The 119,149-nt window shown below is 39.1% G+C and overlaps 3 protein-coding genes and 1 long non-coding RNA gene across 20 annotated transcripts; 2 read left to right on the plus strand and 2 right to left on the minus strand.

The window, feature by feature from the left end:
* Window positions 1-9,114: 9,114 nt before the first annotated feature.
* On the minus strand, window positions 9,115-39,891 carry LOC129649715 (uncharacterized). 2 transcript variants are annotated; one of them, XR_008713224.1, is made up of 4 exons: window positions 39,801-39,868; window positions 38,053-38,103; window positions 15,713-15,795; window positions 9,115-9,758 (listed from the first exon to the last, which is right to left on the minus strand). It is a non-coding gene; the product is annotated as an uncharacterized LOC129649715 (long non-coding RNA). The 2 variants fall into 2 exon arrangements; XR_008713223.1 differs by lacking the exon at window positions 38,053-38,103 and having other exon boundaries at window positions 9,117-9,758; window positions 39,429-39,891.
* Window positions 39,892-39,937: 46 nt separating this feature from the next.
* Window positions 39,938-50,565, plus strand: RNFT1 (ring finger protein, transmembrane 1). Of its 2 annotated transcripts, XM_055577466.1 has the most exons (10): window positions 39,939-40,093; window positions 40,467-40,666; window positions 41,318-41,769; window positions 41,968-42,044; window positions 43,157-43,257; window positions 44,765-44,918; window positions 45,633-45,791; window positions 46,448-46,513; window positions 48,785-48,886; window positions 49,688-50,565. In XM_055577466.1, exons 3-10 carry the CDS (start codon window positions 41,367-41,369, stop codon window positions 49,820-49,822), a joined length of 1,197 nt encoding a protein of 398 aa, XP_055433441.1. In that variant the 5' UTR covers window positions 39,939-40,093; window positions 40,467-40,666; window positions 41,318-41,366; the 3' UTR covers window positions 49,823-50,565. The 2 variants fall into 2 exon arrangements, with proteins under 2 accessions (XP_055433440.1, XP_055433441.1); XM_055577465.1 differs by lacking the exon at window positions 40,467-40,666 and having other exon boundaries at window positions 39,938-40,093.
* A 1,489-nt stretch (window positions 50,566-52,054) lies between these two features.
* RPS6KB1 (ribosomal protein S6 kinase B1) lies at window positions 52,055-92,941 on the minus strand. 7 transcript variants are annotated; one of them, XM_055577454.1, is made up of 16 exons: window positions 92,692-92,936; window positions 85,132-85,181; window positions 84,011-84,131; window positions 82,394-82,462; window positions 71,200-71,347; window positions 69,045-69,102; window positions 67,505-67,605; window positions 65,636-65,726; window positions 65,364-65,454; window positions 64,700-64,807; window positions 64,333-64,395; window positions 64,059-64,136; window positions 60,014-60,121; window positions 57,118-57,230; window positions 54,587-54,637; window positions 52,055-52,733 (listed from the first exon to the last, which is right to left on the minus strand). In XM_055577454.1, exons 1-15 carry the CDS (start codon window positions 92,830-92,832, stop codon window positions 54,595-54,597), a joined length of 1,383 nt encoding a protein of 460 aa, XP_055433429.1. In that variant the 5' UTR covers window positions 92,833-92,936; the 3' UTR covers window positions 52,055-52,733; window positions 54,587-54,594. The 7 variants fall into 7 exon arrangements, 6 of the variants coding, with proteins under 6 accessions (XP_055433429.1, XP_055433427.1, XP_055433430.1 ...); XR_008713222.1 differs by having other exon boundaries at window positions 52,346-52,733; window positions 54,587-56,188; window positions 92,692-92,937; XM_055577452.1 differs by having other exon boundaries at window positions 52,055-56,188; window positions 92,692-92,937.
* Window positions 92,942-93,010: 69 nt separating this feature from the next.
* TUBD1 (tubulin delta 1) lies at window positions 93,011-117,301 on the plus strand. Of its 9 annotated transcripts, XM_055577444.1 has the most exons (11): window positions 93,149-93,322; window positions 93,884-94,032; window positions 94,146-94,362; window positions 96,088-96,235; window positions 98,981-99,197; window positions 100,113-100,344; window positions 104,398-104,562; window positions 109,853-110,011; window positions 112,189-112,329; window positions 114,492-114,675; window positions 116,480-117,301. In XM_055577444.1, exons 2-11 carry the CDS (start codon window positions 93,997-93,999, stop codon window positions 116,580-116,582), a joined length of 1,602 nt encoding a protein of 533 aa, XP_055433419.1. In that variant the 5' UTR covers window positions 93,149-93,322; window positions 93,884-93,996; the 3' UTR covers window positions 116,583-117,301. The 9 variants fall into 9 exon arrangements, with proteins under 9 accessions (XP_055433424.1, XP_055433417.1, XP_055433419.1 ...); XM_055577449.1 differs by lacking the exons at window positions 93,149-93,322; window positions 93,884-94,032 and adding an exon at window positions 93,011-93,142; XM_055577442.1 differs by lacking the exons at window positions 93,149-93,322; window positions 93,884-94,032 and adding an exon at window positions 93,081-93,098.
* Window positions 117,302-119,149: the final 1,848 nt, after the last annotated feature.

The following is a 119,149-nucleotide window of genomic DNA, read 5'->3' on the forward strand; positions in this document are numbered from 1 at the left end:
TGGAATGCAAAGTCAAGTGGGCCTTAGGAAGCATCACTGTGAGCAAAGCTAGTGGAGGCGATGGAATTCTAGTTGAGCTATTTCAATCCTAAAAGATGATGCTGTTAAAGCTGACATATGTCTTCCATTTATCCTTCCAGATTCACTCTCCATCCTTCTCCATTATGCGCTCTGCCCAAAGAGGCTGATCTAACAGACCACATCAAAAGGGTTCTCAGGCTTTGGTTGAGTTTGGACAACAGTGAACCCAGGCAGGAAATTAGGGTGGGAAGGAAGGTGGGATCATAATATTTATTCTTTCAGCTCTCTCACTGAGAGGGCACCTTGTGCCTGCTGTATCTCTACAGTGAAAGTCACTGATCTTCCAAAAGAGGCAACTTTCTATGCTGTCTCTTTTATGTTCTATTAACTACTACGGCAATTCCTCTAGCTTTTATATTTATATGAAAGCCAAAGAACAATCTAGGAACATATGAGAGATGGGGAAAAGACTAAGGATTGTAACCAAAGAAATCAGCTGAGCTTTAACCCATAAAAAAAAAGCACAATTAACATTTTGTGGAGCAAAAACTCACAGAAATAAATATTTTAACTGTTACATCTCACAGATAAATTATATCATGCCATGGGTAAAGATTTTAAATAAAGTATTGCCAAGGTAAGAGTCAAAATTCTCTAGCATAAATTCAGCGACAAAGGACTGCTGTATAATCTTTTTAAAAAACTGAATACTCAATTTATTTACTCTAAAGAATAGGGCACATAGACTCACAATCTCTTTGTGCATTCGTTTTTCCATCTGAAAAGTGTAGTAGCGGTTTTGACTTCTTTAAATTCTCATTTGTGGTAACAAATACTTATGCACTCCCAGCTTCTGGCTGATTAGAGTGCCCTCATGTGTGTCTATGCTGTAATGTTTTAGATTTCTGAGAAAGATAGTAATCTCAGCAGCAATACAATTATAATTTATTTCCCATTTATAATAGCTTCAAGTATCACTCAGCAAATGCTGAAGAGTGTGATTAATCCTACTACAGTTCGTTATCAAACTTTTCATATGCCAAATTTTATTCTAAAGTAATGAAGTTATTATTTGCCCCAGTTCAAATGTTAATAACTTGAGTTTTTTTCCTAAAGACTTCTAAGTTTTTCACTATGATTTTATTATCATACCTTAATGAAAAGCTGTAGCTAATTAAGTTGTCAATTATATCTGATAGCCTGACTATACATTTTTGGAGGGTGGACAACAGCTCAAGGAACCAGTTCTAACTCAGTTTTTCCAAATAAAAATTTCCTTGTTTAAATCATTGCAAAGACTACTCAAAAAGACTATATTTGAGGACGCCAATGCCAAAAGAGAATTTCATTTTTTGGAACTGTATATAAAATTTAAAAAATCTCATAAATCCAACAATATTTTATATGACACTTATCCAACAAGTATTTATTGAGGGCCCCCACTATGTGCCAGGAATGAGATGTCAGACTGAGGAACCTGAATTTACTAAAGTAAAGCAAAAGGTACTGTATTTTTCTCCTTTTATAAAATGACTTAGTAATAAATGCCTCACCCAAGAGGGTTGCTGTAAAGATATAATAACATGACATATGTAACCACATCTTTTAAAACAGAGAAATGTTGTTAAAATGTTTGCAAGAGAAACCTTGGTGATTCCAAGGACATATTTTAGGCCTTGCCTTATGTATGGAAGATCTTTGAATGTGAGGCTCTACTAGTACTCTAACTTTTTTTAATTAAAAATTTTCTTCAAAGTTTCATGACAGGAGAGAAGGTGGGAAGACAGAATTGTGTTACCTAAGAAAAGAAGTCTGAACTATTATTTTCCTCATTGCCTCTTACCTTCTTTATCTTAGTCAATCTCAGGCAGGGCATACATTGGCTGTGGATACCAGTTAAGTCAAGAGGTCAGATTAACTATACTAGATTAGCCAGAATGGAGCAGTTATACTAACCCGGCAGAAGCCAGTGTTACACCTTTCCAAAATCCCTGAAACTAAAAACTCCAGCAAACGTATTATGTCTGACTCTTGCAACCCCCATGGGCTGTAACCCACCAGGCTCCTTTGTCCATGGGATTTCCCAGGCAAGAATACTGGAGTGGGTTGCCGTTTCCTTCTTCAGGGGATCTTCCCAACCCAGGGATCGAACACAAGTCTCCTGCATTGCAGGCAGATTCTTTACCGACTGAGCCGCCAGGGAAGCCCCAAATATACCACAGAGACAAAGAAATGGAAAGATGAAAGAGAAATTATGGGTCATAGATGATAAAGTGCAAAGGTCCAATGTGCATCTGGCACCAGAAGCAGAAAATGGACAGAACAGAGGAGAGGTCATGTTCAAAAAATTATGACTGAGAATCTTCTAGAATTGATGAAATTCAAATCCTGAGTTTGAAGAAACTAAATGAATCCCACTCTAAATAAAAAGAAATCCATGCCGAGACACATCATTGTAAAACCAAAGGTAAGAAAAAAAACCAAAGGTAAGAAAAAGATCCTAAATCAGCTAGAGAAAAATACAGCTTGCCTACAAAGGAACAAATGAAAATAACAGGACATTTCTCAATGGCAATAATAGAAACCAGAAGACAGTGGAATAATGTCTTTAAAGTCTGAGAAGAAAATAACTGTCAACCTAGAATTATGTCATCAAAAAACTACCTCAAAAAAGATCCTGAAGTAATAATATTTTCAGAGAGACTGTGGAAGATACCCTCAACTAGGAGGTCAATTACCCTAAAGGTAATTCTTGGAAGTTTTTAGTGAGAAATTCTAAGGCACTGGGCTTTGTAAAAGTTGTGAAAATGCATAGACTGAGAACACAAAAAGACTAAGGGGACACTGGCTCCCACCACAACTACTACCAACCTCATCTTAACATTTCAATTCTGGGACATTTTGGTTACACTGGAGGTATATGCTTTACTTTTGCAGATTTCAGGGGAAGGGAACACTTCTGCTCCATCTCCTCATGCTACTGACACCAAAATACCTTTCTGGGCCCATAAGCTCTTAGGAGGAGTGGTTAACATGACTGGTCAGAATTCAAGGCATTGACTGGGCCTTATCTGCATCTTCTTCATGACTCAGGTCTCTATTTTTTTCCGCCTCTTACTGAAGTTTCCTTGCGTCTCCTCCGAAACAACTAGTTTTGGAGAAAGAATATATCTCCATAGAGAAAAGACATATCTCCATAGAGAAAGTTATTATATTCTCATCCTTGCATGTAGCTCCCTAAAGTTCCTCAGTCTGGGACACCAAAGGGACAAGGGGACCCAGGCATCCTCGGTTTCTGAATTAATAACATTAAAATACCTCAGAACTCATATGTGTCCTCTAATATAGATGCTCATCCCTACTCTAAGGTAACGAAGACAAGCTGCTGTCCCTGGGGAAAGGACAAGCGGCTTCTCTGCCAAATTCAAACACAGGAGAAATAATCTTGGCTGGAAGAAAAACACTGATTTCACAGGGAATTAAAGGTTAATCATCTTGGTGAAATCACCCAGCTCTCTAAAGAGGCTGAATATTTACTGTATTAGAATAGAAACAGGACAAATGTCAAAAAGAAATCTGGACCCAAATACACACTGAATTCAGTATATGATAAAAGTTAACATTCCAGATCAGTGGGAGAAAGATGACTTATTCAATAAATGTAATGAGACAACTGGTTAGACATTTTTAAAGCTGAATCATTACTTTATGCCAAAATAAAGTCCATATGTATCAAAATTTAAAGATAAAATATGAAAGCATAAAAATACTGAGGGGAACATGGATGAATATTTTTATAATCTTGGAGTGGAAAAGGCCTTTTCAAGCATGTGTTACCAAATTCAGATTGTATAAAGAAAAAAATTTTATACATTTTGGCTGCATATAAATAAAAACTTAGACCTTTCAAAATGACATGAAAATATTACTTAAAAAAACATATATCATCTTCTTGAATAAGGATTAAAATCATAAAGATGTCAATTATTCCCAAATTAGTAATTCAACCAGAATATATTTATTTTTAACTAACATATGCATACAAATCCAGTCAGAATATACTGACTTTACATCAATAATGTACTGATTGATATATTGATTTTACTGGACAATAACACTAACATTCATGTGGAAGAATACATGAGACTAATCAAGAGTATTTGGTAAAGAACACCAGTGAAGGGAGATACGTCTTATCACAATTCAACTTAAAATGAAGCCATAGTAAACAAAACAGTATATTATTGGCACAGGAATAGAAAAATAGATCAGTAGAAAGTATGGAAAGTCCAAAATTGATTAAACTATATAGGAGAATCTTATCAAAGAATAGAGATGGTTTTACATATTATACAGTGCTGGAATAATTGAATATATATTTGGAAGAAAATAAACCTATTTCTTCTGGCAGAAACTGATAGCTGCAATACAAATTCCATTCAGAACCCTGATTTTGTTTAGGCTAGCAGTGTGTTCAGTCAACTATTCACCTCCCTCAGTTCAGTCAGTTCACAGTCAGTCGTGTCCGATTCTTTGCAACCCCATGTACTACAGCACACCAGGCTTCCCTGACCATCACCAACTCCAAGAGCTTACTCAAACTCATGTCCATTGAGTCGGTGATGCCATCCAACCATCTCATCCTCTGTCACCCCCTTCTCCTCCCACCTTCAATCTTTCCCAGCATCAGGGTCTTTTCCAATGAGTCAGCTCTTCACATCACATGGCTAAAGTATTGGAGTTTCAGCTTCTGCATCAGTCCTTCCAAAGAATATTCAGGACTGATTTCCTTTAGGATTGACCAGTCGGATTTCCTTGCAGTGCAAAGAACTCTCAATAGTCTTCTCCAGCACCTTATTTCAAAAGCATCAATTCTTTGACACTCAGCTTTCTTCATGGTCCAACTCTCACATCCATTCATGACTACTGGAAAAACCATAGCTTTGACTAGATGGACCTTTGTCAGCAAAGTAATGTCTGCTTTTTAATATGCTGTCTAGGTTTGTCATAGGTTTTCTTAAAAGGAGCACATGTCTTTTAATTTCATGGCTGCAGTCACCATCTGCAGTGATTTTGGAGCTCAAAAAAATAAAGTTTGCCACTGCTTCCATTGTTTTCCCATCTATTGCCATGAGGTGATGGGACTGATTGCCATGATCTTCATTTTTTGAATGCTGAGTTTTAAGCCACTTTTTCACTCTCCTCTTTCACTTTCATCAAGAGGCTCTTTAGTTCCTCTCCACTTTCTGCCATAAGTGTGGTGACATCTGCATATCTGAGGTTATTGATATTTCTCCAGCCAATCTTGATTTCAGCTTGTGTTCTTCATCCAGCCTGGCATTTCACATGATGTACTCTGCATATAAGTTAAATAAACAGGGTGACAATATACAGTCTTGATGTACTCCTTTCCCAATTTGGAACCAGTCCATTGTTCCATTTCCAGTTCTAGCTGTTGCTTCTTGACCTGCATATAGATTTCTCAGGAGACAGGTAACGTGGTCTGGTATTCCCATCTCTTGAACAATTTTCTGCAGTTTGTTGTGATCCACACAGTCAAAGGCTTTGACATAGTCAATAAAGCAGAAGTAGAGGGTTTTTTTTAAGAATTCCCTTGCTTTTTCTATGATCCAATGGATTTTGGCAATTTGATCTCTGGTTCCTCTGCCTTTTCTAAATCAGCTTGAACATCTGGAAATTCTCTGTCCACATACTGTTGAAACCTACCTTGGAGAATTTTGATCATTACTTTGCTAGCATGTGAGAAGAGTGCCATTGTGCGGTATTTGAACATTCCTTGGCATTGCTTTTCTTTGGGATTGGAATGAATACTGACCTTTTCCAGTCCGGGGGCCACTGAGTTTTCAAAATTTAATGACATATTGAGTGCAGCACTTTCACAGCATCATATTTTAGGATTTGAAATAGCTCAGCTGGAATTCTATCACCTCCACTAGCTTTGTTCATAGTGATGCTTCCTAAGGCCCACTTGACTTCACATTCCAGGATGTCTGGCTCTAGGTGAGTGATCACACCATGGTGGTTATATGGGTCTTAAGATCTTTTTTGTATAGCTCTTCTGTGTATTCTTGCTACCTCTTCTTAGTATCTTCTGCTTCTGTTAGGTCCATAGCATTTCTATCCTTTATTGTGCCGATCTTTGCATGAAATGTTCCCTTGGTATCTCTAATTTGCTTGATGAGATCTCTAGTCTTTCCCATTCTGTTGCTTTTCTGTTTCTGATCACTTAGGAAGGCTTTCTTATCGGTCTTCGATGGTCTTTGGAACTCTGCATTCAGATGGATATATCTTTCCCTTTCTCCTTTGCCTTTTGCTACTCTTCTTTTCTCAGGTATATGTAAGGCCTTCTCAGACAACCATTTGGCCTCTTTGCACTTCTTTTTCTTGGTGATGGTTTCAATCACCATGTCCTGTACAATGGGCTTCCCTCATAGCTCAGTTGGTAAAGAATCCGCCTGCAATGCAGGAGACCCCAGTTTGATTTCTGGGTTGGGAAGATCCAATGGAGAATGGATAGGCTACCCACTCCAGTATTCTTGGGCTTCCCTTGTGGCTCAGCTGGTCAGGAATGCGCCTGCAATGAGGGAGACCTGGGTTCAATCCCTGGGTTGGGAAGATCTCCTGGAGAAGAGAAAAGCTACCCACTCCAATATTCTGGCCTGGAGAATTCCATGGACTGTATAATCCATGGAGTCGCAAAGAGTCATACACGACTGAGCAGCTTTCACTTTCATTTTCCCGTACAATGTCATGAACCTTTGTCCATAGTTCTTCAGGTACTTTGTCTTATCAACAGGCTTGCCTTGAGAGCCGCATGAACAGTATGAAAAGGCAAAAAGATATGACACTGAAAGATGAACTCCCCAGGTCAGTAGGTGCCCAATATGCTACTGGAGAAGAGTGAAGAAATAGCTCCAGAAAGAATGAAGAGGTGGAGCCAAAGCAAAAGCAACACCCAGTTGTGGATGTAACTGGTGATGGAAGTAAAGTCCGATGATGTAAAGAACAATATTGCATAGGAACCTGGAATGTTAGGTTCATGAATCAAGGTAAATTATTAAGTGGTCAAACAGGAGACGGCAAGAGTGAACATTGACATTTTAGGAATCAGTGAACTAATTCACAGAATTGTTCTAATTCACAGAATTAAATTAATAGAATGGCTGAATTTAATTCAGATGACCATTATATCTACTACTGTGGGCAAGAATCCCTTAAAAGAAATGGAGTAACCATCATAGTCAAAAAAAGAGTCCGAAACGCAGTACTTGGGTGCAATCTCAAAAATGATAGAATGAACTCTGTTCATTTTTAAGGGAAACCATTCAATATCACAGTAATCTGAGACTATGCCTCAACCACTAATGCCGAAGAAGCTGAAGTTGAATGGTTCTATGATGACCTGCAATACTTCTAGAACTAACACCAAAAAAAAAGATGTCCTTTTCATCATAGGGGTCTGGAATGCAAAAGTAGTAAGTCAAGAGATACCTGGAGTAACAGGCAAGTTTGTCCTTGGAGTACAAAATGAAGCACGGCAAAGGTTAACAGAGTTTTGCCAAGAGAATGCACTGGTCATGGCAAACACCCTCTTCCAACAATACAAGAGATGACTCTACACATGGACATCACCAGATGGTCAACACCGAAATCAGATTGATTATATTCTTTGCAGCCAAAGATGGAGACGCTCTATACAGTTGGCTAAAACAAGACTGGGATCTGACTGTGGCTCTGACCATGAACTCCTTATTGTAAAATTCAGACTTAAATTGAAGAAAGTAGGGAAAACCACTAGACCATTCAGGTATAACCTAAATTACTGAGACATAATTAGAAATCTAATGGGTAGAACTTCCAGGAAAGCTATTGTTTTTTGATTTAAAAAAAAAAAAAGAACTTGCCTCTTACCCTTTTCCCTGAAAAATTCTTCCTGTCTATTACATAAATGTGATGCTTAGAGTATAGAAACTGTATTACATGAGAAAGAAAATCATAATCTAATGACTGTCGAACAGAAAGTGAGAAGCAGCCTAGTTCTTTGATGGCATGGTAGAGTCACACACCAGTACCGACTTCTTACTTCCATTCTTTATGTCACATTAAAAAAACCCTATCTGATGAAGACATTTTTAGCAAGGATTGTACTATGCATAGTTGAATGAAAATTCTGTTAACTCAGCACCTATATCATATCACGTACAAAGATGAACTTCAAATGACTTAGGTATCTACATAAAAAATGATAAAAATATGGAGGTATGTGGGGGAGACTTTAATTAAGAAGAATCACTGGTGCACCCTCAGGGAAAACAGTATGGAGGTTCCTCAAAAAACTAAAAATAGAATTACCATATGATCCCACAATCCCACTCCCAGGCATATATCCAAAACTATAATTCAAAAAGATACTTGCACCCCTATGTTTACAACAGCACCATTCATAATAGCCAAGACATGGCAACTACCTAAATGTCCATTGACAGATGAATGGATAAAGAAGATGTGATACATATATATATATATACACACACACACATACATACACAAACTGGAATATTAACCATGAAAAGAATGAAATAATGCCATTTGCAGCAATCTAGATGGAATGAGATATTATCACACTAAGTGAAGTAAGTTAGAGAGAGAGAAAAAAAATACCATATGATATTACTTACATATGGAATCTAAAACTATGACACAAATAAACCTATCTATGAAGCGGAAACAGACTCACAGACATAGAGAACAGACCTGTGGTTGCCAAGCGAGGTGGGAGAGGGGTGGAGGGGGAGTTTGGGGTTAGCAGATGCAAACTACAGAGTGGATACGCAACAAGATTCCACTCTATAGCACAGGAAACTATATTAAATATTCTGAGATAAACTATAATGGAAAAGGATATTTTTATATGTATATATATGTATAATTAAATCACTCTGCTGTATAGCAAAAATTAACACAACACTGTAAATCAACTATACATCAATAAAAAAAATCTTAAGACATTAAAATAAATAGATTACCAGGGGCAGGGGAGAAGAATCGAAAGGAGAGCTTCACTATTTGCATATTAAGTTTTTTCTATCATGAAAGCATAAATAAAATCAAAACAAACAATAGACTGGGAAAATATTTATATTAATAACATATGAATTACAGTCCCAAGCATTCAAAAAGTTTCTACAGACTAATTAGAAACAAATGACCAGTAGAAAATAGTGGAAAAGGAATACAATAGGCAAGGTGCAGAAGAGGAAATTCAAACATTCAATAAAAATATGAAAAACTGCTCAGCCTCACTAGTCAGGAAATGCAAATAAAAACAAGAATAAGTTATCATTTATCACTGATTTCCAAAAACCATTAAGTGTGATAATATCTGGTACTGAGTAAAGGAAACTCATACATGCTGGTTGGAATATAAACTGCTTCAACAAACTTGGAAAATATTTGAGCAAACCGTCTAGGTTTTAAGGAATCTATCCTACAGAAATAAAAGCCTCAAAATGCAAGATAAATACATTGATGACATTGGGTATTTCTTATCATGGTTATCATATCATGGTAACTGCCTTTAATTTATTCATGATTCCTGGTATGCTTGTCCTTTTTGCAGTGTGATTCGCTGTTCCTTCCACTGAGAGTTAAAGTCTACTTCTCTACTTCTTGAATCCTGGACTTGGTGACTTTCTTCCACCAATGGGATGGTACAACTGTGGCACAAACAGAAGTTTAAAAGAAATTTCAGGATTTCCCTCATGGCTCAGTGGTGAAGATCCACCTGCTAATGCAGGAGATGGGGGTTTGATCCTTGGTCCAGGAGGTTCCCATATGCCATGGAGCATCTAAGCCCAACTAAGCCCAGCAACTACTGAGCCTGTGCTCCAGAGCCTGGGAGCTGCAACTACTGAGCCCATGTGCTGCAACTTCTGAAGCCAGAGCGATGCTCTCCAACAAGAGAAGCCACCACAATGAGAAGCCTGCTCGCCACAGCTAGAGAGTGGCCCCCACTCACTGCAACTACAGAAAAAGGCTGAGCAGCAAAGAACACCCAGCACAGCCATAAATAAATAAAATTATTTTAAAATTTTAAAAAATGTTTTAAAAAGTAATTACGTATTGGAGCTTGCTCTTTCTTGCAGATAGGAACAGCCTCCTGGAGGATGAGAGATCATATGGAGAAGACCCTGGAAACCATCCTAGCTGAGGCCCCAGATATGTGAGTGAGGCCATTTTTAACCCTCTAGTTCCAGCTAAGCTGGCCCAGATGAGAACTGACCAGCCAACTCTCAGAATTCTAAGAAATAATAAATACTGTGGTTTTAAGTCACTAATTTAGATGACTTGCTTCACAGAAAAATAAATATTTGATACAGTAGTGAAACACAAACAAAATGAGCTACAAAACTTTGGATGTAATCAATGGGGAAAGATGAGTCAATTGCTTCACATCCCTGTTACCAATTATTATGCAATTATTAAAGTGTTAGAATCTTCATCTCTTAGTTCAGAGCAACCCTGCCCAATAGAGAGGTAATGTGAGCCACATGTGTAATTTTAAGCTTTTATAGCTACATTAAAAGGAGATAGACAAAATTTTAATAATCTATTTTATTTAACCCAATATACCCCAAATATTATCACTGTATGTGTAATCAATAAAAATTATTTGTTAGATATTTCACATTCTTTTTTTAAACTAACTCTTAGAAATCTGGCATGTATTTCATACTTCAGCACAATTTAATTCTGACTAGCTACATTTCAAGTGTTCAATAGCTATGTGTGGCTAGTGATTACCACAGACTCAAATGTTTGAGTCTCTCCACAGCTACCTCCTCAATTCCTTTTTAAAAGAAAAGACATATAAGTATACATCAGTATGCAGAATGGGATGGAAGGATGTAACCCAAATTGTTAAAATTGCTTTGCCAGCCAATTGAGGTTGGAAGAAAAAGCAGATTATATCTCTTTATACATTCTTATATTGTTTAGCTTCATTATAAAGGTATGTTAATTAAAAAAATAATAAAGGTATGTTAATTTTTAAATTATAAAATTATATATAATATATATATAAAAAAATAAAATTATTTTTAAAAGTTAATCACAAAGCCTAAAATAAACTAAAAACAATGAGATAAAAAGGAACACATCAACGGCTCCTAACTAAGATTACTTTCAAGATGAAGAAAGAATTTTCCTTTTTAATAGAGATCTTCTTGCACTATTTCTATTTCTTAATCTTTAATCACATATTACTTTTTTTTTTACAATTTTAAAAGTTACATTTTTAGGTAAAATAAATATTGATTTGAAATACTTAATTCCTCATACTAAATATTTATTAAGTATCAGCTCTGATAGGCATAGACTCATTTTTTAACTTTAAGCCATAACAATTTTTAACTTACAGAATGTATGGGAAATATTTTTGAGCATGGGAGACTTTTGGTGCTCCTTCCTTCTTATTCCAAGTAAGGTCACTCTCCTACTTCCAATTACTATTTTACTGAGGAATGAAATATATGGGATTAGCTTGCCACTTAGAAACCTAATGTTCAGTTTAGTACAGTACAGTCACTCAGTCGTGTCCGACTCTGCGACCCCATGAATCGCAGCACACCAGGCCTCCCTGTCCATCACCAGCTCCTGGAGTTTACTCAAACTCATGTCCATCAAGTCTGTGATGCCATCCAGCCATCTCATCCTCTGTCGTCCCCTTCTCCTCCTGCCCCCAATCCCTCCCAGCATCAGAGTCTTTTCCAATGAGTCAACTCTTCACATGAGGTGGCCAAAGTACTGGAGTTTCAGCTTCAGCATCGGTCCTTCCAATGAACACCCAGGACTGATCTCCTTTAGAATGGACTGGTTGGATCTCCTTGCAGTCCAAGGGACTCTCAAGAGTCTTCTCCAGCACCACAGTTCAAAAGCATCAATTCTTAGGCTCTCAGCTTTCTTCACAGTCCAACTCTCACATCCATACATGACCACTGGAAAAACGATAGCCTTGACTATACAGATCTTTGTTGGCAAAGTAATGTCTCTGCTTTTGAATATGCTATCTAGGTTGGTCATAACTTGCCTTCCAAGGAGTAAACGTCTTATAATTTCATGGCTGCAGTCACCATCTGCAGTGATTTTGGAGCCCGAAAAAATAAAGTCTGACACTGTTTCCACTGTTTCCCCATCTACTTCCCATGAAGTGATGGGACCAGATGCCATGATCTTAGTTTTCTGAATGTTGAGCTTTAAGCCAACTTTTTCACTCTCCTCTTTCACTTTCATCAAGAGGCTCTTTAGCTCCTCTTCACTTTCTGCCATAAGGGTGGTGTCAGCTGTATATCTGAGGTTATTGATATTTCTCCCTGCAATCTTGATTCCGGCTTGTGCTTCTTCCAGCCCAGTGTTTCTCATTGCCAGACATCCTGGAATATGAAGTCAAGTGGGCCTTAGGAAGCATCACTATGAACAAAGCTAGTGGAGGTGATGGAATTCCAGTTGAGCTATTTCAAATCCTGATAGATGATGCTGTGAGAGTGCTGCACTCAATATGCCAGCAAATTTGGAAAACTCAGCAGTGGCCACAGGACTGGAAAAGGTCAGTTTTCATTCCAATCCCAAAGAAAGGCAATGCCAAAGAATGCTCAAACTACCACACAATTGCACTCATCTCACATGCTAGTTAAGTAATGCTCAAAATTCTCCAAGCCAGGCTCAGCAATACGTGAACCGTGAACTTCCAGATGTTCAAGCTGGTTTTAGAAAAGGCAGAGGAACCAGAGATCAAATTGCCAACATCCGCTGGATCATGGAAAAAGCAAGAGAGCTCCAGAAAAACATCTATTTCTGCTTTATTGACTATGTCAAAGCCTTTGACTGTGTGGATCACAATAAACTGTGGAAAATTCTGAAAGAGATGGGAATACCAGAGCAGCTGACCTGCCTCTTGAGAAACCTGTATGCAGGTCAGGAAGCAACAGTTAGAACTGGACATGGAACAACAGACTGGTTCCAAATAGGAAAAGGAGTACGTCAAGGCTGTATATTGTCACCCTGACTATTTAACCTAATGTTACTTGGTAACAAAAAATGCTATTTCCTAATTTTCTGCCCTACTTATGCAGTGTCATTTTTTTTATGGGGGACATAATATGAAGATACTGAATATCCTAAATCTTTTGTCATCAGTTTATAGGACATCTATAGTATTATTTGACTAGCTTCCACATTGTTTTCATGGGACCAACCATCTTGAAAAATGTAACTTTGTACCCCTAGCCATAATTAATTCTAGAAGTGGGCATGTGGGTGGATCAGAGCACACCCAAGATTATACGGGCTTTGAATCCAAGGAGTTGAGTCAGTCTCTATCCAGCAGCTGCTGAAGCTGTAAGTAAAAAATCCTGGAGCTATCAGCAGCCTTGCTTCCCTTTGGATGGAACATGGAAACAAAGTCAGTCAACTGTAGAGACAGAAAGAAAATTGCTCAGAAAGGAGCAGAAGAGAGATAGAAAGTGAGCTCTCATGACTTTCACACTCTTGGTGCCAGTTTTTTCAGAGGTTGATCTGTATTTTTACTCTGCCTTCAGCATTATTTTTCTATCTGTGATACCATTAGCTTTCAATAAAATCTTCGTTTACAACTAAAGCCAGTTTAAGCTCGGTATTCTTTAACATGCAATGAAATAATCCTAGCAAATACAAAGGAAGACAAATGTATATAGAATGATTGCAGTTGGGTTTTTGGGTTTTTTCCTATTTTCCATTTGTATTCTAGCATGATGTTAAACAACTTTCAAAATTTTTATTGAAAAAAAAGATTTCATTGAATCTGAAATTTGCCTATTCATGATAGAGGCATTATTAGTTGCATACCAAGCATTCATTCCTCTACTTTTCCTACTAAAAGAAAACTTACTCTTTCAGGTACTCACTCCTTTCTCCCAAGGAGCACACTAACTGAGGGAAAGATGACCCAAGCTATTGCCATGCATGGCATTTCCCTATCAGCTGTGTATTAAACCAATTACACAACAAGGAAAGATTTTTTAAATTAATTAATTATTTATTTATTTTTGGCTGCACTGGGTTTTCGCTGTTGCATGCAGGCTTTCTCTAGTTGCAATTGTTGTGGTGCAAGGACTTCTCATTGCAGTGGTCTCTCTTGTTGCGAAGCGTGAGCCCTAGGCACACAGGCTCAGTAGTAGCAGCTCACGGGCTCAGTAGTTGCAGCTCACGGGCTCTAGAGCACAGGCTTAGTAGTTGCAGCTCGCGGGCTCTAGAGCACAGGCTCAGTAGTAGCAGCTCATGGGCTCAGTAGTTGCAGCTCACAGGCTCTAGAGCACAGGCTCAGTAGTTGCAGCTCGCGGGCTCTAGAGCACAGGCTCAGTAGTTGCAGCTCGCGGGCTCTAGAGCACAGGCTCAGTAGTTGCAGCTCGCGGGCTCTAGAGCACAGGCTCAGTAGTTGCAGCTCGCGGGCTCTAGAGCACAGGCTCAGTAGTTGCAGCTCGCGGGCTCTAGAGCACAGGCTCAGTAGTTGCAGCTCGCGGGCTCTAGAGCACAGGCTCAGTAGTTGCAGCTCGCGGGCTCTAGAGCACAGGCTCAGTAGTTGCAGCTCGCGGGCTCTAGAGCACAGGCTCAGTAGTTGCAGCTCGCGGGCTCTAGAGCACAGGCTCAGTAGTTGCAGCTCGCGGGCTCTAGAGCACAGGCTCAGTAGTTGCAGCTCGCGGGCTCTAGAGCACAGGCTCAGTAGTTGCAGCTCGCGGGCTCTAGAGCACAGGCTCAGTAGTTGCAGCTCGCGGGCTCTAGAGCACAGGCTCAGTAGTTGTGGCGCCCTGACCCCGTTGCCCCATGGCATGTGGGATCCTCCTGGACCAGGGATCGAATCCATGTCCCCCACATTGTCAAGTGGACTCCCAACAATGGGACCACCAGGGAAGTCCTGGGAAAGATTTTTATTCTATGGTTAGAGAAGTTTTTATGTCCTATGAGACATAAACAAGGAAATTGCAGTTTTAGCTGTTGCTGGAAGCCATCTTCCTACTATGAAGAAAGTAACTGGAGAAGATTTAACCCCTTCTATTAAAGTTTTATTTTTTAACTTTAATGAAAATGTTTTTCATTTATAGAATACTGAATTCCTTTAAAAATCTGCTTGTTCTTTTTTCATAATGTCCCATTCTTGCTTTAAGGATTCTTTTCCTTTCAGACTCTGAATATTTTAAAGACACTTATATTTTGAGTAACACAATATAAAAATACTTATATTTACTTTACCACTAGTGCCATCCCGAATGACGCTAGTGGTAAAGAACACGTGTGCCAATTCAGGAGACAGAAGAGACTCAGTTTCGATTCCTGGGTCAGGAAGATCCTCTGGAGGAGGGCATTGCAACCCATTTCAATATTCTTGCCTGGAGAATCCCATGGACAGAGGAGGCTGGCAGGTTACAATCCACAGGGTTGCAAAGAGTCAGACACAACAACTGACGTGACTTAGCACACACACATATACAGGAATGGAAATGGGAATTTATGATGGGTTCATAGAAAGGTAAGCAGTACAGTTTGGCTAGAGATATTTGCTATTCCATGGATGAGAATCATTGGCATAACCTGGGAGCTTATTAGAAATGCTGAATTTGAGGCTCTACCCCAAACTTACCAAATCAGAAGATGCATTTTTAACAAGATCCCCTGGTGACTGGGGTTATTCATACAAATGTGAAAGTTTGAGAAGCTCTGCTGCTGTAAAGGAAGAGAAAGCAATATAGTTAGGGAGGTCAATAAGACTCCTCTGCTATTTCAGATTTAAATTTTAGTCCTTTGTGGAAAATGAATACGACTACAATGACTATGTTAAAGTCTAACCTACGCTAAAGTGCTAACAGTTAGAACTGGACATGGAACAACAGACTGGTTCCAAATAGGAAAAGGAGTACATCAAGGTTGTATATTATCACCCTGTTTATTTAACTAATATGCAGAGCATATCATGCGAAATGCAGGGCTGGATGAGTTACAAGCTGGAATCAAGATTGCCGGAAGAAATATCAACAACCTCAAATATGCAGATGGTATCACTCTAGTGGCAGAAAATGAAGAACTAAAGACCTTCCTGATGTGGGTGAAAGAGGAGAGTGAAAAAGCACGCTAAAAACTCAATATTGAAAAAACTAAGATCATGGCATCCTGCCCATTACTTCATGGCAAATAGAAAGGGGAAAGGAGCAAGTGTGACAGATTCCTCTTCTTGAGGTCTAAAGTCACTGTGGATGGTGACTGCAGGCATGAAATTAGATGATTGTTTCTTAGAAGGAAAGCTATGACAAACCTAGACAGTGCATTAAAAAGCAGAGACATAGCCTTGCCAACAAAGGTCCGTATAGTCAAGGCTATGGTCTTTCCAGTAGTCACGTACAGATGTGAGAAGTAGATCATAAAGAAGGCAGAGTGCTGAAGAATTGATGCCTTCAAACTGTGGTTCTGGAAAAGACTCTTAAGAGTCTCTTGGATAGCACGGGTATCAAATCAGTCAATCCTAAAGGAAATCAACCCTGAATATTCATTGGAAGGATTGATGCTAAAGCTTAATCTTCAGTACTTTGGCTACCTGATGTGAAGAGACAACTCATTGGAAAAGATCCTGATGCTGGGAAAGATCGAAGGCAGAAGGAGAAGAGGGCAACAGAGGACGAGATGGTTGGATGGCATCACTGATTCAATGGACATGAACTTAGGCAGACTTCAGGAGATGGTGAGGGATAGGGAGGCCTGGTGTGCTGCAGTCCATGGGGTCACAGAGTCAGACATGATTTGGCAACTGAACAAGTTTGCATAATCTCTAGTATATGTTACTTAAAGACTCTGAAAAAAGCATTTATTTAATTTAAAAAGTACTTCCACATTTACAAAGCTTCCAGATGATTATTACTATATTATTATTATAATAATTATAACTTTGATGTAAACAAAAGCCAGTTATCAGAACTTTTTAGTGAAACATAAGTGGAAATTTGTTCATCCACAGGAAAAAGGAGAAATAAACTGTGGGGCATCCATACAATGGATGTTATATTTAGCAAAAAACAAAACAAAAAAAACGCAAAAAACTATTGATTCATACAATAGAATGAATGAATCTCAAAGAGTATGAATAGTTGAAAAGTAAATGAATCTCAAAAACGCTATGCTGAGTGAAAGAAGCCTTGTACAAGAGTATAAGGTTCTATAACAACTAAATCTATGGTGAAAAAAATAGTGATTGCTCTCAACATTGGCTAAGGACAGGAATTGACTAAGAGAGGGGGTTATGTTTTGGAGTTATGAAAACATTCTATATCTTGATAAAGGTTAAGATTACACAGGTAAATGTATATATGTCAAACTCACCAGAATGTATACTTAAGATTTGTGCATTTCACTTTACATATAAAAATTGTAGAAAAATTAAACGCTAGTTAACAATACATAAGCTGAAGTCTTTAAAGGTGAAGCATACTGAGAATATATGCAATTTGCTTTGAAATGCACAAAGTAATAAGATGATTTGATATAAGATAGACTAGTTGGTTATGGCTAGGAATGGTTAGTTATATGATAACATGAATATATCAAAATGTTACCTATAGAATATAAACTGGGAGGTAGGAGGAGGGTATATGGGTACTTATTGTACTATTCTTTCAACTAACCTCTACACTTAAAATTTTTCATAATAAAATATTGGGGGAGAGAAAAAAGTTGCCGAAAAATTAATTGTAATTTTGTTTAAAAATATAAAATGTGTTTTCAAGGATATATTTAAATGACTAGATAAAGGTATGAAAGTTACACATAATTGCAGGAATTGTCAAGCTGATCTTAAAATTCACATAGAAATGAAAGGACACAAATTAGCCAAAACAGTCTTGAAAAAGAAGATGAAAGTTGGAGGACCAAAATTTCCTGATTTTAAAACAAACCAGCCAACTACAGCGATCATAACAGTGTGTTACTGGTGTAAGAACAGACATACAGAAAATAGAACAGAATTAGAGCCAGAAATAAAGTCTTATATTTATGGACAACTGATTTTCAACAAAGATGTCAAGAAAATTCAATGGGAAAGAGAGCGGAAAGAAACAGTCCTTCAATAAATGGATATCCAAGTGCAAAAAAATAATTTGAACTCCTTTTTCACACCATATATAAAAATTAACTCAAAAAGGATCACAGACCTCATGCAAGAGCTAAAGCTGTAAAACTCTTAGGAAAATAATAGAAGTAAATTTTCATGAACCTTGGGAGTAGGTGACAGTTTCTAAGATATGACATTAAATAGTACAAGCAACCAAAGGAAAAAAAATTAATTGGGCTTTATCAAAATTAGAAAAAAAGTTTAGATTTATTTTTAATTGAAGGGTAATTGCTTTACAATAAAACTAAAATGTTAATGCTTCAAAAATATCATTAAGAAGGGACTTCCTTGGTGATCCATTGGTTAAGACTCTGTACATCCACTGCAGGGGGCATGGGTTCTATCCCTAGTCATGAAATTAAGATTCTACATCCCACATGCTGCAAGTGGTTCAGCCGAAAAAAAAAAAAAAAACACATTAAGAAAGTGAAAGACAACCTACAGAATGGGAGAAAATATTTGCAAGTCATATATCTGATATGGAACTTGTATCCAGAATATACTAAATTCAGTAACAACTAAAAATTTCTAAATTCAATAACAAGAAGACAAAAAACCCAATTTTTAAAGAGTGTCTGAAAAGATGTTTCTGTAAAAGAGACATACAAATGGATGATAATGGATATGAAAAAATGTTCAACATCATTAGCCATCAGAGTAATGCAAATCAAAACCACAGTAAGATTCCACTTCACTTCCATTAGGATGGTTACAAACAAAGAGATAATAACAAGTGTTGGAAAGGATGTGAAGAAATTGGAACACTCATACACTGCTGGTGAGAATGTAAAACAGTACATCCACTTTGTAAAATAGTCTGGTAGTTCCTCAAAAAGTTAAACCGAATTACCATGTGACTAATTCCACTCCTATATATGTACTCAAGAAAAATGCAAATTTATGTCCAATATAAAAACTTCTATGAGAATGTTAATAGCATCATTTATTCCTAACAGTCAACAACTGGGAAACAACTCAAATGCCCATTGGATGGTGAATGGATAAACATGTTGGTATATCCATATGATGGAATATTACTGGGCAATAAACAGGAACGAGGTACTGATACAGGCTTCGACATGGATAAACCTTGAAAACATTGTACCAAGTGAAAGAAGCTGTCACAAAAGACACATACTCTATGATTCCATTTATATGAAAAGTCTATAATAGGCAAAAAGTTGGCTTAAAATTCAACATTCTGAAAACTAAGATCATGGCATCTGGTCCCATCACTTCATGGCAAATAGATGGGGAAACAATGGAAACAGTGAGAGACTTTATTTTGGGGAGCTCCAAAATCACTGCAGATGGTGACTGCAGCCGTGAAATTAAGAGACAATTGCTCCTTGGAAGAAAAGCTATAACCAACATAGACAGCATATTAAAAAACAGAGACATTACTTTGCCAACAGAAGTCCATCTAGTCAAAGCTATGGTTTTTCCAGTAGTCATGTATGGATGTGAGAGTTGGACCATAAAGAAAGCTGAGCACTGAAGAACTGATGCTTTTGAACTGTGGTGTTGGAGAAAACTCTTGAGAGTCCCTCGGACTGCAAGGAAATTCAACCAGTCAATCCTAAAGGAAATCAGTCCTGAATATTCATTGGAAGGACTGAAGCAGAAGCTGAAACTCTAACACTTTGGCCACCTGATGCAAAGAACTGACTCATTTGAAAAGACCCAGATGCTGGGAAAAGATTAAAGGCAGGAGAAGGGGACGACAGAGGATGAGATGGTTGGATGGCATCACCGACTCGATGGACAATGAGTTTGAGTAAGCTCCGGGAGTTGGTGATGGACAGGGAAGCCTGGCGTGCTGCAGCCCATGTGGACATGACTGAGCAACTGAACTGAACTGCACTGATAATAGGCAAATCCACAGAGACAGAAGGTAGATTAGTGGTTGCTAGTGGAAGGGTAGATGGGGGAATGAGGAGTGACTATTAATGGGATTGGGTTTTGTTTTGCAGTACAGTATATATTCTAAATTCATAATGATGATGGTTACTCTGTGACTACCCTAAAACCTACTGAATTGTATACTTCAAAAGGGTAAATTGCAAGTTATGTGAATAATATCTCAGTAAAGCTACTATTCAAAAAACACACTTTGGGTTTGTTGTCTGGTACACAGAGATGACTTTCAGATTTCTGCTGGTAGCAAGGGGGGGCGGGGTGGGAAATTGCAAGTGCAGTAACTGCTGCTAAGGAAACACCAGCAGTTTCTAATTTTATGCTGTCCTATATTCTGCTGTAACTCTCATAGCTTTTGATAATGTTATACTTGAGGCCAAAACAGAAATGCCTTTTATATTTTATTATAACAGCTAAGCTGGGAAATAAATTCACCAATTGCTTTTTTAAAAAGGAAATGAGCTAAAAACAACATAGATGTAAGTGTAGCTTAAATAAACCTTTGCTCAGTAAGATGAACGTGTTCACTGGGGAGGGAAAGTTTGGTAGTAAAAATAGTTTAAAGTGTTACATTATTTTAAAAAGCATTTTGTTTCATTTACTGTAAATGGTCAACATCATTTTAAAACAGATGGTAAATCTGTTAGATAGTAAAAAGAAATGACATCTTGCTTCCATTTTCCTATTTCTTCCAGTTCATTTCTTTACACAAATCATTTTCCATTGTTGGAGGATATTAAATTTAAATCAAATTGACGGGAAAAAAGCAGGTAGCTATGTTCATAAATTCATGTTTCTTAGCACTGCTGCTTCCTATAGCCATTTTATGAAGAATATTTCAAATTGATCTATTCATTCTGGATGTGAACAAATTGAAAGTTTCTTTTCTTGAGCAAACAGCTCTTTCAAGAAATCTATTTACAAAATGAAAAAATGTATAATTATGATACATAAACATTTAAATAAATTTTAATACTCTTCTATGAGAAAAGATCTAGAACTGCTATACATTTAAGGAAGGGTATTAAGTTTAATTTTTTTTTTAATTTTTTTATTATTATTTTTTTACCTTACAATATTGTATTGGTTTTGCCATACATCAACATGCATCCACCACGGGTGTACACGTGTTCCCCATCCTGAACCCCCTCCCACCTCCCTCCCCATACCATCCCTCTGGGTCATCCCAGTGCACCAGCCCCAACCATCCTGTATCCTGGATCAAACCTGGACTGGCGATTCGTTTCTTATATGATATTATACATGTTTTAATGCCATTCTCCCAAATCATCCCCCCTCTCCCTCTCCCACAGAGTCCAAAAGACTGTTCTATACATCTGTGTCTCTTTTGCTATCTCGCATACAGGATTATCATTACCATCTTTCTAAATTCCATATATATGCGTTAGTATACTGTATTGTTGTTTTTCTTTCTGGCTTACTTCACTCTGTATAATAGGCTCCAGTTTCATCCACCTCACTAGAATTGATTCAAATGTATTCTTTTTAATGGCTGAGTAATACTCCATTGTGTATATGTACCACAGCTTTCTTATCCATTCATCTGCTGATGTTTGTAAAGATAACTAAGATGTACAGTGCTTACCATGTTCTTAGACTAAAGTACTATACATGGAGTGTGTATGTATGTATGTGGACATACATGCTTTTATGTATATAAATGTCTATGTATGTGTATAATGCTCACAATTATGTAAATAAATAGGTAAAAATTCCTTACAATAGCCCATATATAAGAAAGAGCAAGGTTAAGCAATTTGTCCTGAATTTGTCCCTGAATTCAGGGAGTTTGGCACTACAGACCATGTTTTTGATAATTACTCTAGGGATTCCTGGTGGCTTAGTGGGTAAAGAATCCACTTTCAATGATGCATTAGATCCAGGAGATGCAGGTTTGATTCCTGCATCAGGAAGATCCCTTGGAGGAGGGTACAGTAACCCACTCCAGTATTCTTGTCTGAAGAATCCCATGGATAGAGAAGCCTGAGAGGCTACAGTCTATGGTATTGCAGAGTCAGACATGATTGAAGTGTCTGAGCATGCATGAAGAATGTGTATAGGAAAGCAAGAATAAGCTAGACAAGTAGGGGGAAAGAGTCATAGAGGACCTAATAACAGGTGACAAGAGGACAGCAAAGGTATCAGGTTCAGTTCAGTCACTCAGTTGTGTCTGACTCTGCGACCCCATGGGCTGCAGCACGCCAGGCTTCCCTGTCCATCACCAACTCCAGGAGCTTGCTCAAACTCATGTTCATTGAGTCAGTGACGCCATCCAACCATTGCATCTTCTATCGTCCCCTTCTCCTCCTGCCCTCAATCTTTCCCAGCATCAGGGTCTTTTTCAATGAGTCAGTTTTTCACATCAGGTGGCCAAAGTACTGGAATTTCAGTTTCGGCATCAGTCCTTCCAATGAATATTCTGAACTGATTTCCTTTAGAATAGACTGGCTGGATCTCCTTGCAGTCCAAGGGACTCTAAGTCTTCTCCAACACCACAGTTCAAAAGCATCAGTTCTTCGGTGCTCAGCTTTCTTCATGGTCCAGCTCTCACATCCATACAAGACTAGTGGAAAAACCACAGATTTAACAAGACGGACCTTTGTCGCCAAAGTAATGTCTCTGCTTTTTAATACGCTGTCTAGGTCAGTCATAGCTTTTCAAGGAGCAAGCGTCTTTTAATCTCATGGTTGCAGTCACCATCTGCAATGATTTTGGAGCCAAGAAAATAAAGTCTCTCACTGTTTCCATATTTTCCTCATCTATTTGCCATGAACTGATGGGACTGGATGGCATGATCTTCGGTTTTTGAATGTTGAGTTTTAAGCCAGCTTTTTTCACTCTCCTCTTTCACTTTCATCAAGAGGCTCTTTAGTTCTTCTGTGCTTTCTGCCATAAAGGTTTTGTTATCAGCATATTTGAGGTTATTGATATTTCTCCTGGAAATCTTGATTGCAGCTTGTGCTTCAACCAGCCCGGCATCTCATATGATGTACTCTGTATGTAAGTTAAATAAGCAGGGTGACAATATACAGCCTTGACATACTCTTCTCAATTTGGAACCAGTGTGTTGCCCCCATGTCCAGTTCTAACTATTGCTTCTGGACCTGCATACAGATTTCTCAGAGGCAGGTAAGGTGGTCTGGTATTCCCATTGCTTGAAGAATTTCCCACAGTTTGTTGTGATCCACACAGTCAAAGGCTTTGCGTAGTCAATAAACCTGAAGCAGATGTTTTTCTGGAATTCTCTTGCTTTTTATATGATCCAATGGATGTTGGGAATTTGCTCTGGTTCCTCTGCCTTTTCTAAATCCAGCTTGAACATCTGGAAGTTCACGATTCACATACTGCTGAAGCCCAGCTTAGAGAATATTGAGCATTATTTTGCTGGCATGTGAGATGAGTGCAATTCTGTGGTAGTCCGAACATTCTTTGGCATTGCCTTTCTTTGGGATTGGGATAGAAACTGACCTTTTCCAGTCCTGTGGCCACTGCTGAGTTTTCCAAATTTGCTGGCATATTGAGTGCAGCACTTTAACAGCATCATATTTTAGGATTTGATATAGCCCAGCTGGAATTCCATCACCTCCACTAGCTTTGTTCATAGTGATGCTTCCTGAGGCCCACTTGACTTCACACTCCAGGATGTCTGGCTGTTGGTGAGTGATCACACATTGGTGGTTATATGAGTCATTAAAATCTGTTTTGTATAGCTCTTCTGTGTATTCTTGCCACCTGTTCTTAATATCTTCTGCTTCTGTTAGGTCCATAGTGTTTCTGTCCTTTATTGTGCCTTTATTATTATGAAATATTCCCTTGGTATCTGTAATTTGCTTGAAGGGATCTCTAGTCTTCCCTATGCTATTGTTTTCCTCTATTTCTTTGCACTGATCACTGAAGAAGGCTTTCTTATCTCTCCTTGCTATTCTTTGGAACTCTGCATTCAGATGGATATATCTTTCCTCTTCTTTGTCTTTCACTTCCCTTCTTTTCTCAGCTATTTGTAAGGCCTCCTCAGACAACCATTTTGCCTTTTTGCATTTCTTTTTCTTGGGGATGATTTTGATTACCATCTCCTGTACAATGTTACGAACCTCCATCCAGTTCTTCTGGCACTCTATCTATCAGATCTAATCCTTTGAATCTATTTTTCACTTCCACTGCATAATCGTAAGGGATTTGATTTAGGTCATACCTGAATGGCCTAGTGGCTTTCCCTACTTTCTCCAATTTAAGTCTCAATTTGACAATAAGGAGTTCATGATCTGAGCCCCAGTCAGATCCTGGTCTTGTTTTTGCTGACCGTATAGAGTGTCTCCATCTTTGCCTGCAAAAAATATAATCAATCTGATTTCAGTATTGACCATGTGGTGATGTCCATGTGTAGAGTCATCTCGTGTTGTTGGAAGAGGGTGTTTGCTATGACTGGTACGTTTTCTTAGAAAAACTCTGTTAACCTTTGCCCTGCTTCATTTTGTACTCCAAGGACAAATTTGCCTGTTACTCCAGGTATCTCTTGACTTTCTACTTTTGTATTCCAGTTCCTTATAGATGAAAAGGACATCTTTTTTGGTGTTAGTTCTATAAGATTTTGTAGGTCTCTATAGAACCATTCAACTTCAGTTTCTTCAGCATTAGTGGCTGGGGCATAGACTTATATTACTGTGATATTGAATCGTTTGCCTTGGAAACGAACAGAGATCATTCTATCATTTTTTAGATGCACCCAAGTACTGCATTTCAGACTCTTTTGTTGATTATGAGGGCTACTCCATTTCTTCTAAAGGATTCTTGCCCACAGTCATAGATATAACGGTCATCTGAATTAAATTCGCCCATTTTGGTCCATTTTAGTTCCTAAAATGTCAATGTTCACTCTTGCCATCTCCTGTTTGACCACTTCCAATTTACCTTGAGTCATGGACCTAAAATCCAAGTTCCTACGCAATATTGTTCTTTATAGTATCAGACTTTACTTCCATCACCAGTCACATCCACAACTGGGCGTTGTTTTTGCTTTGGCTCTGCCTCTCATGCTTTCTGGAGTTATTTCTCCAGTAGCATATTGGGTACCTACTGACCTGGGGACTTCATCTTCAGTGTCATTATTTTTGCCTTTTCATACTGTTCATGGGGTTGTCAAGGCAAGCATATTGATAAGAATTTCTGGAACGTGAAGTCTAGTGGGCCTTAAGATGCATCACCATGAACAAAGCTAGTGGAGGTGATGGAATTCCAGCTGAGCTATTTTAAATCCTAAAGATGATGCTGTTAATACGCCAGCAAATTTGGAAAACTCAGCAGTGGCCACAGGACTGGAAGAATTCTGAAGTTGTTTTTCATTTCCTTCTCCAATGGACTATGTTTTGTCAGAACTCTGCACCATGGTCCATTGGGTGGCCCTACATGGCCTGGCTCATAGTTTCACTGAGTTAGGCAAGGCTGTGATCCATGTGACCAGTTTGGTTAGTTTTCTGTGATTGTAGTTTTCATTCTGTCTGCCCTCTGATGGATAATAAGAGGCTTGTGGAAGCTTCCTGATGGGAGGGACTGGCTGTGAGGGAATCTGTCTTGCTCTGATGGGCAGGGCCAAGCTCAGTAAATCTTTAATCCAATTTTCTCTTGATGGGTGGGGCTGTGTTCCCTCTCTGTAGTTTGGCCTGAGGCCAAACTGTGGTAGGGGTAATGGTGGTAACAGCGACCTCCTTCAAAAAGACTTATGCCAGCACACCCTGTGGCTCCCAGGACTGTTGTATTCAGCGTCTCTAACCCTGCGGCAGGCCACTATCGACCCACGCCTCCACCTGAGACTCCTGAACACTCAGGCAAGTCTGGCTCAGTCTCTTGTGGGATCACTGCTCCTTTCTCCTGGGTCCTGTGCATACAAAGTTTTGTTTGTGCCCTCCAAGAGTCTGTTTCCCGAGTCCTGTGCAAGTTCTGTAATGAAATCCCACTGCCCTCGAAGTCAAATTCCCTGGAAGTTCTCAGTCCCTTTGCCAGATCCCCAAGTTGGAGAATCTGTTGAGCAAAGGTATGTCACCACATAATTAACAGATACCTTCTCTGTTCTAGGATGGTGAAATGATGATTGAGCATTTATTACTAAGGTTGTACCTATGCCTCTGTGGGCTGACTATGTAGGTGTCCCCCTTTTACAAGCATTTTCTGAACCTGTAAGAATCATAAAGATGTGGCAACTTGCCTATAAAAAAATACTAGAGAAGAGGGGAAACCAGTAGAACACAGTAATATGGAAGCCTAGGCAAGAAAGAATCCAGGTAAGAACAATCCTTAGTGTAGAATGCTGCAAAAAACATCAAATAAGATTTGGTCTGAAAATGGTCCATTCACTCACTTATTAAATAAATATCTATTTGCTATTTAGCATATGCCAAGAGAAGGAAACGGCAACCCACTCCAGTACTCTTGCCTAGAAAATTCCATGGACGGAGGAGCCTGGTGTCTATGGGGTCACAAAGAGTCGGACACGACTGAGCGACTTCACTTTCTTTCACTTAAGAACTATATTAGGCATGGGGATACAGTAATACACAAAGCCAAAATAGTCCCTGCTGACATTGCATGTAATAGAAGAGACAGACATTAAATGCCTAATTTAAGAAATACATATTTAGAGATTCCAGTGCCAGCCAAGAAGGCATAGTCCAATAAAGCTTGTCCTAACTGCTAATTATAACTAAATACTCTGGATAAAATACAAAAAGCAACTACTTGAACAAAAAAATCAACACAAGCAATATTCAGGAAAAGAGTCAAAACTGGAGAAGGGGCCCATACAGGAGTTTCTCCTTTTGTGTGTGTATGCATATGTGTGTGTGTGTTTTACTTGAGGATGGGTGCCCAAGTGAAGCTGTCACAGTGGCAGCTGGGCAACTAAAACTCCTAGAAAAACCCTATCTTTGTAGACAGAGGACTAAGAAAACAGGTCACTGGGGTTCAAAGAATTGTGGGAGAGAAATCCCCATTTGTTCTCTCTGGTTTCCTCCTGCTGTGGCACAGGCAACTTCAGTTCCTTAAGAAACCCCATCATTCTAGCTACAGCACAGAGCAGGAAGTTGAGGAGTATCCAAGAGAGAAGAGAACTCGAAAAAGGGTTCTATTTCTGTGTATGAACCAGCATATGTCTAGGACTCATTTTGGAGGTACACTCCAGAGTAGCACAAGTAGCAAAGTCCCTGAGAACTGAACCATATGATGCAAAGCACAAGGCTGAGATTAATCCCTGAGTAGCATAGAGGAAGGACAGAACTGTCCTCACACTGCAACCCATGGTGGAGGGGTGGGGGGAGGAAAGGACAAAACAGACCTTACAGTCTCAATCCAATGGATGACTGGGTGCTGAAAAAAACAAGAGAAGTCAACATGCTTCAGATGATTTTCATAGGACCTGGAGTATCCACACACACACAAAATTCAAAATGTCCAGGAAGGGGGTTCTTCTGATAGGTATTGACATATCCTACCAGCTTTCCTGGTGGCTCAAATGGTAAAGAATCTAACAGCAATGCGGGAGACCCGGGTTCAATGTGCCCCTCAAATGTCTATAGTGATTCCCACTGAGGTGCCCCATACAGGCATCCCTTTAATAGATCAGGTTTCCATTGCCCTTCATTGGCCATCATTCATAAGCTGGTAAAGACTAAAACATAGGGGCTTTTATCATTTTTCAATTCCCACCACTGCTAGGAAAACAGCATGCAATTCAGCCCATCTTGCTGATCTGTTTTTACTCTCTTTGATCAGAGTAGTGGCCTTTGATCAGGTTGGTTATCTGTTTATATTACACCTGCCATCTATAAACCAAGCATCTCTTTTTTTTTTCCCCAGCCAGTGTTCAAATTTGTTTTAATGTTGTTTTAAATGTCATAAAATTTTTATCTCATTTTTCTCAGTTTGAATCTTGATATAAATAAGTCCTACACATTGTAATTAGTAATATGTCTTTTTTATTAATTATTTTAATTGGAGGTTAATTACTTTACAATATTGTAGTGGCTTCTGCCATACATTGACATCAATCAACCATGGGTATACATGTGTTCCCCATCCTGAACCCCCCTCCCACCTCCCTTACCATCCTATCCCTCAGGGTCATCCCAGTGCACCAGCCCTGAGCACCCTGTCTCATGCATTGAGCCTGGACTGGTGATCTGTTTCACATATGATAATCAGTTGAGAGCTGTTTATTAGGGTAGTGTTCAAGTGATAATACAATCTGGCAGCTCTTCATATAGTTTCAAAGTCAGTCCTAGGGGAAAAGAGGTTCCCTGCTCATGAGTACATGATCCTTGCATTCCACAGGTAGCATGATGCTGTATAAACCATTTCCATGTTATTATGGAACTCATCTGGGTTATTGCCTTCCCTGACAGAGTGCTTTTCTGATGCCATCCAGAAACATCATAGTTAGTTCAGGTTTCAAGATTATTTTCTATCCTTCAGTCATATGGGCTGTTTTGATTAATGTCTGATAACAAGCCAGTAATTGCCCCTCAGATAGCAATTCTCTAGACTAAAGTCCTAGTACTCAATCCTGGGAAGTGCACACAGGCTTTTGCAATAAGCCCAGTCTATGCTTCATACACAGCTATTGAACAGAGAATTTGTCCATGTCAGCACTCCAGTTCGTACTCTATGTAGTTTGAATTCAGGCGATCTAATTGGTTTCCATTTAACCAAATAATATTGCTTCAAAGGCAGATTTACATTTGTTCCAGTTTTACAATACTTAGTAGGCGAAATGTTCCCCAAATAAGTGTTCATCACCATAATATAAGCAAGGTAAAAGACCCAACCACTTCATATAAAGCCTATTCAAACATACTATTCTTCAAACTTTCCCTTAACCCCACCAATGCTGACATTCCTAGCTGTAGCCTGTATCATGACTTCATCAACAGATTTTGGTTTTAAAACAACAGCAAGGGGAGCCATTCCCCAGTCAGACATAATAGTCTTTCCCATAAAACATTCAGATAAAGGAGAGACAATTTCTTTGCATGAAACCTTTTAATTTTATAATCTTATCAACTCTTCTATTTCTATAATTTCTCAATTTGATTAAAGTCCAAATTAGCATTTTATAAATGGGTTTCCATACCACAGTGCATGGGGGCTCTGTTGTAAGGAAGTCTCAGAAATCTCTCTAGACCTGACCACTTTACCCACACAAGTGCATATAGCTTTGGGGGTCTGGCCAGAAGACCTTGGCCCCTTGGTAAATCTTTACCTTGGTTAACCTATCTATCACCCTAGGCAATTCTGGCTAAGGTTTCTCAGTGTAATTTGTGCCTTCTGGCTTTTTACATCCTTCTAAGTGTCTGACTTTATTTTTGGGGGGGGCTCCAAAATCACTGCAGATGGTGATTGCAGCCATGAAATTAAAAGATGCTTACTCCTTGGAAAGAAAGTTATGACCAACCTAGATAGCATATTCAAAAGCAGAGATATTACTTTGCCAACAAAAGTCCATCTAGTCAAGGCTATGGTTTTTCCAGTGGTCATGTATGGATGTTAGAGTTGGACTGTGAAGAAAGCTGAGAGCCTAAGAATTGATGGTTTTGAACTGTGGTGTTGGAGAAGACTCTTGAGAGTCCCTTGGACTGCAAGGAGATCCAACCAGTCCATTCTAAAGGAGATCAGTCCTGGGTGTTCATTGGAAGGAGTGATGCTAAAGCTGAAACTCCAATACTTTGGCCACCTCATGCAAAGAGGTGACTCACTGGAAAACACTCTGATGCTGGGAGGGATTGGGGGCAGGAGGAAAAGGGGACGACAGAGGATGAGATGGCTGGATGGAATCACCGACTCTATGGAAATGAGTTTGCATGAATTCCAGGAGTTGGTGATGGACAGGGAGGCCTGGCGTGCTGCAATTTATGGGGTCACAAAGAGTTGGACACGACTGAGCGACTGAACTGAACTGAAATGAAGATAAATAGAGCAGACTTGTTTGGGGCCTTTTAACGTTGGGAGACTAGCAGTGGGTCCCCTTGGTTCACTGGTTCACCCAGCTTTGATAGTGCTGCATCAACCCTCTTATTTTAGCATCATCAATGCCCACCACATTTGTCCTATTTCTCAACATCACACAGACTTTCACTCTGCTAAGACAAGTCCTTTGATTCTCCCTCTGTCTCTCCCCCATTTTCTTGTTAACTGCTCTAATGATTTAGGTTTCAGTAAGACCTGTCCTGGGAAGCTGAAATGGCTAATCTGATAGGACTTCTCAAACTGTTATTTAATTCTGCAGCAGTAAAAGTGATATGGGGTGCCCATATGACAGTGGCCCCTTAATCACAGCACCTACCATAACCTGAGTAATGGGCAATTCAGTGAGTGAATAACCCAGTTAATATAAAGCCAGTCCCACATGGCTTGCATACAAAGCATATCAGCGGCTTCATCTGTCGTGTTCTACTTGGTGATTATAGGGGGAGCCAGGTGGTCCCCCTTCTCAGAATAAACACCCTTTATGGTGGCTTTTGTCGTCTGTGATGCTGGCTGTTGGTTCCAGAATAGTGTCCTGTGTGTCTGTATCATGTACAGCCATCTGTGAGCCAAGAGTGAGCTTCTAGTCCTATATCAATCCAAACAAACTCTTCTACACTGTAACACTTAAAACCAAAGATACTGCTCCTAATTTATCTATTTTCACTATCCATTTTAGTAAAGGTTTTTCAGAAGACTGATGATACTGATCTACAAAATGAGTCAGCTCCTTCACATTAAACCTCTTGGTTTCAGGAGTTTCTGAAACCCCTGTGTTGACTACCTTCTTGGCAACGAGAGATATTAGAGCTAATTTCTGTTGCTCTGGCATAATTTTTCTCTTTGAGGGAAGCTTTAAGACTAGTGACTAAAGTTCAGACCATCCAAAATCAGAGTTAGGTCCAGCAACAAGGCCTGACCCAGAACTTCATTCCATTTTGGCTATTACAGATACCAATAACCAAGGGATTATATACTTGGCATGCTTCTTATTATTTTTCATTTCCTTACAGATCCAATAAGCCAACTTCTCTAGGAGTTTGAATCTACCACCACTGCTAAATTCCATTGGTAATTTTTACCTTTAGTAACTTACTGCAGTGCAGCTGAAGTTTCATACCATGGGTGGCTAGGTAGCCATCCAGGGGTCAAAAGTTCCCCATCCTCATCCTTTCACCCCTTTTTCCCACAAACTACATGTTTCCTATGTTTCCTTGAGACAGGAGCCATTCTTGCAAATCCCATTTCTTTGATACCAACTAAAGGAAAACTATTCCTCTACCCACAGAATACTTCTGAAACAAAGCATGTGGGGTTTTTTTTTTTTCACCAAATCAACTAATTTTTCAACTCTCTGGATAGCAAGTGGATGCCCTATAATTTAATTCAGTTCTACTCTGGGTAGGGTCAGACTCCACAGACTTAAGGGCTCCGTCCCACAAAACTGTCCTTAATTTAGATGGCACTCACAAGTAATGGGTCCCTAGGGTATCCACATTTTTATAACTTGGCTACAAAGTCAGGGCTTTCCATAACCACTCCCTCAGGCTTAATAATTTGCTAGAATGGCTCATAAAACTCACGAAAATATTTACTTATGGTGACTGGTTTTTAATAAAAGGTATTGTAAAGGATATAGATCAAGAGTTACACAGTGTAAAGTCTACCAGGGTTCCATGTGTAGAAGCATCTGCCCCCATAAAGCTGGAATATACCTATGCCCTAGCATGCAAGTGTTACCAGTTAGAAGCTCTGTAAACCCCATAGTTTAGGGATTTTTATTGAAGCTTCATTATATAGGCAGGATCAATCATTACCTCAGTCTCCATTCCCTCTCCCTTCTCCTGAAGATGGAGGGCAGGCCTGAAAATTCCATGCTTTATGTCATGGCTTGGTATTTCTGGTGACCAGCTCCCATCCTGAAGCTCTCCAGAAGCCCACCAAGGTCAACTCATTAGAACAAAAGCAGCTCCTCTCACTCAGAACATTCCAGGGGGTTTAGGACCTCTATGTAAGATGCTCCTATCACCTCCACTGCTTAGGAAATTACAAGGGTTTTAGAAGCTTTGTGTTAGAAAGCAGGGGCAGAGACCAAATATATATTTCTTATTCACACAGCTATTATAAATTCCTAATTATTCTTGGAGACGTCAATATTTCTCTTAGCAATGGTTAGAATAGAAAATCACCAAAAATTGAGAAGACCTGAATAACACTATCAACCAACTTTGACGTAATAAGGCATTTACAGAACAGTCTACCCAAGAACAGCAAAATACTAATTCTTTTCAAGTGCACCTGGAGTATTCATCGAGACATATGATATGCTAGGTCATAATACAAATTTCAAAGAATTGAAATCATGAAGGGCATGCTCTCTGACTACAGCAGAATTAAATTAGAAGCCAATAAGAGTTATCTGGAAAAGTCACAAATATTTGGAAATTAAACAACACACTTCTAAAGAAACCATGGGGATCAAAGAAGTCATAAGGGAAATTAGAATATTTTGAACTGAGTTAAAATAAAAATATAACAAATCAAAATTCATGCAGTTCAGCCAAACTAGTGCTTAGAAGGAAATGTATAAAATCATACGCTTAAATTGGAAAAAAATAAAGATCTCAAATGAATGATCTAAACTTTCGCCTTTATAATCCAGATAAAAGAGAGCAAATTAAATCTGAAACAAACAGAAGAAAGAAAATAATAAAGAGCAGAAATCAATAACATTAAAACAGGAAAACAACAGAGAAAAGTAAATAAAACCAAAATAAATAAATTTGTTTAATTTATCAACAAAATCTATAAACTTCTACCTATACTGCTCCCCCCCCAAAAAAAACAAAGCAGACACATTACCAAACTCAGGAATGAAAGCTAATATAATTACAGACACTACAAATATTTAAAAGATAATAAGGGAATATTACAAACAATTTTACACCAGTTCATTCATAGGTACAAACTAGCAAAGCTCACTCAAGAAGAAATATATAACATGAACAATCCTATATCTATTAAAGAAATTAAATTTGTAGTTTAAAAATCATTTCATAAAGAAAATTTTAGGCTAGCTGACTTCACTGGCAAATTCTACCAAATCATTGACAAAGAAATAATACTAATTCCATACAATCTTTTCTGAGAATAGAACAGGAGACATCTCCAAATCAACCAGCATGACCTCATTACCAAAGCCAGATAAAGACATTAGAAAAGCAGTATCTCCTATAAACATACATGCAAAAACACACCACAAAATATTAGCAAATGGAATGCAACATGTAAAAAAAAAATAATAATACACTTCAACCTAGTGGGGTTTATCCTGGAAATGAAGGGTCTAGTTCAACATTTAAAAATCAGTTGGCGGTCCTGGTGGTCCAGTGGTTAGAACTTGACCTTTTCATTGCCATGGCCGGGTTTAAGCCCTAGTCAGGGAACTAAGATCTTGCAAGCCACGTGACAGAGACAAAAAGAAAAAAATTAGTTGACATAATCTACCATATTAACAGACTAAAGAAGAAAACCAGATGATTTCTCAATAAAGGTGGGAAAGCATTTGACAAATTTCAGTATCTATTCAGGATAAAAATTCTTACTAAACTAGGAAAATAAGGGAATTCATTGAACCTGAAAAATGGTATTAATATGTACAAAAGAATGAGGAAACAGTATTTTTTTGGGCTCCAAAATCACTGCAGATGGTGATTGCAGCCATGAAATTAAAAGACGCTTACTCCTTGGAAGCAAAGTTATAACCAACCTAGATAGCATATTCAAAAGCAGAGACATTACTTTGCCAACAAAGGTCCGTCTAGTCAAGGCTATGGTTTTTCCAGTAGTCATGTATGGATGTGAGAGTTGGACTGTGAAGAAAGCTGAGTGCTGAAGAATTGATGCTTTTGAACTGTGGTGTTGGAGAAGACTCTTGAGAGTCCCTTGGACTGCAAGGAGATCCAACCAGTCCATCCTAAAGGAGATCAGTCCTGGGTGTTCTTTGGAAAGAGTGATGCTAAAGCTGAAATTCCAGTACTTTGCCCACCTCATGCGAAGAGTTGACTCATTGGAAAAGACTCTGGGAGGGACTGGGGGCAGGAGGAGAAGGGAACAACAGAGGATGAGATGGCTGGATGGCATCACTGACTCTATGGACATGAGTTTGAGTAAACTCCAGGAGTTGGTGATGGACAGGGAGGCCTGGCATGCTGCAATTTATGGGGTTGCAAAGAGTCGGACATGACTGAGCGACTAAACTGAACTGACAGCTAACATAATAGTGAAAGACTGAATGCCTTCCCTCCTAAATCAAGAACAAGGCAAGGATGTCTACTCTAACTCTTCCTCAATTCAGTTCAGTCACTCAGTCGTGTCCAGTCCTTTGTGACCCCATGGACTGCAGCACACCAGGCCTCCCTGTCCATCGCCAACTCTGAGAGTTTAATCAAACTCATGTCCATAGCGTCAATGATGCTATCCAACCATCTCATCCTCTGTCATCCCCTTCTCCTCCTGTTTTCAATCTTTCCCCAGATCAGGGTCTTTTCCAATGAGTCAGTTCTTCGTATCAGGTGGCCAAAGTACCAGGGTTTCAGCTTCAGTATCAGTCCTTCCAATGAATATTGCAATGAATATTCATGAACCCTTCCTATTCAACATGTGATGAAAATTACAGCAAAAATGATAAAGAAAGACACACAGACTGAAAAGGAAGAGGTTGTCTCTATTTGTAGACAACACTGTCTAAAATACCAAGGAAAAGAGTTCTAAAAACTAATAAATGAGAATAAGTAATGTTATTCATAGCTACAGCTTTTACTCCAAATTTTCTATCTCCAGATCTTTATATTCAACTGCCAACTGGATATCTTCACCTGTATGTCCCATGGACTCCTAAGATTGAGTACCTCCAAAGCTGAAGGTATTGTTATCCCTCCAAACTTGGGCCTTTTATAAAAAATGCATTTCCTATGATCTATGACTCATTCTAATATTTATACTTGTTCTCATATTTATAGCATTCCTACTGATTTATCCATCCACCCAAGGAACAAACTGGGGATTCATCTTACACTTCTTTCCCACTTCACATCTACTTGGTCACTTAGGGTATCAGTTAGCTCTTATTATGAAAGAAACTGCTCTGAATCTGGAGGCTTAAAGCAAAATATTTATTATTTCCTGTGATTCTGTGGGTTGATTGGCTGATTATTCTGGTCTGAATCATCTTAGTTGGAGTTAGATGGTCTAGGATGGTCTCACACATGTGTCTGGGGCCACAACTGAGGAGGCCAAGATGGTTAAGACACGTGTGGACTCTCTTCAAGTAGCCCTTCATCTTCTAGGAGGCTAGCCCTAATTTGATTACATGGTGATAGAAGAGTTGCCAGCAACAAGAGGGCAAGTCCCAAAATGCAAATGTTTTGCAAGCCTCTGCTAAATTATAATTGCTTTCATCCCAGTATCTCAGTAGCCAGAGTAAGTTGCATGAGTTAGCCTGGAAAAAGCCTACCCAAGGATACGGGTACTGGTATGAATGGAAACCGGAGAAGACAATGGCACCCCACTCCAGTACTCTTGCCTGGAAAATCCCATGGATGGAGGAGCCTGGTGGGCTGCATTCCATGGAGTCACGAAGAGTCGGACACTGCTGAGCGACTTCACTTTCACTTTCATGCACTGGAGAAGGAAATGGCAACCCACTCCAGTGTTCTTGCCTGGAGCATCCCAGGGACAGGGGAGCCTGGTGGGCTGCCGTCTATGGGGTCGCACAGAGTCGGACAGGATTGAAGCGACTTAGCAGCAGCAGCAGCAGCAGGTATGGAAAACTAGCTCGAGAAGAGAAGTGTAACTATCTACCACCCTTAATCCGATTGACTCTATCTCCTCTCTCCATACTCATTCTTCCTCTAGAATCCCACTTCACTGAGAAGTTCAAGACCTTCTCATGTCCTACTCTACTACTTGTAACAGTCTCCCAATTAAGCTTGCATTGCTGTAAGTTACTAGCATGAGAATTTTCTGGAAAAATACAAATCGGGCCACATAATTCTGCTGCTTGAAACTTAAGAGCTTCTCTTTCGCCATGTGAATAAACTAAAATAAATTCCTAAATGAGACCCACAAAATCTTTCATTTTCTAGCCCCTATTTACTCTTACTCTTTCCTCATTTGCACCCTACTCTTTCAGAAACAAAAAAACTAAGTCCCTCAATTTCTGTGCAATTACAATACCATGACATTACACATACTGCTTTCATCTGAAATGTCCTATTACTACTTACATCCTGGTAGACTTCAACTTAATCTTCAATATGCAACTTTTTTGTCTTTGGCCACACAATGTAGCATATGGGATCTTAGTTCCCTGACCAGGGGATGAACCCATGGCCCCTGCAATGGAAGTGCAGAGTCTTAACCACTGGATTGCCAGGAAAGTCCAATGTTCATCTTAAATATCACAGATTTAATAAGGCATTTCTTGCCTGGCAAAGTTAAACGCTCCCACTTCTTGCATCCACTGCACCTCACACAGTCTTCAATTATAGTGTTTATTCCAATATACTATAATTACTTGCTTGAAGACCTGTCTAACCACATATTTCACTGTGGGATGGGGATTATGTCTTTTTTAATGTCTAGATCTCCAACAATCTACTATAATTTTTGACAGTAAGTACTCAACAAATGTTTTTGAGTTTATCAATTAAAACATCCATTTCCAACATTCTAGATGACAGTGGAAAGAAAATTTATCAGATAAGTCTGTCACTGTCAAATCTTGTCATTAACTCAGTACTCTTCTTCAAATGTTACTTTTCAGTCGAGTGGAATGCGGTTTCAAGTATACCAAAACTTTCAATATGAACTAGCATACCTTCAATAAATTATAAATATGTTAAAATGAGAATTTAAACATTATATTAAGGTATATAAATGTACAAAATTTGCAAATGTACTAAAATTATCAGTGTACTAAAACATATTGATGCCTCATTGTGGTGGTAGCTGGATTATGTGAGTCTATTTTTTCTGTTTCCTAAATTCTCATAAATGTTAAAGTTTAAAATAAAAATATCCATGGTGTAGTAGGAATGATATAATATACTACATAAATAAGTTTCCTTAAAAATTCATTATAACCCAGAGCTTGGCTTCAGCCTTTGCTACATACCTAATTCTTGTGTCCCCCCACAAAATTCCTATGTTGAAACCTTATCCACAATGTGATAGTATAAAGAGGCTCAGTTCAGTTCAGTTCAGTTGCTCAGTCGTGTCCAAATCTTTGAGACCCCATGAATTGCAGCACGCCAGGCCTCCCTGTCCATCACCAACTTTCAGAGTTCACTCAGACTCACGTCCATTGAGACAGTGATGCCATCCAGCCATCTCATCCTCTGTCGTCCCCTTCTCCTCCTGCCCCCAATCCCTCCCAGCATCAGTCTTTTCCAATGAGTCAACTCTTCGTATGAGGTGGCCCAAGTACTGGAGTTTCAGCTTTAGCATCATTCCTTCCAAAGAACACGCAGGACTGATCTCCTTTAGAATGGACTGGTTGGATCTCCTTGCAGTCCAAGGGACTCTCAAGAGTCTTCTCCAACACTACAGTTCAAAAGCATCAATTCTTCGGCACTCAGCTTTCTTCACAGTCCAACTCTAACATCCATACATGACCACTGGAAAAACCATAGCCCTGACTAGATGGACCTTTGTTGGCAAAGTATAAAGAGGTGGCAGTAGATAGAGCATTAAGAAAGGGCTCTCATGAAGGTGATTAGTGTCCTTATAAAAGAGTTTCCAAAGCTCCACCACCTTCCCACCATGTGAGGACACAGCCAGAGACAAAACTATCTATAATCCAGGAAGCAGGAACTCACCAGACATCAAATCTGCCTACACCTTGATCTTGAACTTCCCAGCCTCTTGAGCTGTGAGAAATAAATTTGTGGTTTATAAGCCATCCAGGCCATATTCTTACTGCAACCCAAACAGATTAAGACTTTCTGACAAAGGAACCTAATTTGTCATGAAGACTTTGTGAAGTTCATGGAGCCATATATCAAAAAAACGAACAGAAAACGAAAACCAAAACAAACAAAAATATCTAGCAATATCTTAATTGACAATGGGAAGTACATCTAACACCTGTTGTGGGAAGGAGGGGGAATGCCTTTTTAACCAAAAGAAATGGTTTGGTAATAAAAATAATCTGATTTAAGCATATCCTCAAAGTGGTTAATTCAGGTTAAATAGTGAGTTCAACTGTACTCTGATACACGAGGAAATAAGGTGCACACAATTTCATGATTAAGGAGCCTCAAAATTCACACGCCATCAAACTAACTTGGGCAAAGCTGTTGTGTAAGCTGTGTGTGTTAGTGGTTCAGTTGTGTCAGACTCTCTGCCACCCCATGGACTGCAGCCCACCAGGCTCCTCTGTCCATGGGATTTCCCAGGCAAGAATTCTGGAGTGGGTGGCCATTCCCTTTTCCAGGGAATCTTCCCCACCCAGGAATCCAACCTGGGTCTCTTCCACCGCAGGCAGATTCTTAATCCTCTGAGCCATGTTGTGAATAGTTTTAAATGGTTTTAAAGCAGAAAAGTGAAAGTGAAGTCGCTCAGTCGTGTCCGACTCTTTGCGGCCCCATGGACTGTAGCCCATCAGGCTCGTCCACCCATGGATTTCTCCAGGCAAGAGTACTGGAGTGGGTTGCCATTTCCTTCTCCAGGGGATCTTCCCTACCCGGATCGAACCCGGGTCTCCTTTACCGTCTGAGCCACCAGGGAAGTCCCCATTTAAACCGAGACCAAATTAAAAAAAAAAAAAAAGTATCACTTTTCCCACTAGATTTTCAATTCATGACATGTGCGCGTATGTATGAAATTTATCCTCTAGTGAGGAAAGACTGAACAGCTCACCAGCAGCATGGAATATTTAATTTCAAGACCTATAGAAAGACCACCAAGATTTACTTGACGTCAACTTCTGGAAATTAAAAAAACTTAAGGTTCAAAGTACTATTGGTAGTTGTCGCGAATGGGGCAGATTCATAGAATACAATTAAATATCATTTATGATATATTTTGGCTCGGGAACAAGAGGCAAGGACTTTTTGTGTTTCTTTTGTTTAAAGTTTTCCTTAATAAATCTTTTATTTTAAAACAGTTTTAGGTTAACAATTACCGCGAAGATAGTACAGGGTTCTCTACACCCCACAGGGTTTTTAAACTCTTAACTTCTATTGATACTTACACCAACCCCGTTCTCTCCCAAACCATCCCCTACTTCTCTCTGCTCCTGATCTCCTCAGGTTTCGCCAGGGCCTCGTTCTCACAGAGCAACTTTAGGAATGTAACAAAAACCCAGTTCAGTTACAACTTCACAAGTGGGTCAGCTGAGGTGGCCGACACCAGAACGCTCCCGCCCCGTCCCGCCCTCTCAGGGGCGCGCCGACCCTCGCCAACGTGGCTCTTCCCCCTCACGCGTCGCCGGACGCGAGCCAAGCGACCAAAGGGCAGAGCAGCCTCCAGAGACAGGGCGAGCCGGGGCGGGACCAGGTCCGCCCCCAATTGCAGGCTCCTCCCTCGAGGGCAGGTTCGGGAGGCCCCAAACAGACGCACGTACGCTGATTGTTGAACGCCGACGCCCGCGGCCGGTCCTCCGCCGCACGCCTCTCTGCACAGCCCACACCCACCGGCGGCCTCCGCCCCGCCCCGCCGTCGCAGCCCGGCCGTCGGCGCGTCGCGGGGCGCGCGCACGTGAGGACGTCCGGGAGCGCGCGCGCCGTCGCCGAGCTGGGCCAGAGTTGCCGGCGACGGGGTCTGAAGGTGATGGCTCTGACCGAAGGCCTCGAGACGGCGTTTCCCGCTGTTCCTGCCGTCGCTGCCTGGGCCTCGGTCCGCTCATCGTCATGAGAGGTCAGGCCTGGGGGAAGCGGGCGAAGGAGGCGAGGGGCCGCGGCGAAATGGGCGCTGGGGAGAATAACAGAGGCACTCGAAGCTCGAACGTGGGTGGAAAAATCTATCCTGGAGATTCCGGAAGAGCCGTTTGCATTTTACTTTTCTTCCCTTTCTCTCCCCTTTCTTGCTTCATGCTTGAAGGAAAGTGGGAGGGTTCTCGGGTTTTATTTATGGAAAAAGACGCTGAAACTGACCCATCCGGCGTCGGTGTCTCCAGAGATTGGAGGAAGTAAATGGCAGTCGTGGCGTTGGAGCATCGGTGAAAGCCTTTGGTGAAGAGCACTAAAAACCAAACCGCCCAACAGTCGCTGAAAAAAAGTTTTTTTTTCAGACCTAGAAATGAAATAGAATGACACGGAACTTGCCCTGACGTTAACCCCAGCTTCCTCCTACGGAAACGGCAGAAAAGCTCTGCTTTTCAACTGGATTCTGACGGCCACCCACACTCGTCATTTAGGGATCTTTGGATGCCGATGTTTTCTTGCCGGATTTCCCACCCCTCCAGAGTCGCATTTTTAATGTGCAGACTACGTAATTATCCTTATTCAGAATAGTCGTTTAGCAATTACACGGTGACTCCCAAAGTCTTAAAGATATTTTTGAGGGTGGCAGGGAAGGGTAATATTTCTTGGTGTTAATTATTATTGGAAACTTATTAGCTTCGGGAAAGCTGTTTCAGCATAAAAGGAAATTTGTAGGTCACCTAAATGAAATGTTTATTATTAGTATCAGTTACGCATGATGTTGCTTGATATGTTGCTTAATACGGAGTTAAGATTTGATGTTTTCTTCCTAGCATTAAAAAAACAGATTCTTCTAGTTGAGCGGAGTAAATGTACTGAGTGTTCTAGTATGAATGAGTACTATTAGTACTGCTAACATCTGCTGGGCACCCATACTTTGAGTATTTTGCCAGTTCCTTCTGTCAGAGAACTGGAGGCATCTGAAGGGCAACTTTTTCTGGGGCAGATGTTCCCTGAAAGATAGTTTGCACAGGGTAGCGGCGCCTTCGCGTCAGTGGGGAGGAAGGAGGAGTCTAGTGAGGAGTGCTCGATAACCTGAAAATAACTCATCTGCTGTGATTACCAGCCTCTCCTTTAGCGAAGAACCAATTCCTAGTGAGCCACATTATTGCCTGTACTTAACCGTTCACTTAGATAGTTTCTGCTCTTTGCTTTTTAGGAGACAGAGCCGTGAAGCAAAGAAATCACAGAACAAGTATTCAAGGGCCATGCAAGCCAATTGTAGTCAACTGCACAGCCCTTCAGGAGCTGCAGGCAGTGAGGACGCCTCAGCCTCCCAGTGTGTCCAAACAAGACTGACAGGAGAAGCTGCCTGTCTTTATTCTGGAGATGTTCATATCCAGATAAGCTCCCTACCTAAAGAATGTGCTGAAAATCCAAGCTCCAGAAATACAAGGTCAGGTGTCCACAGCTGTACCCATGGATGTACCCATAGTCGCTTACGGAGTCACACCCACAGTGAAGCCAGGCAACCTGATGATAGCGACATGGAGTATGGAGATCATGGTAGCAGCTCCTTCTCAGAATTCCGGTATCTCTTCAAGTGGTTGCAGAAGAGTCTTCCATATATTTTGATTCTGGGTGTCAAACTTGTTATGCAGCATACAACAGGTAGGGTATGATAAAAGCATTGAGTTGTTTCATTGCTATATTCAGCTAATTCTCTGTCTATTGGTAATCTACTTCATGCATTTCAGTTTCTTATTTTCTGTTAGCTTTTAAAATTGTGTATGCTTCCTTTAAAATCATGTCATTATGTTAGCTCTTTTTTTTTTAAATTTCAATTAACTGGACCTTATTTTCTAACAGGAATTTCTCTTGGAATTGGGCTGCTTACAACTTTTATATATGCAAACAAAAGCATTGTAAATCAGGTTTTTCTAAGAGTAAGTATAACCAGCAACTAAAAAATCATTAAATGTTTTTCCCTGTAGAATTATATGCTCATTTTGAGAGAAATAGGAATTAAGATAGCTTATTTGATAAATTTAAATAGGTATAATGTAACATCCATATTAAATGTTGTTATCTAAATGACCTGGAATAAATGATTTGTCCTAATACTGAATTGTTTCACCGTATTTTCTTTGTATGTTGGGTTCCTGATAAATAAAAGCTAGACAGAAGGATTAAAACCTAGACAGATCACCATATGGTCTGATTTGTCAAGTGCCTTCATGTTTTAAGTTAATTTGACTATACTAAGTAATATGACCATTATTTAAAAATTCAGCCATTGTACTCGAAGATTTAAAATGCTTAAAAGTGTACATTGAACAAATGGGTATTGAATTATTTAGGTTTCTCTTACTTAAAGAAAACTAAACCCAACAAGTTTTTTCTTAATTATTGTCACAGTCCTATTCTTGTAAATTATTGCAAAAACAGGATTAGTTTATAAAATTTCATCTTCAAGCAACTTTTAAAGGGTTATATCTGTATAAAGAATCATATATTTTGACCTGAAAATTTGTAGTTACAACCTATCAAACCATAAAAGTTTAATTTAGGGTTTAAAACTAGTAAAACTTAATTAAACTAGTAATTAAAACTTAATTATAAAACAGATTAAAAACAAATTCTTACTGAATTGTAGGAGAATTTTTAAAATTATAAACCCTGATAACTTAATGCATTTTCTACACACCTGTTTTGTTAGGAAGGCAAATATAGGGAGCTACAGAAGTAAAGTTTTCATTTAGGTGGGTTCTTTATGTCAGTTTGTAGAAGATTTGGCTTTGAAACATAGGTAATGTTGTTACACAATGAGGAAGCTGGTATTTTAAAAATCTGTTTAAATTTGTGTTTTGTTCATTAAAGCTATATAAAATAGAATGATATGTACAATTTAACAAAAAATCTATATTTTTATTAAGATAAATTAATCTATTAAAACATTTTAAGTTAATAAATTAGTCATTAAAGTAAAATAGTTAAATGATATTTAAAATTCTGGCATAATTCAAAGTAATGAATTATAAAATTATTTATTTTTCAGGAAAGGTGCTCAAAGATTCAGTGTGCTTGGTTACTGGTATTCTTAGCAGGATCTTCTGTTCTTTTATATTACACCTTTCATTCTCAGTCACTTTATTACAGGTAATTAGAGGCCCAAGTGCACAATCACATATTTTTATATAATCATATATTCCATAGCACTTTGTAAAGTTTTATTTGCACATACTTACTGTTGGAGTTCAATTTTTACATATTTGTCTAGTTCTAGGTTAGTGAGCTTAAAGTGATTTATTCATGTTTTATACCCAGTGCCTTGCCTCATAGCAAGTGCTCAATAAATAACTTTTGATACTAAAATTTTTACTTATATAATCAATAGTTACTAAATACCATTAGATTGTTGTTGGTGACCTTTGACAAATATTGTATATATTTAAAATATACAACATGTTTTGATATATGTATACATTGTGAAGTGATTACCACAATCAAGTTAACATATCCATCACCTCCCTTAGTTACCTTCTTGTGTGTATATGTGATGAGAACACTTGATATTTGTTTCTAGGAGAAAACTTGCTAAAGAACAGTAGTTGATCAGTTTCCATGTCAGATGGAAGTGTTCTGAATTTTCAGCTTTAATCAGATAACTAGAAATCTGGGTTTCAGTGGTATTGGAGAGATGTGGACAAATCTGGGATATAGTTTGTAGGTGTAGCTGATACACTCAGATTGGATTGGGTGGGTGGGTGAGGGGAAGAATCAAGGGTGATGCCTGGGTTTTTTTAGTCTTAAGCAACTGGCTGGATGGTGGTGCCATTTACTGGGCTAGGAAAGACTGGGGAAGGAAGTGGTTTTGAAGGAAAATCAGTAATTTTGTTTTGAACATGTTAAGTTTGAGAGGCCATGTAGAACTGTTAAAATGATTATAGTTATTTGTCATAAGCTCAGAGTAGAGGTTAGAGCTGTAAATTTTGGTGTTATCAGCACATGGTGGATATTTTAAAACATGGAACTTGACAAGACGAACCAGGGAAAGAAAGTACAGACCGAGAAGAAGGCCTAGGACTGGACAGTGCCCACGATTAGCCAGAGAAGTAGCAGCAAAGTAGACTTAAGAAGCAATCATTAAGAACAACTAGACCATATGAGAGCAACTCCAAGAGAGTGGTGTCAGAAGTCTAGGCAGAAAATATTTCAAGGAGGGAAAATGGAAAAAGTGACCTTCAAATTTAGCAAGAGGGAGGGAGTTGATGATCTTGACAGAAGCAGTTCACTGGAAAGGAGGGATGAGAATCCTGACTGGAGTTGGTTAAGGAGAGAATGACATATATCTATTATTTGTGAATTTTTTAGATTACAGGCTAGAGGATGTCCATCATGACAAGTTAGGAAGACTCTTCGTTTTCTTTAAGGAGTTAAGATTTGAAATGAAAACATTTAAAAAGTCTCTTTAAAATAACCAAAATAATCTTTTTACGTAAACTCTAGCACTTGTCAAACTCGTATTTTTTACCACCGTTATTTGGTAGCAAATTTAGAACCCCTGTCAGCACTTTTATCTTTTTATGTTGCTTTTAGTAAGTTTTGATGTTTTTATCTTTTTATGTTGCTTTTAGTAAGTTTTGTGTTTTTCTTCTCTTGGTAGCTTAATTTTTTTAAATCCTACTTTGGACTATTCAAGCTTCTGGGAAGTACTTTGGGTTGTTGGAATTACAGACTTCATTCTGAAATTCCTCTTCATGGGCTTAAAATGCCTTATTTTATTGGTGCCTTCTTTGATCATGCCTTTTAAATCCAAGGTAAGATCTACTATGTTTTATTGGAAAGATGTTAGCAAACCATAGTGCTTCAGTTCAGTTCAGTCACTCAGTCATGTCTGACTTTGCGACCCCATGAACCACAGCACGCCAGGCCTCCCTGTCCATCACCAACTCCCGGAGTCTACCTAAACCCAAGTCCATTGAGTCGGTGATGCCATCCAACCATCTCATCCATTTAGTCTTAAATGATTCTTTTTATAATTTTCCAGTTTGCTCAATAACCTAATTATTATATTATCTCAGACCTATTGAAACAAAATATCTGTTCCAATAAAATCAATTATACAGTACTTGCTTTGGAATAATCTAAAAGTCAGTCCCCACATCATATATGGGAAAATATTTACATTTATACTTCTGCTTTCCTCCAGGGCATTATTAATTGATAATTGATAACCGACTATATGCAGTTATTTGGTGTTTTTTCATATTCAGTTAAAACTTTAAATTTTTGTAGTCAGCAAGATATTTTATTGTATATAAAACATTTTCACTGTCACTCTAGAAATTTTTTGAAAACAAACCAGTGACTGTAACATCTAAGAACCAAGTTGAGGAGGTTAGTCATAATCATTATGAATACTAATTTTATAGTTGTGTTATTGTGCCATATATTCATGATGCTCTCAGTCCAATTGTGCTGTGTATATAAGTAGCTTCGTTGGCTCTGTTTTCTTTTTTCTTCCTTTTTAGGGTTATTGGTATATGCTTTTAGAAGAATTATGTCAGTATTACCGAACTTTTGTTCCCATACCAGTTTGGTTTCGTTACCTTATAAGCTATGGGGAGTTTGGTAATGTAACTAGATGGAGTCTTGGGATATTGCTGGCTTTACTCTACCTCATACTAAAAGTAAGTAACATAATAAATTTTGTCATTTATAATGATTCATGTAATAATGTTTACAGATTTTACCTATAACTGATTTTGTCTTTAACTGTTTTATAGTTTATCTTCATATCACTAGTTTGAAATAAATGGCAGATTCTATACTTAGAAATGGAGAAAAGGAAATAGGTATCTTTATCTTAATCCAGTGGTTCTCAGATTTTATTGGGGGAGTAGCATGCAGTATCTAAGGGAGAGAATGAGTAGACGAGAACATACCCACCCCCATCAGTAGCATCTATCAGGTACATAATTCTCAAACTAGTGGAGTATCTTGTCCTGTCCCCTCAACTTAGTCACTTTATGAAACTTTAAATATGTTAAGGACATGTGAACCAGGTAAAATTGCCTTGCCTTTGATTTAGTTAAGTATATATTTGTCTTGACCAGATTGTAACTCTAGGCATTCAGATGTACTTCATTTTGGTTACGAGTTGGCTGAAATTGATAAGCTGAGTAAAATATCCCATAATTGGATTTTAAGTATATTTAGAATGAAATGATTAGTTCTGATATGCAATGAGCATTGTTAATAGCAGTATTTGATATTAGCATTGATCTCTAAGTTTAACAGAGATGGCTCTTTGAAATAATGAATTAGGATTTATTTTCCCTTTCAGCTTCTGGACTTTTTTGGACACCTGAGAACTTTCAGACGGGTTTTGCGAATATTTGTTACACGACCAGTAAGTATTTTTTATCATAGGAAACTTTTTACCTTTCTTCATTATAAAATTTAGTTCGGCAGTTTTACAAATGCAGACTTATATGATTGTTTAGAAATACTTCTAGTACTTTGGCACTTGAGGTTATGATGATAAAGAGGTTTTATTTCTGTGACCTGTTTCTTAATTTCTGCATTGACAACACCTAATGGTTGATGAAGTAATTGTGTATTTGAGTGTGTGTCTCTTGCCCTTTCAGATTGCCTGAGATTTTTAACCTTTTATAAACATTCCCTCAAAAATCATATGAACTTTTGTTCCTCTTTTAATCCACAGTTAGTGGCTTTGTGTGTTTTCATTAACTCCTATTTAGCTTCTGTGAAAGTGTTTATAATTTATTGGGTACATGAAGAAAGCTTACTACCAAAAATAATGTCCCTTGGAATTTTCTTACTGGAAAAATTTCCCCAATACTGAATTCCGTATGCACAAATAAGTTCTTGACAGTATCAGTAAACTTTAAAATTGAGATTCCATTGTCAGTTATAACTTTACTATACATCAGTGATTCTACTGATGTAACAAACTGCAGAGAAAGGGTGTCTGTCATAGCTCAAATGATAATGGCTCATTTGCTATTTATTAGCCTCAAAGGTTCTCAGTATACAAGTGTGATCACCAGATTTCAGAGTTTGATTCTCAGTTATAGAGTCCATTAGGTACTTCAACAGTTAAGTGGTCAGGACTCAAGAGACTCTGACTTACAAGAATGCCACTCTAATAATGGATGTTTGAAAAAACAACAGGATTTTACCAATGAAGTGGACTAAACTAACTGGCCAGGGCACCCTTTCCCTAAGATAGTAACATAGTAACAAGTTTCAGTGCATCCTATTCAGACTTCTTTCCTTAAAAAGATAACAATAAAATCCAGACTTTAGCTTTTGAATTGAGCTCGAGTCCATTGTACTAGGCTTCTGCTGTAGCAGTTAATCTAACAGAGCTTGAGCTGCAATGCCTTTGGTCTTTTCTCCAGGAAGCATAAGAGACTGGCACAGTCATCAGCACTCGGTTTTACTCTTGAGACTCTCATGTTCCTTAGTGTTGCCCCTGGACTCGGCAGTCACCATCAGGGTATTTTCACTTGAAGGGAGTCTGCATTGTACCAGACAAGAGTGCTATTTTAAAAGCTTATCAGCATACACATGTGCAGTGCACTCTTCTAAATGGCATTTACTGAAGGGAAATTGGCATCAAGATCATTCATCAGTATCTTGTTTCTAGAATCTTTAACATCACTGATCTCAAAAAATTTTAATTTTCTATTTATATCCTTTGATTTTGTTAACTTTTGAAAGTAAGTTTAGATCATAGCCTCGGTTGCTAAGTCATGTCATACTTTTGGTCTGATGACTATGACTGAAACTTGCGTGTTCTTTTCCTGAGCTCCCTTTTCCACATCATTTCTACAGAAAGATGATCTCATTTATAACATTTTTCATACCCCGTTAATGACTAAATTATACTGAATTTGTAAGGAAGTTATAAGATCTTAACAAGATCAGAAACTGTTTTTAGGACTTCAGAAAAGGAAATTCAAAGATGTGTGTTGAGTTTTGACAGTAGAGTGCTACCCAAGTGACGTTTTGCAATTACAGTTCTTTTGTAAAATTTTACCATTCTTTGCTAGTACTAAATGCTGGGTTTTGTGATAAAGATGATAATTAAAATTAATTTTAGATTTAGTGGCAGGACACTGTTTAGTGGTCCCCCCCAAACCTTCTTCATATTGAACTCATGTGGAAAGCTTTCAAAAATTAGATTTCTGGGTTACCTTATTGGTATATCTGGACCTATTGAATCAATCTCCAATGTGGAGCACAGATATCTAAAGCAGTCTCTACATGAGTTACATTCAGCCAAACAAGCTCAGCATTGACTTTAAACCAGTGTCATAGGTAGTAAGTGGGCTCAATTTGGCAATATTGGGTCACATAGTACATGAATATAGATTGCATAATTCTTGTATTTCACATTGCTTGGTCTGTTAAACCATTTGAATTTCAAGCACTATCATTATTTGGGAATCCAACGAATCTAACAATCTTCCAAGATTCTGTTTATGTATAACGTAATGAGTTCACCTTGATGCAGACATGATTCTGCATACATAGATCAGCTTTGAAATGTTTATATCCTTTGGGAAAGTTTTCAAATGCCTAGTTCCTTGGAGATTTGAGAAATACAGTTATCACCTATGTATTTAAGGAACAGAACCTTATCTTTATATAGAGTTACGGAGTCCCTGCCAGCAAGAGACAGTGTTCAGATGTGGATGATATTTGTTCAATATGTCAAGCTGAATTTCAAAAGCCACTTCTTCTCATCTGTCAGGTAACTCTATTTTTAAGCAACCTTAATACAGCACTTCTCTGGACTTGCAAAAGTCACATTTATGTTAATTTTCAGGGAAAAAATATGTATATTGTTTAGCAGAAACTAGCATTCAGGGCACATACTGTGAATTTCTTGTGATTGGGGGTTTGGTAGGTTAGCTAAGTTTTGTCCCTTATGTTCTAATAGTTTTTATGTAGAAGCGTGTATGAAGGGATCGCAAACAGGATACCAAAGTGACTGGAAAACACACTATTTTTAATAACAGAATACTAGTCTTTAAGAATACCAGCGGGTTACTGGATTGTATAAGGCCATTTCCTATTATTCCTATAACTCTCAAAGATTGTATTAAGCTGTTAGTCATTATGTTGTTGTCATCTGGTTTCCAAGTTGTGTCTGAGTCTTCTGCAACCCCGTGGACTACAGCCAGCCAGGCTCCTCTGCCTGCGGGATTTCCCAGGCAAGACAGGTGTGGGCTGCTATTTCCTTCTCCAGAGGATCTTCCCAACCAGGGATTGAGCCCTCATCTCTTGTGTTGGCAGGCAGATTCTTTACCAGGGAAGCCCCTTTTATTCATTATCCTTGATCTTAAAGTCATCACCTAAACATAACTTGTATTTTATTAAAGGTGGTTAGGTGGATAGGACGAGTCACAGTATTTGTCTCTGCCACTAACACTCTGTGTTCTTGAATGTTATACTTTGTTGTCTTGCTTGTAAAATGAACTGTTTTTCTGCAATGTGATGAATTTAAAGTTAAAATGTTGCCAACTATAAAAAGTTCTTAATTCCCTTACAGCATATATTTTGTGAAGAGTGCATTACCTTATGGTTTAACAGAGAAAAAACATGTCCGTTGTGCAGAACTGTGATTTCAGACCATATAAACAAATGGAAAGATGGAGCCACTTCATCACACCTTCAAATATATTAAGTTTTCAACTTAATATTAAGGCCACAAAACACTAACTTTATTTGGTTACAGTGACTACTGGTAAAGACATTAGAATGGATTTTCAGGGCTGGAAGGTAAGGAAAATGTTCCCAAATGGTTTTAGAGTATTATAGTTAATAAGTGTGTAGTCCAGTTTATCAAAATATTAAATGAAAGATCCTATATTATATAAATGTTCATGCATATGAAACATTTATTCTATCCTTATTTGACTTATGATGGCAGTGTTCAATTGTAAATGTGTTTTCTTGTTAATGTTACCAAATGACAATTGGGTAATACAGCTAGTGGTTTTAGAGGAATTCAGGTATTCTTTCCAGACACTGTTTTCAGAATAAAGAGTATTTTTCATAATATTTTAAGATACACATTACCTGAAAGTAGAATTTTATTTAGCATTGACTTTTATAATTCCCATTCTAAAAATCTTAAATTTTTTCCTAAAATTTGTATTTTTAAATGAAAGCTATAAATGTTATATTTTACCTGTACAATCAGAATTTTCTAAGGAAGACGAATTTACTGAGGATGAAATATTTTAGTACTGTTATTCTCTGTAGTATGATTAGCAGTCATTGAGAATAAAAGACAAATTCCTTTTCTTTGTGGACATCATACATACAATCCTGTCCTCAGCTTTAATGTTCATGATTTTGCTTTTTGTATAGTGCCATGGACTTTCTTGAATTAACTATTAAAATAATTCACATGGATTACATACAGCTGGTTTCAGTGATGATTTGAATAGTGTGACAAACAAGACCAACTCAGACTCTGAGGAAAGAATTCCCCAGGTCTTGCCTGATGGTCCAGTGGTTAAGACTCTATGCTTCCAATCCAGATGGTGTGAGTTCAAGCCCTGGTTGGGGAACTAAGGTCCTGCATGCCACCTGGGCCAAAAAAATTGTTAAAAAAGAACTCCCCTAATAACTAGCTTCTCTAAAAGAGTTTTGGAACCTCATGCTTGAATCATCATTACTTGGGAGATTAAAGCTTGTACAAAGACCAACAAAACTTTGGAGAGTGGTTTGTTTGCCTACAGGTATTTGTTTCTCTCCCCTTGAAACTTCATGAGGGAATCAAGATCTGTGACAGGTCTGAAGGACTGGTTATTATCTACATCTTGACGTGAGACCTCTGCTCATTTTCTTGTTTACCATCTATCAGTTTGCACACAAGAAAAAAAGACAGTGGTGAGAAGGAGAAGTTAGGGGGTAGAGGCAGAAATTTTCAACAGATTTACAACACTGTTAAGACAAAGGCTACACCAACATGGATTAATAAGGATAGTGACCAACCAGATACAGGTTACATCACTTTCATGCCTTATGGCTACCCAAACTGACAAAAGAACATTAGAAAGCCTGTAACTTTTTCCCCTGCTAGGTTATAAGTACAAGTGTTTCTGTTCATTCAGGATGATATACTTAACTGTTACCTACTTTGAGAACCACTGCAAATATTAAAAAAAAAAAAAAACAAATTAAAACACCTTCCTAATTTTGTGATGAAGCCAATAGTTGTTATTTGGGTATACAGCAAGGGATGAGTTAAGAAGGACAATTTGAGATTAGAATTTGGGTGTAAAAAATATGCTAACTTCTTGGTAAAAACGTAAGAGTAACATCTTACCACATGGGTTATTTCAACCCTAACACAATACCTGCTTACCCTATGGCCATATGGACAGCTTTTTTAATATGACTGAATAACAAGTCTGTGGTGGACAGTGGGGGATTTTTTGTTTTAACAAGCAAGCAAGCACTTCACTGTAAACTGAAAAGGAGGGAAATGCAGGAGGAGAGCTGTGTTGTTCACTAATAGCACTGATGAAGTAGAGGCATTTCTGTACTTTTATTCCTTCAGCTCAAAAACAGGAATTAGAACCCATTTATTCTGTGAATTCAGATCATACCCTCTGAAAGACTTAACATCGAGTCACTACCGTTTTATAAAAAAAAGTCCCAGTTGAGAACTTCTGTAGAGAAACTGTATTGGCAAATGTGATTCAATTACCTCATAAATAAGAGATGGTTTACACAAAACGCCCATCTTACAGCAGATATATTGAGATATTAGTTAAAAACAGATTTGTCCACTAAGTTATCTTGTGCACACACATCAAATAATGAAGCTGGCAAATAACGGCTGAAAAAATTGATGCACAAGAAAGTCCTTCAGTGTTTTTATGTAAAGCTGGCTTTCACATAATTTTTCACATGAACTTTTTTTTATTACATTCTACTATTCTGACAGAACTTGGAAATCACAGATGTTTAATACCTAATAAAATCAGTACTAAAACTTGTTACAAATTTGTTCCTTCAGTTTCTTCACAAAAGCAATTTTTACAACTGTTATTCTTCACATATATAGTTTATTAAATATGAGAACCTGAACACATCTAGCATATAAATGGGAAAAATTATTGAAACCATTTGTGTATCTGGTAGTTATTTCTTCCTATCTTAGGGTAATAATGATAATAATAAAAAAAATCACTTCTATTTTATGTTCATTCAAATTTGCATTTAATTTCTATTTACATTCATTCAATCTGAAATCAAATACTTTAATACAGTAAACACAAGATGAAAAGCAGAAAAGGTGTTACCCTCCAAAGCACTCCTAATAAGGCAGCTGAAGAATTTATTTACTCTGATTGATGCAAAGCCAACTTGGGGTAGGGGAAAAAAAAGTTTTAAAAGAGCAAACACAGATGAACCCTTCTTTCAAATGTTACTTCAGATAATCCACTGAGATAATACTTGTGCTGTAGTGGTAAATTAAGAATCACACACGAAGAATTTTGTATCAGTCAGCCACAGACCACAGGTCATGGTGGGACAAATACTTATGATTATTTTGTCCAGCTTGCTAGCGTCTACTCCTATGGAAAAAAGGTAGATGTTTGGACACTGATGTTTATATTTGAGGAATTAACCATTTTCAGAGCCTCAAAATCCATTCTTCATAAATTCAACATTTCTCATGAGAATAATCTTAGATCTAGCCCTTGTAAGCTAGGAACCACATGACTGAATAACCAAAATAGTTAGGTCCTATTTTAAATATAAAATCCAAGGCTTGGATGCAGTTTATTTATAATCATGTATTTCTTAAAGAATGTTGAATTTATGGAGTACCATACATGCATTCTCCCCCCTCACCACCCCCATTACCTTCTATCTCAAAAAATAGTATGGAAAAATTCTTGAAGGATTCAAATTAGTTAAGACCATAAAGGAGAAAAAGAAATAACATAATTTCCCTAAAAATCTGGTTCAAGTTCAATAATTAATACTTTACATTGTTAATCACAGCTGGTTTATAAATCCCAGTTTATTCTATAATGCTACAAACCTTATAAAATCAAAATTAGTAAACTTCAGTTCTCAGTGATTATATTTTAATTAAAAAACAGCATGTATAAAATAAAAAAATATCCTGTAAATAGCTGATTTTAAAGAAAATAAGTGATGAAAGAAAAACACTTAAATCTCTTTTTATACACTTACCTGGAATAATAACCCTTTCAGAAACTCAAGACTAGTATTATTGACATATATTTTAAACTATGCTTGGGTTTTTACAAATAAATATAAGGTAAGCCATATTGCATAGGTGTGTGCTTGCTGTCTGTGACACTAAAGTGGCACTTGACAAGTTTTCACAGTCATAGTAGGGATATCCATTTATGAAACAATTTCTCAATAAACTTGGCCACAGTATAGAAAATTAATTTCACTTAATGTTTAAAGTCTGAAAAACTCTTGTCTTGTCTGGATGGTAGGTATGCAGTTAATGCTTTCTGTGCAGGAGGTTACGGTGTCTGCCACTACTGCTGGCAGTGCTAATGATGAAAATGGTTTACCTGTGGGCTGGGTATAGCCAGGCAATCACAATGCAAATGTTACTAGCAAATAGGACTGAGGAGGAATATTTTGGTGTAAAACTTTTAACTGGAATTTGGTCAGGCAGTCAACACAATATTAATAGTTAGTAAACATATTTGAAACAAGTATCAGAGTAGGACAAGTCATTTACAGTCTGAAATGAAGCCTGTATCTATCACCATAGTTTTTTGGGTTCTGTTTTTTGTTTTTTTTTAGACATCATAAAGACCTGCACTTTTAAGTACAATTTCTGCCCTTATCATTATTGTAGCTTCTAATTTACTAGTTACGGTTACAAAGTTCAGTAGACTGCTGCAATAGGGAAGAGGGGGTCTAGAGGGAGGCATTTTTTTTTTTTTTAAACTTTCTGTCCAAAGATGAGCTGTTACCAATTGTTTATTGCCACAATTGAAAAGGTGTATTTCCAATCATATTTCATGGTTCTATTTTTGCTTAATGTCATAGGATTTCATCTTCTATCACTTGAATTGCTGTTTAAGCAAAGCTTGTCTCTTTTCTGGTTGAATTCAACATGCATAAATAATTTTATGGCTTGGATCCTATGGCTCAAAAAGGTCTGGAGAACATAGCAAGCAGCATCTATTTAAAAAAATTGTAGGGTTGCAAAATATTACAAATTAACTTTGCACACTCAGACTGAAGACATTATAAAAGACAAACAAAAAAGAGGTGATAAGACTCAACTGCAACTGCATGATCATCTATTATACCAGTATGCACTGAAATATATTTTTATAAAGCTCTGCAGATAACTAAACCCTTTCACCATCTACAGTCACGGAAATGCTCTTTTAAGGCAGGAAGTATTTAAGAAAGGTGAAGTTACCTTTATGTTTACTCTTGTACCTGTGAATCACGTATGTAGACTTGGTTACAACTGCAAAACATAGTGTCTTGTTAACATGTTTCCTAAATTAAGTCACTAAGTTTTATTCACTGTGGAAGACATTCATCAAAAGGCCATCAAATATTTCTATAAGCAAAAAATGTAGCCCCAATATAGGAGAAAAAAGCATCTTTTTTCCTTTTAAAACCGTTGAGGAAGAAATATAAGGAAGGTAGACAGCAAAAACAGTAAAAAGTAAAACTTAAAACCTTACCAAATTGCTGTAAAGACATTAGACACAAGAGAGTGGACCATGGCAACACCCTCTTCCCCTGGATTTCCCTCCTCTATCTCTGCCGCCCCACGATATGCATTTTATCCTGACTCGCTTCTGTCCTTCAGCCACAGGCTGAACATGTTTGACGTCTTGAACTAAATACTGGTATAAGGTGGTGGTATTTTTCCAGTGCAATGCAGGCCCAGGATAAGGATGAAATGAAGGACATACAACTTATGCCCATTCCAAGGCTTCCAGTTAAGCTTAGCACATAACAGTACTGCAAATAGAAATGATTAAGTAGATTCTTTTTTTTTTTTTTTTTCTCCTAGTATTACAGACAGGTATTGCAGCTGGGTTACTGAAAATAAACCCCAAGTCCACCCCAATCCCTCAAACGAGCCACAGCTGTGGTTAACAATGATTCATTTGCATTTTTATTTCACCAAGAGAAGAAACAGAAGTTGTCTGGCTTTCTTCACACCAACCAATAATTTCGCATTTTTAAAGTTTGGGATGTTTTCCATAATGAGCTGAATCAAAAATCTATTTGAAAAATATATATTTATATAAAAAAAAGATTCAGGTTGTTTGCACGTAAAACATCAATTGATAAGTTTTTTTTCGTCTTTGATTCCATGTTGCTGGAAAGTTTAACCAAGCTTGCATGCTAATTTGTCCTTAGTTGCAAGTATTATAGGCAAATTCATACTTTGCCTAATGGAAGGATAACCCTTCTTCGACATGATCAGGACTCAACAGTGATTCAGAAGCAACATCCTACCCTTAATACTGTCAGTTTCGAGCCATCAACATGAAAATCCTTGATAGGTTGAGACGATGTTGCTAGGAATCAATTAATTGATGTGCCTAAGAGTTCTGCAATACTATTTTCACTTAAGTTTTTTTGCACCATTGATTGATTTTTTTAAAATCCATGTTTACTTTTCCTCTGTCCAAAGTGTTCTCTGTCATGACACTGACTCTTCGAGACTGTCATTTTGAGTCTTCTTGTTTCACCCTGCAGGATGCTCACACATCCCCTCCCCACCTTTTTTGCCTTCAATTCGTTAAAAACATTGTTCTGTCATAGATTCATACGCAGGTGCTCTGGTCGTTTGGAGATCATGGGAAAAGCTTGCTTTTTGTATGGTCCGGAGTTTGGCTGTCGTATTGGAAGCGGTGCTGAAGCCTCCCCGCTCATCGTCACGTCCATCTGCTCTATCCCACTTGTTTCCATGGGGTATTCCACAGGCGTCTGCGGATTTGCCGTGCTGGCTGAAGCACCTCTTCCCCAGAAATCCCCAGGAGAAAATTTGACTGGGCTTTAAGACAAGGAAGAGCTATCATTTGTCTCAAGTACTATCTCAACAAGAAACATTTCCCTTACATTTAAAGCAAGTGGGGTAGTGTGATTTTTTTTCAATTAATTTCCTTTTCCTATGTATGCCAATACATAGGCACAGAGGCAGAAGCTGAGCCATCTCTCCCCTAGACTAATTGTTACTTTCCTAACTGGTCTCTTAACCTCCACACTTGCCCTCATAAAACCATCAGTGATACTTAAAAAAAACATTTTACTCCCCTATTTAAAACAGCTTCTCATTGCATTTAAAATAAAATATTTCTCCAAACCTTTGCCATTTTCTTCCTCACTCACCACACTTCAGGAATGTTGACCTCCCTTTCATTTCCAAGAAGGCAGCCAAGTTTTTCCTCCTTGAGGACTTCTGCATGCGCTTTCTTCTACCTGTAACACCCCTGTGCCTCTCTGTTTTGTATGGCTTGCTCCTTCATGAATAGGAGCCCCCATGTTATTTTTTGCATTCTCTAACACATTCTTTTTTTTTTCCACATAGCATTTGGCACTACTTGTAATTACATATTTTTTGTATTTCCTTCTTTGTTTGTTTTGACTCACTGAATTGTAAGCTTCATCAGGACAAGGACAATTCCTGTCATAATCATGTGTCCCTAGCACACAGCACAACCCCTGGTGCATAATAAATGTTGAATGAATGGTTAAAGAGGACACTTTCCAGTGCAGCAGCTTACTTTCAGGAGGGAAGGTAAACTATATAGCATTTTCTCATTGATTAGACACAGATGGATCACTTGCAATATAAGAAGGTAGAGATGCTGTGCTTATGCCAACCAAATAGGATGACAGATTTTCCATTTATGTAACTTGGCATAAATTTCTTAAACAATATGCTTTCTTCTAGATTAAAAAATAATAACGAAGTCTGAATACCTGACAGGTGTTCGTGGGCTGCCAATAAATCTTCGAGGGGATCGGATTTTTGGTTCAAAGGAAAACTTTTCTTTCACGCTTTCAAGTACAGATGGAGCCACATATGTAAAACCCTGAAAGATAGTAACAGTGGACTACAGAATGTCGAGAAAATGTTTTTGCTAGGTCTCTGACACACCAAGATAATGACGTACACCTAAAATCACCAATGTGATTACTCTCCAACCTCCTCAATCTCATTTCACACCCATTACCTTCCTTCCAGCCATTTCTAGAGGCACAGACCCCAAGACAGCAGAATTCATTGAACCCCAAAGGCCAGCAAACAAAATTTCACTGTATTAAAAGAAGTAGAACAAAACAGGAAAAATATAGGCTCTACATTAAGGTGGTAAATACAAAGATATGCAGAGAAATTCTACTGTTTCTAGCCACATATATATAAGCAACTAATATTCTCATCCCCAAAACAGTTTCTCATTATTAGGCCAAAATAAAAATAGAATTCTCTAACTTGGCATATATGGTCTTTCTGGTTTTATGCCAATGATTGAATAGACTTGGATTTTCCTGACAAATAAGGGCCAACACTGTGAAAACTATTAACTGTAACAGGCAATAATGCAGTTTGGTAGCCTTAGTTCTTTCTTGGACCTGGCTATTAGGTTACCAGCTATCATTTATCTTGCTGTTAATGTTCATCCCTTGAACAGTTAATCCCATACTTATCTTCCTTTCTATTATCCTTGTGACCTACAAGTAGGCATTTGACTTATTATAAAAAGACTCAATAAGGCTTTGGGTGAAGTCCTGAAGAGTGAGGTGCAATTCTATAGAGCACATACTTTGTGACAGCTACATGTGGACCACCAAGGCCATTTCCACATATGTTCTAGTGGGCTGAAGCTTAACTACCAGGAGGACCAGACTCTGCCTTAATCATCTTTGAATATCCTTTAATTCTATTAGGATTTAAACTACTGGAGGGTGGGTGGGTGGGAGGGTCAATAGGGAACACACACACACACACACACACACACACACCACTTACGCTGATTTGCACTGTATGACAGAAACCAACACAGTATTGTAAGGCAATTACCCTATGGAATCTAGAAAAATAGTACAGATGAACCTATTTGTCGGGAAGGAATGGAGACTCAGAGGTAGAGAATGGACTTGTGCATACAGCAGGGGAAGTGCATATAGCGGGGGAAGGAGAAGGTAGGGTGAATTGAGAAAGCAGCTGACACATACACATTATCAGGTGTAAAACAGAGCTAGTGGGGAGCTGCTGCATAATAGAGGGAGCCCAGACTGGCCCTCTGCAACGACACAGAGGGGCGGGACGGGAGAGGGAGTGGCAGCAAAGAGAGGGGATTATATATATAATTATGGCTGATTTGCATTGTTGTATGGCAGAAACCAACACAAGACTGTAAAGCGATTATCTTTCAATAAAAAAATACTCACTGAACTGCAGTTACTCCAGTCACAACCCCCAGATAAGTGGGCTGTTACTATTTTAAATTAATTTTAAAAGAGATCTTTGTGTACAGAATTCTGGCTACCACCTAAAAATGAATTGTTCTTATGTTCATTAGTTGTTCAATTTAAATAATTAAGAGAAGCTCAACAAATTGGAATGAAAGCTTAGCTTCGTAACTTCTGCCACCACAACTTTGGATTTCTTTGTAGCAAGGTAAGATGTTTCTAAACTTTTTAATGGGGGAAAAAATTGTCACACTAGCTAAAACTCTGTAACACCCAACTGAAGAAAAGGTCTGTATGTTGAATCAAAGGTATAAATTCCACATCAGTAGAAAATAAAACTCCACATCATGAGAGAAAAAAAAGAAAGCAACAACAGCATGAAAATGAATCATGCCTACTCCCCTAGAGGAGAGATTTTACTAAGGGGGATACAGTCATTTTGCAAATCATGTAGACATAATGCATTCATCTTCCTTAAGTAATTAAAATGCTATAAAATTATATTTTTCATTTATATTCTTATACTACTCTATAATCATACATTTACAGAATTATTACTATTCAGTGTTGTTTACTCAAAAGCATGCTGTACTATGGTGATTTAAGTATTATTTTACACGATTTCTGTTCCATGCTAACTTGAGAATTGACCCTCCACCCCAAAAGATACCACACTGTGTCACATTGTGATTTGAGAATGAAGTTAATGGCAAATCCTGTGAACTAGTAAACAAGGGAGAAAAAATTTCCAAATGATTACTTTTCCCATATTCTATTCTCCCTAGAGATAGTCCAAAAAGAAATGCCAAAGGATAATGACAAATGACGAGGGAAACAAATGACATGTACTTATAGTAATAAAATAAGCACTAGGCAAATAATATGCAATGATGGTCATCAGATATAAATCTATCATTTTTGTTGATCAAAATCTAGAAGTTTTGGCTTTCTATCTGAGGAGACAAAGTATAAATCAATACAGATACTTCCTCCTTAGGGTTAATTTGCTTACAGTCACACATGAAGCAATGTATTTTGATGTCAAATATTCAAAATCAACAGGTTAAAAATCCCCTACAGATAAAAATCTTGAGCTGTTTCAGGAATAAAATAGTTACTATGAGCCCTTCTTCTACTACTATGGCTGTGTGGCTTTTAGCTAAGATGCTGAGCCAAACATTTTAAGTCAGCAGCCTATTCAAAAAATGAATCATATACTCTGATTCTAATCACTAACATAGAATGCTGAGTTATGCAACATCAATTACTTATCAATGATAAGTCATAAGTGGATAACTTAAAAAAAGCAACTCAGGTTATCTACATTCTAATTTTCTTATTGAAAAGGGCCCATCCTCATATTTAAATTTCCCATGGCTACACTGGAAAGTCTTTCACTTACCAGAAAGACCTGGTTGGCACTTTCACTGAGAGCTGAGTCATCTGGGCTGTCAACAGGTGTCTGACGTGTAAACTTGGAATCAAACTGACTCACATCCTCTTCTGATTGCTTTATATAAAAAAAAAAAACAATTAGAAAATGGTGAACAGACTGTATTGCTTCTGCTGCTAAGTCGCTTCAGTCGTGTCCGACTCTGTGTGACCCCACAGATGGCAGCCCACAAGGCTTTCCCTGTCCCTGGGATTCTCCAGGCAAGAACACTGGAGTGGGTTGCCATTTCCTTCTCCAATGCATGAAAGTAAAAAGTAAAAGTGAAGTCGCTCAGTCGTGTCTGACTCCTAGTGACCCATGGACTGCAGCCTACCAGGCTCCTCCGTCCATGGATTTTCCAGGCAAAGAGTACTGGAGTGGGGTGCCATTGCCTTCTCCGAGACTGTATTATACATAACAATCAATCGCATTACATGCATTAGAGAAGGCTCCAGATAAAGCTCTTTTCTCAGGGTTTGACTGTAATAAAAGAGTAGAACAGCCTGAGCAGGCACAGATTGAAAAATAAATACAACTAGAAAGTATCAAAGGTCAAATGACATCTTTAGTTATCATTTCTATTAAAAATCTGAGAATCAATCATCCCCTCTCACAAAGCTTCAGTGTGCCTAGCCCAGTGGCTAAATACCTTTTTAGAGACAATCTGCACAATTGGCAAAGCTGTAAAAAACTTGAAGCAGAGTTTAAACACAAAGTACATTTATAACATGCTCTAGTTAAAAAGATTCTTCCCATAGCTTGTTCATTCCTTTATATTTTTCTAGCAGCAAGAATAATATTCTGCTCTGCCTGAGTGTATTTTCTTGTGAAGGAATATTATCACCTAAATCTGACTATCCGATCTGTTTCTTCTCTCTGGTGCAACATCAGACTCGTGGTTATGTCAAAAGAACTCAGGAATCAGGCCTTCCCTGGTGGTCCAGTGGTTAAGACTCTGCGCTTTCACTGCCAGTGGCCTAGGTTCAATCCCTGGTTAGAGAAGTAAGACTCCATATGCTGCACAGCGTAGCAAAGCCAAAAAAAAAAAAAAGAACTTGGGAACCAACAGGATGGAAAAGATGTCTAAAGATGAGAAAAGCTGAACATCAATAAAAATAACTGAAATGAATTAAAACTCAAATATGTTAAACAGCATGAATTCATAATTGTAGTAAAAAAAATCACATAATTCATTGGTCAATTTTGGAAGATGCTAGGGAACTAATTCATTATTTCACGAACTGGGAAAGAAAACTTTTATCCTGCCTTTTCTATATAAACTGTGCCTCAGGTAACCAAACAGCTGAGGTTTAAGAGTATCTTTTCACAGGACAATTCCAGCTAATAAAGAACGAATCATGATTATTAGAGTAGGACAATTCTGCAAACCCTTAACAAAATCTTGGAACTAACTAGGCTCTAGATTCTCAGCCTTAGCACTATTGACATTTTGGACCTGGTGACTCTTGTGGCAGGAGGCTGTCCGGTGCGTTACAGGATGTTTAATGGCATCTCTGGCCTCTGCTCCTAAGTACCAGTAGGACTCCTCCCTAAGTTGTGACAGCTTGTCTCTGACATTGCCAAATCAACCCTGGCTGAGAACCACTGATACAGGCAATGATTAATGACCACTAACATCACTAAAAGAAATGTTTAAGTACACATTATACCTTCTGATCAATATATATATAGCACCAAAAATTTAATCTCAATCAGATCTAAACTAAATCTGTACTATTAGTTTTCAGAAATATGAGGAACAGGTGAACATGGCTGAGGACATGTCATGGAGTTAAAATCAGCAAAATCAAAATATGAGAAACTGCACAGGACAAATGGTAAAGTTTCTTTAGTAAGTCCTCAAAAGAGGAATTGAGAGCAGATATCAGGTCTATCTAGTCAAAGCTATGGTTTCTCCAGTAGTCATGTACGCATGTGAGAGTTGGACCGTAAAGAAAGCTGAGCGCCAAAGAATTGATGCTTTTGAACTGTGGTGTTGGAGAAGACTCTTGGGAGTCCCTTGGAGTGCAAGGAGATCAAACCGGTCCATCCTAAAGGAAATCAGTCCTGAATATTCATTGGAAGGACTGTCTGCTGAAGCTGAAATTCCTGGCTACCTGATGCTAAGAACTGTCTCATTGGAAAAGACCCTGATGCTGGGCAAGATTGAAGGCAGGAGGAAAAGAAGATAGAGGATGAGATGGTTGGATGGCATCACTGACTCGATGGACATGAGTTTGAGCAAGCTCCAGGAGTTGGTGTGGGATAGGGAAGCCTGACGTGCTACAGTCCATGGGGTCTCAAAAAGTAGGACACGACCGAGGAACTGAACTGAACTGATCTATGGATCAGTTAAGAAACTCATCAGTTTCTTAAGACTTAAAAAAACACAGTCAACCTATACAGGTCTTGACTGAATCCTTATTGAATCAAAACAACAGGGAAAAAAAGAAACAACTAGGGAAATTGTTAGCTTTTTAGTTATTATAATAATAGCACAGTGGTTATGTTAATGTTTAAACAAGATGACCTGATAATTTTTGAAGCTGGGCAGTTGGTACATGAGGGTTTTACCCTGATGGTCATGTTCAAATTTTAAATTTTAAAATATATTGAAATTTTAAAGCAAGCAACCCCTGTGCTCCTAGGACCAAATAACCATCATCGTTATCCTACTCCTTTTCCTCCGCTTCAAGAAACAGAAAAAGAAATTATCTTTTCTCAAATTCTTGAGATGGAAAAAAGAAAGAACTAATACACTAACTCATTCACTTATAAACATATTGCTATGGTTTGAATGGTGTCCCTCCAACATTCACATGATGAAGTTCTAACCCCAGGACCTCAGAATGTAACCTCGTTTGGAATGAAGGCCATTACAGATGTAACTAGTTAAGATAAGGTCATACTGGAGTAGTTCAGTTCAGTTCAGTTCAGTCACTCAGTCGTGTCCGACTCTTTGCGACCCCATGAATTGCAGCACGCCAGGCCTCCCTATCCATCACCAACTCCCGGAGTTCACCCAGACTCATGTCCATCGAGTCAGTGATGCCATCCAGCCATCTCATCCTCTGTCGTCCCCTTCTCCTCCTGCCCTCAATCCCTCCCAGCATCAGAGTCTTTTCCAATGAGTCAACTCTTTGCATGAGGTGGCCAAAGTACTGGAGTTTCAGCTTCAGCATCATTCCTTCCAAAGAAGTCCCAGGGCTGATCTCCTTCAGAATGGACTGGTTGGATCTCCTGGCAGTCCAAGGGACTCTCAAGAGTCTTCTCCAACACCATAGTTCAAAAGCATCAATTCTTCGGCACTCAGCTTTCTTCACAGTCCAACTCTCACATCCACACATGACCACAGGAAAAACCATAGCCTTGGCTAGATGGACCTTTGTTGGCAAAGTAATGTCTCTGCTTTTGAATATGCTATCTAATCCAATGACTGGTGTTCTTACAAAAAACAGAAAAATTTGGATGCAGATCTACACACAAGGAGAATGCCACATGAACATGAAGGAAAAGACAGGATGATGTGCCTACAAGCCAAGAAATGCCAAGGACTGCCAGCAAACCACCAAAGGCTAGCAGATAAGCATGAAACAGCCTCTCATAGCCTGTAGCAAGAACCAACCCTGACAATACCTTGATCTTGAACTTCTAGCCTCCAGAACTGCAACACAGTAAATTTTTGTTTAAGCCACCTAGTTTATGACACTTTGCTATATGAAAGCAAATTCAAAATGGGCTGAGTTAAGCAAAACAAAAACAAAGCAAGAAAACTCAAAGTCCCAATTACTTAAACTATTTAATTATTTTAAGCAACCAACTTAAAACCAGTTAATATAGTCATCAATTGCTGCTGTAGTTCCTTAAAAGACTGCGCAGAATACAGATTGTGAAGAGAAGAGAGGATAGGCCAAAGGTTTTTGTATCATTAATAAATATTTCTAACTGGTCTGAGATTTTCTTACTGTAAAAAAGTACCAGGTCTCTCAAATTATATGCTTTCATGAATACACACCAAAAGAGGTTTGAAGGGGGGCTCCACCTTCCGAGCCAGCAGTTCTTCCCAGTTAATATGTCTGAAGAATGGATGAGCCTGGGAAAAAATGAAACAAAAAAAGCAGGAAGAAAGATTAAGGGGAACAGACTTCACTGGATTGACAACTTAACAGACTATCTGAAGTTACCAATCACAAAATAAGATATACTTCTGAGCAACTACATATAACCTTCACAAATATATAAAATTGGCATTATCTTCCCCTCAAATAACCAAACATGCCAGTCCCTACTTGAACTTCTCCAGCATCCCCAGGACCAGCTCCAAGACGAGAAGCAGCATTTCTTTTCAGCAGCTTTTAGGAAGGAAAAGAAAAACACTGATGAACTTAATCAAACTGATTATTTTTTTCTTTATAGAATTTGCAGGTCTATTTTGCCTTAAGAACATATGCTTTATTAATTATTTCCAAATATTTTCTGGGAATAAAAAGAAAAGAAAGTCTTTAAATAAACACATTTGTACTTTGGAGGCAAAAACTGTAAGCTTTTTTGTCAACATCTGTGTATGATTCTATATTCAAAATATATATTCAGTTCTGTCTATTTAAATCCTAGTAGTTGAGACTTATACGTTGAGTGCTAATTTTAGAATCCTACCTTTTTAAGCAGATCTCTGGCTTCTTGCGTGAGGTAGGGAGGCAAATTGAGTTTACATTTGAGGATTTTGTCAATTGTTTTCTTTCTATTCTCCCCAGTGAACGGGGGCTAAGAATAGAAGAGAGTAAGAAAAATTAGCACAGAAAGAATATCAAATTTTAAATAACAGAATTATCCATTTCCTGAATTAGTTACACAGAGATCAGAAATGTATGCTGTGATGTGGGATGACTGAGCGCTAAAGAGCTGTAGTTTTTAAGCAATGGCACAGAGAAAAAGCAATGTCCTGGAAGGAACTGGTTTTCTACCATTAGCCTGGTGTGATAATGGGTGAGCCATCTGATTTTATGCTTCACTTTGTCCATCTATAAAATAAGGGCAATACTTGTTTTGCCTCTGATTCATAGGATCACAGGCCATGACACAGATCATCTAAATGAAAATACTTCAAAAAGTACAGATGGAAATACTTCTAAAAGTACAGAGGCCCATAATACCACTAATAAAGCATTGCTAGTGTTAGATTTTTTAAAAATAACTTCATTGAAAAATAAATAATTTCATTGGTAACATCTTCCAAAACTAGACATCATCTCTTCTTGTAATGACTTTGTAACTACTCAGCACAGATCATAATACATGCAGCTTTTAACTGTGCACCTACTGCTCCAGTCAGCATGTCATACATTAATGCTCCCAAACTCCACCAATCCACAGCACGATTGTGGCCACTTCTCATCAAGATCTCAGGGGCCCTACAAAGAGAAAAATAATACACCTAAACAGTCCACTAGTTGCATATCATCTGAATTAAAATTTCTACAAGATACAGAATCAAATAGTGCAACAGAAAATTTAGCACACTTATTACTTAAACCAGGTAAAAGTTAGCTATTACCCCCAAACCAGTAATATTTCTTTCAACATGCAGCTCACATGTATTCTATTGTTCCACAAAAGGTGTGTGTGACTGTTCCGTCATGAATAGATTCTTTGCATAGTCCAAAATCTGTTAGTTTGACATGACCTAGAAGGAAAGATTAAAGATGGTTATTCTGAGAATTCTAAGTACGTGCAGTGTTTAAATGTTTTCATACAAGATAATAATCTATCCTTTCATTTTAATTTTTCTGCCTTAAATTTATTTTTTGAGATCAAGAACTAGCAATGTTCCATCCAAAAATAAGGATGCTAATTTGTGAAGGGTAAGGCAAAATTACCTTTGCCAGTGATATAATCTATCTTGTGGGAAAATAAATATGAGAAAAAGACAAAACAGCTTGTCTAAGGCTCCAGCTTTACTTTATACCAAAAATCCTTTATCATCCTGAGCAAGTAAGTCCTGGGAAAACTTGATGAAGTCTGGATTAAGTATACAGACCCTAAAAAAAAATCTTCTGCATGTTTTAAACAAAGGTGTGACAATGTACTTCAAATGTATTGCTTTTATCACCATGAACTGTGACTTAACAGTTCTTAAAACAGTCTTAGTCACTATAACAAGTTAGCTTATTCTGCCAATGCAGTTTGGAAAAAGAAATGAAATTGCTACATAGCATGGAACCATCATTTCTGATCCAGAAAGTAAAAAACTCATCACCTTATACAAAGAACACTTCAGTTCAAGTTTAGTCCTACTGACCTGTCATTAGCTATCCAGTGGTTCAGCAACCCCAGGGACCCTACTATTGCAAGTTTATTTCAAGAAAAGGCAATGGACCATTAACTCACATGTAAATGTGTACTTCACTCTGACACAGAAGAAGAAATATGACATTTTCACAGAACTATCTGATATACTTAGGTTATGGATCAAAGAAGCTAACTAATCACATTCCTATTCTATTCCTTGTCTTAGAATTCAGAATCTAAATCTGAGGCAATGAAGACAGAACTGGGAGAAAGGAAGATACATAGATATCCACGACAAATGTGGTTAAATACAGCATTTCTTTAAAAAAAAAAAAAAAAGGAGAGGGGGAGAAGAAAAGAGAAAAAACCCACAATTTGAAACATTTATTCTGGCATCGGTTGTCCATAAGCCATTTTCTGTACGAGCATTAACTACCTCTTGCGTCCTCTGATAGACACCTAAGGATCAGCAGCTGCCACTAACCCCCAGATACCCGGATTGGCTGGCTGCTCCTCTGGGATGTGAGTGAACTGCCAAGTCTCCCCAGCCCAGGTTACTCTCACATAAGCTGAACTGTCTGTACCAACATGCAGTTACAATCAAGGTTCACTCTGCTGTACCCACAGCTGTATAGAATATTAGTTTGTCTGATTCCTACATTTATTACAAACAACAAGAATAAACTGATGCCTACTAAACATTTTATTTCCAAAGTATAATCAAATGGTTTGGTTCAGTTCTAATCTCCTTCTCTTTTATATAGCATTAATAAAATTTATCATAAAAACATTGTTTCTAATATTTCTGTATTTTCATCATTAAAGAAAACTCCATTTATAAAGTTAAGATTTCACTTTCCAACTTAAGAAACAAACCAAAATTAGTATTTGGACTGGCTTTTAGCTCACCACACTTTATGTAAGGATTTCAAAAGAATGACAAAGCTATAAAGAGTAAAGGTTAAACTAGAAAAGGGAGTTGAGTGGCCAGTTATCCTCAACTCTTTTCAATCTCATTAACCGTAAGTACAAGCATCATGATGCTATAAATTCTGAGGGAGGAACGTACAGTAACAGACACATGAATATGGGGCTTTGAAAATGACCATGAACCTGTGTGGGAAGATTTTAAGATGATTATTTACTATAGAACTGTTTACAGTATATCTCCACCTTGGTGATTAAGCATGATATTCTCCGGCTTCAGGTCTCTGTAGATGATCCCCTTTTGATGTAAATGCCCCAAAGCCATGGAGATTTCTGCCAAGTAAAAGCTGGAAACAAAAGTGATTTAATAAAATTAAAAAGAATAATCCACTCAAAGCAGTTTATGTTTGGAGCAAAATTCCTTGAAAGAAATAGACATGCACCAAAGACCAAATTAGTGGGGGTGGGTATGGGGAAAAGAGATGGCATAGGCTGCTGCCAAAATGCATGGAGACATTTATGTTTCACTTGTTTAGTGAAACTATAAAATGTTTTATTTCATCAATAAAACATCTTGCTAAAACTGCAAAGAAGTCCAGATTATGCCAAACTGTCACTGGTCATGTTTTGTTCTGTCTATGTGGGAACTGGGCCAATAGTCATTCAGATCAAAGCAAATTTCTCCCACCCACCCCCAATTTTTAAATTCCATAGGAAACAGGAACTTCATTATTCTCCGAGATCAAGCCTTAGTTTAAAAAATACCTTATAACCTGACCCTTAAAAGCCCACTCATCCCTTACTTAATACAGCTGCATATTTATATACAGCTCATGCCCACAGTATCTGCCCTCCCTCTTGCCAGCCAGCCCACAACTATAAATTGTGTGACACTCAAATTTATCTACCTCAAAAGAATAAAGGGCTGAGTCAACCCTGTCTGGATTCGAAAAGCACAAGGCACTGCAATACTGGCTGCATAACAATGTTGCAATCCTGCAGATTACTCCAGGATGGAGAGGGTGTGTCCTAGAGAACTGAGGCAGTTTCACAGCCAGCAGGACCACAAACACAGCCTCCAACACGGCTCAGAGAGCCTCCTCCAAAAAAGGGCACTTCATCCCTAAGGCTCTTAAATGCAGCTTCTGTGTTAGAAAAGGCCTGAAATTAAACAATGGAATGCAGTTTGGTAATTAAGGTAGAAAAAAACATTTAAGTGTTTTCTATTCAATTAATGTGTAGGATAAACTGATTTATTGTTACCCAGTACTGTCATCTCACAAAAGGGTATGTATATTTTTAATTTGAAGCAGATGCCATCTTTAGAAATAGAAGGGTAGATCCCATCCTGGCCACTGAATCAATCCACAGATGATGTGTGCAGACTTATCACCTCCCTAAGACTGCACCTTGGGAACTGGAAAGTCTACAAAATAAAGGAGATGGTTTCTGATACTTTCCATGGGTCCACACATAAAAGTTTCACTGGAAAACCACACTCACCCAGAGCCAAGGCAGGCAGCTTACCAATTCAAGGAAATAAAGCCCCAGTGAGAATGGTTCTGTTAGGAACTGGTGTGAAGAACGTTCCACCCAAGGCCTGGGGGCAAAGGAATGATGTGATCTCTAATAGCTGCCAAGACCCAAAGCTGCTTCTCCCCATTGAGTCCTGAGTGACTGACTGGCTCCAGAACAATTTACTGGCTGCCCACAGTGGGAACAGGACTTTGCTTTTAATTATAGGAATTATTACCTGAATTCATGCAACCACAAAAATTTCACTTACCAGGCTGTGTCTTCCATAAATATTCCTTCTCTTTCTAACTGCATAAATAATTCTCCTCCTGTAAAGAAAAGAAAAAGACATTAGAAATACAACAATCTTTATTTCCAACAATCCACTTCTAATGAGAGGGTTTGTGCTTTCCTCTTAACCATAATTAAAAGACATCAACCCTTTAAAAATAAAAAACAGGTCCTAAAAATTATAGGTTTAAAAGCAAGTCCTCAGGATTCCATTTTTAGCAGTGTTCTTCTTACGTGAAATATACAAGTTTGGGAATTCTAGGTTTTACATCTATAAACTTCAAAATATTTACAACAGATTTCAGACTTGAGGTTAAAAAAAAATCTTGATTAAAGCTTCTCTAACATTTCACCGGTAAGTAGAAAAATGTTAATATGTAATTAAACCATCCTTGCAAATTAGTGAATGCCCACATTCCACATTTTTAGAACTTTAAAACAGAATGAATTTGTCAATGTCTTAGGTAAATAGTATGGCATGATTTGAATATCAAAATAAACAATGTTACAATGTTAACAAAGTGTTATAGTCTACTAAATAATCTTAGAATCCATGAGTCCACAATGATTTAAATAAAAGAATAGATAAATTTCTTTTTTATAATGGGGGAGAACAGAAAGCTCTTTGTTACAGTAGAATGCCAAATAAATGAAGGAGGCATGATGGAATAAGAAAAATCACTTGGCAATCATAGTTAATTGTTTCAGGCAAGAATCAATGGATGCTAAAACTGTATGTGAAAGCTTGATGAGAGATGAGATATTTGTATCTCCTTAAGACACTTACTAATTAAAAAAGGAAAAACTTCACCAAAAAAAAACACAAAAAACTTCACCACCTTATATGTATGATCAAAGTTAAAATCAACAGTAATGGAACAAAGATACAAATCTTATGTACTTCTTGCTCTGATACACAGAGAAGGACAGGACGCCACTTCGATGGTCCTCCCAAAAATGCATAACCTGAGTCTAATCCTGAGGAAACACCAGATAAGCCCAAACTGATGCATTTTACAAATTAGACTTCAAAACTGTCAAGGTCATGAAAGACAAAGAAAGACTTAGGAACTGTTACAGATTATGGGAAACTAAGGAAAGAGATTACTGCTATCAGTGTTAATTTCCTATTTTGATAATTTTAGTAGAGTTATGTAAGATACTGTGGTTAATTTCAGAAAATTATACACTGAAATATTTAGGGATAAATGGAAATCAAGTCTGCAACACTCTCTTCAACAGTTCAGAAAAAATTATGTATATACACATATGTGTGTTTATATGTCTATAAACATATTTATGTATATATATCTATATACACACCTGCATATATACATATACAGAGAGGGGGAAAAAAGAATGATGAAACAAAACAACTGTAGTAAAATGGTGTAGTAAAATGGTAACACTTGGGGAATCTAGGTGAATAGCAGGTGGGAATTCTTTGTCTTACTGCTGCACCTTTTTTGTGTAAATCTGAAACTATGTTAAAATAGAGTTACAAGAAAAAATGGTAACAGTCCCAAAAAAGTTATTAAATTGTGCAGCTTTCTATTCCATGTTACAGGCTACTGTGAAATCTGTTTTTCAGAAAACTCAAGTGTATTTGCTGAAAATAGATACCTGCTATCTAAAAATGCTATGGGGTGCCATGAATTCCTGGGAAGGGGTAAGTCCTGGAATGAGTGGGGGATTTCCAATGTAAAACTGAAAAATCTATCTGTAGAACTACATTAAACAAAAAAACTTCTGTTTAAAGATGCAATACCAAAAATACTCATTACCTTAAACAATATTCTAAGTTTTCCTTTTCAGTAAGTGGTTTATTGAATTTTATTATCTTACCCAAGTGCAGTCAATTTGATGGCTATCCATTAGGTGTTTGTTATTTTGTTAACTGATTACAAGAGAATTAAGATAAAACATTAGAGATGAAGAAAAAAGACAACCTTTAAAGTTTCCTTCATATTTGTCTACAAAAAGAAACATTTGGTCCCATATGAATTCCTAATGTTACTTGTCGATTTTAAGAACTATTTGGTCACACTGGGAAAAAGCATTGTTCTATTGAAAAATAATGTTTTGAACAAGTTTCTGGAGCTAATGCAAATAATTACACCAAACTGTGTACTGACCGCTGAGATACTCAAGGATGAGGTAGAGTTTTCCACCGGTCTGAAAGGCATAAATTAAATCCACAATGAAAGGATGCTTTACTTCCTCCAGAATATTCCGTTCTGCTTTTGTATGAGCTGTATCTTTAGCATTTCTTACTATCATTGCCTAAAGGAAAAGAGATGATCTATAAGAACAAAATAGTAGACATTTTTATCCTATAGGATCAGGAAAATCTATTTTGTGCTTTTCTTGCCAACATTAAACTATTAATCTTAGGTCTCACTAGAGACTCAGACAGGGGAAATGGAAGACACTTGCCTCTTATATACATCTGCACTGTTTGGATTTTTCTGCAGTAAACATGTAAATGAAAACCTAAATAATTTGTTTTAATGTAAACAGATCAAGTTTATTCAGATATTCACTAACTTTTTTGAATGTCTACTCTTTTCTAGGCTCTTAACAAGAAAGCAGAATTCATAGGAGTCTCCAGCCCATAGGAGCCCAAAGTCCCAGGGAAGAGAGAGGAGTCAATGGAGCTAAGCACCAGGTGCTGTGGGTGAACAGCAGAACTAAATACGACAGCCGGAAGTCTTCCTGCAGGTGGTATACCTGAGCTGTGTCATAAAAAGTTACTAAGATAAAATGTGGATGGTGGAGAAAAAAAAAAAAAGGCATTCCCAATGCAAAAGAGACCTGACAGGACTGGGCATGTTGAGAGGATCTATTAAGTAGCTCAGTATGGTTAGAAGCGTTTAGGAGATGTATTAGGCTGGAGATACAGGTGGAGGCCAGGAAATGGAAAGTCTGAGCATGGAGGCAAAGGCATTTGAATTATATTTTTAGAGGTTGAGAAGAAATCTTGAGGTAAGGTAAATGAATAACCCTTGTCTTTAAGAAAGACAGTTCAAGTAGCAGTGTGAAGTTTTAGGGAAGAAACAACATCTGTTAGGAGGCTAGTAAAGTAAGCAAGAAGTAAAATCTGTAACTAAGAAAATGAAGCTGGGGGGGAAAAGGGTAAAATTGCATCATTAGCACTTTCTTGCCTGGAGAATCCCAGGGACGGGGGAGCCTGGTGGGCTGCCGTCTATGGGGTTGTATAGAGTCGGACACAAATGAAGCGACTTAGCAGCAGCAGCAGCAGAAGCACTTCCTGACTAATAAGATATGAGAAGAATGATACCATGGTTTCTGTGTAACTAATAGTGTCACTGAGGAAATGGAAACAAAGAAGAAAGTTTTGGGGAAATGATACATTGTTCTGGACATGAAAAAGCATGTACACAAGGCTACTGGTTGGAATATTGTTAATATTTGTAAAAGTGAAACATTAGAAACAACCTAAATGCCTAAGCACAGGATAGTGAATGAAAACCCTATAAAGCTATAAAAAGAATGAGGGGGACCTCCCTGGTGGTCCAGTGGCTAAGACTCTGCACTCCCAATGCAGGGGGCGTGGGTGCAATCGCTGGTCAGGGAACTAGATCCCACGTGCCACAACTAAAAGCCCTGCATGCTGTACCTAAGAGAGCAGCCAAATAAAGAAAGAAAAAAAATGTTTTTTTAAAAAACAAGGAATATCTCTATGAAAGCAAGGTGCAAAAGAACATATATGGCACAGCAGTATACACAGTATGCTACCTTTTGTGTAAAAGAGGAAATAAAAATATAATAATATGTACATCCTTATAAACGCAATAATGAGCACAACTAAGATAAGTCAAAAGTTAACGAAAGGGAATTCCCTGCCAGTCTAGTTCTCACTGCCAAGGTCCTGGGTTCAATCCCTGGTCAGGGAACTAAGATCCTACATGCTGTGTGGTGCGGTCAAGAAAATAAAATAAAATAAAATCCCAACAAGAAACCTATCAAAAAAAATAAAAAAGAGCTAACAACTGTGGGAAGGCAAGAAAAGGAATAGGAATTTTAAGTAAAACCTTAATAGTTTTATCATTTATTTCTCTTCTTACCTGAATCAATATCATATGGTGATTATAAAATGGAGATCTTGAATTCTGAACCATGATGTTTTATACATTTCAAAAAATATTAAATCAACAAGGACAGGGGAGGCAAATAAAACTGAATACAGGAGAAATACATAAATTTAATTGATTTTTATTAGGTTGGCCAAAAAGTTCATTTGGGTTTTTCCATACAATAGTACAAAAACCCACGTGAACTTTTTGGCCAATCCAGTTCTTTGATAATTTTACCACAAAAAGAGAAAGAAGATATTTAAATAACTTTACACTGCACATTCTTAAGTAACATATATGTAAGCGTAACAAAAATTGCAAGGAAATCTTAAGCCACACTTAGTAGGCTTGCAGCTACTACTAGTACTCTTGGTATTATAATTCTCAAACTTTTAGCATATACTGTACCACTAAGTAAATGAGTAACTGTTGTTATCAGGCTTTTCTCAATGTGGAAAAAGAAATGTAAATGTAGACTGAAGAAAAAAGAACCCTAAAGAACTGGACTGAAATTAGGAATATCAATGTGAAGCCATGATTTAAAACAAAAACAAAACTTCCTAGCTCTGTTCTGAAAGAGCCAGAAGAATGACACTTCAGTAGCAAAGACCATAGCTTGGAAATCAGATCCTGGTTTCTCTAACAAACAAACCAGGGCTCCATGGAAAAACAGATGGTGCCAGGCCAGGGTGAGGGAACACGCAAGGTAAACCTGGAGCACACTGCTGTACAGAAAGGGAGCACTCCAAAACTAACGGGGATATGTTAAAGGACACAGAAGCCTTCCTAAAAGAGCTCTCTTCAGAAAAATTTGGGAAATTTTTCATACCAAAAATTGAATAATGAAAGAAATGGATAACACTATGAAAAAAGTAGTCCACACTGTTTTAAAAAACTAAACTTTGGGACTTCACTAATGGTCCATGGTTGAGGCCTCGCCTGCCAATGCAGGGGACACAGATTTGGACACAGATTTCCAGGAAGATACCATATGCCAGCGCACAGCTAAACCTGTCACCACAACTACTGAAGCTTGTGTGCTCTAGAGCCCAGCACACAAGCTGCAACTGTTGAGTCCTTGTGCCTAGAGCCCATGCTCCACAAGAGAAGCCACCACAAAAAGAAGCCTGCGCAGTACAACTGGAGAGGAGCCCCTGCTCGTCACAACTAGAGAAAGCCCAGTGCAGCCAAAAAATAAATAAAAATGGTTTAAAAAATTTTTTAAATATATGAAAATCTCTTCTTTACAGAAAAATGACAACTAATATACAAAAAAATGATACAACAGAAAAGTCTCCACTTTATAATCACCAGAGTATTACCTGATTTGGCTAAGAAATGATGGATAGTAAAACCATTGGGTGTAAAAGATTATTAGGATGGAATATTAGCAGAATCTCTAATTTTCATTCCATAGATACTTTTTAATTACAGAGGGAAAACGGCATCTGTAGAATGGGAAGTTTTGTGGACACCACCTTAACCAAATGATCAAACTCATCAAATAATGAGATAGACTAACACTATGAGCTTCCTAAGGACACAATACTCATGTAAATATTCCTGCAGAAAGCATTTAACTTAAATTTAAAATTTAAGCATTTTTATAAGGAAATAATGAAACATATCCAAATCAGGGTCACTCTGCAAAATGACTGGCCCAGAGTCTTCAAAAAATGTTAGTGTCATGAAAGACAAAAAAGTAAAGGAAACTAAAGCAAAAGAAACTAAAGACACAGGACTCTAGAGTAAAGGAAACTGAAGACACCAGACTACTCAATGTACTGTGTGATCCTTCTTTAAATCCTCGATATTAAAAACAAAAAATAGCTGTAAAGGATATTATTGACATAACTAGGGAAGTTTGACTATAGACAATGTATCAGGAAAACAGAATTGTATACCAATATTAAACTTCCCAAATATAATTACATTGTTGTTATGTATGAAAATGCCCTATTCTTAAGAGACACATACTAGAGATTTTAAAGGCAAAGTGCCATATCTGCAAATAACTTTCAATTTGTATAGCAAAAAAATAAAAACTTTGAATATACATATGTGTACATACAGAGAGAGGAGAGATAAAGGGAGCGGCAGATAAAGAAAATACGGCAAAATTAACAACTGGTAATCACTGTACTATTCTTGCAACTCTGCAAAATTTGAAAAACTTCAAAGGTGTTATTTTTTAACTATTCAGGAGGTTTGAATTTTTTAAATAAGTAATTTTGAGAAAGTCTGAGAAGCAAGACATCAAGAAGATAAGATGAAGAATTAGGAAAGAAAAAATCACAAAAGAATCACAGAAGTCAAGGGAGTGTACTTTTAAAATGCTGTGGTCAATAGCTTCAGTGCAACAGAGAGGTAAATTAAGGATGAGTTAAGGAAAGACTTGATAAGGGACAGAAATGGTATGGACCTAACAGAAGCAGAAGATATTAAGAGGTGGCAAGAATACACAGAAGAACTGTACAAAAAAGATCTTCACGACCAAGATAATCACGATGGTGTGATCACTCACCTAGAGCCAGACATCCTGGAATGTGAAGTCAAGTGGGCCTTAGAAAGCATCACTACGAACAAAGCTAGTGGAGGTGATGGAATTCCAGTTGAGCTATTTCAAATTCTGAAAGATGATGCTGTGAAAGTGCTGCACTCAATATGCCAGCAAATTTGGAAAACTCAGCAGTGGCCACAGGACTGGAAAAGGTCAGTATTCATTCCAATCCCAAAGAAAGGCAATGCCAAAGAATGCTCAAACTACCACACAATTGCACTCATCTCACATGCTAGTAAAGTAATGCTCAAAATTCTCCAAGCCAGGCTTCAGCAATATGTGAACTGTGAACTTCCTGATGTTCAAGCTGGTTTTAGAAAAGGCAGAGGAACCAGAGATCAAATTGCCAACATCTGCTGGATCATGGAAAAGGCAAGAGAGTTCCAGAAAAACATCTATTTCTGCTTTATTGACTATGCCAAAGCCTTTGACTGTGTGGACCACAATAAACTGTGGAAAATTCTGAAAGAGACGGGAATACCAGACCACCTGATCTGCCTCTTGAGAAACCTATACGCAGGTCAGGAAGCAACAGTTAGAACTGGACATGGAAAAACAGACTGGTTCCAAATAGGAAAAGGAGTACGTCAAGGATGTATATTGTCACCCTGTTTATTTAACTTCTATGCAGAGTACATCATGAGAAACGCTGGGCTGAAAGAAGCACAAGCTGGAATCAAGATTGCCAGGAGAAATATCAATAACCTCAGATATGCAGATGACAGCACCCTTATGGCAGAAAGTGAAGAGGAACTCAAAAGCCTCTTGATGAAAGTGAAAGATGAGAGTGAAAAAGTTGACTTAAAGCTCAACATTCAGAAAACTAAGATCATGGCATCTGGTCCCATCACTTCATGGTGAAATAGATGGGGAAACAGTGTCAGACTTTATTTTTTTGGAGCTCCAAATCACTGCAGATGGTAATTGCAGCCATGAAATTAAAAGACGCTCACTCCTTGGAAGGAAAGTTATGACCAACCTAAACAGCAGATTGAAAAGCAGAGACATTACTTTGCCAACAAAGGTCCATCTAGTCAAGGCTATAGTTTTTCCAGTGGTCATGTATGGATGTGACAGTTGGACTGTGAAGAAAGCTGAGTACTGAAGAATTGATGCTTTTGAACTGTGGTGTTGGAGAAGACTCTTGAGAGCCCCTTGGACTGCAAGGAGATCCAACCAGTCCATTCTAAAGGAGATCAGTCCTGGGTGTTCACTGGAAGGACTGATGCTAAAGCTGAGACTCCAATACTTTGGCCTCCTCACGTGAAGAGTTGACTTATTGGAAAAGACTCTGATGCTGGAAGGGACTGGGGGCAGGAAGAGGAGGAGACGACAGAGGATGAGATGGCTGGATGGCATCACCGACTCGATGGACATGAGTTTGCGTGAATCCGGGAGTTGGTGATGGACAGGGAGGCCTGGTGTGCTGCAATTCATGGGGGTGCAAAGAGTCGGACACGACTGAGCGACTGAACTGAAGGAAAAGACTACTGGATCCAGCAATTAGATCCCTGGTGACAAAGAGAAAGAGTTTAATCAAAATAGTAGAGTTGTGAGTTCAAAATATAGTGAGTAAAAAAAATTATAAAAAATGACTTCTTAAGAAATTAGCCTATGAATGGCAGAGACTGGAAGCTATGATAAACTTCGAGTGAAGAAAGGATTTATTTTCTACATATGGCAAAGACATGAATATATTTAAACAGAGAATGAAGTCAGGATGGAGAAAGAGAAGTGACAAATGACCCTAAACAGGCAGAAAGAGAGGGGATCCAAACATAGAGAGAGAGTTTGGCCTTGGAAAGGAGGAAGAACACATCTCCCACTAAGCCTGGAGAGAGAGAGATGAAGACAGGTGAAAATGCAGACAACACGGCATTAGGGTAAGAAAGGTGAAGGGAATCGTATCCGACAGCCTCAATTAGGAAGAGAGGCAGTTTGCTAAAAAAGAATAGCTGGACTGACGGTAAAGGCTCTACTAGTTGCAGAGAATGGCAGGGGCTGGTCAGGAACCTTCGGTGGGTACTGAGGGTCTACGTGAGTTGGGGACTATGAATTTTTCCCAGTAGCAATTTAAAGTTTGTGTGATTTCTGCCAGTGATGTTCAATAACTGAGATACAGGAATAAAGGAGTATTAACAGATAAACTGATGAGAGCGTTCTGGAGGATAAGGTCAACCAGGGATAGCAGGTGACTGACGTGGCAGAGCATGTTGATTAGGCTAGATTAGGTATAAAGCAAAATTAAAAAGAGACTAAGAACTTGAAGAAAAAAACAGAAAGGTCAAAGCACTAAAAGGGCCAAAGACCAGGCACTATAGGAATAAAAAGCGAGAATGTTGTTCTGTTATAGTCCAGTGTTTCAGAAGAGGACGATACAACTATGGGGCCTGGCGATGTGAAATGGAGGTGAACGCTGATGGATTTGAGATCAATGAGGAATTAGAAGGCTAGGCAATCGATTACTTATTTAATACAAGGACACAGAATACACCCAGGAAAATAAGACTTGAGAGTGGGGAGAAAACGACTGATAAACACTAAGAAATTAGTATAAGCTAAATCCTCAAAGTGGGAAGGTTTTGACTAGACTAGAAATTATAGATAAGCTTATCAGTTCTTCCCTTGAATTACACAGTAAGCAGAGTGAGAGCAGAGATTATATTCGTCTCAAGTGCTAAATCCTAGTCTCTAGCAAAATGCCTGGCACACTACAGAGTCTCAGCTGGTTCAATAAAAGAAGGAATGAAAGAAACATGACCAATCTGTGAGCTACAAGCCTTTGGCCAAAGGTGTAAAATTTACAATGTGAGCTGAACTAATGACATGGGCAATAATATTTTGCTTCTAGAGTATACATTTTGATGCAACTGGTAGGACAGAGAGATAGTTGTTGGAAACTATCTATTCTTCAACATTCTAAGCTTCTCATAATGAGTAAACAAGCCCAGGAGAACTAATAAATCCAGATGGATTATTCAGATGTAAGCAACTCATTTAAGACAAGGGAACATCTGGTTTATGATTTTATCTTTAAGGTTAGAAAGAGGTAAATTTTTACCACATACTCAGGCCAAGAGGGTTAGTACTCTCTGCTTCCAGGGATAACAAAATCAAAAGAAGAAACTCAAAGGGAGAACACAGTTATCTTTACCTAGGGATTTAGGAATTAAAACTTTGGACCTAACCCTAGCTTGTTTTCAGGAACAGCAAGGACAGAATGAGACAGTGAGTGATTCTCTAGCCAGGCTTAGGGAAAGAAAAACCACACAGTGAGAACGCATGGTAACTAAGCAAAAGAAGAGGCAAAGCAAGTTAGGTCTTCAATGCCTGGGCACAAAAAAGAAGCCTGACAAATGGCAGCAGTTAAGTCTATGGACTTCCCAATATATTAATCTATACCCGCTTACCATCAGCAGGGGGAAAAAAAAAACAAAACCTCTTCTTTCCATTAAAGATATCTGTGCCAGACACTTAAGATATAATTATGACTAATTTTGCTCAGCCCTGATTATCAGGCGTTCATAAACAACATATCAAAAGGAATGGATTATTCTAAGAAACCTGACCAGTACTTCTTTCAACATTGCAAGAACAAGTATTATTTATACTGTCTCCAATTTTAGACTTAAAATACTTTATAGATAAAAAAATCCATAATCTCAAATGATTCCAATGGGAAAGCCAGAGAGCAGATTAATTCTGGCTTACTGATGCAGAAACTGAAGTTGAAAATACCTAAACTGCTTCTTTAAGACAATCACCAATAAAGTTGTGGTCACAGTATTTGTTTCTCAGTTTTTAAATTAAGAAGTCATTTGTACTGCTTAAGTAAAAATCAGGAAAATAGGATGATATATAAACATTGTATTTTTTTTAATTGTCTTAATATAGTTTCCTACTAAGATTTTAAGACAGTGAGATCTTTTCAGAAATCAATCCCAAACCAAAAGAACAAGAAACCAAACATACACAATCCAAGGTTAATAAAACAAAGAAACACATGTAACTCTGCATCTCAAAAGGTGAAAACAGAGGGGGATAAAGCAGTTGTATGAGCAAACCTAAATGCCTGCAAAGAGGTGTAACTCAAAAAACGTTCAATCCATCTATAAAGCCCTGAACAGTTAGTGTTAGTCACTCAGTTCTGTCTGACTCTTTGTGACCCTACCAGTCTCCTCTATCCATGGAATTTTCTAGGCAAGAATACTGGGAGTGGGTAGCCATTCCCTTCTTCAGAGGATTTTCAGGACCCAGGGATTGAACCTGGGTCTCCTGCACTGCAGGCAGATTCTTTACCATCTGACCCACCAGATAAAGCCCTAGCAGTGTTCAAAAATTAAAAGTAAAAATAAAAGGAAAGAAAAGGAAAACAATATGGAATCATTAAGGACTATAAAAGGCAGAAGGTGGAGGGCTGAAAACAGGAGGATTATCTCAAAGTCTCTGTAAGAACAGATAGATCTGCAAGATTCCCAAATCTATAGTAACCAGCCAGGAACTACCATTTGGAGAGATGTAGTCTCCAGAAAAAAAAAAAAAAAAAAAAAGAGTGAAGGATCAGATACAGAGTAGAGTGCTGAAGTAAACACTTGACTTTGCTACTCAGCCATAATAAAGACCAAAACAATGCTATCTGCAGCAACATGGATGGACCTAGATATTACCATATTTAAGCAAAGTAAGTCAGAAAGAGAAAGACAAAATACCATATATCAGTTACATAAACTAAAATACAACAAATAAAGCTATCCTCAAAACAGAAATAGACACACAAAGCAAATACACTCGTGGCTGGGGATGGGGAAGGTAGAGGCAAGGTTTGGGAGTTTGGGATTAGCAGATGCAAACTAGTACACAGAGGCTGGATAAACAGCAAAGACCTACCGCATAACATAGGGAACTATAATAAATGTCACGTGATAAACCATAATGGATGAAAAAGAACATGCATGTGTAAGTGAATCGCTTTGCTGTGCAGCAGAAATGAATATAACATTGTAAAGCAACTATACACCAATAAAGTTAAAAACAAAACAAACGTGATTTCAGTAAAAATCTGACGTTGAAAGATGAGATCTCCATCTCCTGTCTGTCATCCAGCCCCAGAATGCTTTTTCTAGGCAAAATAATAGAGGATCTTTCCCAGCATGAATTGATCCATATCAGAAAAAAGACCTTTAGACGCCGACGTTTAGAATTAGTCAACTGCCAGCTAATCTCGTGACTGCACACTGGAGAAGGCTGCACGTACACAGCTTCTACCAGCTTCTCAGAGTTCCACTCTTCAAGGACACCAGACACGTAAAGAAGGCCCTAACATGGCAACAAAACACTAAATCAAAGTCAAAGAAAATAGCAACTTAGAAAAGAGACACGCCCATCAGACAAAAGAATATTTCAAAGAATTTATAATTAAAATGTCTCAGAAGAATAAAAGAAGATACTGTACTCACAAAATAGATAGGTATAAAAAGAAAAAAAACAACAAAAAGAGCTTTGGGGAATTACAAATATGATAGTTTTTAAAAAATAAGTAAGGGAATTCCTTGGCGGTCCAGGGACTAAGCCTCTGCACTTGCAGTGCCAGGGGCCTGGACTGGACCCCTGGTCGGGCAGCTGTTAATGAAATCCCACAAGCCATGCAGCAAAGCCAAATAAATACACTAAATTTTAAAAATGATTAGAAAATAAATTTCTAGAAAAACCTCAGAAAGTAAACAAAAGATAAAGAAATGGACAAGTGAAAAGGAAGAAAAACAGATGATCAGTCTAGGAGGTCCAACACCCAAGTAAACGCAATTCTAAGAGAAGAAAACAACCAGGGGAAAATTATCCAAGAGATCATAAAAGAAAATTCCCTGGAGCTAAAAGACGAAAACTTTTAAGACTGAAACAGTAAAAATAAACAATAAGAATCAAAGCAAGACACATCACTGCAAAAATTTGGAGTATCAAATTCCCCTTCTTTCAGTTTCTCAGGAAATCACCAGTAAATGGTCACCAAAGCAAGGGAACAGGACACAAACTAAGAAAAAGGAAAATCTGGGATCCAAGAAACAAAGGATCCAACACTGACGGAGGCAGGAGGATTTGAAGGACTGCAGTGAAGGGGAAGTCCAGTAATGACATCAATGCCGAGAGAAAGATCAGCACAGGTGAGAAGAGGGGACAGAAGGCTCCTCTGGGATGGCTCTAGGAAAATAAACAGGACTAGTCACTTATCTAATAAGTGTGCTCATACACTGGCCTGAAAAGTGTTTTACAGAGTTGATGGGAGGTTTGAGAAGGCAACAGTAGATCGAAAGAAAATGATGCCAGATGAGGATGGGAAAAAGGAAGAAAGGAATAAAAAGGAATAAAACTGGAAGTCAATCTGTAATTCTAAAACTACTGAATTAAGTCACAGCAGAACATGCTTATTACTTAGAAATACAGAGACCAGAACAAAGGGCTAAAGAGTTAACCTCAGAGGAGAAATGAAACAATCTCCTCTGCACCCTCACCAAGTAACCAAGCAGAATAAAACAGGAGTAAGAATGATAAAATGTACCCCATTCCAAGAGGACTTATAATTGTGGTAGAAATAACAATTTTTAACTGAGAATTTTAGACCAAAATATCAATTTTATAGCAATTAAGAACATAGTTGAGGGGGAGGAGAGAAATCACCTTTTTAAGCACCTTCATGGCAAATATTTTCCCGGTATTTGCTCCTGTTACTTTTCGTACTTGAAAAACCTGGATGAAAAATAAAAGTGTGTGTTATTAAAAGCTAAACTATGTTAAGTCACAGTCCCTTAATTCCTAAGTATACGAAGCAAATGATACAGCAGTCTATATTCTTACAGAAACTAGCACCATCAAGGACTGTGTACAAAAATGATGAGCTAAAAGAGCCAGACTACATTCAAGATTTAGTAGTGTGCTTAATCACTCAGTCGTGTCCGATTCTTTGCGACCCCATGGACTGTAACCCACCTGGCTTCTCTGTCCTTGGGGATTCTCCAGGCAAGAATACTGGAATGGGCTGCCATGCTCTCCTCCAGGGGATCTTCCCAACCCAGGGCTCCCACATTGCAGGCAAATTCTTTACCATCTGAGCCACCAGAGAAGCCCAAGAAAACCGGGGTGGGTAGCGTGTCCCTTTAGGGGATCTTCACTTCCCAGGGATCGAACTGGGTTCTCCTGCATTGCAGGAGGATTCTTGACCAGCTGAGCTACCTAGGAAGTCCTTAGTAGTGAAAACTGTCATACAACACAGAACCTTCCTATTTATTCTGCTGACATCTGGTGGCAAAAGTGGTCATTACCATCTAATAACAAGCACTCTGTGTTATAAAACAAGCACTCCATGTTACTTTATAAAATCCAAGTTTGCATAGAAAAGACTATAATGTTTCCTAAACACACAGAAATTATAAAATAGCTCATAAATTTTCAGAGATGCTTCACATATAACTATTTAATATTTGACAGGAATTACTTAAGCCTTAAAATGATTAGCCATAATATCCTCTCATGGAACAGCTAAAATATGAGATTCACAGTGCATGTGCTATACATTCACGATGATTAAAACATACGAGAATGTGTCCTAAAGCCTAAGAATAAACTACAAATGCCATGTTTTGCAAAAATGAACACTACACAATAGCATAAATAGTTCTCAAGCTTAATCTTAAGTACTAACATGTTACCCATACTCTGTCTTTTGAAAAAGAATGGCAAACAGAATGTCCAAATTTTCTTGAACAGAACACTCAAAGGTGAGGTCTTAAATTAGAAAGCTTCTGGCAAAACTATGAAACCAAAGATGTTCTTCATTTTTCTTCTCCTCTTTTAAATTCGTCAACTTCCCTAACTCTATTGCTCTGAATACTGCAAGTCAAAGAAAATCAATTTAGATTAAGGTCTCAGTAACTGATACCAATCTAATGTGCCATGCCTCTTGAAAGTAAGGAGTAGTTTGTTTTTTAAAAGAATACCTATAGTCAGTACCATTTAGCAAAAGGAAGGAATGAATCCTCTAATAACAGATACTCCCTAGCCCAGCTGCCTATTTATTTATTCCACAAATATTGACTGAGTACCCACAAAGTGCCAGGCTTTTATGTGAATGGTGGTAAGAGGAGGAGAGCTTCTATACATTGCTCAAATAATACCAGGGTAAATGATCCTGTCCTTTGCTGAGAGCTTACAAAGACTGAAGAAGACAGCTGGAAACGGTGTAAACATTAATCTACCTGAGACAGACAAAGACAGCTCTCATTTCAAAATACTTCCTACCTTTCCATAGCCCCCTTTACCAAGTACTCGAAGGAGCTCAAAACATTCTGGTCTGATTTTTTCTGGCCCTCTGTTCACACTAGTTTCTGAGATTTCAAATTTCTCACAATGTTCCATGCCACTGGGGAGAAAAACAAAACCAAAAGTAAATTTGTGAGAAGTTAAATTACCTTCAGCATATTGTTAGAATGAGAATTATACTCCAATTAAGTAAAAGGAAAAAAGTACATGATAGCAAATTTAGTATCTGTGCTCTAAGTTAATGATTCGATGACATGGTAGGTCAAGATTAGGGTGGCTTGAGAACTGTCTGCTGATCTGCTTGTTTACAGAATGTGCTACTGATTATTGATTTTCATAAGCATCAAGTACTCCCAAACTAAGATGAATTAGAACAAGTTTATTAAGCTGACAAAGGAAAAAAGTCTTCTAGTTATTCAAATTTAGTTTATTCAAAATGTCTAAGGTTAGATATTATCCAACTGTACTTGGCAACATCAGCAGAAAATCTAAGCACTTTCTAAAAGTACCCAATTAGTTCAAGTTTTCAGCTAAAAATTCTTGTTAATAAATTATAACCATGCATCTTTCCATGTATACTTAATTTAAAGGTTCCAAAAAGGGTGGCAATTTATCTGTCATTTAAATGCTTTCTATGAGTGATCTTAGTTTCCCCACAATCCAAGGCTTTTTACCTGAAGGTGGGATACACCTTATTCAACTATGAAGCTTTCCCAGAATGACACAAGAATGCACAACTCTCTGTTTAGATGACGCATTACAAGCAAAACAAGAGGCATTTGATTTGGGGAGCATTTCTAAAATTTTTATTGTTCAGTAGGAAAATGTAGTTCTCCATATTAAACTAATAAAAATCTTTTACACACTCAGACTCATAATCAGAATACTCCGAATTTTAATAATCTTCTTCTCAAAATCCATACATGATCTCAAAACCCCAGATATGTTTTCATATTGGTGCCAAGCTCAATAAACCAAGTCTCTGTATGACTATATATTTAAGAATAGGTTATTAAAATCACATGATGGCTGTAAACTGGAGCTGATATAACCTAAATTAAAAAAAGACAGCACAGTGAAACCTTTTCAAATATACTTACAGTTCATATGGTCCAACTCCCCCATGGTCCATGCTTTCATTTAACTGACCCTGAAAAATATGTTAAAGTTTTAAAAATAAATAATCCCATAAACAAGAAATTTAAAAATTTAATGCTTCATCCCATTACTGAAGGAGAATGAATGAAAGAAATCAGCTTACAAATTCTCTATACTTTATTAACAGGTAAATGTGGTGATGAACAAAGTAAAGCATATAAACAATATTGGGGGGATTTCACTTTTAATTTTATGTGACAACTAAGCTATAGATACTACTCATCAATGACCTACAAACAAAACCGGGTGATTTCTCCTTCAAAAATTACATGTATTCAAAGTATGTATTCTGTATTTTATTAAACTAAAGGTACCGCATTCTGAGTTAATCAAATGACTTATAAAAAGTTATTTTGACATGCTTTTGATAAGACTAACATAATGCTAGAAACCTTATGTAACTGCAACCTAACCAAGCCTAAGGTAACCACAACCATTCCAAGATATTGTCATGAATGATACGGCTGATCAAAGCAAAACAGTTAAGCAACAGTCTCAAATTGTGTGGAGTCATACTGGCCAAACATTTATTCTGACCATAGTATAAATGAATGCAAAACTTAATTTAACCCTCTGTACAATAGCAAAATGAACAATTCAAAAATGAAATTAAGATAACTCCATTCACAGTGGCATCAATAGAATAAAATACTTAGAAATAAATTTAACAAAAGTGCAAGGTTTCAATATTTAATAACTCCAAAAACATTGCTGAAAGAACTTTTAAAAGACCTAAATAAATCAAAAGACACTCCATGTTCATGGATCAGACAACTTAATATTGTTAAGATGGCGATACTAAACAAATTGGTTTACAGACTCAACTCAATCTTTTAAAAACACCTAGTCCCTTTCTTGCAGAAAGTGCCAAGCTTATCCTAAAATTCGCTCAGAAAATCAAGGGTGGGGGTGGGGTGAAAACAGTCTTGAAAAAGGAGAACAAAGTTGGGGGACTTACATGTCCTGATTTCAAAATGTACTATGAAGCAACAGCAATTAATGCAGTGTGGTACTGGCATAAGGACAGAAATATAAATCAATGAAACAGAAATGAGAGCGCAGAATAAACCCTTCCATTTATGGTCAACTGATTTTTGACAAAGACGCTAAGAAAATTCAGTGGGAGAGAGACTTGTTTCAATAAATGACAGTTCAGGACAATCGCATATCCACATATGAACATGTATTTTGGATCCTTACCTTCACACCATGAGTAAAAATGGGTCACAGACCTAAATGTAAGAACTAAAACTACAAACCATAAAATTTTTAGAAGAACTAGGAGAGAGTAAATCTTCACAATCCATAAAGTAAGAACATACAAAGAACTTCTATAACTCAATAATAAAAAAAATAAGTAACCCACTTAAAAAAAAATAGGTTAGGATCTGAACAGGCATTTCCACAAAGAAGGTAAGTGGCCAAAAGTCACATGAAAGTACGTTCAGTATCATTAGCCCTTAGGGAAGTGCAAGCCAAAACTCTATGGAGATATCACTTCACATCAACTAGGATAGCTACAGCAGGATAGCTACAATTAAAAAGACAAAAAAAAAAAAAGTTTGGCAAGGATGCAGAGAAATTGTAACCCTTATAGACTGCTGGCAGCAATGTAAGATGGTATAACCACTTTGGAAAAGTTAGGCAGTTTCTTCAAAAATTAAACATAGACTTACCATATGATCCAGCAAATCTATTCCTTGGTATCTACCCAAGAGAAATGAAAATAACATGTTCCACAAAGACTCAGGCATAAATGTTCATAGCAGCATTATTTACAATAGCCCCCAAATGGAAACGACTCAGATGAACATCAACTAGTGAAATGATAAATATCATTGACATTAACAGTGGAATACTATTTGGCTATAAAAAGGAATGAAACACTGATATATACTACAACAAAGATGATCCTTAAATCATCAACTTGAGTGAAAGAAGCCAAACACAAAAGGCCACATATTATATAAGCCCACTTATGGACGCTCCAGAAAGGCACATTTACAGGTATGGGAAACAGACTAGTGGCTGCTGAGGGCTGGGGATGGCAGTGAGGAGTTTCTGTTGAGGGCAACAGAAATGTGCTAAAACTAAATTCTGGTGATGGCTGTATGACTCTATAAATATACTAAAAGTCACGGAACTTTAAAATATAACCTGGCAGCAGAAACTCAGTTATTAGTATTATAAAATATAGCTTTAAAATGAGTATTCTTAAATACAGTCTGATTATGAACTCTCAATTTCTATCAAAGGCAGCAAAAAATTAGAAGTTTTAAAGTTTTTATTAAGAATTTTGGAATAATTCAATAAATATTTAGGTGAACTCATCTTTCTTCAAAGATACCAGTACACAGTCATGATACACAAAGGAAATGGACGGTATTTTTACACAATGAGTGGTCAAATGCACTCTCAAAACAAGTGTTTTAGTCAGAACTTGCCCACAGTGTGAACAACTCAGGATGAAGTCGAACACCAAGGATGTATGTCTCATGATTAGACCTAGGCAAACGGGGTGGGGGGGGGGCGGGGCGGGGGGAGGTGCGGTATCAAGGGAAAAAAATACTTGCAGTTTCAACTTGATATAGCTTCTTTTGTGTGGGAGGGGCAGGCAGAGGTGGTTATCATTAAAGGATTTTTTTGGGGGGGTCTCTGGGGCTTCATACAATCACCTATGAAGACTTCACTTTAAAGACAAAAGGCTAACTTCTATAAAATTGGTATTATATAATTGTTTTATCTTTAATATTCACTTTACTTAATTCTAAATTAAAGACTACAGAGTAATTAACACTGAGCCATGACTTTGAAGCCACCTAGAAAGAAGCCACATGCCCTGCAGCTATGTTTCACTTCCGGAGTCAGCCAGGCCTGTCTTGCCACCTGCATCTGGGCTTAGAACTTCCTACCGTTACTTCTGGAGCACAAGCATTTTGAGGCACAATTTTTTTCTGCTACTCAATGGTATCTAGAAGTCCAACACCAGAAACACCAAGCTATTCTACAGGACATACTGACGGTTATCCTTCACAGGAAACTTTATTCAGATTTTTTTTTTTTTCTGCCTTAAGCTTTATGACCATCTAATGTTTTTTTGTGTATGTGCCACTACGACTGACAAGGTAGAATTCTCCCCATTGTGGCTCAGGGGTGAAGAGTTCTCCTGCCAACGCCGGAGACGCATGTTCAATCCCTGGATTGGGAAGATCCCCTGGAGGAGAAAATGGCAACCCACTCCAGCATTTTTATCTGGAGATTTCCATGGATGCAGGAGCCAGGCAGGCTGCAGTTCATGGAGTCACAAAAGAGCTGGACGCAGGATTTAGTGACTAAACAATAAGGTACTATAGAAGGTAACTGTTTCAAACTAGCCCATCAGAATGACTATTTACAAAGTTTTAAATTAAAATTATAAATAAATTCAAGTTAATATGCCTTAAGTCCCAATTTTATAAAAATTTAAACTGTTTAAAAAGTTTTAAATAAATTGTTACAGAATGGGTGAAAAATATCCTTAATCTAAATATTCATTAAGTCATTTATCTACTTGCCTGCCTGTTCACAGATATTTCCTTATAAAATAAGGTTCAGTAATCTGGGGGAAAGAAGTAAATCTGGCCTCAAATACTGGCTATTTAAAAGTACATTACAGTAAGTATCTAATAAAATGCAAGATATTGAGATATTAATAATCATGAACATCTGAATACATACTATCTATATACCACTATTTTTCAAAACACTAAAAATTTTTAAAACTTTTTGTTCAATAAAAATCTACTAACCCAATCTGAAATTCGGCAGGAAGTCTCTATTTCAAATTTTGAACTAGCAGAGTAAAAATTCATGATTTTTTTAAGTTGCATTAACAATTTTCTTTTACTCTTTTAACCTGTGTCCTCACAGAAAGCAGAGGTTTCCAACATTTTCATAATCTAATGAAAATTTCTAAAGGAAAACTATCCTTTAGTTTCAACTCTGTTCCCAAATTATATTATCACCAATGAAACAGAAAAACAAAAACCCTTTCAACCACTGGTTTTAATATAGTACTTAAAACTAATTCTCATCTTTTAGTCACTGAAAAATTAACTGCGCCATGTAAATACATCTATTTACTATAAATACATATATTCACTAATACAGATTCACTCAGTGTAACAACCTAAAAAGTAGTTATCTCTAGGACTTCCTTGGTGGTCCAGTGGTTAAGAATCTGCCTGCCAATGCAGGGGACACAAGTTCAATCCCTGGTCTGGGAAGATTCCACATGCTACAAGGCAACTAAGCCCACAGGCCACAACCACTAAAGCCCTTGTGCCTAGAGCCCGTGCTCCACAATGAAAGGAGCCACTGCACCGCAACTAAAGAGCAGCCCCTGCTTTCTGCAACTAGAGAAAGCCCGCACAGAGCAACAAAGACCCAGCACGGTCAAAAATTAAAAAATTAAAAAGCAGGGGGGGATGTATTTCTAAATAGGACCAACGACAAAGAGAAAAAAAGCAAGGAAGGAAAGAAACAAACTGCTGTTCTAAAAATGCAGTACCTCTAGTATAACTGCATTTATTATTATGTCTTTATGTATAGATGAGGGTAAACTTGAATGATTGGTTCCTTGGCAATCAGTTAACACTGACAAGCTCTATTTCCATAAACCAGCTAACTACATAATGTGCCAGGATATTTTGAGAGTACTTGATATACTCTATCTCATATAATCTTCATTTTATGGAGAAGAAAAAAGTCTTTTTTCTGAGTCTTTAGTCTGAGAGATTAAGCAATTTATTTGAGATCATGCAGTCCGTGAGCGTGGCTGGAAGGATCTGAATTCGCTCTGACACACCACAAACAGGTACATTATAAACAAGACTAGTGAATGCAGTGAAGAAGCTGTGCAATGAAGCTTACTGAATTGTGTCAGAAGATACTACCACTAGTTATCTCCGTGGTCTTGGGCAATCATATCCCTGGTTGATGCCTCAGTTTCCTTTCTGTAAAATGAGGATGTGAGGCTACTCTGATATGCACCAACGTTTTAAAAGCTTGTGTACTAAAGGATGGGGGCTTCCCCAGTGGCTCAGGCGTAGAGAGCCCGCCTACAATACAGGAGACACAGAAGACTCGGGTTAGATGCCTGGGTTGGGAAGACCCCTGTAGGAGGAAATTGGCAGATTTCTTGCCTGGGAATCCCGTGGACAGAGGAGCCTGGTGTACTACAGTCCATGGTGTCACGAAAAGTTAGATACGACTGAGCACCTGATGGATAGACACACTAAAGGATATAAATTCACAAACAGGATTCTAATTATATTATTAGAAATTCACAGTAGTCAGATTTCCTAAGAATCTAAATTTCTCTCATTTTTCAGAATTTTAAAATCTATAGAGAAACCTGGATGTCACTGAATCTCCTTGGGTGGCCAACCCAGTTCCACTCCAACTCTTTGCTTGTCCACCTTGCATCTCTTAGAATAACACACTCAAAAGAAACATTTTCAACTCCAAAAGCACTACTATGTTAGATATATTTTGCTGAAGCCTCTTCCTCAAAATCCTCTTTAATTACCTTTGTAATTAAAGCTCCTCTCCCTAGGATAGTAGTCATATTTCCTCCCCTTTCCTATTTCCACCAATTTCTCTGACCTCCTCTTCCACACCTGCTCAAAATCCTATTTGCCTATACCCAGCAGAACAAACATTCAAGAGGGGTCCTAGGTCACAGCAAGAATCTTAATACGGTATTTTACTTTCAGCTCATAATAAACCCAAGGTCTGGAAATTTTATCAGTTCAACTGGTGAAGATTTTATTGATATAAAGCACCCTTATCCTTTCCTCCCCTGCTTCACTCCCAAGCCACTGCCATATGGAGCCAATATAACTGATGAGAGTCCGTTATATGTAATGAAAGTAATCCCATATTTGTTCCATTGAGAGGCTAATTGAAATTCCATATGCAAGCATACTAAAAAATATACATCAGGGATATCTCCCTAGCAGTTCAGTGGTTAGGATCTGGCACTTTCACTGCCAGAAACCTGTTCAATCCCTGGTTGAGGAACTAAAATTCCACTAGCTGTGCTGTGCAGCCACCAAAAAAAAAAAAAGTATATATCTCAACACCCACCTTCCACACAGCCCACACTCCCTGATTTCAATTTAGACCCAACTGATAAGAAGAGCATTTCTGTTCTATAAAACCTATTTTCCTAAAGTATTTAACATATATAGCATCTTCTGTCAACAAGCAGGAAACAACTTACTTGCCAGAGGGAGGAGATAGGGTGGGAGAAAAAAAAAGGGAGGCCCCTTCTGTAGTTAGAGCAAATATCTAACTTAAGTCATAAACCCATGTACTCATCTAGACAATGGAATTTACAATCTAAATTATCATGAGGTTATCCCTGATGGTCATTTGCCCCAGAATCAGTGATTTAGCATGACAACACTATTTGTGAACGTCAGGTACAACTTGTGATTTTGCAATAAATTTATCTTGAATAAAGAATAACTAAGACAGCAAAGGTAAAAACGAGCTATGCATTTAGGAAAAACAATTCTAAATTTAGCACCCTAAATTACAGCAAGGAAAGCCCTCACACCACCATTCACAAGTCTCAGTTCAAGCAATTTATTTTTGGCAAGCCAAATCACAGCTGTCAACGTTGGTTTTTTTCCACCCCAAAATTACATCAAGTATTTCGAAAAAAATATAGACATCTACAACTAAGGGAAAAGTAAGTTACAAATGCCGTGTGTCGTTATGAATTACTTTTTTAGGTCACACGGAAGGGGTTTTTTTCATTAAAAAAAAAAAAAAAAAGCAAACAAACAAACCCTGGAAGATGCAGCAGAGCCCCCTTGCTCCCGAAATAAAACTCCTGGTGGCTGTAACTGCAGCGGCAGCGCTACTCCCGACAGAAGTTTTCAGCTGTCACTTCTAACAGCTGAGCGCTTCCTAGGAGAGAAGCGACAGGCCGAGAAGAGAGGTGGTTGTGGGACGTCTGAAGATGCAACACTTGAGATCTTACAGTCGAAGGGACACCCTTCCGCGCTTCACCTGCACTTACGGGACACCCAGCAAACGCAGTCCCCCTCCCCCCCGCACACGCACACGCTTGCAGCACACGCACACGCTTGCAGCACGCGCGCCCCGCACACTCAGGTCCCGGGGCTCCGGGCAAGTCCGCCGCGCGCGCCCGTCCCCGTCCCCTCCACGGGCTGCTCCCGGCTGCGCTCATCCGGGGCGAGGGGCGCGACCGGCACCTGCAAGCCCAGCAGCGGCCTCACACCTGAGGGCCAGGTCCTCCCCGCCCGCTGCCCCGCTCCGGGCCGCGCGGCGCCTCGGCTCCTCCTGGATCTCCGGGAACGACTCGCGCCCCCCGCTCCCGGGTCTCCGCGCCCTCGGACGCGCCGGGCTTTCCCGGGCCCGCGCCGCCGCCCCGGTCCTGTCACCTCGGGTGCCCCCCCCACCCCACCCCCGGGGACCCCGGGCCTCACCCCCTCCTCCAGCTCATCCTCAGAGCCCGCGTCCTCTGGCTGGTCCAGGTCTATGTCAAACACCCCTGCCATGTCCTCAGCTTCCCTGTCTCGGAAGTCCGGCGCTGGGTAGAAACCGTCCCGCCTCCGTCGTCGCCTCATGGGCCCGGACCCGCCGCAGCCACCGCCGCCGCTGCCGCCATCACCGGCCGCTGGGGCTCAGTGCGTCTGCGCCTAGGCCTCAGACTGGCTCCTCAAGTTCGGCACCGAGGCATGCGCACAAGACTCCGTGAAGCCGAACTATGGGCAACAGACATGCGCAGTGCCGCCGCCTGGGCCAGGTACTGGCGGAAGCATGCGCAGAAGCGCTTCCGAAGCCTCGCTTGGAAGCTAGATCATGCGCAGAGTCAGCTAAAGCCCGATGGACAGTGAGCATGCGTGCCGTGTCTGAAGTTGATAAATTTGAACATGCGTAATTAACCTTTCTGAATGGGGGGCGGGGGGAGAAAACCACAACAAATCTGCTTGTATGTGGAACATGCGCATTCGTTCTCTGTAGTTTTTTCGGTATGGAAAGTGAGCCTGCGCATTAGGAAAATTTTGCCCCCGTGAAGTTTGAACCGGGCAGAAACGGCTTGTCCTGGGGTTGCCAGTGAGTGGGGTTAATGGGGAGCTCCTGGGGAGGTGTAGAAAGGCAGAAGTTGGCTTTACTCTGTACCAGCTCAGTGGCCTTGCGAAAGTCACTGACTTTTCAGAGCCTCGGTTTCCTTATCGGTAAAATAAAAATAATGATACCAATTTTGCAGAGTTGTTTGATGATTTTAAGTACCGAGTCTGGCTTACAAGCCATGGCTCCTTCCAATGCTGCATAGACCCCATAATAAGGTCTTTACCAAAAACTGTCTCTTTTTATTGTTAAAAGTAGTGGATACTTGCTCTACTATTTCTCCTTTTTCTTCCTCCAAGTCTCGTCTTCCTTGCTGTCTTATCTGAGCTAAATACAAAGACTTTCTTTTAAGTGTTAGATAGTTACCAATACAGAAATTGATTGGTGGAGAGAGAAAGTTATTTAAAAGCAAGAAAATTAATGTTAATTAAATCTGCTACCATTGAGCTCACTTTTGCATTTTCTATGTCCCTTTGGTGTGACGTGGATACTACGAATTACTTCAACCAGAATTCACTGTTTTGTTTGTTTTAAACGCATGCTTAGAAAGTTGGGATTACACGTGAGATTTTGGAAACTGTTGAGCTGTGTATGAATGGATTTGGGTACAGCAGTCCCAAGTCCCAAAACCATATACAGAAAAAGAACAACTTCCTTGAATGATTGGCTCCTTAAACAACATAGGTATTTTATCTGTATGTAGTATTTACAAATTATATTTTTTTTATTAGAACTGAACTGAACATATTTTGTTTGTTCTTTGTTAGTAATGTAGTGGTTCTCTAAGACCATATTTTTTCTATTACAGGTTGCTCACTTTTTCGAAGGAGTTTGTTTTGGTTTGTTTCTCAGCATGTCAATAGTAACAGTGCAGCTTGGTCAGTGTGGCAATCAGATTGGTTTTGAAGTGTTTGATGCTTTATTTAATGACTCAAACTGTCCCCGAGGACTCTGCTCTAAAAGGGAGAATGAGGCGTATCAAGCATCTTGCAAAGAAAGGTTCTTCAGTGAGGAGGAAAATGGAGGTATGTGTGGTCCACATACCCAATCTCTTCAAGGCCTCGCCCTGCACATGGTGTCTGAACCCCCTTCATCTTGCAGCAGAATGATTTTGTTCTCAGCCCTTTGTTTTTGTGTTAAGCTTTCCCTCTCCAGTGACATGTCCTCAGGCTATGAGCTTGCTCAGATCTTGCCAATCTAAAACCAACCAACCAAATAAAACTTGGCTCTTGACTATAGCTTTTTTCCTTCCTTCTCGTCTAAGATTCTCAAAGGAGAACCCTCTTTACCAATTATAATCCTGCTTCTGCTTTACAATACCACTGAAGCTGTCCCATGAAAAATTCCTAGTGATCTCCTAATTCCTAGAGCCAGTAACTGTTTTTCTTTTTGTTAATTCACTTAACTTCTCTACCAGATTTGATAACATTAACTATAAAACTCCCTCCTTGAGACTCCTTCTTAGTCACTGAACTTTTCTAGTGGTTGCATCTCAGCGTCTTCCTCACTTGTGTAGTTCTCTCTGGGCAAATTCAGTGACTCTGAAATGTTGCTCCATCTTTTATACTGGTTACTCTCAAATCTGTAGCCTAGCATCTCTTCCAAGCTGCAGACTGATTAGTGAACATCACCTGTGTCTCTCATGTGTACCTCAAACTGAACATCTCCATACCCAAGGGCATGCATTGTTTTTCCCTTAAAAACAGTGTTCTTCCTTCCTACGTTCAGATCTGCTTAGTTTATCTCCTACGTGTCCCTTGAAACGCCTCTCCCCTCTCCATCTTCGCTGTCATTGCCTTAGTTCTGGCTCTTGTCATTCCTCATCTGGATTGTTTCAAGACACTCCTGAGTTTCCCTGCCTGGTCTCCTGCGTCTATCACATCTATCCTCCACACTGCTGTATTCAAAAAGACATCTGAGGGACTTCCCTGGTGGCCCAGTGGTTAAAACTTTACACTTCTACTGCAGGGAGGGCCAGTTCTATCCTTGGTTGGGAAACTACAATCCCACATGCCTTGCTTACTTACTTAACAATAAGTACTTAAACTTACTTAACGATAAGTAAAGAAATAAATGTAGTAAAAATCTGTTTAAAAAAATAATAAAGACGTCTGACATTAAAAAAAAAAAGACATGTGACTATTCCTTTCATCCTTGAACGTTTCCAGTGGTTTCTCATTGCCTGAAAAACAAGTTTCAAGGTTTTTAGCATTGTATATTAGGACTTCTAATATCTGAGCCCTGCCTGCTTCCCATCCTGTCCATCATTTCTTACACCCCGCGTCTCCATCTTCTGCTTCAATAATCCTGAGATGCTTTTTGTGCCCTTGGCATTTTGTGCTTCTGAATATGCGCCTCTGTTACTGTGGATTTGTTCTGGGTCCCATCACATCGCTTCATGATTCAGTGTTGATATGTTTTGCTTCCCTCCCTGGTTCTCCTCTGGCTGGATTCATACTGTCTTCATCTCTGTGTTTCTAGCACATTATAAGCACTCAACAGATGTTTGTAGACCTGACCCAGTCATCGTTTTAGCCTATATTTATTCAGCCTGCCAGCAGAATGCTGGGCATATGAACCATCTGCATCTGCCTGCTGCTGCCCACCTCAATTTCTAAGCAGAATGACATGTCTTTTTATTCTCAATCTTTGAATTTTTTTTTTTTTAATTTAGAGAAGTTTATGCTCTGAGTTACCCCAAATAAGATTATATGCATTATTTTTCTTTTGATCTTTTTCCCCCCCTCTAGTTCCAGTTGCTCGTGCTGTCCTTGTTGACATGGAACCTAAAGTTATCAATCAAACACTGTCAAAGGCAGCCCATTCTGGCCGATGGAAATATGGCCAGCATTCATGCTTCTGTCAAAAACAAGGTTCTGGAAACAACTGGGCCTATGGGTAAGAATAATTCTCATGCTTTTCAGTTTAGATACAGCTGCACAGTTGATGAACAGTGTAGTTATAACTGCACAGTTGATATACTAAATGTTGTTCTTTAGCCACTTAGCTGTGTCTGACTCTTTTGCAACCCCATGGACAGTAGCCCACCAGGTTACTCTGTCTGTGCGATTTCCCAGGCAAAAATACCAGAGTGGGTTGCCATTTCCTTCTCCAGGATATCTTCCTGACCAGGGATCAAACCCATGTCTCCTGCATTGGCAAGGTGGGCTCTTCACCACTGAGCCACCTGAGAAGCCCATACCAAACTTTGAATTTCTGTTTTAACATTTAGAGTGTGATTTCACCCAGAAGTCACTCATTCTGTCTCACCTTTCTGTATGCTTCAGGTCTAGGTATTGCTGAAACCAAGTGTCTTTTGCAGAAGGGTTTCCACTTTTTCACTGTTATTCTGCCAGCTAACTTATTATCAATGCAGTATCTTTATCTGCCAAGTATTCTAGTTAATAGGGAATATGACTACACAGTAGTATTGCCTGAATTCTTTAGAAAATACCAGTGCCTAGGGCTCAAATCCAGAAATTCTGATTTAATCAGTTTGGGATGAAGTCTGAATTTTGGAATTTTTCAAAGCTTCCCAAGGTGATTTTAATGTGTGGCAAAGTTAGAATTCCTGCTTTAGGAGTACTGTTACGAATATTGAAGATTATGTTGTACCATAATCTTGTAGATTCACACTCGTCTCACATGCTAGCAAAGTAATGCTCAAAATTCTCCAAGCGAGGCTTCAATAGTACCTGAACCATGAGCTTCCAGATGTTCAAGCTGGGTTTAGAAAAGGCAGAGGAACCAGAGATCAAATTGCCAACATCCATGGGATCATCAAAAAAGCAAGAGAGTTCTAGAAAAACATCTACTTCTGCTTTATTGACTATGCCAAAGCCTTTGACTGTGTGGATCACCACAAACTGGAAAATTCTGAAAGAGATGGGAATACCAGATCACCTGACCTGCCTCCTGAGAAATCCGTATGCAAGTCAAGAAACAACAGTAATAACTGGACAGGGAACAACAGACTGGTTCCAAATCGACAAAAGAGGATGTCAAGGCTGTATATTGTCACTCTGCTTATTTAGCTTATATGAAGAGTACATCATGTGAAATGCCAGGCTAGATGAAGCACAAGCTGGAATCAAGATTGCCGGGAGAAATATCAATAGCCTCAGATATGCAGATGACATGACCCTTATGGCAGAAAGCGAAGAAGAACTAAAGAGCCTCTTGATAAAAGTGAAAGAGGAGAGTGAAAAAGTTGGCTTAAAGCTCAACATTCCAAAAACTAAGATCATGGCATCTGATCCTATCACCTTATGGCAAGTAAATGGAGAAACAATGGAAACAGTGTCAGACTTTATTGTCTTGGGCATCACTGCAGATGGTGACTGCAGCCTTGAAATTAAAAGACTCTTGCTCCTTGGAAGAAAAGCTATGACCAACCTAGACAGCATATTAAAAAGCAGAGACATTACTTTGTCAACAAAGGTCTGTCTAGTCAAAGCTATGGTTTTTCCAGTAGTCATGTATGGATGTGAGAGTTGAACTATAAAGAAAGCTGAGCACCGAAGAATTGATGCTTTTGAACTGTGGTGTTGGAGAAGACTGAGAGTCCCTTGGACTGCAAGGAGATCCAAACAGTCCATATAAATGAGATCAGTCCTGAATATTCATTGAAAGGACTGATGCAGAAGCTGAAACTCCAAAACTTTGGCCACCTGATGCAAAGAACTGACTTATTGGAAAAGACCCTTATGCTGGGAAAGATTGAAGGCAGGGAGAAAAGGGGACGACAGAGGATGAGATGGTTGGATGGCATCACCAACTGGATAGTCATGAGTTTGAGTAAGCTCTGGGAGTTGGTGATGGACAGGGAAGCCTGGCATGCTGCAGTCCATGGAGTCGCCAAGAGTCGGACATGACTGAGCGACTGAACTGAACTGAACTGAATCTTTAGAACCACCTGGTAATTCTAGCCAAAGGAGTGGCCTATTAAAGAGAATTTTCTATTCCCAGTAAATTGACTCTCCTAGCAGTCCTATTCTCAGAGAAGGCAATGGCACCCCACTCTAGTACTCTTGCCTGGAGAATCCCATGGACGGAGGAGCCTGGTGGGCTACAGTCCATGGGGTCTCTAAGAGTCAGACACACTGAGTGACTTCACTTTCACTTTTCACTTTCATGCATTGGAGAAGGAAATGGCAACCCACTCCAGTGTTCTTGCCTGGAGAATCCCAGGGACGGGGGAGCCTGGTGGGCTGCCATCTATGGGGTCACACAGAGTCGGACACGACTGAAGCGACTTAGCAGCAGCAACAGCAGTCCTATTCACTTTTAAAAACTGTTTGACTTGTGTATCTTATTATTTTCTTCTTCTATTTTTCATTTTGTTTTTGGTGTATATTATTATTATTGTTATCTTTAGGCCCTTCTGTGTCGCATGCAAGATCTTAGTTCTCCAACCAGGGATCCAACCTGTGCCCCCTACTTTGGGAGCACAGACTCTTAACCACTGGACTACCAAGGAAGTCCCCTTAACTTGTGTATATAAAATTTGGTCACTCAGGGTACCTGTATGTCTCATGAGAGGTAGTTCACTTCCATAGGTTTAGAAAGCCTTCTCTCTCCTGTACCTTTCTCTGCAATCCATCTCTCTGGTTAAAGTGAAAGATGTTTGTTTTGACTGTATAGATACTCTGTTCATGGACCCAGGCATGAAGAATCTATAATGAACCTAATCCGGAAGGAAGTAGAGAAATGCGATTCTTTGAGTGGCTTTTTCATCATAATGAGTATGGCTGGAGGCACCGGATCCGGGCTAGGAGCCTTCGTTACTCAGAACTTACAAGATCAGTACTCAAGCGCTTTGAAAATGAATCAGATTATATGGCCTTATGGAACTGGTGAGGTATGAACATATCAACTTAAAAATTTCTGTTTTGTAGTCTTTGTGATTTTAAAACAAATATACGTAAAAGGTCTATCTCATCCTTTCCTTGAAAGTGTTAAGTTATTGTGTCAGGAGTGAGTATACAGTATGGTACTTTCATGAACAACTCATTTAACTTTGTTTAAACTTTCCCAAGCAAATGAGGTGTCCTTATTTATAAAAATTCCAAAGAAGAAGACTGTGCATCTTCTCTCAGAAACCCATTCCTGGGTCAGTCCCTCTGGCTACTGCCTGTAGAGCAGGGACCTTGACCTGCCATTGCCAACCTTCAAAGAATTTTCATTTCTTACCACTGAAAGGACGTTTCTATGTAAGCCAATTTGCTGTTGATCAGCCAAGTAGGAGAAATAATAAAATGGAGATGAAATAAGTCACAGGAGGAAATGATGTAGAAAGTATGATAGTAATAGTGAAAGGAATAGTATAGTCATTGTTTACTGAACCCTTACTATACACAGGGCACTATTCTAAGTGCTTTCCTGGTATTCTGTCATTAATTCTTACAACTCTTAAGAGGCTGGTATAGTTATTACCCCCATTTTACAAATGAGGAAACTGAGACAGAGAGAGATTATGTAACTTATCTAAGATCATATAGCTAGAAAGTGGAAGAGCCAGGATTTGAACCTAAGTAGAATGCCCTCTTAACTGCTATTCTCTCCTACCTTTTTTTTTTTTTTTTTACTATTTATTAATTTGGCTGCTCCAGGTCTTAGCTGTGGCTCACAGGACCTTTAGTTTCAGCATGTGGGATCTAGTTCCCTGACCAGGGCACGAACCCTGGCCCCCGCGTTGAGAACGTGGAGTCTTAGCCAGTGGACTACCAGGGAAGTCCTTCTCCTACTTTCTTATTTGTGGCCTCTTCCTCTCCAGGTTATTGTTCAAAACTACAACTCCATTTTGACACTTTCTCACTTGTACCGATCTTCAGACGCCCTCCTTGTTCATGAGAACGATGCTGTTCATAAGATCTGTGCGAAGCTGATGAATATCAAGCAGATCTCCTTCTGTGATATAAACCAAGTCCTCGCACATCAGCTGGGAAGTGTGTTCCAGCCTACTTACTCCGGGGAAGGCTCATTTCACTACAGGAGAAATCCACTAGGTATTTGTGCCCCTGTGGGTTATTTGTAGAGAAGTCTGATGTTGTGAAAGCCTCAAAGCTGTTCTTCTCTGGCTGTCCCCTCTACCTGAAGATATACTCACATCTCCCTCATTTCAAAACCTTCTACTGATTCCATTATTCAGGATTCTTTTTCTTCTTTTTCTTTTTCCTTCCCTATTTTAAAAAATAATTTTGAGATATAATTCACATACCATACAACTTACCCATTTAAAATATGCACATCAGTGTTTTCTAACATATTCACCAAGTTGCATAACCATCATTTTCATCACTCTGCAATAAAACCCACCACTCTTTCAGCTTATTTGTCAAGTGGTGCTTTATCCATTCAAACCATCCAGATGCAAAGGACCCAGGAATCTATACGTCTCAGCCCTACCCTTTCCCAAATAGTTGCCTGTCCCGCTTTGCTTCGTTGCATCTGCTTCTTCAAATTTAGCACGCCCTGAACGGAGTCATCCTTTACCCCCGGCTCGTCTCCCCTCCCCCACCTCCTCCATTCCTGCCGCCTGAATGTCTCCCCCTGTCCTCTTATCTCATCAGTATGCTCAGACCTGTTGGTGCCATCTCTCCCAGCTGTCTGCATTCTCTCCTGCCTCCCTGTCTCTCTGACATTGGTTCCGTTGGTCAGCATCTCTTAACTGATATTGCGTGCTCCCCCTGAATACAAAGTTCTTTTCATTCTCAATCTCTGCCTCTCTCTCTTTCTGTCTCTGTTTCCTAAAAACAGAAGCTTGCAGCTACATGGACATCCCTGGCTTAAGGTGGTCCTAACCCTGCTTCCCTTCCTGCTGCCTGCCTCTTCCCCCGGCATCAGTCCTCCTAACACACTGACCCCAGTGAGCCTCCCCGAGGTATGGATCTAATCCTCGTATTCTACTCACCCCCCATTCTGTGGCTCACGCATGACCTGCCAGATTTGTCATAATTCCTTAGCCTGGCCTCCACATTCCGAGTCTTAACTTGGCATTTTTGTCACCTTCTGCCTCCTCCGCATAGATTCCCCACTTGCTTTTCATCCTGTCTCCACTTCCTTCTTCAGGCTGGAACTTTTCTTCTTTGCTCCTCTGGCTCAGTGTTTCCTCTTTTAAAAATCACTTCCTGCTTCCCGTCTTCACCTCTACTGAAACCTACTCATCCTTTAGGATCCAATTCAAGTGATAATTTTTTTTTTCTTTTCTAATGTTTATTTGGCTGCCCCGATCTTAGCTGAGGCACGCAGGATCTTTAGTGCAGCCTGTGGGATCTAATTCCCTGGCCAGGGACTGAACCCAGGTTCCCTGTGTTGGGAGCGCAGAGTCTTAGCCGCTAGACCACCAGGGAAGTCCCAAATTAACCCTCCACCTCTGAACTCCTGTGTGCGCATGCTCACTTCAGTCATGTCCAACTTTCTGCGACCCTATGGACTGTAGCCTGCTAGGCTCCTCCGTCCATGGGATTCTCCAGGCAAAAATACTAGAGTGGGTTGCCAACCCGTCCTCTAGGAGATCTTCCTTACCCAGGGATCAAACCCACGTCTCTTACATCTCCTGCACTGGCAGGCGAGTTCTTTACCCCTGTACTCCCTCGGCATTCTGTATCTCTTTTATGTTACTTAATGTTTTTTGCCTTTATTATTTATTTAAGTGTGTTTGCTTATCTTTAAGAGTTATACACACGCACATATTTATTCAAGGAGTACAAAAGAATATGCAATCCAAAGGAAGTCACCCTCTGACCCCTCCCAGATGCCGCCGCTGTGATTAGCGTCATGTGTTTCCTTGGAGGAGTCTGTCACGTGCGTGTCTTGTAGTCCCCACTAATTTGCAACTTCCTTGGCGACATGTGTCTTGTTCATTTCTGTGCATTCCACAGGACTCACCATATTGCACATCTGTTCATTCAACCAGTATTTATTGACTTCCTGCTATGTGCCAGACACTATGCTAAACGTTGGGGATCCAGTGAGGAACCAGTGGAGACACTGTGTTCACACTAAACAATTATGCCAAGAAGGTGTAATTAAAAACTGAGTTAAATGCTCTGAAGGAAAGGAGTGCAGATCCAAGAGAATGTGTCATGGTGGGACCAGACTTAGGCTGATGAGGCAAAGAACTCAGCCCTTGAGGAAGTTAACATGAGCAAAAAGCTGGATGAAGACTTGGAGTTAACTAAGCAAAGGGAGGGAGGCAGGAATAGCATGTGCAAAGGCCCTGTGGCAGAAGGAAGCATGGCCCTTTAGGAACAGAGAGAAATCCAGTGTCACTGGAGCACAGAGAAGGGTGTAGGGGATGACTAACACCTGAGGCTAGGGGAGTGAGCAGGGGCCGACCTTGTAGGTACCTATAAGCATGTAAAGGGAAAGTGAGTGAAGTTGCTCAGTCGTGTCCGACTCTTTTCGACCCTATGGACTGTAGCCTATCAGGCTCCTCCGTCCATGGGATTTTCCAGGCAAGAGTACTGGAGTGGATTGCCATTTCCTTCTCCAGGGGATCTTCCCGACCCAGGAATCGAACCCGGGTCTCCCGCATTGCAGGCAGACGCTTTACCGTCTGAGCCACCAGGGAAGCCCATAAGCATGTAAAGGCTGCCTCGTTAATCTAAGAGCAGGGGAAGGCCTCTGAAGGAGTTTAAGGAGGTTGTTGGCATAATCGCGTTGTGAAAAATCCACTGGACTGCCTGTAGACAACTGATGGGAAGCCGTCTTCACAGATGGCCCTCTTCTCACTTTGTCCTCACATGGCACAAGGGCCAAGAGATCTCTCTGGGGTCTCTTTCATAAAGAGACTTCACCTCCCAAAGGCCCCATCGCCTCCTTAAAGCCATCACCTTGGAGGTAAGGATTTCAATGTGGGAATTTGTGGGGACACAAACTCAGAGTTTGACAAAGTCAAGAATGGTTAAGATGAAACCAGGTGAACACGAAAGCTGGAGGGAAACACAGATTTTAACAATCTGTGCGTTAGCATTCAGGGATTATTTGCTGATTGTTTTTTGTTATACATGCTATGTGACAGAATTCAGCCCTAGCTGCTTTACAGAAAAGGCTTCTTATGTTTAGAGGAAACGCCACTAGCCATAAGATCAATTTGTGCAACATTTTCTAGATGTTTGTGTCAGAATTTGTTCTTAACATTAGGACATAGGCTGTGAGTTTGCATTCAATGTTATCATAAAATTTATTCTTAGTATTATTTCTTTATGTGGCTGCGCAGGCTCTTGGATGTGGCACGCAGAATCTTCAACCTTCACTGTGGCACGTGGGATCTTTAGTTGTAGCATGTGGGATCAAGTTTGCTGACCAGGGATTAAACCCAGTCTCCCAGACCACCAGGGAAGTCCCCATAAGATTTAAATTGCATGTTATGGTAAAAGATTTTTCTTTCTCCTCTAGAAAGGAGTATTTTCTATAAATGTATAAAATATATACAAGATATATTAAAAAGATAAAAATATTTTTCAAATAAGTAAGCTCTGAATGAAAAACAAAGTAGCCTTTCTCCTTCATTCTCTTTCATGACAAGTATAACGTTCTAAAGATAGACATATTCCTATGTTCAAGAATTACTAATCCTGTCTTCTTTCCAAGTAGAGTTTAATGTTAAGAGGTTCTGCTTATCATTTAACCAAATAAAATAGAGATCTAAGAAAATTTCTAAGGGGGCATTTAGTGAACACAGAATGACAATAAAAGTATATTATCTCTAATGCTTACTTTGATTTCCTGAGGCTTAGCTAACTATTTCATTCACATTTCCAGGTTCTTAACTAAAAAAAAAATTATTGTTTCCTTTTGGCAAAGTGTGTTTTTTTTTTATTCATGCTCAAATAGGTGCCAAAACCAAGCATTAGTTGATTAAGCATTAGCATTAATCAAGTGTTCATACATATTGTCTCTGAAATTGTATTTACATTTTGAAATTTAAGCAGTTTTAGCCTTGGAGGAGAAAACACATTTGGTTCCCCCAAGCCGTCCAATCATGGTTGTATATGAGCCAGCGGAAATAACATGGAATCTAAGAATTGAGTTCAGATTTTTTTTTTTCTTTGCAGGAGACTTAATGGAGAATTTAGTTCCCCATCCAGAATTCAAGATGCTGGGTGTTCGTAACATTCCTCAAATGTCTGAGAATTCACTGGCATACAGCACGTTTACTTGGGCTGGCCTCCTCAAGCATTTGAGACAGATGCTCATTTCTAATGCGAAAATGGAAGAAGGTAAAGGGTATTTTAAAAATATGCAGCCCACAAGCTGGGAAAAATGCCTGTACTGAAGTTCCCAATATAAACTGGCTTGGGCCAGTTGAAATAATAGTGCCTTCTTCTGATCTGGGAGGCTCCTACAAAAACTCACCAGAATAACCTGGGAAGATTTCTTAATCACTTCACAGTTTCATTTCTCAAAAAAAAAAAAAAATTCAGATGAGTGTGACAATTATTTCTATTTTATTTTTATCAAAGTAATATATGAATGTAGTTTTTTTAAAAGAATCAAGTTGTCAGAACTCATTTAAGTGTATATTTAAATCTGTTCATCACATTGTATGTAAAGTACATCTTAAATTTTTTAAAAAGTCAAGTAATTGCCCAGTATGAATTTATAATGGGGAAGAGAACAGTCAGCTCTCCACTTCTCCACTGCTTTCAGTCATTTGAGATGTTCTTTCTGGAATTGGCCTCCATTTCTAAACTTCTTCCTTATTCTGTTATTTGTTTTATTTTCCAGGTTTAGATATCCTCTGCCTTCCTAGCAGAAAACTGAGAATTAAATCTTCTTATAACCTCTACACACACATACACACACCTTCCCTCTTGCCTCCCAGTCTAGTTAAAATAAGTTTTCAGTGTTTGTATTATTTTTGCTATGTAAATTTTATTCAGAGTTGAGCCATGTACTACATACACAGATTACATTTTATTTCATGTACCATTTATTTTTTCCTTCTAGAATTAATAATTATTTGGTTGATACTCTTTGTACCTATTACGAATCTACCCCTAAACTTCCCCGAAAAAATGAAACTCTTTTCAGCCAACCCATCAGGTAGTCTTATTACTTCCATTATCTTCTTAAAGATATCCCTTCCAGAGGCCATCACCCTTCAGTCTGCACTGGTTACCCTGCAGGCTTGAGAAGCAGCCAGCACCGGCCTCTCTGCCTCCTTCTGTATTCTAGCCTGGTTCCTAGATTCCAAATCTTCCTCTTTCTAGGCTTATTCCCGCATGTGGACATTGCCCTCCAGGAGCTTTGTAAGAAAGAGTACAGGGAAGGTAAACATTTTCAGGCTGCAGATGTCATTATCCTGCTTTTCTATTTGATTGATGATTCGGCCAGGTATAGGATTTGAGGCTGGGAATCATTTTTACTCAGGGTCTTGAAAGCCTTGCTCTATAATCTTCCAGCTTCCAGTGTTATAGCTGAGCAGTCCCACTTCAGTCTGATTTCTAATCCTGTTTCATTCTCTCTTGTATCTTTTAGGATTTTCTCTTTGTTTCTAGCATTCTGGAATTCCTTAGAGTGGATCTTTTATCTCATGACACTGTAAACTTTATGAGTGCAGAGATCTTTATCTGGGGTGTTTATTGCTGTCTTTTCAGAGGTTTCGCCTTTACTGAGTAGAAACCCCCTTCTAAGATGGAGGTGGGCAGCCCGCCTATTGCAGGGGCTGGGGAAGGGCCTGGAGCTCTCACTGCTTCTCATACAGGTTTTTAACTAATCCTCCCATCTCCTCCTCTTCTAGAAGCGCTTGGTCAGCTTCTTGGACCTTCACTGTGGGCAGAAATCTCAGTTTTTGCTACCTCAGTAACCACTGGTTCATTTGCTTTCCAGCTTCGAAAATTCTGTCACCGCTCTCTTCTTTCCGTTTTTTTCATGCCTTTTAAAAAAATTCCTGTGTTGTTAGTGAGATTTGAGGAGTAAACTGGTATGTTCAGTCTGTCATTGTTTAACTGGAAGTCACTACTGTGTACAATTTTGGGAGCGTATATTTTACCACAGATTACAATCAGTTAGGTTTCAGTACAATGAGAGTGGATTTCCTCTACATTTACTTGTAATACCTTATGGATTTTAGATCATAGTGCCTGAGGTTTGGAGATAAGTGGAAAGTTCACATCTTAAGTAACGCTTTGGAAACTTTCTGGCCACAGGACCTGTTTTTCTGGCAATACCTGTTCTCAAGGAACACAGTGTACCTTAGGGTAGCTTATGACGTGGGCCTCTGGGCCCTCTCAGGTCATTTTTCCATATGGGAATTTAGAGTACCAACATTTTTTCAGTTATAGATATGAATTTTGAACATTTAAATGTTTTCCTATAAATTTTTTTTGTTCAGCCACTCAGTTTTGTCGGATAGTTTGCGACCCCTTGGACTGCAGAAAGCCAGATGTTTGAGCATCTTGTGGACTTTGCTCAAACTCAGGTCCGTTGAGTCAGGGATGCCAGCCAGCCGTCTCATCCTCTGTCTTCCCCTTCTCCTCCTGCCTTCAATCTTTCCCAGCATCAGGGTCTTTTCCAGTGAGTCAGCTCTTCACATCAGGTGACCAAAGTAAATATATGAATAAATGTATTTATGTCACTAACCAGGTTGAAGGATATAGTTTTAAAGCTCCTCATGCATTATCGGAATGCTCTGTGTGAAGATCGACCCCATCAGTATCACCTTCAGCAATGTATCTTTCTCCATGTCCTCAGAACAGGAAGGATGAGTGGCCCAGGAAGGAGCAAGGCAGCAGTTAGTGTCTCCTATGACCTAGCTTTGGAAGTCACATGCCATCATTTCGCATCATCCTTTTGGTTATTAAGGTCAAGCCTATCCCATGGGGAGAAGACCATGCGAGAGCCTGAACACCAGGGGCGAGGAGCACAGGAGTTGCTGTTGGGAGCTGGCTGCCACCCTCTGCCCTCTGTCACCTCATGCATCACGTCCTCCCACTCGCAGAACGTGCTTAACCTGTCTCAGGCCCTCCGAAGTTAGCAGCACATCCTTTAGCCCATCAGCCTGAAACGCAGAACCTTGTCATCTAAAAGCAGGTCCAGGTGTGGATTTATGTTTCTTAGATGAGATTTCCTGAGTATAGCTCTCTAAGGATGCCCCACTCCCTACAGACCATGCTGGAACAGGTGGAGGATAACTGGTAGACACTGCTTTTCTGAAAGGGGGACACGGAAGGAACACAGGCATCATTGTCCATAAGGATCAGCAAGGTACATGCTGGCGGTTTCTTGATTAAACCGTTAAGGCCTGGGAAGAATTTTCTGCAGCTTTTGGCTTGGCCCTCTGAACCAAGCTAAATCACAATTTTACTTACTTTTAAGTTTTACTTACAGTATTTAAAAATTGTATTCAATTCAGTTCAGTTGCTCAGTTGTGTCTGACTCTGCAACCCCATGAATTGCAGCACACCAGGCCTCCCTGTCCATCACCAACTCCCGGAGTTTACTCAAACTCACGTCCATCGAGTCAGTGATGCCATCCAGCCATCTCATCCTCTGTCATCCCCTTCTCCTCCTGCCCCCAACCCCTCCCAGCATCAGGGTCTTTTCCAATGAGTCAACTCTTTGCATGAGGAAGCCAAAGTATTGGAGTTTCAGCTTTAGCATCAGTCCTTCCAATGAACACCCAGGACTGATCTCCTTTAGAATGAAGTGGTTGGATCTCCTTGCAGTCCAAGGGACTCTCAAGAGTCTTCTCCAACACCACAGTTCAAAAACATCGATCCTTCAGCACTCAGCTCTCTTTATAGTCCAGCTCTCACATGCATACATGACCACTGGAAAAACCATAGCCTTCACTATGTATTTTTGTTGTTGTTGTTCTGCTTTTTTGACTGTAGTATTCTGTAGCCTTTATTCCAATTCATTCATTTGGACATGCCTTGTTCTTTTTAGTAGCTGCATAGTTTTCTACCATATAAGCCACAACTCATTATATGTACCTAAAGAGTGAATTAATCCTATGAAGCTGGTTGTTAAAAATTCATAGTCCATAACCTTCTTCTGTTGTCTCCTTGTTAAAGGTAACTGTCTCTCAAAACTCTTTTGTTGTTTGTTATTGTTTTTATCTATTTACTGCCATGTATAGATTTTTCATTTATTTATTACCTATTTACTTCCCACCATGGAGGGTTAGGATTTAGCTTTTCTCTAACACGGGACCCTAAGCCCTGAAGTGCCCTCTGTCTCCTCATCCTTCTGATACAGTAGTGTCGTCATTGGGTTAAAGCGATACTCAGTTTTAAACTATCATGATCAAGCAAATGCTATTCACAGCTGAGCAACAGAGCATCCTGTGATTACTTTTCCCCTTCCTGTATAATTTTTTTTGTTTTCTTTGGAGTTAATGATTGCCTTGTTTTCTCGTTTGCTTAGTTTTTCTATGTACCTGTCAATTATTCAGCCCTGTTTCACTACTTGTCTAAATTTTTTTTTCTTGATATCAGGCATACCTTGTTTTCTTGCACTTTGCAGATATTGTGTTCTTTGACAGATTGAAGGTTTGTGGCCACCCTTCATCTAGCAAATCTGTCGGCACCCTTTTTCTAGCGGCGTTGGCTCACGTCACGTCTCTGGCACGTTTTGGCAATTCTCACAGTATTTCACACCTTTTTCTTATTATTATATTTGTTATGGTGATCTGTAATCTTTGATGTTACTATTTTTTTTATGTCGTTGTGTGTGTGTTTTTTTTTTAAAAACAACTATTTCTTTATTTTGGCTGTGTTGGGCCTGTGTTGCTGCGCACAGGCTTCCTCTAGCCGTGGCGACCGAGGCTGCTTCCTAGTCGTGGTGCCTGGGCTTCTCGTGGTGTCTCCTCTTGTTGCGGAGCACGGGTTCTACAGTGTGGGCTCTGGAGGTGCAGCTCACAGGCTTAGCTACCTTGCAGCATGTGGGATCCTTCCGGACCGGGGATCAGCAGGTGGACTCTGAACCATGGGACCACCAGGACAGCCCCTTTGACGTTGCTATTGCAAAGCAACTTTCAAGTTAAAAAAAGGATTATAACTTGAAAGTTCAGATGACGGTTAGCATTTTTTAGCACTAATAAAGTATTTTTAAATGAAGGTCGGTATGCTGTTTTTTTAGACACAGTGCTATTGCAGAATTGATAGATTACAGTATAGTGTAAACATAACTTTTATATGCTCTGGGAAATGAAAAAACATTTGTGTGACATGCTTTGTTGGGATTGTTGTTTAGTCTCTCAGTCATGTCTGACACTTTCGACCCCATGGACTGCAGCACACCAGGCTCTCCTTTCCTTCATCATCTCCCAGAACTTGCTCAAATTCATGTCCATTGAGTTGGTGATGCCATCCAACCATCTCATCCTCTGTCGTCCCCTTCTCCTCCTGCCTTCAATCTTTCCCAGCATCAGGGTCTTTTCCAGTGAGTCAGTTCTTCGCATCAGGTGGCCAAAGTATTGGAGCTTCAGCTTCTGCATCAGTCCTTCCAATGAATCTTCAGGACTGATTTCCTTTAGGATTGACTGGTTTGATCTTCTTGCAGGGGAGAAGTCTCCAGGGGACTCTCAACAGTCTTCTCCGACATCACAGTTCAGAAGCATCAGTTCTTCGGCGCTCAGCCTTCTTTATGGTCCAACTGTCCCATCCATACATGACTGCTGGACAAACGATAGCTTAGACTCTCTGGACCTTTGTTGGCAAAGTAATGTCTCTGCTTTTTAATACATTGCCTAGTTTGTCACAGTTTATCTTCCAAGGAGCAAGTGTCTTTTAATTTGGGATAATTGACTTTATTGTGGTGGTTGGAACCAAGCATGCAAAATCTGCAAGCTCTGCCTATATTCAAGTATTCTGTCAGTTTCATCTTCCTAGAGAAACCTTCACCAGAGCCTTCTGACCTGCTTAGTCCAGTGTTTTTTGCCCTCTCTAGCCCGTGTATGTCTGTCATACTGGATATTCTGTTTGCCTGTCTGCTGTGTTAGATATTCTGCCCAGAGAGCTTAGAGAAAGCCCTAGTGATCTTGAGAGGAGGGGGGGCCCATGGTTATCCTAGGTCTCACTTGCTCTCTCTAGTTTTGGTGTGCACCGTGCCCTTAGCTCTGCCTGGCGTTCTTCAGACTAGGGACACTCAGTCCTTTCCTCTCCAGAAAGCAAACCTTTAGTTTCCTGGTAGGATAGGAAAGAGGCAGTCGTCATGATAAACAGACAAGTTTAGCAACATTCCTTGAGCAGGAGTCAAAGGCAGATGTGCCTCACATGGTTGCAAAGCCGGTTTAAGAGCCCGTGGCTGAGCCATACTAGATGCCGTGAGGTTGTGTCTCCTTGCGGTTTCAACTTGCATTTTCCTAATGACAGTGATGTTGAGCATCTTTTCATGTGGTTATTAGCTATTTGTTTATCTTCTTTGGTGAAATGTTTGTTCAAACATCTGTCCAGATTTTTAAGTTGGCCTGTTTGTCTTATTATTATCAGTGATTTCAGTATGCCAGTATTTTCTTTATTTGTTCTGAAATTTCTTTTGCTGAAAATCGAACTGTTATTGCACACTGAAATTTTTCCCTATCTTATGTATAATTTAAGAGTATTTTCTTAATATTTCCCTTTGACTAGTCAGTTTTCAATCCTATTTTTGCTTTGTGTTTCTACATCCCTTACCATTTTTGTATCTGTTTTGCTTGTTTATTCAGAGAGACATGTAGAATGAAGTTCACTCTTTCTAGGTGGATAGTTCCGTGAGTTTTGACACACTTAATACCATGTAACCACCACCACAATTGAGACAGTATTTCCGTACTCCAAAAAGTCTCCTCACACCCCTTTGTAGACAGTCTCTTTTCTCCACCCCAAGCCCCTAGCAACTATTGATCTGAATTTTATTCCTATGATTTTGCCTTTTCTGGATGGTCCTATCAGTTCAGTTCAGTCTCTCAGTCGTATCCGACTCTTTGAGACACCATGGATTGCAGCACGCCAGGCCTCCCTGTCCATCACCAACTCCCGGAGCTTACTCAGACTCATGTCCATCGAGTTGGTGATGCCATCCAACCATCTCATCCTCTGCTATCCTCTTCTCCTCCTGCCTTCAATCTTTCCCAGCATCGGGGTCTTTTCCATTGAGTCAGTTCTTTGCACCAGATGGCCAAAGTATTAGAGTTTCAGCTTCAGCATCAGTCCTTCCAATGAATATTCAGGACTGATCTCCTTTAGGATGGACTGGTTGGATCTCCTTGCAGTCCAAGGGACTCTCGAGAGTCTTCTCCAACACCACAGTTCAAAGCATCAATTCTTCAGCGCTCAGCTTTCTTTATAGTCCAACTCTCACATCCATACATGACTAATGGAAAAACCATAGCTTAAGAGTATATGGACCTTTGTCGGCAAAGTAATGCCTCTGCTTTTTAATATGCTGTCTAGGTTGGTCACAGCTTTTCTTCCAAGAAGCAAGCATCTTTTAATTTCATGGCTGCAGTCACCATCTGCAGTGATTTTGAAGCCCAGGAAAGTCCTATAAATGGACTCAAACAGTAGGTAACCTTTTCAGTCAAACTTGCTTCACTTAGCATCATGCCTCTGGGATTTATCCGTGTCTTTTTGCGTATCCATCGTCAGTTTCTTTTTATTGCAGTGTAGAATTCCATCCTTTGTACCTACTGTCATCCTTTAATATTCAGTGAAGAATTATTTCATGCCTGTCTCAGAATTGAATAGTTTGAATCACTTTAGGTCAACCAGATAAGAATGTTGAAATTTTTAGCAGAACGCCACCCCCCCAACTTGTACTTATCAAATGGAAGTTTCTATAAAATACATATATCGTCTTACATTTTTCTGTTCTTGTTCAAGGCCATTTGTAAAATCTTTTTTTTTTTCTTTTGGTAGGTATTGATTGGCAGGTTCGGCCACCTTTATCAGGACTTCCTCCTCTTGGTAAAATGTCTGTCAACAAAGAGACTCATTTTAACACTTCCATTGCTAACTTGGTCATCCTTCGTGGCAAAGATGTGCACAGTGCAGATGCAGGTGAGCAAAGTTAAGGTGAAAATTAAGATGCACATTTTGCAGATGTTCATGGTACAGATGGTTTCTTTAAAAAAAAAAAAAAGTCCCTGAACTTATTGTTTTGGCCTCACCACGTGGCTTGTGGGATCTTTAGTTCCCTGGTTACAGATTGAACCCACACCCTCAGCAGTGAGAGCTCACAGCCGTAACCACTGAACCACCAGAACTTCCCCCTGAATTTATTCTTTTTTTTTCCTATATCTCTTGGAATTTTTTTTAAATTAATTTTGATTGGAGTATAGTTTCTTTACAATGCTGTGTTAGTTTCAGGCGTACAGAAAAGTGAATCAGCTATACATGCATACCCTCTTTTTTTGGCTTTCCTTCCCATTTAGGTCACACAGAGCACTGAAGGGAGTTCCCCATGCTACAGTAGTTCTCACCAGTTATATGTCAGTGCCAATCCCCCAAATTCATTCTTTTAAAGAAAGGAAAAATAACAACTCTGTTTTAGTAGCAAAATGTAACCCCTGTACCAGTAGGTGACCAGACACCAAAATGGAAGTGGTGTAAATAAGAGACAAGTTTTAATTCTTTCTTCCTGAATCTGGTTGCTCTGTCATCCTCACCTGTGGCTTCAGTCTTAGAGCCATCTGTTAGCGCTTCAGCCATCAGATCATGTACTGCTGCTGCTGCTAAGTCGCTTCAGTCGTGTCCGACTCTGTGCGACCCCAGAGACAGCAGCCCATGAGGCCCCCCGCCCAACCCCGTCCCTGGGATTCTCCAGGCAAGAACACTGGAGTGGGTTGCCATTTCCTTCTCCAGTGCATGAAAGTGAAAAGTGAAAGTGAAGTCGCTCAGTCATGTCTGACTCTTCGCGACCCCATGGACTGCAGCCCACCAGGCTCCTCTGTCCATGGGGTTTTCCAGGCAAGAGTACTGGAGTGGGGTGCCATCGCCTTTTCCGTCAGATCACGTAGGCATAAGCAAAGCAGGGCAGGCCTGGTCCTGCACGGGTCACACTCCATGCTTGTGTTTATACCCCTTCGACTGAGTTGGACACGACTGAGTGCGGCTTGGTGCGCCCGGTGGCAGCTGTGAGATAAAGAGAGTCAGTCTCATCCCTGTGTCGTTGTTTACCCCCCAGTTGTGTCCATCTTTTTGAGATCCCATAGACTGTAGCCCACCAGGCTCCTCTGTCCCTGGAATTTCCCAGGCAAGAATGCTGGAGTAGGTTGCCATCCCCTTCTCCAGGGGATCTTCCCAACCCAGGGATCGAACCGTTGTCTCCTACGTCTCCTCCACTGGGAGGCAGAGTGTTTACCACTGAGCCATGAGGAAAGCCCCTGTAACACCCTTAAATAAAAACTAGTAATAATTAAGAGCAAGAATGCTGGAGCGGGTTGCCACCCCCTTCTGCAGGGGATCTTCCCAACCCAGGGATCGAACCGTTGTCTCCTACATCTCCTCCACTGGGAGGCCGAGTCTTTACCACTGAGCCACGAGGAAAGCCCCTGTAACACCCTTAAATAAAAACTAGTAATAATTAAGAAGAGGTCGTATCAAGTCAATCAGATGCGGTACTTTCTTCATATTCTTCATTTTAGATTTTAAAATAAGAGAGTTAATCAAAGGACCTGTAAAATAATCTAACTTAAAAAAATTTGCCCACAGAAAATGATGCAGGTACATGGAGGTGTTCTTTCAAAGATATTGATTGCAGTATCTTTCACACTGACAGACATGTGGGAACAACAGCATGCCCAGCAGTAGGAAATGTGTTAAGTAAATGATATGTTCACAGAAGCTTTTAAAAATATGAGTGATATTTATTGACATGGAAAAGAGGTTCACAGCGTATTGGTGGATGGAAAATACAAATCACATAAGAGCATGCGTGTAAAATTCCAATATAAGAGAGGGTCAGCAGACTGTCCATAGTCATTATTTCTGGGTGGTGACATTTCAGCTGTTGACTTAAATTTTCTTAATACTTTTCTGAATGGTGTGAATTTTTTTAATAATGATGAACATGGATCATTTATCCAAAAGCAATATAAAACTAGTTTTAAAAGGCAGTACAAAAGACTTCTGGTGAAATGGAAAAGAAAGTATCTGTTTATTAATTTGTTGCCAAAATTAATGATTTGTGATATAAACAATGGCTTGTTGTTTTACTCTAGGAGCATTTAAAGATCCAGCTCTCTATACTTCTTGGTTAAAGCCTGTTCACGCTTTCAATGTGTGGAAAACCCAGCGAGTCTTTAGGAAATATGAGAAGTCTGCAGCCTTGGTCAGCAATAGCCAGTCCTTAGTAAAACCACTTGATATGATTGTGGGTAAAGCATGGAATATGTTTGCTTCAAGGTAAGTACAAAAGAAATCTACAAACCTTTCCTAACGTTAGGCAGATAACTGCTAGGCAGGTTCTGGAGTGTCTTAGCCTGTTTGGGCTGCTGTAACAAAAATAGCATAAAGTGGGTGGCCTATAAACCACAGTTTATTTCTGAAGGCTGGGAATTCCAAGATTAAGGTCCCGGCAGATGCGATGGCCAGTGAAGACCCACTTCATGGTTTCTAGGTGGCGTCTTTTCGCCGTGTCCTCAGCTGGCGGCAGAGGCAAAGGGGCACCGTGGGCCTCTCACTGCAGCCGCGAGGGCTGCACTGTGGTGACCGCATCTCGGTCCCAAAAGGCCTCACCCCCTAGTATCAGTGCCTTGAGAGCTAGGATTTCACCGTGTAAAGTTGGGGGGAACACATTCAGTCTGTGCCATGAAGTAAGCGCTTTGTAGGTATGAAACCCTGAACACGTTCCTTCTGGCTTCACTTCCTTTCCTGTATGATGGATCCAAAAGAGAGGATATATGTGGTGAAGGTTAAAATGAGATAATAATGTGAAAAAACACCTACTGCAGTGCCTGACTAGTAAATGCTCGAGAACGGTTCCATAGTAATTTTCCACAATAAGATCCTTGAGAATGGACGAGATCCTGATCTTGCTCAGTAAGAAGGATATAGCAAGTTCAGCTCCACCTGATACTATGAAATGTCTGCTTGATGTGAAGAATTGCGTTAGTGGGTTCCCTGTCCTCTGCCAGTTACTTAATGTGACAGCGGAACTCCTCAGATGACTGGATAAGCCTGTACTTGGATTAGCGAGGATTCCCAAGGGTCTCCCCTCCTGTACATGGCCATTCCCTGAACCCCAGCTCCTCAGGACTGTGCACTTTCTGTATAGTTATGGTCCAGTTCCTGTCCCACTGCCATTAAATGCTAGCAGCTGTTTTCACGAACTGAATTCATGTCTGCCCTTGATATTCTAATATGATTTCCCCTTCTACAGAACATTTTGAGGGGCTGGGGCTATTAACAGGATCACCGGCCTAAGTGCAAATTAAGTGATGTCTGAAAAACACTCAGGCTTCATTTCATTCCTAGAACCGGACCCGTGTGTTTCTACAGTTTCACACCTTAGATGAGACTTCCCAGGCACTTCTTAAGAGTTTATACTGAACCCAGTCATCTCCTCTAGGGTGTTGAATATGTGCTGGGTAGACAGCCAAATCTGAACACACTTTTTTCCCCCTGTGTGCTGTTTTTTTTTTTTGGCCACGCCTGGCAGCTTGCATGTTTCTTAATAATAGTTCCCCAGCCAGGGATGAAACCCAGGCCCTGGCTGTGAAAGCTCCGAGTCCTAACCGCTGGCATGCGTGCATCCTCGCTCAGTCCTGTCCAGTTCTTTATGACCCCAGGGACTGTAGCCCACCAGGCTCCTTTGTCCATGGGATTTTCCCGACAAGAATACTAGAGCAGGTTGCTATTTCCTCCTCCAGGGGATATTCCCAACCCAGGAGTCCAACTCATGCCGCTTGCATCTCCTGCATTGACAGGCGGACTCGACCATTGAGTCACCTGGGAAGCTCCCCTAACCACTGGACCACCAGGGAATTCCCCTCCTATTGCCTTTTATTGTCGCTGTCTTGAATAGACGGAGCTTGAAATAAACTTTGAAAGTTTGCTAACTTTTGGAGTAAACATTGAAGCAAAGATAAGACTTTTAAGAGAGTTTTCCATGTTCAGATGTTCATGAGCTACGAAAGAGCTATTATTTGATTCTGAATTATTCAGTTGCCTGAGATTTTTATTTCGTATTTTCTGTTTCTTTCACCAGGGCCTACCTTCATCAGTACACAAAATTTGGAATTGAAGAAGAGGAATTTTTGGACAGTTTCACGTTGTTAGAACAGGTTATTGCTAGTTACTGCAACCTCTGATTTCGAACCAAGAGGAAAAATTACCTTAAGTCAATTTTGGACTAAAATACTTGCAGTACTGCTTTCTCTGTAAGGTTTTAAAATTCCAGTCTGCTGATGCTAGAGTCGAATGCTGGTTCCTTCTTTATGCTATAGCGTCAGAGGAGGAAAACCTTTCATGTTTTCAATGAAAACATCTACTTGGTATTTTCCTTTGTAAGAAAAAAAAATTGGTGCTTCTTTAAAGAACTTTGGGAACACTTGGCTGAGATGTTACAACTTTGAAACTATCAGAAAGGAAACTTCCCTCTTTATTCCAAAAAGCATTCAGTAAATATGAGCTAAACTTTCATAGCACAGTTTTAAGTTAAGAAATTACAATTCTGTATTTAAATATATTCATCTTTGAAGTGAATGTTTTGGACCACAAGAGGGAGCTGTTGTCAAATGCTATGATGTGAACATCTCCTTTTGAATATGTTATTCTATAACAGGGTAAGATTTTCCAGTTTAAGCAGCTATTTAAAAATAAATGTCAATTTAGATTTAAAAAAAAATCATACAACAATCCTCTTTCTATCCCAAACCTACTCCACTCCAGAGACTAGGCTCTTCCTTAATGAAAACCATTTACTTTTCCTCTTTTATTTCATCTTTCTATGAAGAATTTTTATTGAAAGTTTTCTTGCAAATTCATAAATAAATAATTTGCCCATCTAACAACAACAACAAAAAATAAATGTCAGGATTTTGTTAATGTATATCGTTCTTAAGTGCAAAAAGTAAATAAGCAAGTGTTTACTTTGTTTGCTTTTCTTAAGTTGGGCATCAGAAAATTGTTTTTCTTTTACATCTTAGAATTTCAGAGTAGGAATTGATTTTGCTCAAATAGTGTTTTTAAATTACTGTTAAGTATTTAGCTGGTGTGGAAGAAGGTAATTATAAGGTAATATACTTCAAGGTGTATTCTTTTCAGTAAAAGGGGTGAGAGCTTTCACCAAACTGTCACTAGGTTGATAAAATTATCACCAAGGAAATACTAATATATTACTATTGCTAATTGCTTAGTTGTGTCCAACTCTTTGAGACCCCACAGACTGTGGCCCTCCAGGCCCCTCTGTCCATGGGATTCCCCAAGCAAGAATACTGGAGTGGGTTGCTATTTCCTTCTCCAGGGGATCTTCCCAACCCAGGGATCAAACCCGGGTTTCCTGATTGCAGGCAGATTCTTAACCATCTGAGTTACAAGGAAATACTGTGCTAGATGAACTTGACACCTATAGATGTTGGTCTCATTTAGGACAAAACACATTTGGAAATCGGCAGCTGAGTTTGAGGGGAATGGCGTATTTCAATAAAACGCATCACGTGCAGTGTGTTAACAAATGTAAAATGGAAAACAAATAGAACACTTGCCCTTTCTGCCAGGGCTACCAGTGGTGACTTATTTTTATGTGGAAAAATGACAGTTCGCAGATTCACTGGTTTCTTCCTTCTCTTTCCATATGGAAATGATTACCTTTTTGCTGTTTTTCTTATCAACTGTTGCTATGATTTAAAATACTGAACCATATCTTATTTCTAAGGAATGTAAAAAGTGGTCTCTTCATCTGCTACAAGGCACACCCACTGCTGTATTTTGTTAACCGAGAGTACTTAAAAATAATTAGATCATAATTTTTACAAGATAAAGCTAAAAGTAATAATTTAGCATTGCAGAGATCCCAAACACTGAAACAGTTCCCAAAGCAAACCAGCCTTAACGAAGCTCTGTAACTGAATTACCTCACTAGGGGTAAGCTGGTTCTGAGGAACTTTGCCAAGTTAAGCTTAAAGAAAGCCATAAGTTGAAATCATTTTATATTTGAGAAAAGAATGTGTAAAGTACCAGTGGGAACAAATGTATTTCTAATTTGCCAACTCATGGAATCAATGGCAGGTGACTGTTCGAAGTAAACTCCAATCAGAGCCCTGGGTTCACTCATTTATGTGCTGCTGCTGCTGCTGCTAAGTCGCTTCAGTCGTGTCCGACTCTGTGTGACCCCCTAGACGGCAGCCCACCAGGCTCCTCCATCCATGGGATTTTCCAGGCAAGAACACTGGAGTGGGTTGCCATTTCCTTCTCCAGTGCATGAAAGTGAAAAGTGAAAGTGAAGTTGCTCAGTCGTGTCCGACTCTAGCGACCCCATGGACTGCAGCCCACCAGGCTCCTCCATCCATGGGATTTTCCAGGCAAGAATACTGGAGTGGGGTGCCATTGCCTTCTCCGATTCATTTATGTGAGTTGAACCTTTTTTATGTACATTATTTTTTAATGCACAACTGCATTATTTGTTAGATGTGGTACCTAAATATGTGTGAAATTGTTTTAAATGTTTACATGAAAAAATTTTTTTCTTATCTAGTTTGAATAATGTAAAGTTTTTGCTATTAGAGCTGTGATAACTTAAAAATGAACACCAAAGAGTTGATGTCAGAGCTTCAAAATAAGGGCTGGTATTAGAAAGGCCTGGAGCAACCCACTCCAGGATTCTTGCCTGGCGAATCCCATGAACACAGGAGCCTGGAGGGCCACAGTCCATGGCGTG

This window comes from Bubalus kerabau, chromosome 4 (assembly GCF_029407905.1).
Source record: "Bubalus kerabau isolate K-KA32 ecotype Philippines breed swamp buffalo chromosome 4, PCC_UOA_SB_1v2, whole genome shotgun sequence".
In the NCBI taxonomy this organism is placed as follows: Eukaryota; Metazoa; Chordata; class Mammalia; order Artiodactyla; family Bovidae; genus Bubalus; species Bubalus kerabau.

What these genes read in the sequence shown, in the direction of transcription:
- RNFT1 (XM_055577465.1), top strand. Translation starts at nt 41,367, where the DNA reads ATGCAAGCCAATTGTAGTCAACTGCACAGCCCTTCAGGAGCTGCAGGC. An exon ending in TAAATCAGGTTTTTCTAAGA is followed by an intron (nt 42,045 to 43,156) that starts GTAAGTATAACC and finishes TTTATTTTTCAG; the next exon opens with GAAAGGTGCTCAAAGATTCA. An exon ending in TACTCTACCTCATACTAAAA is followed by an intron (nt 45,792 to 46,447) that starts GTAAGTAACATA and finishes TTTCCCTTTCAG; the next exon opens with CTTCTGGACTTTTTTGGACA.
- RPS6KB1 (XM_055577452.1), bottom strand. Translation starts at nt 92,832, where the DNA reads ATGAGGCGACGACGGAGGCGGGACGGTTTCTACCCAGCGCCGGACTTC. An exon ending in TGTGGAACAATAGAATACAT is followed by an intron (nt 65,455 to 65,635) that starts GTGAGCTGCATG and finishes TTCTCTTTGTAG; the next exon opens with GGCCCCTGAGATCTTGATGA. An exon ending in GGGATGCTGGAGAAGTTCAA is followed by an intron (nt 64,137 to 64,332) that starts GTAGGGACTGGC and finishes ATTTTTTCCCAG; the next exon opens with GCTCATCCATTCTTCAGACA.
- TUBD1 (XM_055577444.1), top strand. Translation starts at nt 93,997, where the DNA reads ATGATTGGCTCCTTAAACAACATAGGTATTTTATCT. An exon ending in TAATGCGAAAATGGAAGAAG is followed by an intron (nt 104,563 to 109,852) that starts GTAAAGGGTATT and finishes ATCTTCTTGCAG; the next exon opens with GGGAGAAGTCTCCAGGGGAC. An exon ending in TCTGGACCTTTGTTGGCAAA is followed by an intron (nt 110,012 to 112,188) that starts GTAATGTCTCTG and finishes TTCTTTTGGTAG; the next exon opens with GTATTGATTGGCAGGTTCGG.